The 137,406-nt window shown below is 43.8% G+C and overlaps 1 protein-coding gene across 2 annotated transcripts; it reads right to left on the bottom strand.

The window, feature by feature from the left end:
• Nucleotides 1-22,932: 22,932 nt before the first annotated feature.
• Nucleotides 22,933-107,633, bottom strand: LOC129696529 (serine incorporator 1-like). Of its 2 annotated transcripts, XM_055634532.1 has the most exons (10): nucleotides 107,549-107,633; nucleotides 92,101-92,262; nucleotides 87,493-87,686; nucleotides 85,749-85,828; nucleotides 54,575-54,712; nucleotides 47,839-48,008; nucleotides 39,507-39,594; nucleotides 30,354-30,522; nucleotides 25,301-25,516; nucleotides 22,933-23,640 (listed from the first exon to the last, which is right to left on the bottom strand). In XM_055634532.1, the coding sequence occupies exons 1-10, from the start codon at nucleotides 107,582-107,584 to the stop codon at nucleotides 23,487-23,489; spliced, it is 1,407 nt and encodes a 468-aa protein (XP_055490507.1). In that variant the 5' UTR covers nucleotides 107,585-107,633; the 3' UTR covers nucleotides 22,933-23,486. The 2 variants fall into 2 exon arrangements, with proteins under 2 accessions (XP_055490507.1, XP_055490508.1); XM_055634533.1 differs by lacking the exon at nucleotides 92,101-92,262 and having other exon boundaries at nucleotides 107,549-107,627.
• Nucleotides 107,634-137,406: the final 29,773 nt, after the last annotated feature.

A 137,406-nucleotide genomic window follows, 5' to 3' on the forward strand; every position in this document is an offset into this window, starting at 1 on the left:
ATAACAAACTGCTGGAGGAGTTCAGCAGATCTGGCAGTGTCTGTGCAAGTGAATGGACAGGCGCATTTTGGGTCAGGATCCTTCCTCAAAACCGGAGTTGAGGGATGATAGCTCTTAGAAAGAAGTGAGGGGAAGGAGTAGGGCAAGAGTTATCAACTGATAGGTGGAAACAGATAAAGAGTGGTTGATTAGCAGAGGAGTCAAGTGAGGGAGGGAAGGGTGCAATTAAGCAAAAAGGCTTGAGGAGGAATGGTAAATGGGAATATGATATTCCATACAGAAATGCCCGATTTTCTGAACGTGTGAATTTCAATGTGTGTAGGAAGGAACTGCAGATGGTGGCTTACACCGAAGATAGACACAAAAAGCTGGAGTAACTCAGCGGGTCAGGCTACATCTCTGGAGAAAATGAATAGATTACTTTTCGGGTCAAGACTTTTCTTCAGACTGCGAGTCAGGGGAAAGGGGTATGAGAGATATAGAAGGGATATAGAACATATCTTTCATTCATTTGTTCAATGTATCTTCTATAACTCTCGTTTCCCTTACCCAGGCACTCAATCTGAAGAAGGGTCTCGACGAAATGTCACTTATTCCTTCTCTCCAGAGATGCTGCCTGGCCTGCTGAGCTACTCCAGTGTTCTGTGTCCATCCTCTGTTGAATTCAACATTGAGTCTGGATGCCTACAATGTGCCAGGTTTTAAAATGAGAATCCCTTCATCAAGTTTTGGTGAAACAACTTAGGAAGCAAAGACAGAGAAATCATAGTGGAACTGAGGTAGAAAATTAAAGTGATAGGCTACTGGAAGGTTAGATCACTCTTATGGACTGATTGGAAGGAGTTCTGCAGAGAGATGCCCAATCTGCATTTGCTTTCCCCATTGTAAGGACGCCATATCATGGACATTGTAAAATGTGTAGGAAGGAACTGCAGATGCTTGTTTAAACTGAAGATAGACACAAACAGTTGGAGTAACTCAGCGGGTCAGACAGCATCTCTGGAGAAAAGGAATAGGTAACATTTCGGCTCTAAACATTTGTTCAGAGATTTTCGTCTTCATGAACACAGATGTTCATCTTCATGAACATTTAATGCCGTGCACTAGATTAGAAGAAGTGCAATGAACTGATGCTTCACCTGGAAGGAATGTGATGGGAAGAGGGGAGGTACAACACTAGATGTTCTAGTGTTTACACAGGAAAATGTAATGAGATGGGAATTGATATGGATTTTTGATGGAACAGCAAACCGGGCAATTACTGCACACATACTGGGACGAGAGGAAAGGAGAAGGATCCATAGATGGATCCATCTAGAAATTGCGGAGGAAATTTATTGGAGGTTGAAAGCTTGCAGGGTGGATGCTGAGAACAAGGGGAATCCTTTCATTACTTTTCTGTGCTTTACATACAGCTACAGACATATACTCTCATTAGTATCAAACCTGATAAATTGCACTGGATCAATAGTAATCTGATTTTTGTTTGAAGCATAAGTGCACAATATTATTTTGCCCTCTATTAGTAATGAAATACCACATTGTAAAGAGGAATAAAAGTGCAGGTGTGGTATTTCTTCAAACGTAAAAAAATAATGTTCACAAAACAATTCTGTTTAAATCAATGCAGAGTTCTGTAAGCACATAATTTCTAATTAAAATTTGATTTAGTCGATAAGCATGTATTCTATTGTAGCGTGGTTGTCATCCCAGTCCATGGGTTTTCCCCCATAGTAGATGAGGTCAAGATATTAAAATTAAATATATATAGATGATCAAATGTGATTTTGGTCTCAAGAAGATAAAGCAACTTACAAAGCTGTTTTTGTCATTTGAATTCAAGAACCTGTAAGTACTTCTCCCCTCCCCCTCCCCCCACCTCACCCCTCCAAGATCTATCACAGAATAACTGAAACTCTGCAGAATTATTATAACAATGGGGAAGACATGGAGATATGCACAATCTGCTTTTCATTAAAGCATTTTGAAACAATGTGATTATTCGCCTTCATAAAATAATTGTTGTTTTGTCCCTTTGGGGTAAATATATGCCGAGTAAAAAAATACTCAGTCTCTAAAGAGACATTTTGTCTGTTATTATACAGTCATACCCAACGCGGTGTTTAATGTAATCTTGATGTTACAGTTATCTGCTTCATGTCTAAATAATTAAAATGGAAATTTAATTTCTCAGATTGCTTTTTTGTGCAGATGTAGCTTAGATGCTCAATTTCTATGATTAGCCGGTATTTGCTGCTTGTAGCAATTACTATTTTATGTGCAAGCACAAATACTTCATTAACTATTCACAGCCTCATTTTATATTTTATGCTAGCTTCCATAAACATAGCCTCTTACCAATATCTGGCTCACCAATTCTGTATGCTTAGCAAAATGATTGAATAGATAGTTGTAATGGTTTACATTAATTTATGATACGGTATGTGGCGACACCTTTATATCTATATGTGGATTTACACATATATCTTTGCAGTGTTGAAAACTAAATTTTATGTGGATTTTTAAGTTTGATTCATATTTGGATTTCACTGTTCTCCCTGTGTTGAATGCAATGTCGTAGCATTACTATCATGTATTTTAGTAGATATGTATTAAGTAATGTTTTAAATCAAAATCTTGCATTTGGCATAATGTAATATAAAGCATGTAATAATGATCAAGATTCAGATTCCAAATTGATCTATGCTATTCTAACTCTTTGGATTCAGGATAGGATAAAATGAAAAATAAGCAGATTAGTTATAAAAATTGTGTGTCAGGGACGTTTAGAAAAGTGGTACGATATGATGCCATTATGTAAAACAAAATTGCACCCATAGTAATGGACTGCCATAAAATTGTACTTTTCTGCAAATAGCAGAGACTCTGAAATAATTATATCTTGTTAGTGTCTGCATCTTTCTACTTGTGATTTATGCTTTACTGCACAAATGACAAGCAAGCCTGAAAAATTGACAAACTGAGTGCTAATAAATGTGTCTAATATTTGAATCTGCCTGAAAATACTTTACACTCCAAACTTAAATCAAAGCATTCATCACTTTTGTTGCATATTGCCACATACTTCAGATTTAAAGCTAAGAGCGATTTGTTTTTCCAAAGTAATAACTGGAACAGTGGAAGCATTCATTCTTTTAAACTGTGCTCTAAAAATGATAAAATGTCATTTTTGGATAGAATAGCTGGTTATGTCAACACCAACCCATGACGGAGGGCTGGAACAACAAAACTAATTAGAGCTAAATTTGAAAAAAAATCTCAATTTTATCTTCCATCTACTTTACAGGGCCTGTCCAACTTGGGCAACCTAATCCGCGAGTTCTGGCGAGTTTGCCCTCGACTCATACTTGCAGCATGGTCGACATGAGGTCGTAGGAGGTCTTCGTAGCTCTCCTTCATGCTCGACAGTGGTCTCCTCGTACTCGAGGCCTCAGCTAGGTTGCGGCGTTTTTTTCAAAATGTTGAAAAATGCCCTTGAGTAAAAAAAGGTCGCCAAGGAAAAAATCGATACTTTTGTTATTTGTAGGTTGAGTCGTAGTAGGTCGTAGTAGGTCGTAGTAGGTCGGCATGTTAGTCATAGGTAATCAAGGGTAGAAACATAGAAACATAGAAAATAGGTGGAGGGGTAGGCCATTCGGCCCGTCGAGCCTGCACCGCCATTCAATATGATCATGGCTGATCATCCAACTCAGTATCCTGTACCTGCCTTCTCTCCATAACCCCTGTCTGGTGAACCTTCTCTGTACTCCCTCTTTGGCAAGAATGTCTTTCCTCAGATTAGGAGACCAAAACTGTACACAATACTCCAGATGTGGTCTCACCAAGGCCCTGTAGTATTGTGCACAGTTTTGGTCTCCTAGGTAGTCGAAGGTAGTCATAGATAGTCTTCATCATAGTCGAAGGGAGGTCGAAGGAGATAGAAGGAGGTCGTCTTAACTCTCCATTATTCGGTGTCCAATTTTCCCGAAGTTAGTCGAAGCTGGTCTTCAACATATAGTCAAAGGAGGTCGAAGGAGGTCTTCTACATAGTCGAAGGAGGTCTTCAAAATGTCATTTATTTAAACTCTTCTAAAATCGCCAATTAGGCCGCCCAAGTAGGACAGCCCTTTCTTTCATTTTTACAGACCAATAGACAATAGACAATAGGTGCCCTTCGAGCCAACATCGCCATTCAATGTGATCATGGCTGATCATCCCCAATCAGTACCCCGTTCCTACCTTCTCACCATATCCCCTGACTCCGCTATCTTTAAGAGCCCTATCTAGCTCTCTCTTTAAATTATCCAAAGAACCAGTCTCTACCGCACTCTGAGGCAGAGAATTCCACAGACACACCACTCTCTGTGAGAAAAAGTGTTTCCTCGTCTCTGTTCTAAATGGCTTACCCCTTATTCTTAAACTGTGGCCCCTGGTTCTGGACTCCCCCAACATCAGGAACATGTTTCCTGTCTCTAACGTGTCCAAACCCTTAATAATCTTATATGTTTCAATAAGAATCCCTCTCATCCTTCTAAACTCTAAACTCCAGAGTATACAAGCTCCATTCTCTCAGCATATGACAGTCCCGCCATCCTGGGAATTAACCTTGTAAACCTACGCTGCACTCCCTCAATAGCAAGAATGTCCTTCCTCAAATTAGGGCACCAACACTGCACACAATACTCCAGGTGTGGTCTCACTAGGGCCCTGTACAACTGCAGAGGACCCCTTTGCTCCTATACTCAACTCCTCTTGTTACAAACGCCAACATGCCATTTGCTTTCTTCACTGCCTGCTGTACCTGCATGCTTACTTTCATTGACTGATGAACACGGACCACCACATCATATAACCATATAACCATATAACCATATAACAATTACAGCATGGAAACAGGTCATCTCGACCCTTCTAGTCCGTGCCGAACATGTATTCTCCCCTAATCCCATATACCTGCGCTCAGGCCATAACCCTCCATTGCTTTCTCGTCCATATAACTATCCAATTTATTTTTAAATGATAAAAACGAACCTGCCTCCACCACCTTCACTGGAAGCTCATTCCACACAGCCACCACTCTCTGAGTAAAGAAGTTCCCCCTCATGTTACCCCTAAACTTCTGTCCCTTAATTCTCAAGTCATGTCCCCTTGTTTGCATCTTCCCTCCTCTCAGTGGGAAAAGCTTATCCACGTCAACTCTGTCTATCCCTCTCATCATTTTAAAGACCTCTATCAAGTCCCCCCTTAACCTTCTGCGCTCCAAAGAATAAAGCCCTAACTTGTTCAACCTTTCTCTGTAACTTAGTTGCTGAAACCCAGGCAACATTCTAGTAAATCTCCTCTGTACTCTTTCTATTTTGTTGACATCCTTCCTATAATTAGGCGACCAAAATTGTACCACATACTCCAGAATTGGCCTCGCCAATGCCTTGTACAATTTTAACATTACATCCCAACTTCTATACTCAATGCTCTGATTTATAAAGGCCAGCACACCAAAAGCTTTCTTTACCACCCTATCTACATGAGATTCTACTTTCAGGGAACTGTGCACAGTTATTCCCAGATCCCTCTGTTCACCTGCATTCTTCAATTCCATTTACCATGTACGTCCTATTTTGATCTGTCCTGCCAAGATGTAGCACCTCACACTTATCAGCATTAAACTCCATCTGCCATCTTTCAGTCCACTCTTCCAACTGGCATAAATCTTTCTGTAGACTTTGAAAATCTACTTCATTATCCACAACCCCTCCTATCTTAGTATCATCTGCATACTTACTAATCCAATTTACCACACCATCATCCAGATCATTGATGTACATGACAAACAACAGTGGACCCAACACAGATCCCTATGGCACCCCACTAGTCACTGGCCTCTAACCTGACAAACAACCATCCACCATTACTATCTGGCATCTCCCATTCAGCCACTGTTGAATCCTGTTGTACTTCATGTTGTACTTCATGTTGTACTTTTCCTTTTCCCAATTTGACACCATTTAGATAGTAATCTGTCTTCCTGTTTTTGCTACCAAAGTGGACAACCTCACATTTATCCATATTAAACTGCATCTGTCACGCATCTACCCACTCACCCAACTTGTCCAAGTCACCCTGCAGCCTCACCACATAACATTACTTTTTGAATGGACATAGTGCTAATTTATTTGTAGGAAGGAACTGCAGATGCTGGTTTAAATCAAAGATAGACACAAAAATCTGGAGTATCTCAGCGGGACAGGCAGCATCTCTGGAGAGAAGGAATTGGTGACGTTTTGGGTCTCAACTTTTCTTCAGATGGAATTCTGAAGAAGAGTCTTGATCCGAAACGTCACCCATTCCTTCTCTCCAGAGATGCTGCCTGTCCCGCTGAGGGGGTCGGGGGAAACTTTCATTCTCTTACCTTGCCGGAGATGCAATTGTATTCCGGGTCATATCTCCAGTCGCTCTGCGACCTAACATCGTGGAGCTGGAGGCCTTGCTCAGGACTGACTTTGAGCCCCACAGCGGGGGTGGACTTAACATCAGAGCCGATCCCTTGCCTGGGATCGATGCTCCAACCGCGGCCTGTGGACTTTAACATCAGGAGCTCGCAATCTCGGGTAAGAGACCGACGTCGGGAAGCTCCAAAAGCCGCACGACGTTCAACAAACGGAAGGTTAGAGGCCCCCGACTGCTGAAGGACAAAGAAGAGAAGAGATTGAACTTTTTTTCGCCTTCCATCACAGTGAGGAATGTGGAGGAATCACTGTGGTGGATGTTTATGTTAAAATGTATTTTGTGTGTTTGGCTGCTTTTTATTAGTATGACTGTAAAGCAAATCCAATTCCTAATATGTTGCAAAACATACTTTGCTAATAAAGTAATACAATACAATACAATACAATACAATACAATACAATACCGTTTATTGTTATTTGAACCTCAAATGAAGTTCAAACGAAATTTGGTTTCTGCAGTCATACAACAAGAAAAAAATACCAAGCCACACAATTAACACAATTTACACAAACATCCATCACAGTGAATCTCCTCCTCACTGTGGTGGAAGGCAAAGTCTTGTCTCTCCCCTGCTCTCCATTCTTCTCCCAATGTTAAAGCCCCCGGCGGGCGATGGCAAGTCCCGTGGCCTTTAAGGTCGCGCCGGGCGATGTAAGGCCCTGCTCCGGGTCTAGATGTTGGAGCCCCTGGTGGGCGATGGCAAGTCCCGCAGCCGTTAAAGCCATGCCGGGCAATGTAAGACCCCGCTCCGGTTCATTTTCAACCCCACAATTCAGTCCGGAGAAGTTGCCGTTGGGGGAGCTCCGAAAAGCGGTCTCCCACCAGGGACCCGATGTCACCGTCCACCGGGACTGCGGCTAGAGCCTCCGAAGCTCCGGTCGGGTCGCAGCCGCTCGCCACCACAGCTCTCCACGTTCCGAAGCCGGCCAGCTCCACAATGGTGAGTTCGCAGGCTCCACGACTGGAGCCCCCAGGTTGTTCCAGTTGGAGGCCGCTCCACGGTACTAGGCCCCCAACGACAACGGAGACCTGACAGGGAAAAGGTAGGGTCCCCCGTACGGGGAAGATATTAAAAGTTTTCACATCCACCCCCCCCTCCTCCCGCCCCTCACATATACACAGCTGAAAACAATATATAAATTATAACCAAACTATACACTCAACAGGACAAAAATTTAAAAAAAGACAGACGGACTGCAGAGGCCGCTGCCACAAGGTGCCGCCATCTTTCATGATTATTATTACGCCATGATTATGATTATGGTTTTCTTGATTAAAGGTCCAGTTAGATATCTTGGAATAGATCCATCACATAAAGTATATACTTACAGTGTGAAGTAATTGATGAATGTGTTTTGGAACCACCCTATCATGCAATACTTAATGCACCTCTGGATCACTCCGTTCTTTATATATAATATGCACAGACACATGCTTAGAAATTAAATCACGTTGCATTCATTTCAGGGTGAAATTACACCAATAAAAAAAAGTGGACTGGGCACTTTTATCACAACCCATGTTAACAAACCTGATCTTTGCCAGATAACATGTAAATAATATCTTTCACCATCTGCATCGGCATAAATTGGAACTCAAAGCTCAATAATATAGTCATTATGAAATAGCCTTGTGATATCAGGGAACACGTCACCCAATCTTTGTGCTTTCATTGCTAATTAAAGGGCCACTCTGCTGACATATCTCCTGACTCAGACATCTTCCAAAGTCCAGATAATGCCCAAACTAACATAATACCTTTTGTGTCATTTACCTGCTGGGTTACTTTTTCAATGGGTGCCTCAATGGCAGTATCCCTGACAACACTCCATTCCTAAAGGTGTTGTAGTGGCCAAGGCACTAGTGGTACATAGTGGCACTCAGTGTGGTTCAGAGACCATGGAGGAGGAGGCAAAGATATTTCCATATGTGAGGAGCCCTCTAGTGGAAATCCTTCAGAGAAACCACATCTTACCCAGACCACAAATTGTTGGTGATATATAAATATCACTACCAATTTGGCCTGATGGCCTTCATAACACGAGGAGTTGAGTATAGGAGCAAATAGGTCTTTCTGCAGTTGTACAGGGCCCTAGTGAGACCACACTTGGAGTATTATGTGTAGTTTTGGTCTCCAAATTTGAGGAAGGACATTCTTGCCATTGAGGGAGTGCAGTGTAGGTTCACAAGATTAATTCCCGAGATGGCGGGACTGTCATATGCTGACAGAATTGAGCAGCTGGGCTTGTATACTCTGGATTTAGAAGGATGAGAGGATATCTTATTGAAACATATAAGATGACTAAGGGTTTGGACACGCTAGGTGCAGGAAACATGCAGCTAGTTGTGGATCACAATTGAAATTCCTTAAGATCAGTGCAATTTTCAAGAGGTACACATCAGCCTCGCCATTTTCTCTGGTGTTAGCCAGGGGATAAATCCTTGAGATCAAAGGCTAGCTTTAAACTTTGCAGTTGTTTACATTAGTGTGCTTACCAGCTGCAGCAGCTATAGGTGGATAGGACAAAGCCACACCGGAATAAGGATGGCAATGGAGAGCACTATTGCAGGAAGGAATTTTGTGATGCACCTGTACCTTGAATCTGGCTTTACTTGTGGTCCAGCTTAGATAGGAACAGACACAAAATAAAACATCTCTTAGATCAGTTGTGAGCTTCTCAACTGTAGATCAGTGCATGTTCCTTTAACCATAGTGACCTCCCGTATTACTAACCACTCCCCATTGTCTCCAGTATAATTGTAGTGTCCCCACCTCTAGCTCGCTCTCTAGCTCCAGTGATGACCACGGACAGCTACAGCATAGTGATAAACAGTTACCTAAATAAATAGTTACAGTAAAAGACTTGTGTGTGCAGTAAGTCATTTTACATGGTGTCACAGCGGTAGACTTGCGTCTCCTGTTCATCGGTTTTTATTTTATTATTTCTTTCTCCCAGTCCTTCCCTCCGTTCCTTTTATCATGTCCCACCACTGTCGTCGACCAGACACGTTGGTGTTCGACATGGACATTGTCCATCGCTGGACCGTGTTCCAGCGCGATTACGAGCATTACATTGCTATCGCCCATCCTGATGCCACTCCTGCTGTACAGGCTCACCTATTGCTTAACCTCGCGGGACCTGCAGCTATGGATCAGTATGCATCGTTCCATTTCGCCGCCAGAGAGGACCGCAACGACCCGGTATGTCTCCTTAATAAGTTCACTGCCCTCTGTGATATACCCACCAACAACATCATCGAACGCTTCAAATTCTTCCAGAGGCAGCCCTGCGCTCGGTTCCCCTGCCCAGCGCCTTATGTCTCGCACCACCAGACCTCCCCTGCCGGTCTCCCAGCAGTCCCTCAAGCCCTCAGTACAAAATCCTGCCACTGTCACTGAGCACATTGCCAAAAAACAGGACACCCAGAAGCGCTCCTTCGACGAATCTGCCCGGCTACTCCCACGTCTGCTCCCGGGGCAGGTTGTCCGGATGCAATCCCCCACTGGCCACTACCGCCTGGCCGTCGTAGTCGGCGACGCCGGTTCTCCGCGCTCCTACTTCGTCGACTACGAGGGGGCTATCTACCGTCGCTCCCGCCAGCACTTACTCCTTGTGAATGAGCCCGCTCCGCCTCCCGCGGATCCTTCTCACCCCCCCATTTCTTCTCGACCTCCCGCTGCCCCTCACGCCCCGTCTACACCTCGCATGCCACGCACCCTACCCTCACAACTGTCCGCCCGTTCCCCTGCCTCGCCTGTCAAGCCAGCATCGCCCGCAAAACCTCCCTCCCCTGCCAAGCCTGTTTCTCCACCCGCAGCCCCGCGTTCTCCTCCGCCCGCCTCCCCTGCCCATCCCCCGGCTGCCGTCCCTTCTGTTCCCGACGATGAGGAGGAGGGCGGCTTACGCACCCGCTCTGGCCGGCTGGTCAGGCCGCCTGTCCGCTACGGGGAACTCGCATAGTATTGTACTGTTGCCGGTGCGGTTGGTGTTCGTAGCGTATGAGCCGTGGTCACTCTGTATAGTACCTGCCACGCTTTTGTTTCCAAGAGGAAGGATGTAGATCAGTGCATGTTCCTTTAACCATAGTGACCTCCCGTATTACTAACCACTCCCCATTGTCTCCAGTATAATTGTAGTGTCCCCACCTCTAGCTCGCTCTCTAGCTCCAGTGATGACCACGGACAGCTACAGCATAGTGATAAACAGTTACCTAAATAAATAGTTACAGTAAAAGACTTGTGTGTGCAGTAAGTCATTTTACATCAACCAAGTCGGTTTATTGAAGGCCTCACAGTGCGCTCGGCTAAACACTCTGAGAAACGGGCGGCGCGGTGGCACAGTGGTAGAGATGCTGCCTTACAGCACCAAAGACCCTGATTCAATCCTGACTATGGGTGCTGTCTGTATAGAATTTGAACATTCTCCCCGTGACCTGCGTGGGTTTTCTCCAAGATCTTTGGTTTCCTTCCACACTCCAAAGACGTGCAGGTTTGTAGGTTAATTGGCTTGGTGTAAATGTAAATTGTCCCTTGTGTGTGTAGGATATGCGTAGGCTAAAGGGCCTGTATCTGCGCTGCATATCTAAACTAAACAAAACTAACCCAAACTAAACTAAACTAAACCAAACTAAACTAAACAGTATCAACAATCAGCCTGGAAACCAGAGAAACACATAACATTGCTTCCTACACTATGAGAATAGATAAGTACTTGATGAACAAAGTGGACTTGGTGAGCCAATGGCTCTATTTCTACACCGTATAACTCTATGATTCTCCTGACCGTCTCTCCTTCCCTCCATGGCAGACATAAGATATTATTAATGCATTGACCAGTTCATCTTCTAGACCTGATGCCCTTCTTTAAATGCTTGGAGAAACATGGACCTATTTGCAATTAAATGAGTGAAGTCTCATCAGGAACAAAGGTGTAAAACTTCTTTCTTAAACTTAATTTTAAATGTTGTATCAAAGATATGTATTGTCTATTGTCTATTTCATGATTTTGTTTTGAGAAGAATCCAATTTGAAACAATTGGTGCACCATCAATGGGTGCAATCCATTTGTGGGCATCAGACTGTTCAAGAGTAACATCATCTGCCACCTCCCATATGGAGCAAGGCCATAGAGAGAGGGTCATTTGCCTGAAACTCTACCGCATACAAGAAATGGAGAGCCCAAAGACTGCTGATGGTGGAATCTCACCTCCTCTGACCCACCTATCACTTGCCACTCATTCCCCCATACCTCCTTATACTGGGTCTCCCCTCTACTACTTCAGTCCGAATGAAGGCCCCAAACCCATACGTCAACTGTCCACTTCCCTCTACAGATACTGCCTGACCACTTGAATTCCTCCAGCAGATTATTTATTGGTCAACAGCAAATGGATACTGAAATAATATTTCTGCTCATGAAGGAATCAGGAGCTGATGGAGCATGGTCTCCTAATGTCATATATTCCAGGTTTAGTTTAGTTTTGAGATGCAGTGCGGAAACAGGCCATTCGGCCCACCGAGTCCACACCGACCAGCGATCCCCGCACATTAACACTATCCTACACTAGGGACAATGTTTACATTTATACCAAGCTAATTAACCTACAAACCTGTATGACTTTGCAGTGTGAGAGGAAACCGAAGATCTCAGAGAAACCCACGCAGGTTGCGGGACAACGTACAAACACCGTAGAGACAGCACCTGTAGCCAGGATCGAACCCAGGTCTCCGGCGCTGAAAGTGCTGTAAGGCAGCAACTCTACCGCTGCACCACTGTGCCTTACATTTAAGATGAAGATGAGTAGGAATTCTTTTACTCAGAAGATGTAAAGTCCTTGGAATCTCTATCCTGGCGATCTGTGGAAATGGAACAGTTGAATATATTCAAGGCTGAAGCTAGTCAGGAATTATGGCAGGCAGGCAGGAAAACAGAGTTGGGGCCAGATCAGATCAGCTACGATCCTATGCAATGGCACTGCAGGCCTGAGTTGCCCAATGGCCTCTTCCAGCTGCTATTTTATGTTGTTCTTTCATTCTATGGTATTCATAAGATGTCATGGTGATGCAGCAGGTACCACTGCATCACAGCTCCAGCTCCAGCAATGCAAGTGTGACCCATTAAGACCATAGAACTTAGAAGAGTACTGCATTGAAACAGGCTCTTCAGCCCACATGGTGTCTGCCAGACATGATATCAATTTAAACCAATCCCTCTACTTGAATGGAATCCATTTCGCTCCATTCCCTGCATTTCCATGCATCTGTCTGAAAAAGACTCTTAAACCTATTTTATCGTATCTGCTTCTACCAACACCCCTGGCAGCATGTTTCAGCCACTCACCACTCTCTGTGTGAAAACCCTGCCATGCACAACCTCTTCAAACTTTCCCAGTGTCAACTTAAAATGAAGTCCTCTAATATTTGATATTTCTGCCCTGGGAAAAAGATTCTGACAGTCTACCTTATCTCTTCTTCTCATAATACATAATTTTATAAACTTTGATCGGGTCTCCCCTCAGCCTCCAATGTTCCAGAGAAAACAATCCAAATTTCTCCAATCTCCCTTTGCAGTTAATACCCTCCAATCAAGGCAGTAGCCTAGTAAACACTGTGGGAAGGAACTGTAGATGCTGCTTTAAATCAAAGGTAGACATAAAATGCTGGAGTAACTCGGCAGGACAGGCAACATCTCTGGAGGGAACAGTGATGTGGCCTTTGATGTTTGTAATAATATAAATAAATATCTAGGATGAGAAAGTAAGTGGTGTGATTAGTAAATTTGCAGATGGCATTAAAAATAGTGGAGTCATAGATGGTGAGGAAGGTACTCCAATGCCCGTCCCACTTAGCAAACCTGAACGGAGACCTCTGGAGACTTTGCGCCCCGCCCAAGGTTTCCATGTGATTCCCGGAGGTTGCAGATGGTTGCAGGTGGTTGCCAGAGGTTGCAGGTAGTGGAAACAGGCAGGGAGACTGACAAAAACCTCCGGGAACTGCACGGAAACCTTGGGTGGGGCGCAAAGTCTCCAGAGGTTTCCGTTCAAGTTTCCAAAGTGGGACAGGGGCATTAGGATACAGCAAGACATAGATAAACTGGAAAGTTGGATTAGAATGGTGACAGATGGAATATAATTCCGATAAGTATGAAGTAACACAATTTTGGGGTGGTCAAATTGTAGCAAAGCATATTGAGTAAATGGCTGGGACCTTCAGCATTTATGTGCAGAATAATCTTGGGGTGCGAGGCCCATAGCTCTTTCAAAGTGGTGACCCAGGTGAATAAAGTTGTGAAAAAGGTATTTGGTATATTTGTCTTCATGGGCTGAGCCATTGAGTATAAAAGTTAGGACATCATGTTGCACTTGTACACATCATAGGTTAAACTGCACTTATAGAGTATTGCATGCAGTGCTGGTTGCCATACAACAGAAAGGATATCGTAGCCGTAGAGAGGGTGCGGAATAGATTTAACCAGGATATTACTTTGAATGGAGCACTGTACAAATGTGGAGAGATTGGATAGGGTTGGTTGATTTGCATCAGAACGTAGGAGGCTGAGGTGTGATCTTATTGGGGTTTAAAAAATTATTCGAGACATAGATAGGATATATTCAGAACCAGTTTCCCAGAGCCTGGGAGTCTCAAGCTTGAGGACATGTTTTAAAGGAGACGGGAGAAAATTAAAGGAGATCTGAGGGTTAAGTTTTATTATGCAGTAGTGAATGTCTAGAATGAGCTGCCATAGGAGCATGTAGAGACAGGTACTATTACAACGTTTCAAAGGCATTTGGACAGGTGCTTGGATAGCAAAGATGTTGAAGAATACAGACCTAATGAGGGCAACTGGGATTTATTGTGGACAGGCGTGGATTAAAGAAGCCATTTCTCCACTGTACAGTTCTATGATTCTATGACAACCATTTATTATCAGTCCGTTTTCTCCCCTTCAACTGTTTATTTTAATCCGTCTCCACTGTCTCTTTTATTTCACAGGCCTCAGTTTAGTCAACCAGGCTTTTATGTGGGTCTTTATCCAGTGTTTCTGAAATTTTATATCATCAACATCTACCCCACAATCCTTTCATCAACCTTCTCTCCAAGAAAATATGGGATAATTTTGATTTAATAAAGGATTCAGCATGCTTTTTGAAGAGATTCTCATTATTTTTGAAGGGGTTAGACACAAAATGCTGGAGTAACTCAACGGGATAGGCAACATCTCTGGAGAGAAGGAATGGGTGATGTTTCGGGTCGAGACCCATCTTCTGACTGAGCTCCAGATGAAGAAGGGTCTCAACCCGAAACGTCACCCATTCCTTCCCTCCAGGGATGCTGCCTGTTCTGCTGAGTTACTCCAACTTTTGTGTCTATCTTCATTTAAACCAGCCTATAACATCCTGAAGCCGCGGTCTCCGGTAAGTGGCTGATTCAGGCACTCCAAGCCGCGGAGTTTGTTCGACCATCCCGACATCGGAGTTTCTATCATCCCGACGAGAGGGCCTGTACATCCGGCCATCCGTAGTGGCGACTACAGAGGGTTCATGGCCCCGACCATGGATGAACAAAGGAGGAGGACTGACTGAACTTTGTTGCCTTCCGCCACAGTGAACAATGCTGTCGTGGTTGTTTATGTTAGATTCTACTGTGTATTGTGTGTTCTTTTTTTAAATTGTGTCACTCCATGGCAAATTAATTTCACTGCACCTTAGTTGATGCATGTGACGAATAAATGTGTATTGTATTGCATCTGCAGTTCCTTCCTACACATTTTTGGAGGGGTAATTGGGAAGTTGAAAAGGATAATTGTCCCACTTGGCTGTCTTTCGCATGCCATTTACGCGACCTGCTAGTGTGTGAGTAGCATGTGGGTAGTGCGGGGACGGGTGGATGGAGTGGTGTGGAGGAGTGTGGAGTGGTGTGGAGGAGTGTGGATTTCGTTCGGCACAAAATCTTGGCGCTCCACCGGCCTGACGCTTAACTGACGGCCAAAGTGGGACAGGCCCAAGACCCTGGGGCAACGCAACGTCTCACCTCCAACAGCAGCAGAAGCAGGCAAACGATCGTCGAACTCAGCCTGGGGCTCACAGCCGTTGCGGTCCGGATCTGCCCCCACTCCTACCCCCAGAGCGGGGCCAAGAAGATTGAAGATAGACAATGGGTGACGTTTCGGGTCAAGACCCTTCTTTCAGACTGAAGAAGAATCTCGACCCGAAACATCAACCACCCCTTCTCTCCAGAGATGCTGCCGATACCACTGAGTTACTCCTGCATTTTGTGTCTATCTTCAAATGACGTCACGCGCTCCAGACGGCTGTGCGGGCGCACGATAACGCGTGCGACTCTCGCAGGACCGTCGCACGACCGTCACTCTCAGCCTGTTGCGTAAGTGACAGCCCAAGTGGGACAGGCCCTGTATTAACCGTAGTACAATAAAACTCCTTTGAGATATGGATCGTACCAGAGAACTGCAAAACTGCAAATGTTAATAAAAGCAAAAATAAATTTATCAATAACACATCAGTCAGTTTTATCCTGTTGATGTGGGATATGGTTTGAAACTTTAAACTAGGGCACAGAAGCAGGCCAGCAGTCCATGAACTTTAGGCTGGCTCTTTTGAGAGCAATTCATTCTGTCCCATTCCTCTGCTCTAACTTGGAGCCCAGCTGAATTAGTTTCCCTTAACTATCTATTCAATTCCCTTTTGAAAGCCCAGATTGATGCTACTTGCAGCGAGTTCCAAATTATAACGATAGTCTGTGTAAAAATAAATTTCTTCACGTCACTTAAATGTCTTGATCATGATCATTGAATCTTTGTCTTGGTCCTTGAATCATCCGTTAGAAAGAATAGCTGATGCTTAACCCACTTAAGCTCATAAAGATCTTGTACATGTCTATTAAATCCCACATGAACCTTCTTTACTTCAAGGAAAGCAGTTCCAGCTTTCCCACTCTAACCTTGCATCTTAATATCTCATTCCCTCAACCATGATATTAAATCAATTCTACACTCTCTTTAGAAATTTCAATCCTTTCTAAAAATGTGGTGACCAGAATTGGTTGCAATACTCCATTTGTAGCCTAACTGGAGTTCTGCGTAAGCTCAACAAAACCTTCATTTTCGTTTGTCTCTCCTTCAATTAATGAAGCAAAGTATCCCATATGGTATATTTGCCCAGCCATTTTCAAAGATTTATGCCCCTTGCCCAGACATGCCATTTGGAACCATGCCAAGTAATTTACATTACTGGTCCTCATTCTATCTACTGAAATATATCACTTAATTCCACATGTTATATTTCATCTGCAACTTGTCTGATCTATAGTTGATTACTATCTTCCTGACTTTTTAACAGCATCTCTATCATCAACAAATTTTACTCGACACTCCCATTTCCAAGTCATTTACAGCTATCAAATAAAGCTCTAGATGTAGGAGTGATCTCTGGGGAACTCCACAGTCTACCTTCCTCTGATCTGAGAAGCAAGCTTTTATCATGACTCTATTTTCTGTCCTTCAGTTAATTTTTTAATCCACGTCAGCATTGACTCTCTTGTTCCATGGGCTTCAATATTGTCAGCCAGTCTCTTATGTGTGTCTTTGCCTAATGTTTCTGGAGGTCTATATGGTTAATGCACACTGCAATCCTCTCATCAACCTTCTCCCCAAGAAAACCAAGGACAAAATTAAGAGTCAATGAAACGAGTGTCAACTAATGAAAGATAGACACAAAATGGGGTGTATGAATATTACTCATATCAAATTGAATAACTCAGCGGAACATGTAGCATCTCTGGAGAGAAGGAATGGGTGATGTTTTTGGTTGAGACCCTAAAGGGATCTATATTGATTTTTTTAAGGCATATTACAATTTTTGGAGGGGTGATAGGGAAGGTTAAAGAGGAGAACATTGATGATGTCCACATAGGGACTTTCAAAAAGTACGTGATAAAATGACGCATAAATGATACCACAGAATTGAGCATAAAAGGAAAATAGTAACGGATGAGAAATTGGCCAATGGGCAGGAAGCAGAAGGTCGAGGACCATAATTGTTTTTCAGGTTGTTGAAAGGTTTGCTGTGTTTATTCCCCACAGCAGGACCATGGGTCTCCTTCACGTGATTTAGACCAAGGTGTTCAGAGCCCAATTTCAAAATTTGCAGAAGGCATGCAATTTGGGGATGTGGTAAATGTAAGGACACTTTGAGACTGTAAAAGTCATAGACTGACAGAATGGGCTGTCACTGGGCAGCAAAAATGTAATTTAGAAAAATGATTCACTGGAATGGCTCCAGGAATGAGTGATTTCAGTTACTTGGACAGACTACAGAAGCTGGGTATAGTCTCTCTGGAGCAGAAAAGGTTGAGAAACAATTTGATATACTGTAAATGTTCAAAGATGATTTAGAGTCTGGAGATAGTGAATAAAGAGACACATGGTTCCTTTGATGGGCAGGTCAAGAAACAGATTTAATGCTATTGGCAAAAGAGTTGAAATATGAAGTGGGGTGGAACGGACATTTTCACAGAGTAATGGGCCTGTCTCACCTAGGCGATTTTTTGAGCGACTACAGGCGACTGCCACAAAATTTTCAACATGTTGAAAATTTTTCGGCAACAATTTTTGCTGTCGTAGGTGCTGTCGTAGGTTGTCGCCAGGTGTCGTAGGTGAATTCCATTAAAATTAGTCCCTGGCAGTCTGCTAAATAGTCGCCTAAGAGGGACAGGCCCTTGTCCTGATTGGCCAAAAGAATTGAGAAAAGCAGATTTGGATTATGGTTTCAAAAAGCAGTACTTGAAGAACATAATGATGGGGACTGAGCTAATTGATTTACTGTTACAAAATGTCGTAGATGACTTGATCAGCCAAATAGCTTGCTTGATGGCTGCAGTGATCCTATGATTGTGTGAGCAAGGCTTGTGCACCCTGAGGCAACCCTCAGTGCCTGACATATATCACCCTCTACTGTACAGATGGTTGTCTCTTGTGAGATGTATCCACTATCCTCGACTCCTAGAACCAGCCCACTTTCCTGTCTACAGGCACAGTGCCAGGAAAAGCTTTGTGGAAATACCATGTAGGGTTCTCAAGGTACAGGGTTCTCAAGCTACCCGAGTCATCCTATGCTACCTTCCAGACAGGGACTCTCAACACACAGTGTGCGAGCTCTACATTTCACAATCAGTTCCCGTGCCCACCCAAGAGAGAAAGGAAATGGAGAATCAGGAAGAAACAACTCTATCGGCACAGTGGCACAGCAGTAGAGTTACTGCCTTAGAGTGCCAGAGAGTCGGGTTCAATCCTGACTACAGGTGCTTTCTATAAAGAGTTTGCACGTTGCGCCTGTGACAATGTGGGTTTTCTCCGGGTGCTCCGTTTCCTCCCACACTGCAAAGACATAGAGGTTTGTAGGTTAGTTGGCTTCAGATAAATTGTAAGTTGTCCCTAGTGTGGAGGATGGTGTTAGCATACGGGATGATTGCTTTTGGCACGGACTGTGGGTTGAAGGGCCTGTTTCCACACTGTATCTCTAAAGTCTAAAAGTGGGAGGAGAGAGGAAAAGATTAGGAAGGTGAAAGAGAGAGCGAGGGTAATATTGGGAAGTTATGAAGCTGCACCCTCAGTGGGCATGCTGTCGGGACGGGGCCTATGTGGCTGAGTAGCCTATATGTCTGAGAGTTCAGCCCACCAATTCAAGGGATAAATGGAGGAAGCAGTCCATACCCAAATGTAGCAAGACTTTGCCACAATTTGTATTTGGACTACCAAAATCAATCAAACACACTTGCACTGGGGATTATGTAATCGGCTCGTGCATAAGCAGTTATTCATTTTGAACATGAGGCACAGTTTATCAACAAACTGGAATTTGGATCTGAATCCCTAAGTAAGGAACATTATTTCTGATGTTCATAAGGGATCTTTATTTCTGAGTTCCTTTCTGACTCTTAACGAAATATCAAACCATCTGCAGTGCCATAACCCACCATCCTATCGCTATTTCTTCACTCCCAGATGCCAATATTAACTCTACCCTCACCACTTAATGCCCCAAATTGATCCTCCATTTGTTTAGCAGGAACGCTCCTGCACAAAGTGCATTAGGTCATTTGTGGATTATATGGACAAGCATTGTGTGCATTGCAGCCTTAGAGTATTTCATGATAAATGTAATTGATATGTAGTGGACACAGAATCTAATACAAGTTGTCTTTCTTTTCCGTTTTTAAACTGTTATGGTTTGCAGGAACATCCTGGCAGGATACTTGTTAATGGAGTAAAGCAAATTTATAGGTTAACATGTAGTTTTGAGCTTCTTTAATGTTTGCATTAACAGATTTTATCTTAAAAGAATGAACTTGTATTGATATGGCAGCTTTTATGTCCCCAGGACACCTGGCACTACTTTACAGCAGAACAAAATTTATGTCATTATTTTTCTACTCTGGCAAAACACCACACGCAAATGAGCAGAAGATAGTCACACAACCAACAGTTAAATAGCGACCTGTTTGGATGATGTCAGTGGAGGGATATACATTGGCTAGGATAGCAGGGGAATTCTCTGCTCTTTAAATAAGTTCATAAATTCATGTTGCAGGAACAGAATTAGACCATTTGGCCCCAACAAATCTACCCTCACCACAAATCCATTTGGCTCCATGGCTGATCAATCTTTTCCTCTCAACACCATTCTCCTGCCTTCTCCTCATAACCCCACCCTTACTGATCAAGAATCTATCAATCTCCACCTTAAAAAATATCCATTAACTTGGCCTCCACAGCCTTCGGTGGCAATGAATTCCACAGATACACCACCCTGCGTCCAAATAAATTCCTTTCTAACGGTACGGTGCTTTATTCTGAGGCTAAGGCCTTTGGTCCAGACTCTTCCACTAGTGGAAACATCCTCTCCACATCAACTCTATCCAGGCATTTTGCTATTTGATAAGATTTCGCATGTTTAGCAGAGAGACTAGTTGGGGCCTCAATCCAAAAGCAGTAACCAGGTTTCTAGAGCAGGGTTCAATTTACCACATCTCTGGCTCCAATATAGGATTGTAGCTCCATTTGGAGAATTTAAAGAGATATATGGAAACATTTACTGAAATAATGACTCAAAAGTAACTGTAACTGTGTAACTGTCATACTTGTCCATTTGGGAAGAGCAGGACTGAAACCATCATGCCATCATGGCATCATCACCCTCTCTGCCACAGAGGGTAGTTGAGGCCTGTTCATTGGCTATATTTAAGAGGGAGTTAGATGTGGCCCTTGTGGCTAAGGGGATCAGGGGGTATGGAGAGAAGGCAGGTACGGGATACTGAGTTGGATGATCAGCCATGATCATATTGAATGGCGGTGCAGGCTCGAAGGGCCGAATGGCCTACTCCTGCACCTAATTTCTATGTTTCTATGTTTCTATCATGCGGAGTCAAAGTTCCCTAATATACGCTGTGAAAGGATTTGCTGCAACATAAATTCTGCAGTTTTGTTACAAGACATTCCAATAAATTGTGCTACTGAAAAATGTTGTAAAAGTATCAATTCCAGTGATCTACTTTATCACAACACGGCGGCAGGGTGGCGCAGCGGTAGAGTTGCTGCCTCACAGCACTTGCAGTGCTGGAGACCCAGGTTCGATCCTGACTACGGATGCTGTCACTACAGAGTTTGTACCTTCTTCCCGTGGGTTTTCTCTGAGATCTTCGGTTTCCTCCCACACTCCAACGACGTATTGGTTGGTAGGATAATTGGGTTGGTATAATTGTAAATTGTTCCTAGTGTGTGTATGGTAGTGTTAATGTGTGGGGATCATGTGGGGAAAATGTATTGGTCGGTGGGGACTCGGTGGGCCAAAGGGCCTGTTTCCGCGCTGTATCTGTAAACTAAACTAAACATACAATAACCAGCTGAGTCTAATAAATAATTACTTTTCCTTATTTGATATTCAATAACTTCACAGAAATGTGTAGGATAGACTTGCAGATGCTGGTTTAAATCAAAGGGAGACACAAAATGCTGGAGTAACTCAGCGGGTCAGGCAGCATCTCTGGAGAGAAGGAATGGGCGACTTCACCCATTCTTTCTCTCCAGAAATGCTGTCTGACCTACTGAGTTACTCCAGCATTTTGTGTCTAATGGGCCTGTCCCACTTAGGCGATTTTTCAGGCGACTGCCGTCGACTGTCGAGAAGAAGCCAGAGATACACGGCTGTGAAGTTCGGCGGACATTTAACATTACCGGTCGGTTATCCTTGGTTCTGAAAACAACTTCTTACATTTTTTTTCCCAATGAGCCAATGAAATTCACTGGTCAGCACCGGCTTCAATCTATGAGAACCTTCGACCTCCTGGCAACCCACTAGGACCTCCTGGCGACCCACCTACAGCACGTGAATTCTCGCTACTCTCCATGGCGGCTTCATTCTAGTCGCCGATAATTTTTCAACATGTTGGAAAATTCACGGTGACCATAAGGAGGCCATGACTAGTTCCCAGAATGCGGGAACTCCTCACGACCATGAAGGCAACTCCCCGGCAACCATCCATGACCATGTGGCGACGGCATAGTCTCCTGCAGTCGCCTAAAAAGTTGCCTGAGTTGGACAGGCCCATAACTTCACAGATATATTGCACTACAGACAACATTAAGCACAAAAATTACAACCATTCTAATTTGGATTTCTACTACATTCCTCCGCAAGGTCAAAATGCTCTGCTAGAGCTGTTTGTTATATATATATGTGCACTGAGATGTATTTCTACATTCATTAACTTTTAAATTTATAAGTATTTACAGAAATATGTCATTGCCATAAAGTTATATCATATAGTTAATTCGTATTTTTAAGTGATAGAAAATAGAAGGTACTTCACTAGGCCAACACTCCCAGCTTTGGGATCTAATTACAATCAATGAGCTTCATTCTGTAGCTGTAGGAGAAGCAACATTCGAGTCAAATCAAGTTGAGTTTATTGTCATATGTACAAGTACGGTGGAACAGAGCCACTGCTCTATGCTCATTGGAAAATGCTTAGCAGGAGGTCAGGGGAATTGGTTTGAGGGTGTTTTGAAAGTTTCCTTGAGGGATTGTCACATTCTCACTCATTTGTAGTAACTCTGGACAACGTAGCTCAAAATGGAGGAGCATACAGTGTGGCACTGAGAACTTTGAGTCCTTCCATTCCAAACATACAGAGGCCTTGTGTAAACAGTGGAAGGAACACCACACTATTCAAAGGACCCATTGTGTTCCCATCCCACTTGTAGACAAACCTGTAGATTCCCCATTGGCCTCATAAGCCATTTTAGAACACACTGGAGTGGAAGCAAGTTAGCCTTGATCCCAAGAGATAACTTGAGAACCAGCTAAAATGACACTGCAATTCAATAATCCAGATGTATTGTAATGTATTGTAATGTTATAATTTATTGTTATATACCTGACAACAATAACATTTTTTAGTAGACAAGATGATTATTACAGGCCATAAGAGGTTGACTATAGACACAAGCAAAGGTAGAGTTCATGATAAAAGCTCAGAACTACTAATGACCAATGACTAAATAAAATTATCAATCTTTGTGACCTTTCAAGCACAATTTATATTGTTAGTCGACAATCCCTCTGTACTCTCTTAATCTTTGCAACTGTACGTGCAAGTTATGGAGTGTGAACACACAAACATACATGTAAATATATATATATACCTCATGGAGTTGCACAAACAACTGAATGTCCGTTCTCACCAATAGAAGATATCCAATGAACTGGGTTTGCATGGTTAAATCATTAACAAATTTATCAATAACAGCTGATGCATGTTCTTTGGCCACGAAGATTAATGGCTGTTTGAGTATGGACATTTAACTTAGATAATTGGTATAAAGCTGTTATTTACTAAGAAAGAAGTTATTAAGTATCTCAGGAGTAAATTAACTCCTCTTTCATGCTGCTTTCTCCACTGGTTCTCAGTTAATGCGTTCTTCAAAATCCTCTTGTTTGGAAAGAACCAGAGGAGCCAGAAGCGTCCAGATGTAAAGGGAACTGCAGACCCAGCTAGAAGTAATCTTCATCCACACTGCAATCCAACTGCTTGAAATGCTCTTGAAATCGGGCCTATGACTGGGCATGGAATGCAAGGAAGCAACCGTCAATTATCTTAACTTTCTAGAATTTCATCAGAAAAAATGGCTTCATCATTATAAACTAAATTAATATTAGATGTTTAGATGTTTGGAGTTCACTTCAAACTTCTGCCATGAAATTATCCCACAGATAATTAGATACAAATGAATAATGTGTGTCTGATATTCCAAAACAACCATTGATCAACAGGGTAAATTTATCATCTCTGCTAAAAGATAGCATGACAATAAGCCAAACATATTGACTTGGAAGCACGGCTGTGAGGCACTCACATTCAACTCTAAACAGAGTATTACTGTGCTTCCAACTGAACTTGGGTGGCACGGTGGTGCAGCGGTAGAGCTATTGCCTTACAGTGCTAGAGACCCGAGTTCAATCCTGACTGGGTGCTGTCCCTGTAGTGTTTGTACATTCTCCCCGTGACCTGCGTGGGTTTTCTCCATGATCTGCGGTTTCCTCCCACAGTCCAAAGACATACAGGTTTTTAGGTTTGTTAATATTGACCAAATTAAAGATACTATAAAATGGAGGATCTTTGCATGTGCAAGGCCTGCTTGGCTTCTGTCTGTGGACAGTTACAGGCTGTGAATGGCGGCAGCTAGTCTGAGCCCTAGATTGATATGCAGGAAGGGGAAAGATCCAGATGTCCTCTTTATTGTTAAAATGTATGAGGACTTTGCAGAAGAGCTCAAATGTGTTGCAGATGCATGATCAGGATTGGCCGGCTACAAAGGGATTGTAAATACTGTTAATAATGTTGCAGGATGTTTGTGCTGCTGTTTGATGATTGGCTGAAGTGTGAGCCTTGTTTGAATTGTTGGCATTACCTGGGAGAATGTTGCGTTATTTGATTAATTGACTTCCTTCCAGAAGCTTCTGTAAAAACATTTTAATGGGACATTTTGTAATTGGGTTGGGGAACTGTCAATAACATTTTAATGTAATTGATATGTGTGATTGGCTTGTTGCGGCGCCACCCCCATGTAGTTCTGCCTCACAGAGTTCGGTAACCCCCACGAGGATTGTTGCCGATCTTCTGGAGAGGCGCTTGGGACTGCATGACCTTTTGGAGGTATCTGCTTGCACGAGGCTGAAGGGCTTGGACAAGCAGAGACAAGGATCGAACCCGTGGTGGTTAGGTATTGTATAAGGCATTTGTTATTGTTTCATAAAATAAAGTTTAGTGGTCCAGTGCTTGACAGTGTTTTATTGAACTAGACTAAGGCGGGTAAGCTTCAGGAGCATATTTACAGGTTGACACAAAATGCTGGAGTAACAGCGGGTGAAGCAGCATCAATGGAGAGAAGGAATGTGTGACGTTTCGGGTCGAGACCCTTCTTCGGGTTGAGACCCTTCTGGGTTAATTGGCTTAATATAAATGTAAAGTTGTCCCTAGTGTGTGTAGGGGAGTGTTAAGGTTAAGGGATCGCTGGTCGGTGTGGCCTCGTTGGGCTGAAGGGCCTGTTTCTGTTCTGTATCTCTAAAATAAACTTCCTCAACATAGCCGGCTCCCTCCTGCCTGGTGAAACCTCGCGCAATACACGATCTTGAAACAGTATAGATTTGAAACCTATGTCTTTAAATGCTAAGAAAATGGCACAAGATTTTGCCGTAAAGCTATAATTTTTTCTCTTACCTGTGCCAATTGGTCAGTGTCATCATAACATACATGGATGCCAGAAAAAGAATAAAGTGGAAAAAAGAGTAACTGTAATGAACCCCTTCCTTTTCGTTGTCCTGAAAGCGATGCACTTCTTCGCATCCCTCCTGGATGGATATATTTTCCAAAGATCCAGCATCAGGATTATTGATGGAGTTGACAAGCCTCTGTGTGCAGCTTGACTTCCTAATGCTGACAAAGCAAAATATCAATAGAATTAGTTACAAAATCAATAGTGCTCAGTTTTAATAAGCTGTGGCTATACAACACACCAAAGGGCTTAGTATCGGGGGGAAAGTAGGGACTGGATGAACAAATTAATTAAATCCACTTAAACACTGCAATGCCTCTAAACTTATGCACCTTCTTATCTCTGTAGACTTCCTTTAACTTTTTCCACAGTTGTACTCACTGGACAACCTGTTGCTGATAGTTACTGTCACATATCTGTATGTTATATACAAATCTGTACTTGTATGTTCTAAGTGTATCCAAGTATCAGCCCAAATGCTGCAATTGTACATTTTATGGGATGCTCAAATATTCTCTTTTTCTTTCCCTTAATAAATTTGAATAATTAAATGCAACTGCAGTGAAGATTAAACAAGGATGTTGCCAGGACTTGAGAGCCTATGCTGTAGGAAGAGATTGGGCAGGCTAAGACTTTATTCTGTGGATCGCATGAAGATGAGGAGTGATCTTGTAGAAGTGTATCAAATCATGGGGAAATAGAGAGGGTGAATGCACAGTCTTTTATCCAGAGTAGAGGAATCGAGAACCAGAGGACATAGGTTTAAGGTGAGGGAGGAAAGATTTAATATTACATGGGGCAACTTTATCTCACAGAGGGTGGTGGATAAATGAACAAGCTGCCAGAGGAAATAGTTGAGGCATTTGGACAGGTACATGGATAGGAAAGGTTTAGAGGGATATGGGCAAAATGCAGGATATCCAACAAGCGTAGATGGGAAAGTTGGGCTGAAGGGCCTGTTTTCATGTTGTATCATTCTATGACCCTAACAACTGCTTTTAATCTTCCCTCCTGAAAGGAAAACAATAGTCTGTTCAATCCTGCCTGGATGTCCTAGTAATTATTTTGTGATCAAAAATGTGAGCAGTGGTCAAGGTATCATCATTCTCAGGTCATATCGCCTTCTCTTAATATTACTATAAGGAGTGCAGTTTAATTCCACTATCACTAATTTTATATGGGACTACAGAACACATAGAATTCAACAAAAGCATTTGTGCAAATCTAAAGAAGTTGGGGGTTTATCATTACCTAACTTTATGTATTACTACTGGGCAGTGCATATTAAGAACATAATGTACTGGCTGGATAGTTCCACTCAGCAGTTGGAGTGGATAAGAATGGAGAAAGAGGAGTGCTATCCGCACGATATAGGAACGATCCTGCTCTCACCGATAAAATTGAATAGTATAATATATAAGAAGAACCCAATTATTCACAATATAATAAGAATTTGGAAAAAAATAAAAGTATCCTTGAAATTAAATAATTTATCAGTACTAACCCCACTATTGAACAACCCCGCATTCAAACCTTCTCTCATCGACAACACATATCAACAATGGGATAGATTGGGGATTAGGAAAGTAGGGGATATGTATGAAGTGGGCAAACTGTTATCATTTCAACAATTAAAATTTAAATTGAAGGATTATCAATATTTTAAATATATACAGGTATGTGACTTTATGAAGAAATATACACACAGATAACAAACTATATATTTAGATCCTTTAGAAGAAGCAATGAATATTAAGGCTGATTCACAAAAATTAATATCATACTTTTATAATAATATATTAAATAGAGAATCACCCTCAACAGAAGCATTAAGGGAAGATTGGGAACATGAGCTAATGATAAAGATCTCGAAGGATAGATGGGAAAAGTATTTGATGAATACACATAACTGTTCTATTAATGCAAGACATAATTTAATTCAATTCAAATTATTACATATACTATATTATTCAAAAACGAGGTTGAATAAATTTTATCCAAACGTCTCTCCCAGATGCGATAAATGTTTGTTTCAAAACGCTAATATAACACATTCATTTGTAGGATGTTCAAAGTTGAATAAATTTTGGAGTGATATATTTGATATATTTACAAAGCTTTTCAAGTCAAGAATAGAACCCAAAACGGAATGGATTATATTTGGAATAATAGGAGAAGATACCAATTTAAATAAAGATCAAAATGTTTTTTTTAATTATGGGTTAATAATTGGAAAGAAATTGATACTTGAATTTTGGAAAAATACAACCATACCAACTGTTAAAATGTGGATTAGGAATATGATGGACATAGCACGCCTTGAAGAAATGAGACTCCGACTAATAGATAAATATGACCAATTCTTAAGGAGTTGGTCTCCTTTCATCGACTTTTTGGAATCATGTGATGCGGCGGTACCGTAAAGATTGCTGATTTCAGTTCATGACGCAGATAGATCTACATCTCCGAATACAGATTTGAAAAATTCTCTTTTAAGGGGCCTTCTCTTCTATTTCTACTTTCCACTTTTTCTCTTTCTTTTTTATTTTTTATATACACACTTCACGTTTTTCTACTCTCTACCATCTATTTTTCCACTTTTTCCTCTTTCTATTGTTTTCTTTTTCTTGTCTTGCTTACTTCCTTCTCATAACATAAAACTAGAGGTTGTACATAGAATGGATTACGGTATTGCATAGTTGGCACCTAAAATTAGGTTCCACTGTACTGTTTTGTGCTGTATTAACTTCTAATAAAATAAACAAAACAAAAGGAGTGCAGTTTAATCATAGAAACATAGAAATAGGTGCAGGAGTAGGTCATTCGGTCCTTCGAGCCAGCAGCACCATTCAATATGATCATGGTTGATCATCCAAAATCAGTCCAATCTGTACCTCAGACTTCCATAATAGAGTAGACTTAGTTCCTGCAGGTAACATACAATTTTTAACATTATAGTTTATAGAAGCCACAATGTGCAGAGCATGTTCTTCGCCAATGTTGAAAATTGTTGGCAGTGAATTTTACATTTCCTAAAATGCCAAATTTTGGTTAGATTCAGTTTAAAGAATAAGCATGGAAATAGGCTTTTCGGCCCAAGTGCTTCCCGATCATCAATCAACCTATATACTTGCTCAATTATACCCCACTTTCACACCCTATACATTAGGGGCAATTGACAGAGGTCAATTAACCTACAAACCCGCACGTCTTTGGAATGTGAAAGGAAACTGGATCACCTGGAGGAATTCCATGTAGTCACAGGGAAAACATGCAAACTCCACACAGACAACACCCAAGGTCAGGATCAGCTCTGATCCTTTGAGGCAGCAGCTCTACCGCTGCGCCTCAGTGCCGTCCGTGGACTGAGATAATCCAATGGATATTGATCCATTCCTTTTGGCATCACCTGAGGAAGGTGAAGACATTGTAGAGAAGATTGGAGATTTATTGGTTCATGCAGAGATATCACTAAGGTCCATTGAATCCATGACAAATAAATTCAGAGACTAATGGAATGTAACCTTTTCTTTCAAATTTCGTTGAAGAAGTGACGCTGCATTTATTGAGAATGCATTGGAAATCAGATTCTGTGCAGATTTTGGCACTGTATCCCAGGAAGCAGAACAACACACGGTTGTGAAGTGGTAAATTGTAGGAGTGGTTGTATTAAATGCTGTGGCTCTGAACATGACTGAGTATTGGTCATTTTTAAATATTTCAATAACACCAAGTAGTACACCAAGAACTTAGAAAACAAGAGTGAGTACATTATTCTAGTTCAATAACAGTGATCCTTACTCCATATATAAAATGTAAGGAGACATATGTGAGTCTGGAGACACCAGAATGAGTAGATGGTTGAATGTTGATCAAAAAACAAACTGCGGGAAAAACTTAGCAGGTTAGACAACATCTATGAAAGGAAATATGGTGTTTGGGCCATTTCTTCAGCCTAATCAACACCCGTCTATTTCCCTCCACAGATGCTTCCTGGCTGCTGATTACCTCCAGCAGTTTTTTTTTGCTCAAGATTCCAGCATGTGCAGTTTCTGGTGTCTCCATTTTACGGCTCCGCTGTGAAATCCTCTCAAAATATGCCCATCAATATGTTTAAGAAGGAACTGCAGATGCTGTTTTTAACCGAAGATAGACATAAAAAGCTGGAGTAACTCAGCAACTTTGTGCTGGAGCAACTTCTTCAGACAAAGGGTCTCGATCCGAAACGTCACCCGTTCCTTCTCTCCAGGGATGCTGTCTGGCCCGCTGAGCTACTCCAACACTTTGTGTCTATCTTGTCTTCTCCCAATTTTGCTAGCCCTTGCTGTCTCCTCCCCTTCCTTAACCCTCGAGCTGTCTCCTCCCATCCCCCTGACCTCGGGTTCCTCCTCCTCCCTTTTTCCTTCCTTCTCCCCCCCCCCACCCCCCATCAGTCTGAAGAAGGGATTCGGCCCGAAACGTCGCCTATTTCCTTCGCTCCATAGATGCTGCTGCACCCGCTGAGTTTCTCCAGCAATTTTGTGTACCTTTTGTCTTCTTGACAATACTGGCTGCTATTGTCTAAAGTAATGCAGAAGCCCAGCATAATAGTACACTGGCAAAAATCAGAATCAAATTTATTTGTCATTTGGACCCCTGGAGGTCCAAACGAAATGCCGTTTCTGCAGCCATACATTACACACACAAATAGACCCCAGACACAACATAATTACATTTAACATAAACATCCATCACATAACTGTGATGGAGGCAAATAAACTTCTCTCTCCACTGCACTCTCCCCCCCCCCCCCCCCCCCCCTGTCAGAGTCAAAGTCATGGCCCTCGGCTGGCAATGGCGATTGTCCCGTGGCCATTATAGCCACGCAAACATACCAACGCAAATAATACTCTGAAGAAAGGACACGACCTAAAACGTCACCTATCCATTTTCTCCAGAGATGACCCGCTGATGTACTCCAGCATTTTGTATCTATCTTTCAAATAATACACACGTTACCTTAAATATAAGATGCAAATAAGAAACAAGACCAATCCGGCAGTGCTTTGGAAATCCCATCTCAGTCCTGTGTTTGAGGCATCAGTTGTGATTGCAGTGTTGTTATCAAAGTCGGTGCTGGAAAATGTCTGCTCAAAAAAGCTCATTATCTTGGGATTGCATTTATCATCTGAAAGCAAAATACAACCAAAGGTTACATTTGCCGTGACATAAAGCTCATAAGTTAATCATCAAAAAATTATTTGGCATTCATTAACAATTCTATGATTCATGAATTCTATCCAGAAGTACTCACCCCACCATAGTTCACTGACTAGCTTCACTGTCCTTCTGATTAATTTTACTGATTGTATGCCTCCTTGTCACCTTTCCCTCAGCTAACAATGAACCATTCTATACTTCCTTAGCATTGTTTGCTTTGATCTGTCATTTTCACACCTTACCCTTCCATATCTCTCGTCTACTGTTATATTCAAGGGCTAAAAAACTCACAAACTGCATGGTGTCCAGAACCCGAAGTGTATTTATTACAAGCTAAAATTGGCTGCTGCTAAAACCCTGCAGATTCCTCAGGGACCCTCCCTGAGGAAACATTTATTTCGAGACAGAGCCCTCTAGTGGTGACTCCAGGCCACAACACTTTTCCCTCCTTGTAAATGATGGTGATCTATACAAGTCCAATTATCCACCCAAATATGCCCATATGCAATCAGTCCAAAATAACAGCTCAGTGAACATAATGTTTATGGGTTCACAGCTGATAATTGTGCAGATACTGAGGTCTCCTCTTCTGTCGCTGAGAGCGTGGAGCGGGAATAGACTGCTCTGTTGTATGCTCTGCTGTTTCGTGACCACAATCACTATCTTGACTGACTGGAAAGGAAAAGTGTCTAATTTGTCTTCTTCCTGTCCCTGTCTACTTGCAATTAGACGCCTCGCGTTCCATCTGGTATCATCTTGGAGGAGGTGCGCGTTCTCGCCGAATCTCCATTTAATCTGTATCGGCTTGGAGAGTGCGCTTGCGAGCTTATGCTGTCTGTTTGGGCGGCTGATTCGTATCCAGTCGCCGACCTTGAACCGCGGCCCTCGTACTCTGCATTTGGCATCACAGTATGCTTTCCCTTTTGGTTGTCTGTGTGCTATCATTTCTGCCCTCGCTTTTTTGTGTCTGGATTTAGGTGCGATGATGGTTGAAGAGCATTCAGTTTTGTTCGCAGGTTTCGCCCTATCATCAGCTCTGCTGGCGTTTTCCCAGTCAACGTGTGTGGTGTGGATCTGTAGGATCGGAGGAGGATATGGATTGACTGTTCGAACGTTTTCCCCTCCGACATGCTCACTTTTATGCTTTCCTTGATCATGCGATTGAATCGTTCAACCCCGCCGTTCGATTGGGGGTTGTATCTCGACGTCCGCTGATGTTGAATGTCTTAACTCGCGAGGAAAGTGGAGAACTGTTCAGATATGAACTGAGGGCCGTTGTCAGTTGTTATGACTTCCGGCAGTCCCCACTTAGTCAACATCTTTTTGAGAATCGCGATAATCGAGCTTGTTGTGACTGAGAAAGTAGTTACGATCTCAGGCCCCTTGCTGTGGAGAACATGTACTACAAGTAGAAACCGCTGGCTTCTTGGCGCAGCTTGCACCTCTCCGAAGATGTCGACTTGCAAGTGTGTCCATGGTTTGTCCGGCCATGGGATTGGCTGAAGAGGAGCAGGACATGGTTTTGTTGCTTTCTCACTAATTGTGCATGCTTCACAATTTTTTACGAAATCTTCTATGCGACGGTATATTGCTGGCCACCAAACTGCCTCGCGACACCGTTGTTTCATCCTTACAATGCCCAGGTGTCCTTCATGTGCCAGTTGTAACACGCAGTGTTGCAGTGATTTGGGTATAACCACTTGAGTTCCGCGTGTGACACATGTATCGTCAACCACAGTCAGTTTGTGGCATACCGGGTGGTACGGAACCAAGTCGTCTGCTATCTCCTTGGGCCAGTCTGTCCTGAGATACTGGCAGATGATTTGCAGTGTGCCGTCAGCTGCCGACTCTGCTTGCAGCTCTCCCCGCATCACTAGGTTCGCCATCACGTGCAAAATTACCGCGAGAATGTATTTGTCTATGTCGCTTGAAACGTCGCTATCATGTGTGCTTGCGGGTGCCACCGTTGGGACGCGATTGAGCATGTCTGCGATGCGATTGCGTGAACCTGCGAGGTATTTTACTTTGAAGTTGTACCGGTGAAGGCGATCAAGCATTCTGTAGATCCTGAGCGGATGGTGTCCTGAGCCTGACATGTCCAGCAACATAGTTAGTGCTTTGTAATCTGTACGGAGAGTCAATTGTCTCCCTTTTAGGTATACGTGCCAGTGCTCACACGCGTATATGCACGCTAATGCTTCGCGTTCTCCGGTGGAGTACTTGTGTTCCGTTGCAGTCAAGGGATGGGACGCGAATGCGATCGGTTGTTCGCTTCCATCGATAACCTGTGAGAACACTGCTCCGATCGCTATACCGGAAGCATCTGTTGTGACGTACGTTTCCGCACTTGGGTCGATGTATGCGGGAACAGGCGGAGATGCTATTTTGTCTTTCAGCGTGTTGAACGCGAAGTCCTGCTCATCCGTCCATTCCCAATGTGTGTCTTTCCGTAGCAGTTTCTGTAGCGGTTCTGCGATCTGCGCGTACTGCGGCACAAACTTGCGGTGGTGCCCAGAAATGACGCTAGCTCTTTCACGTTAGTTGGGGCGGGGAGCGCATTGATGGCTTGGACATTGTCCTGAGTAGACTCAACTCCAGTCGCTGTCACTCTGTACCCGAGAAAGTAAACCTCGGATGCTGTAAATGTACACTTTGCTACATTGAGCATCAAGTTGTGTTGCGCGAGCCAAGCTAACTCTGCATGCAGTCGTCGATCGTGTTCCTCCTTGTCCCTTCCATGGACCACGAAACATCATCGAGGAGATTGAGTGCTCAGTCAATGGCTGCCAGAACCTACGCCACAATTTTTTGAAATGCGCTAGGAGCTGAACACAGTCCATACGGCATCCTACAGTACTGAAATACTCCTTCATGTGTAATCAAGTAAGTAGTAAGTTTTATTTATATAGCACGTTTTAAGTCAACTCGCATTGCCACCAAAGTGCTTTACATAAATTAAATAATCTTTCCATACAAACCATAGATAAAGGTTAAAAAAAAATGAATAAAATGGACACATTATAGAGTTCAACACAAACGTCCCCCCACAGCAGAATCAAAAATTTCCACTGTGGAGAAAGGCACCAGAAAGTTAAGTCCTCTTCCTCTGTGAAACACCTGAGGTCGGGGCCCATTTGTGGCCGTGCAGCCAGTCTGATGATTTTCAGGGCCATCTTGCCGTGAAGATTGAACTTCGGCGTCGGGTGAAACATTCCTCAGCGGCTTGGAAAAGTCTGGAGCAGCTGCCTCCTCCCTGGAGACCGGGGCACTCGTAGTCCTCAGGCCGCGCCGGTTGGAGCTCCGAACCCGGCGAACTCAATCCCAGGCTCCGCGGCGCTCCAAATCCAGCACCGCCCGCAGCCGCACGCCCGCAGCCCCAGCTCCGCGATGTTGGGATCGACAGCCACAGCGCTCTGGAGCTTACCGCATGGCAACCCGGCAAGGCATCGCCCGCTCCGTGTTGGTATCCCAGCGCTGCGCCACCGCTGCCAAAGCTGTAGTCCCAGCTGGTCCCGACAGGAAACGCTGCTCCATTTTCGATGGTAGGCCGCGAGGACGGGGCGAAGAAGCAGCTTGGAGGGATGCTGCTTCTCCGACCAAGTAGGTGACTAAGAATCAATGCTGACAACTGCCGACTGCATTCTGCTAGTGGTACCTGAAGATAGCTTTGGCGCATGTTCAGTTTTGTGAACACCATTGAACCGTGGAATGACGCAGCTAGCTCTTGTATTGTTGGCAGAGGGTATTTGTCCGGAATGATGGCTTTGTTGACCGATTTAAGATCGATGCATAGCCTGAGTTCACTGTTCTTGTGTCGCGCGATGACCAGATTCGATATCCAAGGGGATGAATCGATGTGCTCAATGATACCATCCTTTTCGAGTCGTTTCTGTTCCATTGAGACTTCCGCGCGAATGGAAAATGGTAGACGCCGTAGGCGTTGCGAAACAGGCCGGACTGATGTGTCTACACGAGGTGCGTGGCAGTATCCTTTAACTATCCCAAAACCCGAGAAAAGGGAGGGGTACTCATGCCTATAGTCCGCGTTGCTGATCACATGATATGATATGCCATTTATTGTCACTATACATGTACAGTGAAACTGAAAGCTGCTCGTACTCAGTGCATACATACAATTTAGCACAAAAAACAAGAAACAGAAAAAACAAAAAACAGAAGGGAGATGGGGGGGGGGGAAATAGGTGCACAAATTCTGCGGCGCTACATACATATATACATATATACAGATGGAAGTCCGTGTTGGGCGGTGTAGTCAGTGCATGTGTGAATTTGAATTTATAGTAGTTATAATTCTCGGAAAGCAACTATTCCTGAGTCTGTTTGTCCTGGATTTGATGCACCTATAGCGCCTTCCAGAGGGCAGCAGGTCGAACAGTCCAAACGCAGGATGGGAGCTGTCTTTGATGATCTTCTTTGCCCTGCTAAGGCAGCGGGAGGTGTAGATGTCCATCAGGGAGGGGAGAGGGTAGCCAATGATCCTCTGCGCTGTCCTGGTTACCCTCTGAAGCCTCTCCCTGTCTGCCATGGTGCAGCTGCCATACCATGCTGTAATTCAGTATGTCAGCAGGCTCTCGATGGACGAGCGGTAGAAGGTCAGCAGCAGGTTAGAGTCCAGGTTGTGCTTCCTGAGGACCCTCAGGAAGTGCAGCCGCTGCTGAGCCTTCTTGATGACCGCTGTCGTGTTGTCCGTCCAGGAGATGTCAGCAGCGATATGGACGCCGAGAAACCGGAAGGTGTTGACCCTCTCCACACACTCGCCGTTGATGTGTAGGGGGGCTAAGTCGGTGCTGTGCCTCCTGAAGTCGACAATGAGCTCTTTTGTTTTCCTGGTGTTCAGAGCCAGATTGTTTTCTGAGCACCAGGTTGTCAACTTCAGGACTTCCTCTCTGTAGGCTGCCTCGTCTCCCTTCGAAATAAGTCCGACCACAGTAGTGTCATCAGCAAATTTGACGATGCGGTTGTTGTTGTGGGCCGGACTACAGTCGTAGGTGTAGAGACAGTATAAGAGGGGGCTTAGCACACAGCCCTGTGGGGAACCGGTACTCAACCTGTGAGTGGAGGAGAGGTGGGGGCCGAGTCTCACAGTCTGGGGCCGGTTGGTGAGGAAATCCTTTATCCAGGCACATGTGACAGTGGGGAGGCCGAGAGTGACCAGTTTACCAATGAGAATGTCCGGAATGATTGTATTAAAGGCTGAACTAAAATCCACAAAGAGCATCCGGACGTAGCTCTGCCCCTGCTCCAGATGGCTCAGCACAGAGTGGAGAGCTACGGTGATGGCGTCTTCTGTGGATCTGTTTTGGCGATAGGCGAATTGGTGGGGGTCGAGGTCTGATGGTAGATAGTCCTTGATGTGCTGGAGGACCAACCTCTCGAAGCACTTTGTGATTACCGGAGTGAGGGCCACAGGACGGTAGTCATTAAGGCTGGTGATGGTAGACTTCTTCGGCACAGGGACGATTGTGGCTGATTTTAGGCAGGACGGAATAACTGCCTGGGCCAGGGAGAGGTTGAAAATTCTGGTGAAGATGGCAGTGAGCTGGAGGGTGCACGCTTTGAGCACCTTACCAGGGACTCCATCTGGGCCGGTAGCCTTCTTGGGGTTCACTGCCAGGAGCACCCGTCTGACATCGTGTTCCCTGACAGTGAGTGGAGTAGTACAGGAGCTAGGTGAGGGTGGAAACAGGGCTGTAGCAGGTGAGTGCTGCTGTTGTGATGTTTCAAAGTGGGAGAAGAAGCTATTTAGCTTTTCTGCCAGCGGCGCACTCAGGTCTTCTGACTTTGTGGCACAGCCTCTGTAGTTGGTAATGTCTTGTATGCCCCGCCATACCTCCCGTGTATTATTGCTGGACAAGTGGGACTCTATGCTCCTCTTATGGTCCGCCTTGGCTTTTTTAATACCACGTTTCAGATCGGCTCGAGCAGCCCTGTATAGAGCTCTGTCACCTGACCTGAAGGCAGCATCGCGGGCTCTGAGGAGTGTGCGGACCTGGCTGGACATCCAGGGTTTCTGGTTTGGGAAAACCCGTATGTTTTTGTCTACAGTCACATTTCCGATGCAGAACTTGATATAGTCCATGCATCACACTTTCAATTTGCACAGCTAACACTTGTGCCTTTTCGAGTGTGAGAGCATGAGAAGGCGCCCTCTAATCCGCAGGACAGAAGTCTTTTCGATCAGCTGGTCTCTCACCAGCTCATCAGTCAGTGCTCCAAAATTGCACTTTGCAGCCAGTTCTATCAATGCAAATTGCTTCACTGGTTCGCCATGTCCCTGTGACCGTTGGCGAAACCGGTATCTTTCTATCAACACACTTGTCTGTGGGCCAAAATATTTGCCCAGTGCATTAACAGCAGTACTGTACTCACTCGTTGCAGCACTGTCGAGCTGCGCAAAGATTTGCTGTCCCTCTTTTCCGAGGCAATGCAGCAGAATCGCTCGGCGGCGAATGTCCGAAATGGCCGCGCCGTCCAGGCTACTTACGATCAGGTAAGTCTTGAAACTTTCAACCAGCATATTCATGGTAGAGGGGGCTCTCCTGGAGTTTTCAAGAATGGAGATGGGGCAGGAAGGGTTAAACCAGCCATCCTTGTTGCCAGATGTTATATTCGAGGGCTAAATAACTCACAAACTGCACTTGGTGTCCAGAACCCAAAGTGTATTTATTACAAGCCAAACATGGCTGCTGCTAAAACCCTGCAGATCCCCCAGGGACCCTCCCTGAGGAAACATTCATTTTGAGCAGAGTCCTCTAGTGGTGACTCCAGGACATAACATCTCCCTCTCCCCTGACTTAGTCTGAAGGGTCTCGACCCGAAACATCACCCATTCCTTCTCTCTGCCCCACTGAATTACTCCTGCATTTTGCGTCTATCTTTGATGTAAACCAGCATCTACAGTTCCTTCTAACACCTTTAAACCTATCCTACCCATGTACCTGTCTAAATTACTTGATTATCTGCTTGATAATTATCTACCTGACTTTTATACATTAGGATAATAATTCTGGCTAATCAATAGTATCTGTTCAGTGAAAGCAATTTTTTTTGATATGCAAAGCAAAATTTTATTTTTTTATTTAACCAATTGTGAGAAGGGTCAGTATTCTTAAGATAATTCTGAAAAAAGTGAAACGGTTCAATCTTTTTCCAGCCAGATATTGTTTAACTTTCAGAGTACATAAAGGTCGAATGATACCTACTTGTCACCTCCTAAAATAATACAATAAAATAAAAAGCAAAGAACCCAACTCCTGCATTAGGTTAGGGTTAGAGGTTTTAGTTCAGCTTATTTTAGAGAAACAGCATGGAAACAGGCCGCCAAGTCCACAACAACCATCGATCACCCGTTCACACTTGTTCTATGTAAAGTACTTTACATGGCATTACACTAGCTCTTTTGGAATTCATTACATTGTAAAGGGCCTGTCCCACTGTATGAGGTAATTAAAGAGTTCTCCCGAGTTTCCCCTGATTCGAACTCGGAGAATTACGGTAATAACCATTCGTAGGTACTCGGGGCTCTCGTGGACATTTTTCACAGTGCTGAAAAAACGTCACGAGTTACTGCGTTTCCCGAGTAGCTGCCGTTAGCATTACGAGCCGCTACGAGATATCCATGAGCTCCGACGTAGCCGCTACATACATTCTACGTACTTACCACGAGTTTGATTTTTTTTAAACTCAGGAGAGCTCTTGAATTACCTCGTACAGTGGGACAGACCCTTTCGTTTGAAAGTTGTCATGTGCAGCCGCCCGGAAAGAAAGTGTAGGACATTACTTTTCGAGCAAAATATTCTGTAACACGTCATGAAACTACATGTAAGTTAAGCATAAAGATCAGTTTCCACCTAGCACTTACCAGTTCTTGCCCCACTCTTCCCCTTACCTCTCTACCAGCTTTCTCCCTCAACTCCATCAGTCTGAAGAAGGGTCCTGACCCAAAACACGGCCTGTCCATTTCCCTGCCACAGAGCCAGCTGGCCTACTGAGTTCCTCCAGAATTTCTTTGTTTGCTTAAGATTCCTGCATTTGCAATCTCTTGTGTCTTAACAGTTTATTTCTGTTTTACCCTGATGTTGAAATTCATTTCACTCCCCTCTCTGAGGAGCATGAAACAATAAATCAAATCATTCTAAAATGAAGCTATTGAATGTGTGATGATAACAATTAGTGATATTTTTGTTTTTGTCATTTTTATTAATGTATTGATGACTATGAATGGATCGCCAAAAGAAGCTGATATTTTGAACAATTAAAAAAATCTTCATCTTGTTGGAATGTCTTTCAGAAAAGCACCACCTCGGAATATCTATATTGCTGACAGCGAGGTTGAATTCTTTTGCAATGTTCTTTGATTTAAATTACTGAACAGATGCAAATAACAATGTGATTACTTTACCCGCCAGTCAGTGCAATTTTAGATAAGCTGGTAAAGAATTTTGCAATACAATCTAAAAACTATAATTTCATTTCAACCAGGTAATTGTTCCTGGCAGGCACAGCTGCAACATAATTGCTGGATTTGCTGACCCGCATATTTTTAGTGACTGTGGCTGTAAAATGTGAATGATTTTCACAAAAATCATTTTGCCATTCTACATTCACTCTATCCAGTGTACATCACATTTTTTTTTGTGTTTAAAATCATCGTAATAACGCCTCATTCTTTTTGTGGTTGGAAATGCATACATTATTTTCTTGATATGTGTAACAAAGGGGGAGCTGGCGTGCTTTGTAACTGTCAGCGCCGTAAGTGGCTGCTATTTGTATACATTGGGTATGCAAGCAAAGAATTTCACTGTGCCTTGTCACATGTGACAATAAAGTATTCAATTCCATTCCGTAATGCAAGTTTTCAAATGGTTAAACTAGATTTGCAGCTAAAAATCAGGAGAATATATTCACCTTTATAGCAAATAATCTACTTACCAGGCTCATTTGTCATTGATGACCATGTAAGGTACATAATATATAGAGTGATAATAGAAGGTTGAAGGCCAGTACAGATCTGAAATTCCTACAAATATTGAATAAAATTCAGTCAAAAATCATCGCTGTGTATTGGAAGCATTTTATAACAAGAGGAATCGAATTTATAACAAGAGGAATCGGATATAGGAGCAAAGAGGTCCTTCTGCAGTTGTATAGAGCCCTAGTGAGACCACACCTGGAGTATTGAGGTTGAGAAGGAGTTTCTTCCCAGAGGCAATTAGGACTGTAAACGCCTATCTCACCAGGGACTAACTACTGAACGTTTTTCCTTCCATTATTTATTATGTAAAAGAATATGTGTGTTATAATTGTGTTTATAATTTGTTTGGTTGTTTTGTTGTTTGTCTTTTGTACAAAAGTCCGCTAGCATTGCCACTTTCATTTCACTGCACATCTCGTATGTGTATGTGACAAATAAACTTGACTTGACTTGACTTGACTTGTGTGCAGTTTGGGTCCCCTAATTCGAGGAAGAACATTCTTGCTATTGAGGGAGTGCAGCGCAAATTTACAAGGTTAATTCCCGGGATGGCGAGACTGTCATATGCTGAGAGAATGGAGCAGCAGGGCTTGTACACGCTGAAGGTTAGAAGGATGAGAGGGGATCTCATTGAAACTTATAAGGTTGTTAAGAGTTTGGACATGCTAGAAGCAGGAAACATGTTCCCGATGTTGGGTGAGTCCAGTACCAGGGGCCACAGTTTAAGAATAAGGAGTAAGCCATTTAGAACGGAGACAAGGAAACATTTTTTCTCACAGAGAGTGGTGAGTCTGTGGAATTCTCTGCCTCTGAGGGCGATGGAGGCGGGTTCTCTGGATGCTTTCAAGAGAGAACTAGTTAAGGCTCTTAAAAAATAGCAGATTCAGGGGATATGGGGGGAAGGTAGGAATGGGGTAGTGATTGGGGATGATCAACCATGATCACATTGAATGGTGGTGCTGGCTCAAAGGCCCAAATGGCCTACTCCTGCACCTATTGTCTACTGTCCATTAAATCAGGAATTCTTTGCTCTTTAACTTGTTTTAACATTTTAGAATCTGACAGTGAGCCAAAATGACATTCCTTCCAACAGTATGGATCACAATATTGACAGCTCACCACAGTATTATGTAGTCTACGAATTAAAGGCTATCAACTGTAAGTTCTCATATAGTAGCAAAGCATTTTAAGGTATTTTTTTAAATGACCCTTAAACTTTCCCATGTAATTTTAAAGTTCTGAAAATCAATTGGGGTTGCTGATAAATCTAAAATGGATAACTTAGGTTTAAATTAGGGTAAACAAAAGTGGTGGAGAAACTCAGCGGGTGCAGCAATATCTATGGAGCGAAGGAAATAGGCAACGTTTCGGGCCAAAACCCTTCTTCAGACTTAAATTAGGGTAGTTCCACTCAGCGCAGCATGTAAATTACGTAGGTGCAGTTGTTATGGTTGACTTTCCTCTGAAGACAAGGAATGAACCATTCCTCTAGCCAACTTCCCTTCACATTTTCCATTTATATTGTTGTGAATATCTTTGCCTTCCAACTTTTCTGTTCATGTACCCTGAAGAGCTATCACACTGTTTTCCTGTCATGCTATCTTCATACCAGTCTCTAACGTTTTCTCCCACCTATCTTGCTACCTGTATCTACAAGTCTCTTATAAACAATGCCATTTTTTCAGTCTAGTGATTCTACAAATTCCATTAGTATGAGATAGTAATGAGTATGTATATAAAATTATGCAGTGCATAAATAGGGTAGATATCCAAGGGTGGATATATCAAGTATTAGACAGCATAGGTTTAAAGTTAGACAAATAAAGTTGAAAGGAGATCTGCAAGGCGAGTGTTATTTTACACAGAGATAAATATGGAGGTACCTACAGTAGAACATGCAGGCATGGGAAGTGTAGAAGCAGATATGCTAATAATGTTTAAGGATAATTTAGACAGTCACATGAACCGGCAGGAAATTGGGAGAAACGTGTAAGCAAAGGAATTTAGTTAGACTGGCATTATGGTCAACACAGACATGGTGGGCTGAAAGGCCTGTTCCAGTGCCGTACTGTCCTCTGCTGCAATTAATAGCTCCATTAGAGTTAAGATGGCACAAGAGTCAGTAGGAAATGGGCGTTGAGAACTCCAAAGTAGGAGTGAAACTCACTGGGCTGAAGGGCCTTTTTCCACGCTGCATCTCTAAACTAAACTAAAACCCCTGCATGCTGCAAGTTCAAGACCACAGTTAGGCATGCAATTGACATGTGGCAAGTGGCAAATAGGTCACAAAACACAAGGTGATGATCACTCCCATGACTGAGAACCTAGCCATGTTTAGTTTAGAGATACAGCGCGGGACCAGGCCCTTCGGCCCTCCGGTACTGTGATCTCCGCAAAGCTACCAACATCTAGAGGGCTGTCCTGAGCTACTTTCTATCTCTTTGGACACCATCGAACTACCTTTGATCGGACTTTACTGGACTTCATCTTGCACTAAATGTTATTCATGTTATTACCTTTATCATGTATCTGTAGTAATCATGATTGTAATCATGATTGTAATTATGTACTGTCTTTCCGCTGACTGGTTAGCGTGCAATAAAAGCTTTTCACGGTACCTCAGTACACTTGACATTAAACTCAACTGAAAACTGTGGGGTGGGGACACAGAGGTCGGTGCCCTTTGTTTGGAATAAACCTGATTAGTATGTTCTCATGATTTATTCTAACATCAATTTTCTACTGTGTGGCCTGAGAAGGGCTTTTCAAGCCAATCCAAGCCAAAGGCCTGATTCTTTAAGTTCCCTGTGCCTCTTCTGATTGTCATTATAGAACCTATTTATGAGAAGAGTATCATGAATCAGTTTATATTATAAAGATTCTCAGACATTTTTTTTCCTTTTTGGTGGATATTAATTAATGGACCCATAATTTGTTGTCAAACTTTCTACAGAAAGCATACCATTTTTATTCAATTAGTAAAGACTGGGAATAGGTTGTGGGCTGAGCATCAAAAATGTGTCTAGAAAAAGGATTTTGTGACCCAAGTCAACAAACTACATGAACATTTCACATATTGGGTAAAAATAATTATATAAATCACCCCTGAAACTCGATATGAAGAAGACTTGCACATTTTTATTAAATTAGAGAAAAACCGTAATTATTTCGGGTAATTTTTAGTCCAATCAAAGCACGTTTAACATTGAGTTACACAAAAGAGCTGGAGAAAACTCCGCGGGGGCAGCAGCATCTATGGAGCGAAGGAAAGAGGCAACGTTTCGGGCTGAAACCCTTCTTCAGACTGATCGGGGGGGTGGGGTGGGGACAAGAAAGGGAAAAGGAGGAGTAGCTAGAAGGCTGGGGGATGGGAGGAGACAGCAGGGGGGCTGAGGAAGGGGAGGAGACAGCAAGGACTAACAAAATTGGGAGAATTCGATGTTCATGCCCCCGGAGTGCAGACTCCCCAAATGGAATACGAGGTGCTGTTCCTCCAATTTCCGGTGCTGCTCGCTGTGGCCATGGAGGAGACCCAGGACAGAGAGGTCGGAGACGGAGTGGAAGGGGGTGTTGAGTTGTCTGCCAGTTGACCAATCCCGCGCTTTGTTTCAGGCTAGCACACAAAATGGCTGAGGGGGCTTCACAAATGACTGTTTTACTGGAGATTCCGATTTGTTGTTCTGTGGAATAAATGTCGTGGAAACTTGCAGCAGGTAATTGTATTTAGTGGGAAAAGCATTAAAAAGGCTGAGGAAAGTGCTGCTAAGTTGATGGAAGTGTTGAAAGTGATGGAAGTCTTGAAAGCAAAGTCCCTGCTGAGGTCCTGGAACACAATGATTAAGAGCCAGGAACCAACTCTAACTAAAAGGTAAGATCTAAAGTCTGAATTTATGAAAATCTATCTGTATGGAGTTTAATTAATTTAATTGCACCCTTTTATTCGGTTTTATTTAAATTATCCGTTTTTTCTCCAATTTAATAAAAATCAGATTCAGATTCAGATTCAATTTTAATTGTCATTGTCAGTGTACAGTACAGAGACAACAAAATGCATTTAGCATCTTCCTGGAAGAGCGACATAGCAAATGATTTGAATAAATAATAATAAGTGTCCAGGGGGGGTGGTGATTGGCAGTCATGAGGTACGTTGTTGAGTAGAGTGACAGCCGCCGGGAAGAAGCTGTTCCTCAACCTGCTGGTTCGGCAATGGAGAGACCTGTAGCGCCTCCCAGATGGTAGGAGGGTAAACAGTCCATGGTTGGGGTGAGAGCAGTCCTTGGCGATGCTGAGCGCCCTCCGCAGACAACGCTTGCTTTGGACAGACTCAATAGAGGGGAGCGAGGAACCGGTGATGCGTTGGGCAATTTTCACCACCCTCTGCAATGCCTTCCTGTCGGAGACAGAGCAGTTGCCATACCATACTGTGATGCAGTTGGTAAGGATGCTCTCGATGGTGCAGCGGTAGAAGTTCACCAGGATCTGAGGTGACAGATGGACCGTCTTCAGTCTCCTCAGGAAGAAGAGACGCTGGTGAGCCTTCTTGATCAGAGTTGAGGTATTGTGGGTCCAAGAGAGGTCATCAGAGATGTTGACTCCCAGGAACCTGAAGCTAGAAACACGTTCCACCTCCATCCCGTTAATGTGGATGGGGGTGTGCGTGCCGCCTCTGGACTTCCTGAAGTCTACAATGAGCTCCATGGTCTTCTTGGAGTTAAGGGCCAGGTTGTTGTCAGCGCACCATGCTGCTAAGTGCTGGACCTCCTCCCTGTAGGCCAACTCATCGTTGTTGCTGATGAGGCCAATCACCGTTGTATCATCTGCATACTTGATGATGGTGTTAGTACCATGTACAGGTGTGCAGTCATAGGTGAAGAGGGAGTAGAGGAGGGGGCTCAGCACACAGCCCTGTGGAATGCCGGTGTTCAGGGTGAGGGTTGAAGAGGTGTGCTTGTCTAACCTCACAGACTGGGGTCTGTTGGTTAGAAAGTCCAGTATCCAGTTGCAGAGGGAGGGGTCGATGCCCAGGTTACCGAGTTTGGTGATCAGTTTTGATGGTATAATGGTGTTGAATGCTGAGCTGTAATCGATGAATAGCATTCTTACGTAAGTGTCTCTGTTGTCGAGGTGAGAGAGGGCGGAGTGAAGTGCCGTTGAGATGGCATCCTCCGTACTCCTGTTCTTGCAGTAGGCAAACTGATAGGGATCCAGTGTGGGGGGTAGGCAGCTTTTGAGGTGTGCCAAGACCAGCCTCTCGAAGCACTTGGTGATGATGGGGGTAAGTGCAACTGGGTGGAAGTCGTTGAGGCTTGCCGCAGTGGAGTGTTTTGGCACTGGCACGATGGAGGTGGTTTTAAGGCAAGTGGGGACAACTGCTTGGGCAAGTGACAGGTTGAAGATGTCAGTCCAGACATCTGTCAGCTGCGCAGCACAGGCACTGAGCACGCGCCCGGGGATGCCGTCAGGGCCAGCAGCTTTACGTGCATTAGTCCTACTCAGTGCCACGTACACGTCGTAGGGGGTGAGTGTGAGGGGTTGGTGATCGGCAGGTAGCACAGCCTTGATGGCTGTCTCTAGATTGTCCCTGTCGAAGCGGCCATAGAAGTGATTAAGCTCCTCAAGGAAGGAGGCGTCGCTGGGTGTGGGGGTGGTGTTGGAGGGTCTGTAGTCTGTGATGGCCTGGATGCCTTGCCACATGCGTCGGGGATCGGAGTTGTTGTTGAAGTGCTCCTCAATCCTGAGCTTATGGCAGTGCTTGGCCTTCCTGATGCCCCTCTTCAGGTTAGCCCTGGATGAACTGTAGGCTCGAGCATCGCCTGACCTGAAAGCGGTGTCCCATGCTTTCAGCAGTAGCCTGACCTCGCTGTTCATCCATGGCTTCTGATTCGGGAATATGGTCACCTGTTTGAGGGAGGTGACACTATTGATGGTGGAGTTTATAAAGTCCAGAACAGAGGATGTGTAGGAATCAATATCCGGGTGGCCTGGGCTGCAAACGCCTTCCAGTCAGTGTTTCCAAAACACTACTGAAGTGTGAAGTCCACTTCCTCTGACCAGACTTTAACTGTCCTCACAGTTGGTTTAACCCGTCTGATGAGTGGGGAATACTTAGGGAGCAGGAACAATGAGACGTGATCAGACTGACCAAGGTGGGGGAGGGGGATGGCTTTGTAAGCTTCAGCCATGTTGGTGTAGACTTTGTCCAGTGTCCTGTCAACTCTAGTGGGGAAGGAGACATGTTGGTGGAATTTGGGGAGTACAGTCTTCAGGTTGGAGTGATTGAAGTCACCCGCAACAATGAAGGCTGCCTCGGGGTTGTGAGTCTGTTGATTGCTAATGGCAGTATGCAGCTCTTTCATTGCAAGCTTGGCATTAGCATCAGGAGGGATATAGGCTGCAGTCACAACAGTGGAGGTGAACTCTCTGGGCAGATAGAACAGTCTGCATCTAACCAAGAGGAACTCAAGGTTAGCTGAGCAGTGACTCTCGATGATGGTGGAGTCCGTGCACCATGCTTTGTTTACATAAATGCACAGACCCCCACCTCTGGTCTTACCAGAGTCTGATGTCCTGTCCGCTCGGAGTAAATGATGCCCCGATAGCTGGATGGCGCTGTCAGGAACGTCAGTGTTGAGCCAAGTTTCCGTGAAGATCAGGATGTTGCAGTCCTTGATCCAGTTGTGGGAGGTGATCCTTAGCCGGAGTTCATCCATTTTGTTTGCCAGTGAGCGCACGTTGGCGAGGAAAAGGCTAGGAATCGCTGCCCTGTGTGGGGCTAGCTCTAACCTGGCTTTTAACCCACCTCTGCGTCCCCGGCGGTGTTTTCATATGCATCGCCGTCTGTTGGTGCTTCTGGTGGGCCGAGCTGGCTTGGTGCGCGCTGGTGTTCTGCCGCTCCGTTGCTTCGCGTCTGCGTTACTCCGCAGGCGGTCTTCACGGGTCGAGTGAGCTCCACGGGTCGGGTGGCGTTCTCCAGCTCCGCGGGTCGGGTGGCGTTCTCCAGCTCCACGGGTCGGGTGGCGTTCTCCAGCTCCACGGGTCGGGTGGCGTTCTCCAGCTCCACGGGTCGGGTGGCGTTCTCCGGCTCCACGGGTCCACGGGTGGCGGTCCAGATCCACGGGTCGGGTGGTGGTCTCCAGCTCCACGGGTCGGGTGGCGGTCTCCAGCTCCACGGGTCGGGTGGCGTTCTCCAGCTCCACGGGTCGGGTGATGGTCTCCAGCTCCACGGGTCGGGTGGTGGTCTCCAGCTCCACGGGTCGGGTGGCGTTCTCCAGCTCCACGGGTCGTGTGGCGTTCTCCAGCTCCACGGGTCAGGTGAGCTCCGCGGGTCAGGTGGCGTTCTCCAGCTCCGCGGGTCGGTTGGGCTCCACGGGTCGGGTGAGGACCGAGGGTCGGGTGAGGACCGAGGTCGTGAAATTGCGGGTCGGGTGAGGGTCGTGGGTCGGTTGGGTCGTGGGTCGGGTGAGGGTCGTGGGTCGGTTGGGCTCCGCGGGTCGGGTGAGGACCGAGGGTCGGGTGAGGACCGAGGGTCGGGAGACACAGGGCGTCGCGGTGTGCCTGCGCCGCCGCCATTTTGTAAGCCGTATGTGCAATGTGCAAGTCTTCTTCATATCGAGTTTCAGGAGTGATTTATATAATTATTTTTACACAATATGTGAAAATTTCATGTAGTTTGGTGACTTGGGTCATGAAACTGCAGAATAAAGCTCCTCGGCCCACAGCCTAGAAGACATATTGCTTTTTCCTAGTTGTCTTGAAGGTATCGATTGCCAATTGCAGTTTGTTGGATTGGACTGTCATGCAAATAGGGCAGCAGGGGAAATGAAGATTCCTAACACTGAAGGCCAGTGAATTAGTTGTGTTAATGAACAAAAATGTCAGTTCTCAGAAAGAAATCACCAAATATTGTTTAATATCACATTATTTGCTGTAACTGGAATTGAACTCATGAAAATTAGTTAATTGGCTGGGATAGCAAACAAATTCTAATGAAAATATCTTTGTCACCGTCAGTGTAATAATGATTTTACTTATATTCAGATGAGAAAATCAGCCATTAAGCAGCAATAATTTCCTCTAAAGTTATTAATTATTAATTTATTTTATTTTAATATATCTCGTTATATCTCAAAATACCAATTCTTAAAACAACATGCATTAGATATCTTTAATTAAATAGTTCCATGTAAATATGCACCCTTTTTTCAGAATTAAAGGACATTTTATTTACCATATCCCGTCATTAGTTTAAAAAACAGTGATCTAAAAAGACATCATGAAATCATAGCTTACCTGGATCTTTGGATGAACTGATATTAATGAGGCAGCAACACAAATAAGTGCGTTGAAGCTAATAACAAATTTATTTTCAATACACCCGTCTACTGCAGTGTAAAACACATAGCAGAGGATTGCAGTGGTTAATGACAAAACATAATTCAGACATGTAAATGACAGAAGTGCTGAAAAGACACAAAAACAGATTAAAACTATTAAATAGCTATAATGACTATACTAATATTTTTCATATAATTTCATTACAAGGTTATTAAATGGGAATTTAAGATACAGAACAAATGAAAAGCCACTTTGTACCAATTACAAAAAAAGTTTAGTGTATTAAAAATGTACTTGAACGGTATGTGGTGCTGATATATTGCCCAGTCTTAAAGACATAGTCTGATAATTGCACTTTTTACTCGGCTGCATAATGCTGCTGCCGGTTCCTCTCAGATCCATCTGAAATGAATTGGACTTTCCAGACTTATAAGCATCATACTTTGCTTCCTTGTCCCAATTTTCTGACTGAATTCATGAATTTGTGTAGAAACATTTGATTTCTACATCCGTGCCCTGTGATGATGGGCATTGGCTGGTCCATTTCAATATGAGCTATTGCATTTTGTGAAGGCAGGTATTTAAATCCTTTAACACACCAAGCTCAAACCCAGCATCATATACAGCCAACCATGTCGGGAGAGTGGCAATTCTGGCTACGGAACTAGGTGAACACAAAATGCTGGAGTAACTCAGCGGGTGAGGCAGCATCTCTGGAGAGAAGGAATGGGCGATGTTTCGGGTCATGACCCTTCTTCAGACTGATGTCAGGGGAAGGTGACGACAAAGATAGAATGTGGGCGGAGACAGTAAGACTAGGGGGAGAACTGGGAAAGGGAAGGGGATGGAGAAAGCAAGGGCTATCTGAAGTTAGAGAAGTCAATGTTCATACCACTGGGGTGTAAACTACGGAATTGCTTGACTTTGGATTCAAGCAGCAACTGGATTGCTCCAGAGGTCACTGTCTGACACTTACATTCACACAGCTACATTTCCTTGTTTTGCACAATTGTCCAAGAATGGAGGAAGCTTATATTGGCCATTCTTTGAGTTAACATCCTTCTAAACATGCCCAAAAAGGAGGCAAAATTCAGACCAAGTATACATTCAGACCCGGTATTCAATACGATACAATAGAACTTTATTTATCCCAGGAGGGAAATTGATCTCCCAACAGTCATAAAACACAAATTATATTAAACACAAAGTTAAAGTGATGAGTGGAAAGGATTGGGGATGTGCAAAGGGGGAGAGAGTCAGTCTACCCACGACCACAGGGGGAAGAGTTGTACTGTTTGATAGCCACAGGGAAGGCGGATCTCTTCTGGAATTCTGTCCTACAACTTAGTGGAATCAGTCTGTTGCTGAAGGTGCTGCTCAGGTTGACCAGTGTGTCATGGAGGGGGTGAGCTGTATTGTCCAGGATGCTCCAAGACCACCTCACATTAATCTAACTCCGACCCTAGGACAGATCCAGCCTAAATAAAAAACACAAGATATTGCATTGGCTGGCATTAAAGCAGCAAGAAGTCCTAGATTTGAATGTTGAAAATGCTCTAGGGTGGCATCTGGTGGTTACAGGTGATCATGCAGCCTGCGAAACAGCGAAAGCATACTTTTAGAAAGTTGCTATTGCCTGCATTGCATGGGGTATTGCCCTCATAGAGTCCAGGCGCAGAATCTACAGGAGTTCTGCTGGGGAAATTGCCCAAAATATATGCACCCGGTTAGACGGTGCAGGAACAGTGATCCTTGATTTGAGAAGAACATATGCACCTCGTTTCCCTTTGCCCTGACTTTCATTCTGAAGAAGACGTTTTGATCCGAAACGTCACCTATTCCTTTCCTCCAGGAATGGTGTCTGACCCGCTGAGTTACCCCAGCTTTTTGTGTCTGCATCCAACCAAGTTTAATTTAGTTTAGCTAAGAGATACAGCAAGTAATACAAAAAGGGATACAAAAGTACTCATCTTTTATCCCTAAAGACGCAAACAACAATGATCAAACCTTTGAAACCTAGAAAAGTTAGTTTTATCTGTGGTAATATATAGTTGCTTTTTTAAGTGGTCACTGGGCTAAATTGCACTGCCAGCTTACTCTGATGTCTGAAACATGCTGGAGATCAGATGGCACACACGGACTTTCAGCTGCCTGGTCTTGTGAAGTTTCCTGACCAACATGAACCTAAAGGGCAAGTCTGTGGCTTTATGCCGCCAAGGAAGATGCAAGCAGTATGATCCCATTCACTTGAACAGAGTGACTAATAACCTTCTGTATGATGACTTGTCAATGGTGGCAGACGACGGTAGCATGGTTGTGCAGTCTCATGTCTTGTGGGATCGAGAGTGGCTCATGAGTCCGATGTACAAGCTGCACATGCGGGAGCATTAGGGGCACATGAAGGCCGCTGTGGGGGGAGTTAGGCATGCAGCTTTCCTCCTGTCTCTGGCACTAACGAGTCCGCATCGGCGATTGTCCTCAAAACTGCTGACCGCCTTCCTACTGGTTGTACACCAGTCCGTCCTGTCACTGGCACAGGTTTCCAGATCTTTTGGGGCTAGGCTGCGTGCTGGAGGTGGACCTTGATACAGCCTTTGAACAGTTTCTTTGGATGCCTGGATTCCTTTGACACTATGACAGAACTCGGTACAGGAGTTAATGAGGCATGTGAGACTCATCCATGGCTTGCTTTTAGATAAACTACATCCTAATTCTCTAGTAGATCCTGCTAGTTACATCCTCAAAGATAAGTGCTTTATTTTAATTAACATCTTTAAAAAAACAAATGCGGTCTATTAATTTTTATTAATATTTTTATTTTCTTTAATTATTTAAATAGTTTTCAACTCTCTATGTCACGTCTCTGATAGAAACCAATGGAAACATCAGGAGGTCACTAGGGCCACCCTAGTGGGGCCTGGTTAAAGCCACCTCTAGGCGATAGGACCCCGCTCACATGTCCCTCTGCCTAGGGGTAAGGCCGCAGCAGTGAGGATTTGAGAACTTCAGCCTGAAGAAGGATCTCGACCCGAAACGTCACCCATTTTTTCCCTCCAGAGAAGCTGCCTGTCCGGCTGAGTTACTCCTGCAGTTTATGTCTGTCTTCATAGCTGCCACAGACATGGTGGGAGGCGTGAGTGATCACAAAGTGCGTCTCAGGTCCACAGCAATCTTGCCCAACATTTGAACTTTGCAGCCTTGGAAAGTGCAGTCATAGGAGCAGTGTCTCCGTCGGATGATTTCTAAACGAGAACCACAACATCCGCTTCCTTTCAGCAAGTGAAGATATTTGACGAGTAGTGGGAACAAGGAATTAGTTTTGTTCACAGCTTATCTCCATGGTCACCCTGGTGTGTTATCCCATCAGAGGCATCCCCTCTCTGGCACCCACACAGAATTTTGACAGAGTCTTCGACCTGAAACATTGGAACGGTTTCTCTTCCAGGGGGCAGCTGAGTGTCTCCAGCATTTTCTTTTTCTTTAGTTTTCGAGCATTAGCAATTATTTTTGATTCCCATGGATTTAATGTTTTTAGGCGTGATTCCAACATACAAAAATCTCAGCTTGAACTTTGCTGTTCACTATATTACAAAATATTTTCACTGAAAGGATTCTCCCAGGGTGAATTCAGAGAAAAAGTAAAGCATTTCAACACAGGAGGAATATCATAGTCATGCATCATGGAAACAGGCCCATTCCGACCAAGATGCCCCATCTCAGCTCACCCCATTTGCCTGTTTTTGGCCCATATTCCCCTAAACCTTTGCTATTCATGTACCTGTTCAAATGTCTACATTTGGTTCCCTACTATGTTCTCCTCAAATCAAATGAATACCTCAGTGGCCACTCATTCCATATACGCACTACTCTTTGTGTGATAAGGTTGACCCTCAGGTTCCTATTAAATCTTTCCCATCTCACCTTAAACCAATGGCCTCTGGTCTGGTTCTTGATTTCTCTACTCTAGGTAAAATACTGTGCATTCACCCCATCTATTCCCCTCATGATTTCATATACCTCTGTAAGATCACTCCTTAGCTTCCTGCATCCAAGGAATAAGACCAAACACTCCCTACAGCTCAGGCCCTCGAGTCCTGACAACATCCTTTAAACTCTTCTCTGCACTCACTCCAGCCTTCCTGTAGCAGAGTGATTAGAACTGAACACAATACAGAACGCCACAGGAGATCCTTCATCCCTGTGGCAATCAAATTGTACAACTGCTCCCCCTTCTGTCGTGGGATAGACTGACTCCCCACCTAATCCCCAATCTTTGCACATCCCCAATCCTTTCCACTCGACACTTCAATTTCATATTTCATGTATCTTGTGGTTTTATGACTGTTGGCAGATCAATTTCCCTCCTGGGATAAATAAAGTTAGATTGTATCGTATTGTATCGTAATGGAGGCTAGAACTGAACACATTAATCCAAATGTGGGCTCACCCTAACCGATGAAGGCAAACGTTCTTGGCCACCCTATCTACATGTGACAACACTTTCAGGGAACCTAGAGTAGGTGTGATGAGCCTAAGTCTGAAACTTCACCTCAACACAGCCACTCTCCCAAAACTTTCCTTCTTTTTATTGGCTGCTCTGCCACTTAGTCAATCCAACAGTAACCCTTTAAAATCTCCTGCTACTGCTCCAAGATTGAATGTCTACAAATAATGGGAGCTCTATGTGGGAGATTAATCGTGAAGAGTTGCCACTTTGGCTGAGCTGTTCCACCTGAACCTCAGTTAATAGTGAGTGGACGAGTGAGAAGAAAACAACCTGGAAAGGTGTTCTTTAGAGGGTAAGGGGTTATTCCAACCTGCTTCATAGGTACGTCAATCCACATGAAGTACATGTACATCCGACAGCACTTCCTCACTTTCAATAAGTTCATGACTGTACCTCTATCTAGTCCACTTTGGTTGTGTGTGTCCTTATCCTCTAATTTCATTAAGGATCAAAATCCTATCAATCACAAGATATTAATGCACACAATGACTGAGCAACTACAGCCACTGCGGTTGATAATTTCAAAGATATAAAATGTGCTTTGCAGTACCTCATCATGGTCCTACATCACTAACATCGCATCCTGATTAATGCATTCTGCGTTTACATTTTCCAGCCTGAGAAATCAGCTTCTTAGCATTTATTCTGTTGATCTGTCTCCTGATCTCATATGTCCCAATAAACTCTTCTGAGCTGTAACAGGAGTACGTCAATCTTAATCTTAATCTCTAGGTACCAAGAACAAAAATGTACACAATACACTCTCAGTGAGATCTCACTAAAGTTCCATACAATCGCTCAAAGCATTTCTTGTTTTTGTTTCCAAATCCCTTGCAACGAATGCCAACTTGATAAATAGTTCACCAGTCATGGTGTATTTGCAATTTACTTCCTGCACTTCATGAACACCACACTAAAATCACCCTATGCACATATATTTTCCAATTTCTCATTATTTAATAGCTATTCTGTTTTTCTATCCTTTCTACCAAATTCTGGCCATATTATTATCCATCTGTCCACTTTCTGAACCTCTGTACATTGCTTTACAGACAGTTTTGCATCAACATAACTCACCATCTCATTTAACCACATATCGTTCACAGAATTGGATAATTTCTACTCTGCCTTCTCATCTACGTCATTGCAATAAATCAAAAATAGCTTTGGGTCCAGTAAATACCCTGTGGCACAGAATTAAATAATAGTCTGCCAACCTAGAAATTATCTACCTACTCCTACTCTCTGATGGTTGGCTGATAACCAATCTTCTGTCCACGCTAATTATTATCCACAAGCCCATCATTCTGAATTTCACATAATACCCTTCTGTTTGATACCTTGTCAATGCATTTAGATAAACAACATCCTAATTCTCTTGTGCATCCTGCTAGTTACATCCTCATAAAACTACTGGATTTGCAAAATTAGAATTCCCCCTCATAAACCATGTTGATGCTGCCTAATCACATTAAGAGTGTAAAATATGTTACCAAGTGCTTCAGGCCGGATTCCAGCATATTGCTGGCAACAGATGTGAGGCTAATTGGTTCATAATTTCTTCCCTTCTTCTCGCAAATTGCAGTTTCAAGCTTACTCGCTTCCAATCTGCTGGGTTCCAGAATCCAGAAAATTCTGTTAACTTGTTAACAAGTTTTGTTAACTTGTTTTTAAATTGCAGATTGAGGGAAAGACAAATGCTAGAACATTACCCAAATGCATGCCAACTACAAATAAATGGGACTAGCTTTGATGGGCCATCTTGGTTGGCATGGATGAGTTAGGCTGAAGGGCATGTTTCTGTGCGATATGACTTAAAGTCTCTGGACCTGACTTAATTAATGTCAAATTATACTTTATATGACCCGAGTTGGTGAAAAGATCTCAGATTAATGTGTTAATCCATCTACCCTGACAAACTGAATGGACTGGTAACCTTCAACCAAGATCTGTGTTAATTGTCAATCTCTTGAATGAATGGGAATGATTTATATTCTGCAGAATAACGATTGGTCTTGTTGCCTAATCTTCATTTACATTCCATTTACAAAAATGAAATAAATCTCAATTTTTATGTCTAAATTGATTAGCAATTTCCCCCATACATGTCATCAACATTGAGTGTTACAATATTTTGTGTCACAAAACTTCATCAACACATTACACGTAAATAAGGACACATACCAAAGTACCAACATCGTGATCCACCCTCTTCTGATTTTTTCAGCCAGGATTCATTCCAGGAGTTGCCAAAGTCGACCAGCAGTACAAGTTGTGTGAGGATGAAACAAAAAGCACCCGCTGAACCAATTCCAAATGACACTAAAAGGGGAATTACATATTTTTGTCCTCATTAAAATACAACTGTAAATATATAACAATTATTTTGATTCACAAGTTTTCCTTTATTCCTTGAACTTTCAAAATAGTTCATTAATTGTTCATTCATGTTTTAGCTGTCATTTAGACTTTGCTATCCTCAGTTCTGTACCTAGTTTTTGAAATGGTATAACATCATAGAATGTTATAATGAAACTGTAGATAACTGATTGAAGCACCCTGTATCATGACACTAAAATAAGGTATTTTTATTTCCACTGTTGCTTCCATTTGCTTGAGGGTTCTGGGTATAACTGTGCATAGTTCCTTGAAGGTGGAATCTCATATAGATAGGGTGGTAAAGAAAGCTTTTGGTATGCTAGCCTTTATAAATCAGAGCATTGAGTATAGAAGCTGGGGATGTAATGTTAAAATTGTACAAGGCATTGGTGAGACCAAATCTGGAGTATGGTGTACAATTTTGGTCGCCCAATTATAGGAAGGATGTCAACAAAATAGAGAGAGTACAGAGGAGATTTACTAGAATGTTGCCTGGGTTTCAACAACTAAGTTACAGAGATAGGTTGAATAAGTTAGGTCTTTATTCTCTGGAGCGCAGAAGGTTAAGGGGGGACTTGATAGAGGTCTTTAAAATGATGAGAGGGATAGACAGAGTTGATGTGGACAAGCTTTTTCCTTTGAGAATAGGGAAGATTCAAACAAGAGGACATGACTTCAGAATTAAGGGACAGAAGTTTAGGGTAATATGAGGGGGAACTTCTTTACTCAGAGAGTGGTAGCGGTGTGGAATGAGCTTCCAGTGGAAGTGGTGGAGGCAGGTTAATTGGTATCATTTAAAAATAAATTGGATAGGCATATGGATGAGAAGGGAATGGAGGGCTATGGTATGAGTGCAGGCAGGTGGGACTAAGGGGAAAAAAAGTTGTTCGGCATGGACTTGTAGGGCCGAGATGGCCTGTTTCCATGCTGTAATTGTTGTATGGTTATATGGTTATTAGTTGTTTATAAATAAGTGAAATAACATTGTTATGTGCAATGCAATAATGCATTCTCATAAAATTGAAGAACAAGAGTTATCAATTATCTCATTGGATGCAGAAAAGGCATTCGATCAAGTGGAATGGGACTACATGGTTAAAGTACTGCAACATTTTCAAATGGGAGAGAACTTCATTTCATGGATAAAATTATTATATAATAAGCCTGCGGCTAGAATATTAACTAATAACATAATATCTACGAAATTCCAATTATCAAGGGGCAACAGACAAGGATGCTCATTATAACCACTGTGATTTGCTCTGGTAATTGAACCTTTAGCCGAAAGAAATAGAACACATCCGAATATCCACCGTTATAATACAAAATATTCAAATAACAAAATATCCTTATACGCAGATGATGTACTACTGTATATCACAAAACCCCAAACTAGTATACCAAACATATTAAACATAATCGAGGAGTTTGGATTTTTCTCAGGATACAGAATAAATTGGAATAAAAGCGAAATTATGTTGATAAAACCGAAAGACTCAACACACCTCTCAAAATTCCCTTTTAAAATAGCCACAGAAAAATTTAAATATTTGGGAATCGAAATCACTAGAAAATATCAAGCTATGTATAACGCTAATTTTACTTCGGAGTCACGTTAGTAACTACGTTTCAGCAGGCAATTACGTTTCAGCAGGCAACAGCGGCAGGCGGGAGTTAGGCTGGGAAAAACCAGCATCTGCAGTTCCTTCCCAACCCTCCCGCTACAACCATGAAAGGAAGCCAGGTAAGTCTTACCTTCAGGTCAACAGCGACTCGCGTCTCTTTGTTGCTCCAGGAGGAGCAAAACAGCAGAAGAAGCGGCCCCCGTTGGACTCCGGGGAAGGAGAGTTCCGTTCCACGGAAGGGGGAGAGACGCCACCAAGACCGCACACGGCCCGGTCCATGGAGCTGCTCCGGGTACCAGTCCAGACGGAAGGAGAGTTCCGTTCCACGGTAAGGAGTATTTTTTGGGAGTATTTTCCATTTCACGGGAGAGAGATGCCACCAGGACCGCACACGCTGCGGTCCATGACAGAGAGCTCCGCCGGTACCAGTCCAGATGCAAGTGGCCCCCGTTGGACTCCAGGTAAGGAGTATTTTCCGTTTCACGGAAGGGGGAGAGCGCCACCAGGACCGCACATGTTGCGGTCCATGGACAGGGAGCTGTGCCGGGTTCCAGTCCAAAAAACACGGGAGTCAGGCGCTCCCGCTAAAGAATGGACCATCAGGTAAGTCTACTCTGAGGTCGGTTTAACTGGCAAAGGAGAGTTCTTTGCTTGTTCCAACAGCCAAGAAGAAAGAACAGAACAAGACTCTCCAAAAAACCTGTCCCCAGCTCGGTTCCAGCAGACAGGCATCTCATCACAGGGGGACAGAGGGCGGTAGGACCGCCAACCCGGCATTCCGCCATCCCCGACACCGAGCCGAGCCCAGTTCCACTAGCGCCTGAGCAGTGGACTGGATGTCAACAATCCGGCCGGTGGTTCCGATTCATTGGACGGGGACGTCTCACCACCCGCTTAGGGCAGAGACAGCCGCCTGAGCCACATGGAACGGCTCGTGGAGCATAAACTCCAGCGAGACTTGCTTTATGGGGAGCAGTTTCGCAGAGGGAGTTCAGGCACTCCCTCCACAGTGCCTCATGCACTGGCCATTGCTCCTTTCTCATATAAGGACAGCTTTGGCGACCAGAGCTGGGCTGATCAAGAAGAGGGGCACTGGCTGAACAACATCGGGAGTACGCATGAGGTACAGGAACAGGAAGAGCTGCTGGGTGTGGCCACTACGTGGTTTCACCACGAGCGAAATGGCTTCAGTTTCAACTGATGGCCAGCCTACTACCTGTCTTTTCCAAAAAACCTCTCCAAGACAGGTAGCCATGAGGCGTTGGATTTATCACGCCACCCCTAAATTGCATTTACTCAAAGTGCCCGCCATTATTGGGGGATACATTGAGCAGCGCATTTAACCTAAATGTTTTTTTTTTTAAATGCATTTGATACCTGACGTCGGCTATCATGTCCACCTGCTCATTCCAGAAGGGCAGGGTAGTATGACAAAAACACCTGACCCAAATGTTCAACGGTATACCCCATAACCTCTCTAGTGAAGTCACAAACCTGCCCTCAATCTAAAAAATTAACAGGATCATGAGAATGCCGACTCACAAGCACAGAACCTGCTACCTGGCATTTACCAAACCAGTCCTAAAAAACTGGACGAAGTGTTCAAACTATTCGGCACAAGAGGGCAGAGTCTGGAATGAGCACTACACAGAATACCAGACAGCAGTACCTCTCCGCGTCCACCAGCGGCGTCTACCCCAAGGTACTGGTGAAAGCTCGGGGCCTGCATGCCAAACCCGCAGGTTTTAGACCACGGCCCAGAGCAGGCCCCAGGGAAAATGTGCCACCCCCAACAAACATCATCCCTACAAGAATAAGGAACCAGAAACCAAAGAAAACAGCAATAAAGACAGATAAGTATGGTTCCTACCACCACATAAAGGTGAAGGGTTGTACTAACAAGGGGTGGGTGAATCACACCTGGTTAGGAAGCTATCACTTTGCTAGTTATATACAATATCTTGTCACCAATTTAGCAAGCAGCCCAAGGGGTCTACCCTCCCGCGATGGTGAATGTCGCACCATCATTGATAAACCACTTGAGTATTCACCAGGTATACCCATTCATGGGATTTGTGACTACTACCATGGGACCAAAATACTTTATGGTAGACATCAACCTTGAAGATGCATACTATTCAGTACCTTCTCATATAAGTTTTGGATACCGCAATTACTTGGATGGAGTAACCATGATGAGCATTGCGGCATTTAAGTCTAAGCTATCCTGTATCAACCAGCCCTGACACTTAAGAAACATCCGTAATGGCATGTCTATATATTAACGACACACTATCCTCTGATACAGCGTTAGCTGCATTAGATACTGACTTATTTAGCGGGCATTGCCATATATCCAGATATTACGTGACCATCCACAACTTTGTCATCTGGTATTCATTAAGACTATCAGTCATGGTAACATTAACCACCAATCAACTACGTGGCAAAGTATTGGGATAGTAGCAGCATTACCAGCTACTGAACATTGTACCTTTCCTATGAGCTGAGATACTAGTGTTCAAAACTATATCCATACCTGTGATATGGGGGCATATGGATTAATCTGGAGTGTTATCATGGAATTATCGGCAGGAAGGATTATGGTTGGAAGGACTCTTCCACCTGTTGTGAGTAACATCTTATGTGTCCTGATGTGTTACTGAGCTTGTAATACTTAGTGCCTATGCAAATTGACTTAAACGTGTTATATATTAACTTACTTAATTCTAGTGAAGCATTTGCTCAGTAATCCACCAAATTTGCATGTTAATTTATAAGTTAACAACATCACAGTGATGGCATATACCAAACCACTTGGGCAGGGAACATCGATGTTAGGTGACAATTTATTAACAATTGGTAACCGTATGTCGTCAAACATATTTGACCATCAGTAACCTCACCTATCAGGTGAGCTAAATACTGTAAACATACATTTTAAACCAAAAATATTTGCTGAAATTACTAAGCAATATGGACACCAGATATCGATTCCTTATATCCAATCAAATCACCACGTATTAACTTAAGTCACATGAAACCAATTTCAAGGCAGCGGCTATGGAGACATTCCCACGTATTGAAGGGTGGGGGAAATCTAATCTCTAAATTCTCCTTTCCTTCTACTTCTTCATAGGTACTATGGCTTCATCAGTTGGGTACTACGCAAATTACAGTGGACCAAGTCCACAGGCATGGTTCCCAGTGATCCTCAATATGGTCATTAAAAGAATTGCAAAATTGGGAAGACCACTGCTGTGTTTGGATCAGCAGTGCTATCAACCTGATGACAGCATTCCGTCGCATATCCTAAGGAACATACCTGAGGAGCATCAAGAAATGGGACACTGTTTTTCCAAAACAAGAATTACACATTCAACTACAACAAAACTGTACTGGAGCTCCTGGCAGGTCTTCACCACAATGAAGGAAATGTTCTGTCAGCCTACTCAACTTGGGTACCACTCACTGGTGATCAGATACAGGAGAGGTATATTCAGTCCATTCCCCAGAAATAGGTACACCCAAATTGGGATGTCAGTGAAACCCTGACGTACCTTAAGCGATGATCACCAGCCAGGTCACTCACCCTGGAACAGCCTACCCTGAAGATGGACATGCTGGTGGCCTTACATCAACACAAAGAGCCAGTTCTCCCATCTACTGCGATGGGACAACATGGTTATGACACCAGATAGTGTCACATTCCCATTCAAGGGTTGGCCAAACAGAACAGACCAGGAACATCAGGTCCAGTCATGAAATCCGGGCATACCCACCTGAACCACGTTTTATGTGTCATGACCCACTCAGAGATCTACATCGACACAATAAGGAATACCGAGGGAGAGGAAAAAGCCTTATGGGTCAGCCACAATAAACCTCTTGGTCGGGTGATGAGCTAAACTATCTCTAGTGGCTCAAGCAGGTACTGGGAGTTGCTGGAGAAAATACTGACGTGTATAAGTCTTATTCCACCAGGACGGCTCCCACGTCAGTGACTACGAGAATGGAAGATCCTATGGACCTCATCCTGGTTACAGCAGGTTGGTCCAGGGAGTTTACGTTCCAAACGTTTTTTAACAAACCACTGACAGAACCTGTATCGTTTGCAGAAAAATTATCTGCAAAAAATATATAATTTAAGCCCGGGGGAGCAATTGATCTTGTTGTTGTTAATAACACCATTATTGTTTTACAAACAGATTCATGGTTGATTACGATAACATACTTCCTCCCTCGAATGACTTCGGCAGCGAGTGAAGTATGAACTGTTGCACGGTTTGAAATCACAGAGCTTTGAAGTCTTCACGTAGTCACTCACGTGACTCCGAAATAAAATAGTAAGATTAAACGTGAACTTACCAGTTCGAAGTTTGATCTGTATTTTATGAGGAGTTACGATGAGGGATTACGTGCCCTCCGCTCCCACCCTCATTATATAGATCAAACTAGCAAACTGATGTCTCCTTGTCTTTACTATGTTTACTTCAAATAACTGTGTCTATCTGTGATTCCACACCGCTGCTTTGAAGTATGCCGCGCATGCGTGCTGAGGCGGGTTCTTCACGTAATCCCTCATCGTAACTCCTCATAAAATACAGATCAAACTTCGAACTGGTAAGTTCTCGTTTAATCTTACTATTATAGTCCCCTACTTAAGAAATTAAATACTTTAATTAAATTCTGGAAAACGCTTCCGATGTGTCTAATAGGCCGAACAAGTGCTATAAAAATGATCTTTTTACCACAAATTCTATACCTATTTCAATCAATCCCTATATATCTACCAAAAAAAATTGTTTTTTTTAAACTGGACTCAGACATTACAAATTTTACATGGGACTATAAATCCCACAGAATACAAAGAACTCACTTGAGCAAACCTAAAGAATTGTGTGGTTTAGCACTTCCTAACTTTATGTACTGTTACTGGGCAGTAAATACCAAAAAATATGATTCACCTGCTGGACAATTCTGCCCAGCAGGTGGATTGGATTATATTGGAGAGAGAGGACTGCTCCCCTTGTAATATTGGAGCGATCCTCCTCTCACCAATGAACTTGAATAACACAAATGATAATAAAAATCCACATACACAGTACAATTAGAACCTGGAAACAAATAAAACATAACCTAAAATTAAGAAATCTATCTCTGTTATCTCCAATAGCTAATAATTTCGTCGTTTAAACCCTCTATTATAGATAAATCATTAACACAATGGGACAGAATAGGAATTAAAACGCTCGGAGATTTGTACGAAAATGGAAAATTATTATCATTCCAACAATTACAAATAAAATATAATCTGAGAAATAACCATTACTTTAAATATCTTTAAATATCTGACTACCTGAAAAAATATACACAAGATTATTATAATATACCACCAGATTTACTGGACGAAGCAATGAAGACAAAGGCTGAATCAGCAAACTTAATATCATACTTGTATAACATTAATGTAAATATAGAAATACCTTCAACCGACAGTATTAGAAGAGACTGGGAACAAGAACTAGCTATAAAAAATTCAAAAGAGAGGTGGGACAAACATTTACAATATGTGCATAAATGCTCGATTAACGTTAGACGAACTCTAATACAACTCAAAATCTTACACAGATTATACTATTCAAAAACCAAAATAAGTAAACTTTTTCCTAACGTCTCACCTATTTGTGATAAATGCCAATCTCAAGAAGCTACAATAGCGCACTCATTTGTTTTTTGTATAAAAATTCAAAAATTTTGGACCGAATTTTTGAAATCTTTACAAAATTATTCAAAATAAAACTGATACCAAAACCTGAATGGATTATCTTTGGAACAATGGAAGGTAGCCCTGAACTAAATGTGTTTCAAAAGAATCTATTTAATTATGGGCTAATAATGGGAAAAAAGCTTATACTTAAATTCTGGAAGAACGCTCCTATACCAACATTAAATATGTGGATTTCAAATATGTTTGAAACATTACACCTGGAAGATATGAGACTCCTCCTTGCAGGCAAATCAGACCACTTCCAAAAGACGTGGTCTGCATTTATCGACACTACAAGAATAAGGTGCATCAGTATGTCAAAAAAGAAACGGTATCAGGATCTTGTAAGGGGGGAGGAAAAATATGAAGTTGGTATATCCCTTTTGCACGGTTTTTATAATAGAGCTTTGGGTTTTTTTGGGTGGGTTTTTTTCCTTCTTCCTCCTTTCTTTTCTAGGGTCTATTTCTTAATTATTTTCTCTAAACAATGGGTCTCTGGTTTTTTGTTCTCTCATTGATCACTTTTTTACACAAACACAACTTTCTTTCTCTCACTTTCTCTACTTTCTTTATCTATATCTTTCCTTAAAGCTTAAAAAATGAACGGGTATAATAAATGTAATAAGATATATTTGGCTTGTACTATTGTAATTTACTGTATTTCCAATAAATAAAAATATTTTTAAAAATTTAAAAATTCGAGATGGCGGCGTGTTCACACGCAGCGGATTTGCGCTCCCCAGTCTGTCAATCCGGAGCAGCCCAGTACAGAACATGGCTGTGGAAATAAGGTACTTAAAAATCTCAGAACCCTGAGAACCCCTAGAAATCCCAGTACCCCCAGAAAACACAGTAACGGACTCACCACCAGGACGGGGAAATCCAGTACCCGCACTGTAATCGCAACAGGTCGCACATGGAGCCGAACGGAACTGCTCAACATTGGACGTGAACTGGCTTGTGAGTACTAAAGTACCCTCACCAAAATCCCGTTGGAGCTCGGCAGAACAGCCCCCTGGATTACCACTCTGGAGGGTAGGAGACGGAGCAAGCGCCGGGAGAGAAAGCAGAAACGTGGAAGGCGAGCAGGGGTGCAGGACAGGCTACGGAGAGCTCCACAAAGACCATCGCTACCAAGCCTATTTCTCGCAAATGTCCGGTTACTCACCAACAAGCTGGATGAGGTAAGGCTCTGGATCAACACCCAGCGATCTCTAAAATACTGCTGTGTGCTGATCTTCACAGAGACCTGGCTCAGTGCGCTGGTTCCCGATGGGGCTGCGGAGCTAACGAACTGGTCACTGCGCCGTGCTGATAGAACAAAGGACTCCGGTAAGAGCAAGGGTGGCGGGCTCTGTATCTATATCAACAATGACTGGTGCACCAACGACACTGCAGTAGAGAGCTACTGCTCCCCAGATTTTGAATACCTACTGCTTATATGTAGGCCGTTTTACCTGCCTCGGGAGTTCACTGTGGTTATCATCATGACCGTATACATTCTACCACAGGCTAATACTAACCTAGCGCTAGCACAGCTGCACTCGGCCATCAATAAGCAGCAGGATGCTCACCCTGACGGTGCTTTCATTGTTGCAGGGGACTTTAATCAGGTCGACCTACGAGCTGCACTCCGCAAATTCCACCAGCATGTGCAGTGCCCTACCAGGGGCTTGAACATGCTGGATAAAGTGTACACCAACATCAAGAATGCACACAGAGCTCTCCCCTGCCCATCCCTGGGACAATCTGATCACCTCTCACTGTTTCTACTGCCTGCATACAAACCCCTCATCCGAAAGACCAAACCTGCAATAAAGACGGTCAAAATATGGCCCGAGGACACCACCCTCCAACTCCAGGACTGCTTTGATCGCACCGACTGGGACCTGTTTGCAGAGGTAGACTTGGAGGAGTACACATCCACTGTGCTCTCCAACATCAACTGTTGTGTGGAGTCTGTCACAGTGGACAAGAAAATAAAGATGTTCCCAAACCAGAAACCGTGGATGAACAAGGAGGTACCGAATCTGCTAAGGGCACACAACAATGCCTTTAAATCCAGTGACATTTCTGCTTACAGTGCTGCCAGGTCAAACCTGAACAGAGGTAAAAAAAAAGTCAAAAGACATCCACAGGTAAAGGGTGGAAGACGGACTGCGGGGGTGATGCGCCGTTGTGTATGGCTGCTCCTCCTGCGGTCCGTCCTTTCACCCTTTTTTATTTTTATTTTTAGTCCTGTCCGTACAAAATGTTTATTGGAGGTCTTCTTTTATGTGGTGGGTGGGGTGGGGGAGGGGAAGGGGGAAACTGTTTTAATCCCAGTCCTACCTGGTCGGAGATGCGGTTTTCTTCCGAACCGCTTCTTCGTCCTCTCTGTGCGGCCTACCATCAAGCTGGAGCAGCGCTGGGGCGGCGTTTCCTGCCGGGACTGCAGCTTCGCCGGCGGTGCAAATGTTGGGACACCTACGTCGTTGAGCTGCGGCTGCAGAGCGTCCAGCCGCGGGCGGGCGGCACTGGATTTCAACACCGCGGGGCCTGGTATCCGAGTTCGCCAGTGTCAGAGGTCCGGCCAGCGCGGCCTGTGAACTTTGGACATTGCAGTCTTCAGGGAGGAAGCGGCCGCTTCAGTCCAGGCCGCTGAAGAATGTTCACCTGACGCCGATGATCCAGCTTCGCGGCAGAGGGCCTGAAAACATCGAGTTGGCTGAGGAGGCCACATATAGACCCCGACCTCGGGTGGACTATGAGGGGGAGAACTGGGTATTTTTAGTGCCTTCCCTCACAGTGAATTCTGCTGTGGGGGGACGTTTCTTGTTGATTTCTATAGTGTACTGTTCTGTGTCTTTTTTTCTTTTTCTTTTTTATTGTGTATGGATTTATTGACATTTCATCTGTTCAATTAGTTTAATCAATCTCTGTAAAGCACTTTGGTTCAAATTGATTTTGTTGAAAAGTGCTATATAAATAAACATTATTATTATATTATTATTAAGACCACTTCAATACCACGGACACCAGAAGCATGTGGCATGGTGTCGGGGACATCACTGACTACAAGAGCAGCCCCGCCTGCCCCCACAGTGATATCACACTGGCCAACGAGCTTAACACCCTCTTTGCCCACTTCGAAACTGGCAACACCACCATGAGTGGAATAACCCCAGCCATGGCGGAGGGACAGGTCTTAACACTGAGCACTCAGGAGGTACAGTGCGCTCTGCGTAGGATCAATCCACGCAAGGCTGCAGACCCGGATGGAGTCCAATGAAGGGTACTAAAGGACTATGCTGTACAGCTGGCTGAGGTATTCACAAGGATCTTTAACCTGTCTCTATCTCTGGCAACGGTCCCCAAGTCAGCTACCATAGTGCCGGTGCCGAAAAAGTCAAAAGTCACCAACCTGAATGACTACCGCCCGGTTGCCCTAACTCCAATACCCATGAAGTGCTTTGAAAGGCTGGTCCTCTCCCACATCAAATCCAGCATCCCTGCCTCACTGGACTCTCATCAATTTGCATACAGGGCAAATAGATCCACAGAGGATGCCATCTCTCTGGCTCTTCACACTGTCCTGACTCACCTGGAAAGACAGGGCATGTACGTGAGGATGCTTTTCATAGACTACAGCTCTGCCTTCAACACGGTCATCCCCACCAAGCTCACCACCAAACTCCACCAGCTAGGCCTCAGCTCGCCGATATGCGACTGGATCCTGAATTTTCTAACTGAGTGACCGCAGGCAGTGAGACTGGGCCCGCACCTGTCCTCCACTATCACCCTGAGCACCGGCACACCACAGGGCTGTGTACTGAGCCCCACGCTCTACTCCCTCTTCACACATGACTGTGTTCCTGCATTCGACACCAACACCATCGTCAAGTTTTCAGACGACACAATGGTGATCGGGCAGATCACCAACGGTGATGAAACAAACTACAGTGCCGGTGTGCCGAAAAAGTGCTCTGGTGCTCACGTAACAACTTGTCCCTAAACACCTCCACGATCAAGGAGCCGTTTATCGACTTCAGGAGGACACCTCTTTCTCCTTCTCTGAGCATTTCATTCTCGCCTGATGGATTTTTAGACCACGTTGGTTCATTAGGCCTTCATTAGAACATGGAAACATAGAAACATAGAAAATAGGTGCAGGAGTAGGCCATTTGGCCCTTCAAGCCTGCACCGCCATTCAATATGATCATGGCTGATCATCCAACTCAGTATCCTGTACCTGCCTTCTTTCCATACCCTCTGATCTCTTTAGCCACAAGGGCCACATCTAACTCCCTCTTAAATATAGCCAATGAACTGGCCTCAACTACCTTCTGCGGGAGAGAAATCCAGAGATTCACCACTCTCTGTGTGAAAAAAGTTTTCCTCATCTCAGTCCTAAAAGATTTCCCCCTTATCCTTAAACTGTGACCCCTTGTTCTGGACTTCCCCAACATCGGGAACAAAACCCTTAACTCAATAAATTCCTTTTTTATACCTTACATTTACAGCATTCACAAGTTTTTAGTTTAGTTTAGAGATACTGTGCAGAAACAGGCCCTTCAGCCTACCGAGTCCACATGCCGATCAGTGATGCCCGCACATTAATACTACCCTACACATACTAGGGACAATTTTACATTTTAATACCAATCCAATTAACCTACAAACTTTTACATTTTTGGAGTGTGGGAAGAAACCAAAGATCTCGGAGAAAACCCATGCAGGTCACGGGGAGAACGTACAAACTCCCTTCAGACAAGCACCCGTAGTCAGGATCGAACCTGGGTCTCTGGCACTGTAAGGCAGTAGCTCTACCGATATGCCACCGTGTTCCCACCTGTTCTGGTATTCCATTTACACCTCCTCTAGACACACCTCTTGTTATTCACTAAACTCATCACCCTTTTTCGATTGGTGCCGTACTTTAATTGCCAGTTAATCTCTCCTCGACGCCAACCAATCAAGAAACCTTACCTTCTAAGTTTAAGTTTATGTTTATTATTGGCACGTGTGCCAAGGTACAATGAAAAGCTTTGTGTAGCATGCAGATTATTGGTAATATTCACACCAAGGAACTTGAAGCTCTTAACCATTTCTGCTTTGGCATTATTGATGCCGTATGAGTTTAGAGCCAAGGAGATGACATCTGCCATGGACTAGTTTCATCAGTAGGCAAACTGCAGTTGATCAAGACGGTCTGGAATATTGGAGTTAATATGCACCATTGCTAGTCCATCTAAGTAATTAATGATGGTGGGTGTCAGAGCCATTGGACGGTAGTCATTGTGGCATGCTATCTTACTTCTTTGGCACTGGGATGATAATGGTCTTCTTGAAGCTGGTGGGGACCTCAGAATGGATTAGTGAGAGGTTAAAGATACCTGTGAATACCATTACCAGCTGGACCCTACCTGTCCTGATGACATGGCCAGGCGCTCCATCCAGGTCAGTTGTTTTCTGCAGATACACTTTCAGGAAAGCAAATCTTACATCTGACCAAGTAACCGTTGGTACAGGCGCACCCGAGAAGGATGAGTCAAAGGGTGATACAGTGTGGAAACAGGCTCTTCAGCCCAACTTACCCACACTGGCCAATATGTTCCAGCTATACTAGTTCCACTTGCCCACATTTTGTCCATATCCCTCCAAACCTGTCCTATCCATGTACCAGTCCAACTGTTTCTTAAATGTTGAGATAGTCCCAGCTCAACCATCTTCTCTGGCAGCTTGTGTGAAAATGTTACCCCTTAGATTCCTAGTAAATCTTTTTCCCTTCACCTTAAACCTATGTTCTCTGGTCCTTGATTCCCCTACTCTGGGCAAGAGACTCTGAGACCTGATCTATTCCTCTCATTATTTTATACCCCCGATACATGATTTACACATGATTTCATATGATGTGGTTGACGTTCCTCCACCAACCTTCTGTTCAAAGTGGGCATGGAATGCATTGAACTCATTGGGGAGGAATCCATTCTTGTCATCACTACTGCCTGACTGCTTTGTAGCCCATTATAGCATACAAGCCTTGCCACTATCTATGGATCTCTGTGTCATTGCCTCTGGACACCAGCCTGGTCTGGAATTCCCTCTTGGCATCCTTCATGGCTCTGCAAAGGTCATAAATGCATTTATTGTCTGCTTGGGATAGTTTGACTCGAACACTGTAGACTTGAACTTCTGTCTTGTGGTTCATCCATGGTTTCCGGTCTTATCATCTTCTTTGGTGTGCAGTCCTCTGCACACTTCCTGATGAAGCCGGGGATAGCAGAGGCACATTCATCTCAGTTAGCTGCAGAGTACTTGAATATGGACTAGTCCACCCACTCAAACTCACAGAGAATCTCAGTTTCACCTTTTATTCCCCAAACCTCAACTTTTCCCAGTTCTTACAAAAGATCATCGAGCTGCCATATTAACTTGTTCCACTGTGAGCTTCCAGTTTCTTTTGTTTTCATATTTTATGCACGGCACCGCATTCTTGTATGTGTATATCTGCACTGCTGTGGCATTGTACAACTTCGACAAAGTTCACAGTCATGACCAGAATGTTGACCTGATCATGAAGTGTTGTCCGAGGCTCTGTCTGAAGGTCACAGCATAATGTAACTGTTCTAATATTGAAGCTAGTCAGTGAATAATACACAACATGTCTATGTAGTTGTTCATAATTACAAATGATTAAACAAAGATGGGTTGAAACTACCCACCTCAAATAATTAGCCATTTCTTCCATTTCAACTTGTCCTTCTCCAAAAATAACCAAGAAACAAATACATAGTAGGTCAAACAGAAGTTCAAAGGGTGGCATGACGGCTCCATGGTAGAGTTGCTGCCTTACAGCGGCAGCGACAGGGTTCGATCCTGACTACGGGTGCTATCTGTATGGAGTTTGTAGGTTCCCCCTGTGATTACATGGTTTTCTCCGGTTGCTCCAGTTTCCTTCCACACTCCAAAGACATACAAGTTTGTAGGTTAATTGGCTTCTGTAAATCGTCCCTAGTGTGTAGGATAGTGCTAGTGTAAGGGGATCGCTGATTGGCGTAGACCAGGTGGGCCGAAGGGCCTGTTTCCGTGCTGTATCTCTAAACTAAACCTTAAATTTACCTGTCACAACCTAACATACAAATGCTGTTAATCCAAAGGTACAAATATGAGTCCCAATGAGTTACAAAAATGAGTTATAAAAAATCAATGCATTATTCTGAAACAATGCCCCTGGTTCAAGATAACATAACTAGCGAAAACATTCACCCTGTCAATTCCTCTCATAGATAATGTACATTCATTTCAACAGGATCACCTTCTTGTAAATTCCAATACATATCAGCCAAATTTGCTCAAACATTCTTCATATATCAACAACAGGCTCTGGATTATGAACTTGTAAACAATGATGGGTAAGTAAAGACTTTATTCATCCATTCTTTAATATCGCGGTGGCGGACTTAAATATAACAATACATACACTTCACCCAAAATAGCCACAATCTCCCGTGTGAGACTCTTAAGGGCCTGTCCCACTTGGGCGACCTAATCCGCGAGTTCTGGCGAGTTTGCCCTCGACTCAAACACGCAGCTTGGTCGACACAAGGTCGTAGGAGGTCTTCGTAACTCTCCTTCATGCTCGAGAGTGGTCTCCACGTACTCGAGGCCTCAGCTAGGTCGCAGCATTTAAAAAAATGTTAAATAATACCCGCGAGTAAAAAAATGTCGCAATGGAATAAAATCGATATTTTTTTTACTCGTAGGTTTAGTCATAGTAGGTCGGCATGTTAGTCGTAGGTAATCAAGGGTAGTGGAAGGGAGTCGAGGGTAGTCGAGGGGATTCGAGGGTAGGCTTCATCATAGTCGAAGGGAGGTCGAAGGAGATCGAAGGAGGTCGTCTTCACACTCCACTATTCGGTGTCCAATTTTCCCCGAAGTTAGTCATAGCTAGTTGCATGTTGGTCTTCAACATAGTCAAAGAAGGTCGAAGGACGTCTTCTACATAGTCGAAGGAGGTATTCAACATATCATTTTTTCAAACTCTTCTAAACTCGCCAATTAGGTCGCCCAAGTGGGATATCCCTTTAACAATCTAACACAGCCTTCTATAGTCCAGTGACTCTTGATGCAAATAAATCTAGTCCCATTACTTTCACAAATGACTCATTCACAATTAGCAACATTATCTTCAGCTGCTCACTGATTTCAACTCAATGTTTTCCATATTTCTTATCTAAAACTCACAACCATTCTTGTAAGGTTCCCAAACAGATTCTAACTTCCTAAGGTCTGAGCATCCATAACATCATCTCTGAATCTGGGCTCTTTGCTCCACTCCAGCATGGGCAGTCCAGGCTCAGGAACACCGACAGTTTATTCACAACTGGCCCTGCAGGCTGCCTCTGAAAACGTCCACAGTGTTGCAATACATTCAGCTGTAAAATCATCTTACGTTGCCCTGAAGGACGCAGCAGCCTTAAGGCAATAAGTACCTTTTTGCAACCAATGCTACTCAGTACCTATTTCAATTAAAATAATCAATATTATGCCAAACTGTTTTGAAAGAAAAGAACAGTTACACATATTTACAAAATTGGAAGTTCAGCTGCACATGTATCTTCTCACCCTCCTGCATTGGATGGGATCTGGGATAAGTCGTCAGTGTGTATGGAGCCAAAAATTATTGATGAAGTCAAAGGGAAATTGAGGCAGGTTCGTGTAGTTCATTTGCTATTTGTATAAGCTCACTTGAAATGTTCTACGTCTAACCACCTGGTGTCACCATTTTACACATGTTGATCTGCAGGCTCTTCCTACCATGAATGATAAATAGATTGGATGTCCTCACCCAGTCTTTCACCCAGTCAGAGCGTATTCACATAGCCATCAGGCTACAGTAGAAGGGCCCTTCTAGATTTTCCCCTTGTTATTCTTTTACTATATTTCTATAGTGACACTATGAAATAAATCACTGTAAACAGTTTGCGGAATAAGAATTTTAATCTGGTTTTAGAGCCTGTGAGAGCATCTGTGCTAGAATTCAGTAATGAAGTGCAATAGTAAATAGCATTGAGAATATGAGTGCCAGTAAGGAGATGGATAACATTTCTAATACATACAAATATTTATGAGAGTAGAAGATTTTGGCTCACCTGGTTTACACTTAGCAGTGAATACAAATGTGACAAATCTAGTTTGCTAACTACATTATGCTTGTGCCGGTTTGACCTACACCATAGACAGGGGATCTTGCTCATCATCCACCCTTCTGAGTGGAGTGGCCTTATGGGCATGTCCCATTTTTTAGGCGACTACAGGTGACTAGGCTGTCGCCACATGGTCGCCGGGGTGCCGCTTGTATGGTAGTGAGTAGTCTCCTCAGTCGCCCAAAGAGCAGTAGCGTTGTTCTGGTCGCCGCTGGATTTTCAACATGTTGAAAATTTTTCAGAGACAGTTGGCAACAGTTGATGCCAATGAGCGTAGCTTGACTTCTCTGACGTAGGTACTGTCGCCAGGTTAACGTAGTTTGTGCTGACTTTGTTTGTTTTTTTAATTGTTAAAGAAATGATTCTATTTCAAATTTTATGTCGTGGGGGGGAGGGGGGGTCCAGTTGCTGTTTTTTCAGCGATCGGCTACGACTATGGCAGTCGCCTAAAAATAGCCTAAGTGGGACAGACCCATTATACTCACTGCAAAGACAGATAGTCTGGTTGGGCTTTGGAGCTACAAACACTGGCACCACACGGTTACTCTGCCACAACTTCACCAACACTCTGTGGCCTTCTTTCATCATTTTACTTGGAATGCAGGGCACTGGATGCATCACAGCTCCATCCAAAAATTGCAGAGAATTGTGGACGCAGCCCAGACCATCACACAACCCAACTGTTCTTTCATTGACTCAATTTATATATCACACTGCCTCGGCAAGACCAGCAGCATCATCAAGGACGAGTTGTACCCGGGCCACACCCTCTCCTCCCATCTCCCATCGGGCAAAAGTGTGAAAACGCACAGTCCAGATTCAGGGACAGTTTCTTCCCAGCTGTTATCAGACAACCGAACCACCCCACTGCAACCAGGGAGCAGAGCTGAGCTACTATTGAACTATCTTTGATCAGACTTTACTAGCTTTACCTTGCACTAAACGTTATTCCTTTATCATGTATCTGTACACTCTGCAATGGCTCGATTGTAATCATGGATTGTCTTTCCATTGGCTGGTTAGCATGCAACAAAAGCTTTTTACTGCACCTCAGTACACATGACAATAAATAAACTAAACTGGTCTCATAGGTCAAGGGTATTTATTTATTATATGCACTGGGTGAGAACCAGAACAATAACATTCTTACTTGCTGCATCTCTGCAGACGCATTAACTGCAACAACAAAATAAATATAGAATAAATTATCAGTCGTTCCAAGTAAAATACACCTGGTAGTGCAACAACCAAAGGACAGAGAGCAACCTTAGTAATGCAAAGTTTGCTGTAGTTTGGTGCTGAGGTAAGGTTACAGTTAAGAGTTGTATAGGGTGGTTCAAGAGTTGTATAGGGTGGTTGATGGGATGAAATTGTTCTTAAACCTGGAGATAACAGTTCTAGGCTCCTGTATGTTCTGCAGGAAGCTAGGTCTAGTGAAGAAGTGTGTGTGAGTGAGTGAGTGAGTGAGCGAGTGAGTGAGTGAGTGAGTGCAGACGGTCGATCTGGCTCGCGGTTTCATCGCTGAGGGTCAATCGAGCTCCAGGTTTTTCAGGCGAGTGCCCTCGAGCTTGAAGGTCGAAGACAGCCACTGAAAAGTTGCGTTAGTGGGACAGGCTCTTTAAGAATAGCTTCTTCCCCAATGCTATCCAATATCTGAACTAATCACCTGATTTCCACCCCATTCCCCAAGGTGTTGCCACATACCCATATAGTGAACCCAACCTCATTTGGTTATTCAATTTTTGTACTTTAATATTATTTTGTACTACTCTGATTTTACACTACAATCATGCACCCTCTTGCTGTTTTACCCTTAAAGACAAGGGTAGAACAACCAGAGGGTGCAAAATTGTAGTGTAAAATCAGAGTAGTACAATAATGGAATAATCAAATGAGGTTGGGTTGAATTATTGTTATCCTTATCATTTCTGCATGTATACATGAGTGTCATGTGAACAATACATTTCATTGCTCCCTGATTCATATGACAATAACTTAATCTAATCTCATTCTTACCCTGTATAATATGCTGTATTGTATGAACGGCACCTGTGAAAAAAACTCCTAATCTCTCAGGTGTTGCTTTCGTACAGTCCGCACTTCAAATGTCACTGTATTTTAAATCTTCATTCCTCGGCCTTGGTTCCAAGCGAACAAATAGATCAGCAGCAATATCGGCATCCTACAATCCTTATTTTCCCCCCGATCAGCACATCATCCTCTTTCCAACAACGCAAGAAAAATTGAACATTAATGGCACAATCCAAATTCATGAATTCTATTGAGACGTAGCGCACACAAAAACAGGTTATTGTCGCTTTGTGCTATCCTTCCATGTGCCTTTACTGCCGTGCTCCTACAATGTGCTTCTTCAGTACTGTTCCTTTGTTAATGGAAGCCCTGTGACATTCAGCTGAATCCGCAGTAGGTGCTGGACCAATCTAGAAAGGTCCACTGAACTGAATTACTGGGTCTGGCTTGCATCCGTCTTGGCTAATTGATTAACAAGCTATATTCCATATACTTAATCTCCCACACATCTGCCCACTCACCCAACTTATCCAAGTCACCCTGCAGCCTCATAGCATCCTCATCGCAGCTCACACTGCCACCCAGCTTTGTGTCATCCGCAAACTTGGAGATGTCACATCTAATACCCTCATCCCAATCGTTAATATATATTGTGAATGACTGGGGTCCCAGCACCGAGCCTTGTGGCACCCTACTAGTCACTGCCTGCCATTCTGAAAAGGACCTGTTAATTCCTACTCTTTGCTTCCAATCTGCCAACCAGTTCTCTACCAATGTCAATACCCTACCCCCAATACCATGTGTTCCAATTTTGCACACTAATCTCTTGTGTAGGACCTTGTCAAAGGATTTTTTGAAATCCAGATACACCATATCCAATGGCTCTTCCATATCCATTCTACTTGTTACATCCTCAAAAAATTCCATAAGATTAGTCAAGCATGATTTCCCCTTCATTAATCCATGCTGCATTTGACTGCTTTCCAAATGCATTGCTATAACATATTTAACAATGAACTCAAGCATCTTCCCCACTACCAATGTAAAGCTAACAGGTCCATTATTCAATGTTTTCTCTCTCCCTTCTTTCTTAAAAAATGGGGTTTTAGCTACCCTCCAGTCAACAGAAACTGATCCAGAGTCGAAAGAACATTGGAAAATGATCACCAATGCATCCACGATTTCTGGGGCCATCTCCTTGAGTACTCTGGGATGCCTACCATCAGGCCCTGGGAATTGATCTGCCTTCAGTCCCAACAGTTTACCTAACACCATTTCCTGACTAATGTGGATTCCATTCAGTTCCTCCCTCCCACTAGATCCTCAGTCCTCTAGTATTTCTGGGAGGTTGTTTGTGGCTTCTTTAGTGAAGACAGAACCAAAGTACTCATTTAGCAGTTCTACTATTTCTTTGTTTCCCATTATAAATTCACCTGTCTCTGAATGTAAAGGATTTACATTTGTCTTCACTAATCTTTTACCTTTTACATATCTAATAGGAATTTGAGGAGTAACTTTTTCACACATATGGTGGTGGGTGTATGGAACAAGCTGTCAGAGGAGTTAGTTGAGGCTGGGACTATCCCATCGTTTAAGAAACAGTTAGACAGGTACATGGATAGTCAGGTTTGGAGGGATATGGACCAAGCGCAGGCAAGTGGGACTAGTGTAGCTGGGACATTGTTGGCCGGTGTGGGCGAGTTGGGCCGAAGAGCCTTATTTCCACACTGTATCACTCTATGACTATAAAGAAGCTTTTAGAGTCAGTTGTGTATTTCCCGCAAGCTTTCTTTCATGCTCTTTCCCCCCCTCTTAATTAACCCCTTTGTCCTCCTCTGTTCTAAATTTCTCCCAATTCCCCAGATTGCTGCTTCCTCTGGCCAATTTATATGCCTTTTCCATGGATTTAATACTTTAATACCTGATTGTCAATCAAAGTGGTGCAGTGGGTATATTGTCTGAGCATGAATACTATAACTTTGACAAATTATGATAGATTACATCATGGATTCCTCTGTATTTGAGCAGTACATCTAGAATTAGAACCTGCCAGTTCTACAGTTTGTTGAGATTGGTAGGATCTTAGAATTCATCCCATTCCCAACAAGGCAACTATCCTTCTTCTCTTCTACCAAAGTGTCCAATGCATTGTCTGAAAATCCTCATGCATGCTCCCTCTTTGTTCAGTCACTGCTCAAAGTATCACAGTACAGTTTCAACTTTGAAAAACTCCTAACGTTCAAAGTAATCACAAAAATGTCTCAGTGAAAAAGCACCGGACAATCCTAATGTTGAGCTCCTGGTAACAATGCATGCATAACATTGATAGGTTTGGTTGCGTGCAGCTATAATTTAAAAGATCGTACAGCAAAAAAACTGGTAAATACAGACGATGACGCTTACTTTTGTTTTCAGATCTGATGCATGTTCTCTGCAATAAATCGTAACAGTAAAGATATCCACTAGTTCAGACCACATTTTGTGAATTTGTCAAAATGCTAGATTGAATTTTTCATTTTCAGAAAAAGGATTATCATGTATTTTCCATGAAATTTGATATTAAGCAAATTTCTTCAACCTTTCTTTGAGATCACACTACATTAAGAACATCATTAAATTTACGAGGAGAACAGGTTGGATGCATGTGTGCGAGACCGTGTAAAGCCATGAAAATGTTGACTCATGTATTTCAAATATGAAAATAAATAAAACTGAGAAGCCACTGAAATATAAGCCATCAACAAAGTGAACGCAAACTATGATTTTCAGAATCAATTTGATATGATGCACTTATCACAAGGAGACTCTTTCATTTCAACACGGTATCAATTTCCTGTACTCGAGTTAAAATATGGATACTATAAACCATTAATTGAATTTTATTTTCTAGCCATAGGCCCCAGGGTATTCAATTAAGCACTGAGTGCAAAAGTGCATCAGGAAATGTAAGAAGAATAGGTTACATTTCCTTTTTACATTAATTTAACATCAACAGATCTTAACAGGACACCCAATGAATGTGCCAGCTCTCAAAATGTTCCAGTTTGTGTACAAGAAATCAGTTGACAGAAAGAAAGTGTCAAATGTTTCACCATGGACTATCCAATAAGCTATTAGCTATTCCTTACATAATCAAAAACTAAATATAATGTAATACTGACTTTAGTCAAACTTTGTCTTTAATCTGTTTTAAATTTAGTTCAAATTTAGTCTTCCAAACTTGCTTTGTTTATCATTCTCAACCTGTCAGAAATTTGGGTATGAGATTTTTATTTTACTGCTTATTCACCAGGATGATGATTAACACTTTAAATCTCCAGCTACTTTGATATGAAGGGCTGCAGTATATGGTAGGAAGCTGTGGAGTTGGGGGGTCAGTGGGTCAGGCAGCAGCTCTGGAGGACATAGATGGGTGACGTTTCAGGTCAAAACCCTCCTTCAAAACCCAGGATTGTACTGTAGACCCAGCCTCATCTCCCCATGAACTTTAAATGAAAATCTGTGCATGTGTTAGTGCAGCCTCATCTTGCCAAAGAAAAGAGCCTGAAAACTACATTGATTTCAGCCCTTCTCCTTGGTTACAGATCTATACGACTCACTGTTTATTGATGGGAAACGTAGAGATATTTAGTGGAGCAGAGCAGAGCCATCAGCCAAAGGAAAACAGTGGTTGATGCGTATGAAAGAAATTTGCTCCCATTGCAATTAGTCACCCAGCATTAGGAAACTATCAGTCTGAATGTAATGGATATTGATAATGAATTTGCATCACCAACAACCGCTGATTATTGAGCATCATATCTGAGGAAGGATGTACTGACGCTGGAGAGGGTCCAGTGGAGGTTTACGAGAATGATCCCAGTACTGATTGGGTTTACATATGACGAGCATTTGACAGCACTGTACTTGTACTTGCTGGAGTTTAAAAGGGGGGACTTCATTGAAATTTGCCAAATAGTCAAAGGCCTGGATGTAGTAGATGTGGTGAGAATTATTCCAACAGTGGGAGAGTCTAGGACCAGGGACCATAGCCTCAGAATAAAAGAGCGTACCTTTAGAGAGGAGATGAGGAGGAATTTCTTTAGTCAAAGGCTGGTGAATCTGTGGAATTAATTGCCACAGAAAGCTGTGGAGGCCAAGTCAATTAATATTTTTAAGGTGGCGATTGACAGATTCTTGATTAGTATAGGTGTCAGTGATTATGGGGAGAAGGCGGGAGAATGGGGTTGAGAGGGAAAAATAGATTAGCCTTGATTGAATGTGGGAGTAGACCTGATGGGCCGAACTTATCAAATCGGCATGGGCAGCATGGTGGTGCAGCGGTAGAGTTGCTGCCTTACAGCGCTTACAGCGCCAGAGACCTGGGTTCGATCCCGACTATGGATGCTGTCTGTTTGGAGTTTGTACGTTCTCCCTGTGACCACTTGGATTTTCTCCCAGATCTTCGGTTTCCTCCCACACTCCAAAGACGTACAGGTTTGTAAGTTAATTGGCTTGGTATAAATGTAAGTTGTCGCTAGTGTGTAGGATAGTGTTAGTGTGCGGACTCGGTGGGCCTGTGTCCGCACTATATGAGAAAATCATTTTTTTACACAGAGAATGGTGAATCTGTGGAATTCTCTGCCACAGAAGGTAGTTGAGGCAAGTTCATTGGCTAGATTTAAGAGGGAGTTAGATGTGGCCCTTGTGGCTAATGGGATCAGGGGGTATAGAGAGAGAAAGCAGGTATGGGATATTGATTTGGATGATCAGCCATGATCATATTGAATGGCGGTGCAGGCTCGAAGGGCCGAATGACCTACTCCTGCACCTATTTTCTATGTTTCTATATCTCTAAACTAAACTACTCACAATACTCTAAAGGCAGTCTGACCAGTGCCTTATAAAACCTCAGCATTAAATCACTTTCTTAGGGATTAACCACTTTCTTAACCTGCTCTGTTACTTTTGACAATATATGCACACCAAATGACAGATACTGCTGCTTCTGCAAAGAAGCGTATGCATTATTTAATATTGTCTTCCCATTCTTCCTACTGAACTGCATCACATTCAACTCCATGAAGCCAATGAATTTCTAAGATAATGATGAAACAGAAGTTTCATCAGATCTTTCTCAGCTTCCAACAGATGTTTCATCATTACCATAAATTTTCCGCTGGTCTTCGGCGAGTGCAAGGCAATTGGAATCTACATAGAATTTAAGCATCCAGCCGTTTGAAAGGGCCCTTCAACCAGAGAACACAAGAAGGGTCTCGTCCCGAAATGTCACCTATTCTTTTTCTCCAGATATGCTGTTTGACCCGCTGAATTACTCCAGATTTTTGTGTCGATCTTTGGTTGCATCAACAGTTCCTTCCTACACAGATAGGTTCAACTTTGCTTGCAAATTGAAAAGCCTTGAAGAATTCTGCCATGTCTCAAAAAAATCAAGAACTGGAGGAATTCGTGAAAGTCATGGATTGCATAATGGTGCTCTGGGTGCGGGTGGAAAGGATAAGCAAATGAATAATTGGCTGATAACGTGGCATCAGAGCAGGGGATAACAGCGCAGAGTGGGGCACATCAGTATATCTGGCGTGGTAGCTTTTCGACTGATGCAGCCCTCGACTGTCCAAACAAGGGTCATGAGAATGCCACACATAGTTTAGAGGCGGCAGATGCACAAAACAATGTTGCACCAAAATAATATGTGTGGCCTGTTACTTGACAATGTGCAAATGATAGAGCCAGGACACACTGCTGAAGGGGTGCATAACAGATGCACTAAGTTAAATTCACAAATACTGCAAAGGGGAAAGGGATTTTGAACCTGGGGAATGTAAAAGACTAAGTTATTATTTTTCAAAGAAGCATCAATATTCATAAAGCTTAAGCATCTGTCTTTTATCCTGTTCAGTGCACAAGTATCAGACCCAAGTATACTCGGATCATGGCCAATAGTGAAAAAAAAAAACATGGCAGTGAGCAGGTTAACATTGTAGGAAATAGCCAGAAGAAAACAATTGGACAAAGAGGCACCTGGTTGTTTCAAGCAGCACTTCTCCTGCCTCATCCTCACCAATTCCCACAAAGTTTTTGGTGTTCCTTCACCACTTAGCAGGGAGCCTCACATCAGACGGACATGCAATTTGTGATTATGGCAGCCTGTGAATGGACAAGAAGGAGAAACACTTGCCCAAGATGAGGAGACGAGATAGATGCATCTCAGAGGCTCATCGTATGATCAGTGGAACGGAAACCATTTCCATGCATATTATCATGACGAGGGATAAAGAGAATTGATGTGTATCTGCAGTTTAATGTAGGAAGTCTTTCATGTTTTACAGAACATCCTGCAAGTTTTGTGAGCTTCTACATCAACACAATAGAATAAGAAAGATACAACAAAGATGGTGGGACCCTCTAAAGTGGCAGCCACAAGTGTTCAGTGGATGATTCACGAGTCAGCCATTACACAATAATTTCATACATTTTTCAAAGCTTTGGCCCCAAATTCTTTCAAGCAAACATTCTTCTTCAGTGGAAGATTCATGACGCACTCAGAGAAATGTGTTAGATGCCCTTCATTTGTCGAAGGACTATTGATTGCCTCCAAACGAGAAAACTAAACCAACTTTTGATAGGTCAGTGCACCCAATATCAAGGGCAATGGTTACACATGGAGATGTAGAGTCATGAGGATGAATTATTTTTAGTAGATGCCTTGAAGAGCACATTGAAGCAGGGTGATTGGCTGGGTATCTCCCTCTGCAACAAGAGATCCAGCTGTAGGAGAGAATGCTACTACAGTTGCAAATGCAATTTCTTGACTCTGATAATCCAAAGAATAAATGAGGAAGATGTACAATAACAGAAAGAGAAATATCAAGTTAAAGAGGGGCATTTTTCCCCAAGCACTCTGAATTATAGTCCTGAGGCCAGTCTTGTACATAAGAAGAAACAATGGAAGCCAAATTGTGGATGCAGCCCAGACCATCACACAAAGCAACATCCCTTCCATTGATTCAATGTATTCCTTATGCTGCCTCTACAAGGCCAACAGCATAATCATGGATGATTCGCACCCTGGCCACTCCCTCTTCCCCCCTCTCCTATCGGGCAAAAAGTATAGAAGTGAGAAAACGCACAACCAGATTCAGCCAGTCAGTCAGTCAGTCAGTCAGTCAGTCAGTCAGTCAGTAAGTCAGTAAGTTAGTTTATTGGCCAAGTATTCACATACAAGGAATTTGCCTTGGTGCCCCACCCACAAGTAACAATATGACATACAGTGACAGTTACGAATGACTCAGAAAACACTAAACATTAATAATAATAAAACATTAATGATAAAACACCATTGATCAAGCATGTGAACCTACAAAATACTAGATCAAGGGAAGGCTACAGATTTTTGGCTGTTGAGTAGAGCAACTACTCGTGGATAAAAACTGTTTTTATGTCTGGCTGTGGCAGCTTTGACAGTCCGGAGTCGCCATCCAGAGGGAAATGATTCAAAGAGTTTGTGGCCAGGGTGAGAGGGGTCAGAGGTGACCTTGCCCGCTCGCTTCCTGGCCCTTGCAGTGTACAGTCCATCAAAGGAGGGAAGGTTGCAGCCAATAATCTTCTCTGCTGATTGGACGATTCGCTGCAGCCTCCAGGTGTCGTGCTTGGTGGCTGAGCCAAACCAGACCATGATGGAGAAGGTGAGAACAGACTCTACGATGGCCATGTAGAATTGGACCATTATTGCCTGTGGCGGATTGTGCTTCCTCAGCTGCCGCAGGAAGTACATCCTCAGTTGAGCCTTTTTGACTGTGGAGTCGATGGTCGCCCCCCGCTTAATGTCCTTGGAGATGATGGTTCCCAGGAACTTAAAAGACTCCACAGGTGTGACTGTGGTGTTGTTGATGGTGAGTGGGGTGATGGGAGGGGGAGCTCTCCTAAAGTTTACAATCAATTCCACTGTCTTAAGAGCATTGAGCTCCAAGTTGTTGCAATGGCAACAGGTCGCCAGCTGTGACACTTCCTGTCTGTAGGCAGATTCCTCCCCATCCTGGATCAGTCCAATCAGGGTTGTGTCATCCGCAAACTTAAGAAGCTTGACAGAGGTGTCTGTGGAGGTGCAGTCGTTGGTGTGTAGAGAGAGTAGAGGAGAGAGCACGCAACCTTGTGGTGCTCCTATGCTGATGGTTTACGGGTCCGAGATGTACTTTCCCAGCCTCACATGCTGCTTCCGGTCTGTCAGGAAGTTGGTGATCCACTGACAGAGGGGTTCAGGCACAGTCAACTCGGAAAGTTTGGAGTGTAGTAACTCTGGCACAATGGTGTTGAATGCAAAGCTAAAATCAACAAACAGGATCCTCGCATAAGTCCCCTGGCGGTCTAGGTGCTGTAGGATGAAGTGCAGGCCCAGGTTGACTGCATCATCCACAGATCTATTGGCCCTATATGCAAACGGCAGATGGTCCAGCAGGGAGTTTGTGATATTTTTCAGCTTGGCCAGCACAAGCCATTTGAGTGTCTTCATGACCAGAGAGGGCAGTGCGACAGGTCTGTAGTCATACAGGTCTGTATTCAGGGACAGTTTCTTCCCACCTGTTATCGGGCAACTGCACCATCCTACCAAAACTATAGATCAGTCCTCATTGGTCCACATACTATCAACCACATTGGTGACCCTCAGACTATCTTTGATAGGACTCGATTGGCTTTGCCTTGCACTAAATGTTATTCCCTTATCATGTATCCGTACACTGTGAATGGCTCGATTGGAATCTTGTATTGTCTTTCTGCTGACTGGTTAGTATGCAACAAAAGTTTTTCACTGTCCCTTGGTACACATGACAATAAACAAAACTGAACTGAATTAATGCTTCTTGAATTGTTTGGACACATTGTTCAGCAATTCCACTTCATTGTCACAGGGTCACCGATGTGGAATGCGTTATCATCAGAGAAAATGCAATTGCAGTATAATGTGGATAAATGTGAGGTTATCCATTTTGGTGGCAAAAACGGGAAAGCAGACTATTATCTAAATGGTGGCCGATTGGGAAAGGGGGAGATGCTGCGAGACCTGGGTGTCATGGTACACCAGTCATTGAAGGTAGGCATGCAGGTGCAGCAGGCAGTAAAGAAAGTGAATGGTATGTTAGCTTTCATTGCAAAAGGATTTCAGTATAGGAGCAGGGAGGTTCTACTGCAGTTGTACAGGGTCTTGGTGAGACCACACCTGGAGTATTGCGTACAGTTTTGGTCTCCAAATCTGAGGAAGGACATTACTGCCATAGAGGGAGTGCAGAGACGGTTCACCAGACTGATTCCTGGGATGTCAGGACTGTCTTATGAAGAAAGACTGGAAAGACTTGGTTTATACTCTCTAGAATTTAGAAGATTGAGAGGGGATCTTATAAAAACTTACAAAATTCTTAACGGGTTGGACAGGCTAGATGCAGGAAGATTGTTCCCGATGTTAGGGAAGTCCAGGACAAGGGGTCACAGCTTAAGGATAAGGGGAAAATCCTTTAAAACCAAGATGAGAACTTTTTTCACACAGAGAGTGGTGAATCTCTGGAACTCTCTGCCACAGAGGGTAGTTGAGGCCAGTTCATTGGCTATATTTAAGAGGGAGTTAGATGTGGCCCTTGTGGCTAAGGGGATCAGGGGGTATGGAGAGAAGGCAGGTACGGGATACTGAGTTGGATGATCAGCCATGATCATATTGAATGGCGGTGCAGGCTCGAAGGGCCGAATGGCCTACTCCTGCACCTAATTTCTATGTTTCTATGTTTCTAATGGAAATGGAGGAATTGTGAGAAGAAAACGAGCCGTTACAGGAAGCAGGATAGGAGGAAGTATAATCAAGATCACAGTAAATGTAAGTTCTCTTGTAAAGGATATCTGTCTATCCGCTAGATGGAGATAAAAAGTAAGGAATGAGATAGATCATGTGAAGGTGAGAAGGATGGAAAAGTAATGAGTTTTTTTTAGTTCTGTACGAGTACAGGAAGAAGCACCAAATCAGTCGTTGGTTTGCTGGAGCCAACAAGAGGACTGAGCAGATAATTGGTGGGATTGGCTACACGGCAGATTCCTTTAGCACCAGATTTTACTCCAAATATGCAGCCTGGCGATGAAAGAAATGCATTAACTTGGGCTGACATGATATCCTTGGATGTAGTTCTGTCAGTCTGTCATCTTTTTCCTTCTTTGTTGTTTTTAGTTTGTTGTAAAATGTTATTTTAGTGTACCATTAGTTTTGTATCATGTGGGGGGTGATGGTGGTGGGGGGGGGGGATTTTATTTTTTCCTCTTTCCTCGACGCACTGCAACCTAACACCGTGGAGCTGGCGATCCCTTTGCTGGGGATCGACTTTGGGAGCTCCAACCGCGGGACCCTGCGGACTTGACATTGTGGAGCTTGCGATCCCTGGTAAGGGATTGACGTCGGGAGCTCCAAGCCACTGGAGCTTCGACCGCCCCGATTGCGGGAGCTTCGACCGCCCCGACGCGCGATCTTCGATTGCCGGCTGCGGGAGCTTCGATCGCCCCCACTGTGGATGGTTCGACTCCACCGACCGGGGTAGAAAAGAAGGGAAGAAGATAAGACTTTATTGCCTCCCATAACAGTGGGGAATGTGGAGGAGCCACTGTGGTGGATGTTTATGGTAATTTTTTATGTAGTTGTGTGTCTTGTTACTTTTTTGGTATGACTGTATGGCAAATCAAATTCCTCGTATGTTGCAAAACATACTTGGCTAATAAATTACAATTATGATTGTCAACAACTTCGTGATCAATGGCAGAACTGTTGTACCTCCATCGAAGAATCCAAAGGCTGACGTCATATGGGTACAACAAAGGGAATCACGATGGATGTTGTAGAGCAGAGAGATTTAGGAGGCCAAGCATATAGTTTCCCGAAAGTGCCTTAACAGGTAAATATGGTGATAGTGAAGGCTTTTGGCATGCTGGATAGCATTAGACAGTGAATTGATTATGGAATTTGGGAAGATATATTGCAATTATATAAGACCCTGGTAGGGCTGCACATAGCATATTGTGTGCAGTTGTCGGCACTCTACTATGGGAAAGATGACACTAAGGTGGAAGAGGTGCAGAGGACGTTTACAAAGGGGGCTGGGAATAAAAGGGCGATGGATATAAAAGGATGGCAGGGTATAGTCATTGCCAACCTGGCATCATCCCTGAAGTCACATGGCATATAAAACTATGAGGGGAATAGATAAGCTTACTGCACAGAGTCTTGTTTACCAAAGTTGGGGAATTCAGAACTAGAGGGCACGTTTAAGGTGAGAGGGGAAAGATTTAATAGGAAACTGAGGGACACCTTTTTCACACAGAGGGTATATGGAACATGCTGCTGGAGAAAGTAGTAGATGCAGGTGCAATAGCAGCTGTAGTAGCCATTTACAGCAACATTTAAAAGGGATTTCGACAGGTATATGGATAGGGATGATTTAGAAGGATATGGGCCAAAAAGGGGCCTAACCCTAACGCATCTAAGATAGATGGGGCAGCTTGGTTGGCATGGACAAGTTGGGCTGCAGGGACTGTTTCCATGCTATGTGACTCCATCACCAAAATTACCATTACCAAGTGAAAATTCAGAAGCATCACACTGGTAAATAAAATAGCAGATTGCATTTAGTTTTCAAATTTCTAATAACATTTTGGCACATAGCAAATAAAAATGTTATGCTGTATAAATAGCGCTCCTAATTCTATAAACTTATTATTTCCCTAGAGTTGCTGTCTGCTGGTAGCGTAGCTCGATTAGAAATGCCATTAAGGATCTCTGGGATGCAGTAAACTGCTTTCTGAACATACCTGTTATACGTAACACCAAAATGGACAGATGGATTTGAAGCTCCTTATGACTTCATGGTAAACTAAAAGCCTGTATCTTAATAAAAACAATAGACAACAAGTTGTTGTGGGATACAAATGTAATCCAATGATGAACTAAATGTATGTTTGTAACAAATGTGAGTGTTTAGAGACACGGTAGCATTGTTCCCCATAATATATTTGATTTTCTGCTACTCGTAAATGATTAAGTTGATAAAAACTGAAATTAAATATAAAGCACTGTTTAATGCAATGCAACTATAAAAGCTTTTATGAAGGCACATTTTCCATGAAGATTTTGCCTCCAAGGAGCACAAATATTTATTTGATTCTATTACCATATATACCATAAAATCACATTGAGTTATGATTTTATCCGCTGAGGTTTGTTGGCACATTGTATTATTAATTCCTAAAGTATTAGTTTCACACAGCATGATTTCAAAGATGAATGGACGTACACTAAAAAGTTCCTCAAAAAGTTAATTCATGATATGCAACTTTACACTTACCTCGACTGAAGTAACCTTCTGGGATATAAAATGCACCAACCATTAGTATTACAAGTGCTCCAAACTTGAATAGCCAGAAACTGAAAAGAAAATGATTAAAAAACTATTGGTCATAAATGTCTCTAATTGTCTATTATACATCTTCTTATGCTGTCCTGATTTTAACCATGTGTCACAACAGACATTCAAAAACATAAAATAAACCTTTGAGTTATTTTATATGTCAATTCACATGATAATTAATTTTAAACTAATTTGCTTTTAATATTAGGAGTTGCTTGGCACTCATAAGTGCAAAGAATTAATCACCGTTGATGGATTCTTGGTGAATTCGATACCTTTGCAAGCAACTTTGACTTCCATGAGTCATATCTATAAATGTAATTCCTAGAATATGCCACGTGCAAACAAAGTTACTATCAAGAGTAGGATTTTTAATATATACTGGACCAAGTGCAGTGGAGGGGACTGGGGGGGTGGCATGTGGCATCACATGCACTAACCACCCCCACACAATATCCCTCCTTGATATTATATCAATATTATTATTGGGGGGGAGAGAGGGGGGGGGGGGGGGGGGAGAGAGGGGGGGGAGAGAGGAGGAAGGGGGGGGGGAGAGAGAGAGGGGGGGGGGGGAGAGGGGAGGGGGAGAGAGGGGGGGAGAGAGGGGGGGGGAGAGGGAGGGGGGGGGGAGGGCGGGGGGGGGAGAGAGGGGGGGGGAGAGAGGGGGGGGGGGGGGGGGAGGGGGGGGGGGAGGGGGGGGGGGGGGGGGAGAGAGAGGGGGGGGAGAGAGGGGGGGGGAGGGGGGGGGGGGGGGGGGGGGGGGAGAGGGGGGGGGGGGAGAGGGGGGGGGGAGGGGGGGGGGGGGGGAGGGGGGGGGGGGGGAGGGAGGGGGGGGGGGGGGGGGGGGGGGGGGGGGGAGAGGGAGGGGGGGGGGGGGGGGGGGGGGGGGGGGGGGGGGGGGGGGGGGGGGGGGGGGGGGAGGGGGGGGGGGGGGGGGGGGGGGGGGGGGGGGGGGGGGGGGGGGGGGGGGGGGGGGAGGGGGGGGAGGGGGGGGGGGGGGGGGGGGGGGGGGGGGGGGGGGAGAGGGGGGGGGGGGGGGGAGGGGGGGGGGGGGAGGGGGGGGGGAGGGGGGGGGGGGGGGGGGGGGGGGAGAGGGGGGGGGGGGGAGAGAGGGGGGGGGAGAGAGGGGGGGAGGGGGGGGGGAGAGGGGGGGGGAGAGGGGGGGGGGAGAGGGGGAGGGGGAGAGAGGGGGGGGGGGTGGGGGGGGGGGAGTTGAGTAGGAGGAGAGGGGGAGGGGGAGGGGGGGGGAGAGAGGGGAGGGAGAGGGAGGAGGGGAGAGGGGAGGGGGGGAGAGAGGGTGGGGGGGAGAGCGAAGGGAGGGGGGGGGAGAGAGGGGGGGGGGGGAGAGAGAGAGGGGGGAGGGGAGAGGGAGAGAGAGGGAGGGGGGGGGGGGGGAGGGGGGGGGGGGAGGGGGGGGGGGAGAGAGGGGGGGGGGGAGAGGGGGGGGGGGAGGGGAGGGGGGGGGGGGGGGGGGGGGGGGGGGGAGAGGGGGGGGGGGGGAGGAGAGGGGGGGGGGAGAGAGGGTGGGGGGGGGAGAGAGGGAGGTGGGGGGGAGAGGGTGGGGGGATAGTTACAGACTGTTAATAGATATATGATTCTTTTAAAACCATCTAATTAAAAAACTTGATCCAAATATGCAATCTTGCAACTTGCAAAAAGGAACTTGCAAAGGTAAACTTACCCATTGTGCACCAAGGCCCTGGGATCTTTGCTGTTTCTCACATTGATCATAAGCAGAGCTAACAACAAAAAAAAAGTGGCCATTCCGAAGCAGGTCCGATACACGGACTTGTAACCAACCAACACTCTGCAAACTGCAGGATCATCCTCTTCAGGCAATTGTGTATTATCACCAAACTCGCAGAATCCTGGAATCTGAAAGGTGATTTCTCAGTGTCATTATTTGTGGTGAAAGAAAGAAAAAACTTTTAATATATTCTCATAGTATATGCATAACAGATTTATTCCATGTACTTTACAGCTGCATGCATAGAAAGCAATTTCCGTGCATTGCTTGAATGTATTTGAGCCAAAACACTTGTTGGCTATCTATATAAAAGGAAATGCAAAGCCACAACAGCATGTGACCTTCAGTACTAATTCCAAAAATTAATTCATTTGACAGTTAATTAATTAGACTAATGTGACTAGGGATCTGCAAAGAGAACGACAAATGTCTTAAACTGTGAACCTATGCCTCTTCCAGGGAACACATGAGGTCGTTTTTCAGACACATGCCTAGATGGCTACACTTGTGCAAGGAATTACTGGCAGCTGCAGATGAAACAGTGGGTGCAGATGCATGAATGTTGAAATGTAAATGTTAAATTTCCTTTCAATGTATTATTTTCTTAAAGGTCCAGCCAATTCATTTGAAATCCTGCTATGCAATGACCATCACCACACCACCACTGCCCTACCTTCACCACCACACTAATGGCAGGCTCTATCTCAACACAAATTTCAACTAATTGAGGGAGGGATAGTGGGTCAGAATAAACCCTGGTCATAAAACTACCGCTCAGTCACTCCCTCGCCCGAGTTGCTGTCAAAGCTATCAAAATTGCATCTTAATGTAATGAGTATTCAGAAATATTCAAACTTTTAAATGTTAAATGTTTACAACAGTTAAAATCATAAATTAAAAACCTGAAGCTGAAAATATTTAAATTCATTAAATATTTAAAATATCTACAAATTCTGCCACATCTTTATGAGTTAGTGGTTATGTCATCTCTTCTAATGCCCTGTAAATATTCTTTTAATTGTAATTAATGTTAAATATCTCCCTAGACCATTCCAAATTTGCCATTGAAATGGCTGTGCGTGCTGTGAATGATGAAGTACCTCTGTAGCCTCAGACTCTCATTCTGAATTCAATGAAGAGTCTAATGTCAAAGTGCACTTGGTAAAACACCTGCATCGAATGGTCAACAAGTCCTGGACATCCACAAAGATGTAAAGGCTACACAGAAATACCACACAGCTCACACTTAGTTTAGTTTTTAGTTTAGAGATTACAGCGCAGAAACAGGCCTTTCAGTTTACCGAGTCCACGCCGACCAGTGAACCCCTTACAAACCTATACATCTTTGGCGCATGAGAGGAAACTGGAGCTCCCAGAAAAACCCCACGAAGTACACAGAGAAACTCCATATATACAGCCCCTCGTTAGGATCGCACCTGGGTCTTTGGCGCTGTAAGGCAGCAACTACCCCTGTGCCACCGTGCCACACTTGTGCAAGGAAATACTGACAGTTGCAGATGAAACAGTGGGTATAGATACAAGGACATTGCTGGATATAGAACAACGGGTATAGACACAAAAAGCTGCACATTTGCTGGAGTGGATTCCTTAAGATAGTTGGTGGAGTCATTCAATGTGAAAATAATCCACAAACTACCAGTTATTCATTTAATAAACAATTTAGAGAGGATTAGTTTTCTTCACTACATTTCACTATGGTGGAAAGCATCTGGTCCGGGAACATTACCATCTGGTTTGGGAATTGCTCTGCCAAGGACAAGAAGGCTCTGCAGAGAGTAGTGCATTCAGCCGAACGCACTATGGGAACTTCACATGCCCCCCTGCAGGAACTATACAACAGGAGGTGCAACTCCAGAGCCAACAATATCATGAGAGACCCCTTCCACCCCTGCAATGGACTGTTCCAGCTGCTACGGTCAGGAAAACGCCTCCGTTGCCATGCGGTGAGAACGGAGAGGTTGAGAAGGAGTTTCTTCCCAGAGGCCATTCGGACTGTAAACGCCTATCTCACCAGGGACTAACTCAACTGAACGTTTTTCCTTCCATTATTTATTATGTAAAAGAATATGCGTGTTATGATTGTGTTTATAGTTTGTTTGGTTGTTTGTCTTTTGCACAAAAGTCCGCGAGCATTGCCACTTTCATTTCAATGCACATCACGTATGTGTATGTGACAAATAAACTTGACTTGACTTGACATAAGGTACAGCTTCTGCACTGCACTCAGAGGAAAATAAAATTGATCTGATTACATGCACTCATAGTAGAGAAATCATTTCGCTTAGTTTTTATTTATTTATTTATTTATTTTTTTATTTTATTTTATTAGAAGTAAGCACAGTCATATGGCACCAAAGTGCCTAATATATATTTTCATAATACATTTTATGTACAACTCCTTTTTTTTTTTGTTACATTGAAAAAAGATGAGAATAAGAAAAAGAAGTTAGATAGTAAAGGATAGAAAGATGTGAAATATATAGTGTGTGAAGAAAGACAACGAGTAAATGAAGAAAGTTGAGAGAGAAAATAGTGAGAAGAAAATAAAATAAAAAAGAAAAGGAGATCATTATTTATAATCTTGACCAACCCTCGTCCAGTCCTGAAACAGTTATTTTTTACAATTGTGTTGCACCATATGATTCCAAAAAAACGACGAATGGAGACCAACTCGTTATGAATTGGTCTGATTTATCCATTACGAGGAATCACATTTCCTCAAGATGAGCGGTGTCCAACATACTTGCAATCCACATTTTAAGCGTTGGTATTGATGTACCCTTCCAAAATTTAAGTATTAATTTTTTTGCTATTATTAAACCATAGTTAAGGAATAGATTTTGAGATGTGTTCAATTTATTCCAATCTTCCATTACACCAAATATAATCATTTCAGTATTAGGTTCCATTCTTGTCTTGAATAATTTTGTAAGTATTTCAAAAATATCATTCCAAAATCTATAAAGTTTTATGCAGGAAACTAAGGAGTGTGTTATAGTTGCCTTTTGGGCTAGACATTTATCACAAGTGGCGGATATATTTGGATAAAATTTGTTCAATCTTGTTTTTGAATAATATGATCTATGTACAATTTTAAATTGAATTAGATTATGTCTTACATTAATTGAAACATTTGTGAATATATATCAGGTATTTTTCCCAAACCTTCGTAATTTTTATCATTACTTCCCGTTCCCACTCTTCTCTAAGTACCTCTGTCGATGGTAGGTCTATATTTAGAATACTATTATATAAATAGGATATTATTTTTTGTGAGTCAGCTTCAATATTTATTGCTTCTTCCAATGTCAGGAGTTACTTTTTGATATCCTTGTATATATTTTTTCACAAAGTCGCAAATCTGAAGATATTTAAAATATTGGTTGTTTTTCAATTTAAAATTTTAATTGTAGTTGTTGGAATGATAGCAGGTTTCCATTTCGATATCCCTGATCCTTCTAATTCCGAGACTTTCCCATTGGTTATATGTCTTATCAATAAGAGATGGTTTAAATAAAGGGTTGTTCGCTATTGGCATTAACAGTGATAGATTTCTTAATTTTAAAGATAATTTTATTTGTTTCCAAATTCTATTGTACCATATATAATTGGTGTTCTTCTTATATATTGTGCTATTCAGGTTTTGTGGTTGAAATGAGGATCGTTCCTGGATTACAATAATGGCAATGACTAAGTCTCACATGGGAATCTGATTCGTGGGATCTCGTAGCAAATTGGCAAATTGCATTTGGCTTTGGATGCACTGGGTGTGATGTCAAGACTGGAATTTGCAATTAGAAAGTCCATGACCTCTTTTTATTACACTGTGTTTTTTCCGTGCTATGGGACTTTGCCAGTCCCAAATATAATTGTAATGTGGGCAAGAATGGCGGAAATATATCAGCAAGTATGTAAATAATGTGAACGAAATAGGTATGTTGTTGTAGTGGGGAGGGTCATTTTTATTGCATTTAGAATGACCTATTGATGTGTTGGTGTGATGGGCAAAATTTAATGACATGTGAAGTTTAATCCTGAAAAAGGAGGTGAATAATCTTGTGAAGACTAATAAGTACAGGGAGGATAAAGAAGGCTAGAAATGCTCAATGAATGATAGGAGAGTCTAGCATGTATGTCCAAGGACCTTTGAAGTTAGTAGTGCTGACGGTAGATACACTGTTTATGAAGTTTTAATGTACAATTTGCTTTTGCAGTTATTAGCTAGGCATAGAATAAATGGCAAAAATTCCGGTATTAAGTTACGGATCAAATTTTGTATGTAGTTTGTGACGGTTGTCTATATTTGAGACAATACAAGACCTAGAATGAGGCTTATCTTGGGCTCCCTTTAACAAGCCTTAAAATTCATTCTGGAGGAGATCCTATAGTTTGTGAGCAATTTGCTAACCATTTATTGGAAGTCTGTTCACTTTTTACCACATCAGCAGGAGATATTTTCATTCATCATCTAACATTTTCAGATAATTAACATACTTGTACAAGTTTGATTCTGCACCATACCTTTCTTAATTGATCTTCCACTCCAGGTACAAGCATAATGCCGGCCAGAGATGTACCAATTAATAAAATAGTTGTATACACCAATCGTGTTACAATTGAAGCTCTCCCAGTTGGACAACATGAGCACACCAGACAAGGAGCACTACCACACAAACATGGGATCTGTAAACAGGAAAGGGTTAATTTTAACATTGGCTCAGCAAATTAGCTTTGTAGCAAGTTCACATGAATGACTGAAACAAAAGCAAAACTTTCAACCAGAATAATAACTTATTCAACCAGAATATATATTTTTTCAATGCAAGCAAATAATACTGCTGTTGATCAGAATAGCAGTGGACAGCTAAGTACTGAATCTCAGAGATATGCTCCCAAATGGCAAAAAAAAAAACATGGCTACATAATTAACAGAATGTATGGAGAATTCCAGCAACTTCCTAACTATGCCAGGCATTCATATCTTGACACAGATTTGAACCTAGTATTAAAGATGCAAAGACATCATCGTTGACTTTGGAGCCAGAAGTCATAGTAGGTAGCACTGCAGAGTGGTGTGACTTTTTGATGATATGAGATGCCACCTTGAGACAGTGCTTCCAGTAGATCTCTTTGATGATAGGAAGTCAATACCCGTGATGAACTGTGCGATGTCCATCACTTTCTGCAGCCTCCTTCATTCTTCGACTGAACCAAGCCATGATGCAACCAATGATATGCTCTCCACCATACACGTGTAGAGGTTGGATGGCATATTCTGTATTTCCTTTTAAAAAAAGTCCCTCATTGGCCATGAGGGCTTTGGGATATGAGAGACACCAAATGAGACCAAGTCTTTCTGTTAGACATTGACCAAAGTCCTAAAGGATAAACATGGCAAACATAAAAACATGAGGCAGCATGGTGGCGCAGCGGTAGAGTTGCTGCCTTACAGTGCCAGATATCTGAGTTTGATCCTGACTACAGGTACTTGCCTGTATGAGTTTTTATGTTCTCCCAGTGACCTGGGAGGGTTTTGTCCAGGATCTCCGGTTTCCTCCAGCACTCCAAAGACATACATTTTTGTAGGTTAATTGGCTTGATATACATTGCCCCTAATGTGTGTAGGATAGGACTAGTGTACGTGGATTGCTAGTTGGTGTGGGCTCAGTGAGCTGAAGGGTTGGTTTCCACGCTGTTTCTCTAAACTAAACTAAAAGCCAAGATTAAAGTAAATGTCAGATATATTTCTTGAAACAGCACACAAATTGCTGTGGACTGGTAAAACTATTATTAAAACTATTTAGTTAATTTGACCTAAAGTCCTGCAGTTGCAAGAACCGTATTACAGACTGTTGAGCATGTGGTGCAATATGAACAGTCGTGATTTCTAAATGTTTTGCATTTTTGCCTCAGGGAATGACAGAAATTTCTCGGTTTAGCCCGGAATCAGCCAGTTCACGTTCATGTGATAGAAGCACATTTAGGCCATTCGGCTAATCTATCTCTCCCTCCTAATCCCATTGTCCTGCCTTCTCCCCATAGCCTCCGAAACCTGTACTTATCAATAATCTAGCTATCTCTGCCCGAAAAATATTAATTGACTTGGCCTCCACAGCTGTCTGTGACATGAATTCCCCACATTCACCACTCTCTAACTAAAAAAATTCCTCCTCATTTCCTTCCGAAAGGAACGTCCTTTTATTCTGAGACTATGACCTCTGGTCCTAGACTCCCCCACTGGTGGAAACATCCTCCCCATTCGGAGGCTATGGGGAGAAGGCAGGAGAATGGGGTTAGGAGGGAGAGATAGATCAGCCGAATGGCCTAATTTGTGTGGGTGTGTGTGTGTGTGTGTGTGTGTGTGTGTGTGTGTGTGTGTGTGTGTGTGTGTTTGTGTGTGTGTGTGTGTGTGTGTGTGTGTGTGTTTCACATTTCCTCGAAAACATGATGCGCTGACGGTGACATTTTTACATATTCCAATAGAGATTTATGCCATGATTTCAAAAATCACCTCATTTGAAAATTTGATGGATTATTTCCTGAGTTATTTATGAAAATATTTAAAAATTTCAAATAACTTGGTAAATAAATGAGATGGTCTCGCCGATGACGTCACAATGGATCTGCCTACCTCTACTCGCGCTGTCACAATGGATCTGCCTGCCTCTGCTCGCGCTGCGAGTGACGTCACCCCTGTTCTCTCTTCTGTACTTCTTGGCTTCTTAACTTTCACTTCTTTAAATTTGTCACTTAGGGTTTTTTAAACGGCTGATCAGGTCGTGCTGCGCGCTCCGCTGGACTCCTTGAAGTTCTAGAACATTGCAGCGGCGGCCTTTATCACTGCGTGTGTGAGGATGCGGGACAGCGCAATGGGAATTTGATCGTGGTGGCCATTACTCCGTCTGGGAGAGGCCGTCTAAATGGAGACCTGCGATTCCTCCGTCGATCGCAGGGACTCAGGGAATCGTGACGCCTTTTCCTCGCTGGTGATCCCGATCACACCTGGCCATCAAGGGGGCCGACCTCCTCGACGCCTCCCCCGCCCGATCGTCTGTCACGCGGGTCAGTGGGCTTCCCCTCGCGGAAGCCACGATCGGCTGGCCCTCCACTTTTGACCGTTCTCAGATCACTCCCTGCCTCGTTCGGGTCCATGCCGGCTGCAGCCTAGCTCAGGCCCGGTGCCTGTTCGGGTGTCTGCTGCTCTATGTCCTGGGTAGCTGCTGCCTCTACCCCCTCGCACCCCCCTCTCTACCCCCTGCCAGGGACAGAAAGAGAGAGAGGGAGGGGGGGGGAGGGAGAGGGGGGGCAGGGGAGGGGGGGGCAGGGAGAGGGGGGGCAGGGAGAGGGGGGGCAGGGAGAGGGGGGCAGGGAGAGGGGGGCAGGGAGAGGGGGCAGGGAGAGGGGGGCAGGGAGAGGGGGGCAGGGAGAGGGGGGCAGGGAGAGGGGGCAGAGAGAGGGGGCAGGGAGAGGGGGGCAGGGAGAGGGGGGCAGGGAGAGGGGGGCAGGGAGAGGGGGACGTGGAAGGAGGAGGGGATGAGGAGGGGGGTAGAGAGGGGGGGAGCGGGAGGGGAGGTCGTCCCCCCTTGACCGTCTATAGACACCACACCTATAGACACCTCACAAGCAACTGAACCATCCTACCAACAACTGAGCAGTCGCGCTTTGAGTGAATAACTTGTTCCTGACTTACTTAGACTTAGTTCCTCCCACACTGTTGAGTGCATTGGGCAGCAAGCTTTCGCCATTCTGTTCGGTCATGTGCAACGTCTTTCACCCTCGATAGGTTAGCGTGCCGGGCTTCCAAATCCTTCTGGAATGTTCGCCTCCATGTGAGTTTTGGTCGGCCTCTTTTCCTTCTTCCGTCAGGTTTCCATGTCATTGCTATCTTAGGTGCACATTCTGGTGACATTCTGAGTACGTCCTGCAAATTTCATCCTGCGTACCTCTATGTCCTGGCTGAGAGGCTTTGTTGCAGTTACCCGGTAGATCTCCTCATTTGTGATGTGGTCTCTGTATCTAGTCTTCAGGATCTTCCTCAAGCAGCGTTGTTGGAATGTATCCAATTTCTTTTTCATCTTCATATTGATTTTCCATGTCTCACTGGCATAAGGGGCTATAGGGAGGACTACGGACTGGAAGAGCTTGACTTTTAACATCTTGGATATCCCGCCACTAGACCATATTGGCTGCATTCTTCTGAAGACTGATGCAGCTGTACCAATTTGGGAGTTGATGTCGACCTCTACATCATCTACTGTGACTATGCTGCTAAGTTAGGTAAATCTTGTGGAGTTTTCCAAATGTTCCTCATTGATTATCAGTTGTCTGCTGGTCTCCAGTCTGCATAGTCTTAGTTTTCTGGCAGCTGATCTTTAATCCAACCATTGATACATTCTCATCCAGAGAGGTTGCCAACTCTTGAAGGGTGTGTCTCGACTGTGCTAGTAATGCATTGTCATCGGCAAAGAGGTTCCTCTTTAATCTCTCTCCTTTCAACTTAATTCTATGCACACTAATTTTTGAATTCTGTATGCTGGAAAAAAGATTGTGAATGTTCATTTTAAGAGCCTGCCCCACTTTCACCACCTAATTCACAACCTTTTTTGCTCGTGGACATTTTTCATCAGGTTAGAAAAATGCCCCAACCTACGTGATGCCACGAGTACCTACGACAAGCATCACGACCTACCTACGACCTACCTACAACCTCCTATGACCTCGTGACGACCATGCTGCGAGTATGTCAAGGGCAAACTCGGCAGAGGTCGTGAATTATGTCGTGAAAGTGTGACAGGTCTTTCAGTAAAAGGCCCTTTATCCATACCTGTCATCATCTTGTACACCTCCATAAGGTTAGCCCTCAGTGTCCTGCACTACAAAGAAAGTCCTAGCCTATCCAACCTCTCCCTGTAACTCAAGCCCGCAAGTTCAGGTAACATTGTGTTGAATCTCATTTGCATCCTTTCCAACTTAATGGCATCCTTGCATTCTGGACGACCAGAACCACACATAGTAATCCAACTGCGGTCTCATCAATAATTTGTGCAGTTTATTCATGGCATCCCAACTTTGGTATGCAATACCTTTCCCACAATGACTTGTGCCAAACTCCTTCTTCACCACTGTCCATCTGAATTGCCACTGTCAGGAAACCATGCTCCTGAACTCCCAGATCTCTCTGTTCAGCAACATTCTCCAGGGCACTTCTGTTTACTGTGCAAGTCCTTCCTTCGTTTGACATAACACAATCCAATACCTCACACTTATCAGAATGGCCTACCCCTTATTTAAAAAGGGGCAGGCCATTTAGAACAGAGATGAGGAAAACCTTTTTCACCCAGAGTTGTGAATCTGTAGAATTCTCTGCCTCAGAAGGCAGTGGAGGCCAATTCTCTGGATGTTTTCAAGAGAGAGTTAGATAGGGCTCTTAAAGATAGTGGGGTCAAGGGATATGGGGAGAAGGCAGGAAAGGGGTACTGATTGTGGATGATTAGCCATGATCAATGAATGGCGGTGCTTGAAGGGCTTACTCCTGCACCTATTGTCCATTATCAGAGTTAAATTCCACTTGCCATTCCTTGGCCTATCTTCCCGACTGATTTAGATCTTGTTGTAAACTTACATCACCTTTTTCCACTGTCTACTATACCATCTATTTTGGTGTCATCTGCCAATTTACTCACAAGCTAACTACATTGTCATCTAAATCGTTAATGTACTTAATAAACAGCAGCAAACCCAGCACCAACCCCTGCAGCACTCCACCCATACGCTTCCAATCAGAAACTACCTTCAATAACTACCTTCTGACCCCTTCTTCCAAGCCAATGTTAAAACCAACTAATTTCTTCCACTACGAATCCACCTCCCATCTGCAATGTCACTGAGTTTATAATTTTGTTTCACAACCTGTATCAAAACCGTTTCCCATCTAAACCTCTCACCCCTCCTGTTTCCTTTGACTCTAAGTTTCTATGAATAATGTTTAGTGCAAGATAAAGTCCAGTAACATTGTATTAAAGATTGTCCAAGGGTCTCCAATGAGTAGCTCCGGCCCACTATCTAGTTGTTCATAGAATGATTCAGTTGCCCGATAGCAGCTGGGACTTCCCCAAAGTTGAAGCATTCATGGATCACATTTATATCTACAGGGGCCTCCCTGTCAACTTGCTGACAGGAGCATTTGGCTTTAGTTCTGGATGGTCTCCATGGGCTTTTGTGGATCATGTCTCCTGTGGACATTACTCTTCAGCAGACTGTCCAAGTCCTTTTTACCCCCTGGCAGTACTCAGTCTATGGTATCATTGCAATGCCCATTCATTCAATAGCAATACTTTTCTGCATCTGGAAGATAACTGTCGTAATATGGTCCTTTAAGAGCTGGCTGCAAAGATCGTGCCTGCTTTGGCACATGCAGACAACTGCAAGAACTTTCAATGCGTCATTTGGGAATAAAGTACTGATGCCAACATTGCCTGTTTTAGCATGATGTTGCATAGGGAATAAGAGTTATTAAGGGAATTAAGGATAAGAGGGAAGTCATTTAGGACCGAGATGAGAAAATCATTTTTCACACAGCGTGGTGAATCTGTGGAATTCCCTGCCACGGAAGGTAGTTGAGGCCAGTTAATTGGCTGGATTTAAGAGGGAGTTAGATGTGGCCCTTGTGGCTAAAGGGATCAGGGGGTATGGAGAGAACGCAGGTATGGGATATTGATTTGGATGATCAGCCATGATCCTATTGAATGGCGGTGCAGGCTCGAAGGGCCGAATGCCCTACTCCTGCACCTATTTTCTATGTTTCTATGGAATGCTGTATTGTGAACTTTGCAATTTAAGTTTGTACTTATCTTGCATCTTTCACAATGTTAAGGTGAGATAGAATACTGCTTTATACACCAGAACTAGATCATAGAACAATTTCTTCACGAAAGTCTTTGAGCAATCTTCGTTACCTTTCTTATGTTTTTCAATTATTGATGTCATGTTTTCTTTTGAATGTGAAGAGCTTTGGGAAGTTTTTCAATATTAATACGTAATATATAAATGCATAGAGGGAACTGCAGATGTTGGTGTAAACCAAAGATAGACACAAAATGCAGGAGTAACTCAGCGGGGGGGCAGGCAGCATCTCTGGAGAGAAGGAATGGGTGACGGTTCGGGTCTAGGTGGAAGAAGGGTCTCGACCCAAAACGTCATGCATTCCTTCTCTCCAGAGATGCTGCCTGTCCTGCTGAGTTACTCCAGCATTTTGTGTCAATGTTCAATATATAAATGCATATTCTTGCAAATTCTGTCATTTTTAAAACAGCAGCTTTCTTTGTCCTGCAAACTTTTCGGGTGCAATGAAATGATTTTCAAACTTTTATTCATGACATTATTTAACTTCATCAATCTGTAATGTTCCTGTTTCTAGACCTGACGTGTTTACATTTATAATTGTAACTAATTATTCAAGTCAGTTCATGCAGATAATTGAGTTTATCTTATATAGACCTTTAAGGTAAGCCAGGCTATTTTTAACACAGTTAATATGGATTAACCTGTAAATAAATATTATTTCCAATCCAATGCTGGATGCGAACGGAACAAAGAGAACAGGAATGTGAAAGAAAGTGCAATCAATGGCATTCAACTAGACAGATGATACGGTAGATCAATAGACTCCAATCAAGGCCATTGTAGTGGTGCAACAGGGGCATCCTGTGTATGGCTGCCTAGCCAGCAGCTGTCCGTCTTTTCCCCTCTTTTTATTTTTAGTTAGTTTTAGTGTTTTGTTTTTAGGAGGTCTAGACTTTTTTATGTGGGGGAGGGGGAGGGGGAAACTACTTTCTAGGGTCCCTACCTGGTCGGAGAGGCAACTTTTCTCCGGGCTGCACCGTCGACCCGTCCTCGTGGCCTACCAGCGGGCCTGGAGCGGCGTTTTCCTGAGGGACCACCCAACACCTCGGCTTCGGCGGTGGCACAGCGCTGGAGGCTATCGCGGAATGGAGCGGGCAATGCCTTGCCTGGGTCACCGCGCTGGAGCTCCGGTGAGCTGAAGACCGCCGAGAAAAAACAGCGCGGAGCTGCGGGTCTGTGGAGCGGCCAGCCGTGGGCGGCGGCGCTGAACTTAACAACGGGAGCCTGGGATCTCTCAATGAGATCGGCAGTGGTGGAGCTCCAACTGGCGCGGCCTTGTCGGCTTCGGAAGCCGCGGTCTACGGTAAGGAAGCGGCCGTTCCAGGTGTCCCAAGCCGCTGAGAGGACTCTCCCGATGCCGGGAGCAACAGCCTGGAACATCGGGCCTCCATAGAGGCAACTGTGGAGGCCTCAATAGGCCCGACTATGGGTGAACTGGGGATGGGGACTGGACATTGTGCTTTCCCTCATAATGGAAACCATTGTGGGGGGATGTTTTTATGTTTTTATGTTAAAGATCTTTCTTATTGTTATGTTTTGTATTACCCTTTCTGGCTTGATCCCCCCCCCCCCCTCACCACCTCCAGTTTAAATTCCAGTTGGAATATTTGGAGGACCAAGCAACCGAGAGGAACCAAGAACTGATAGAGCTGCTGCCTCACAATGCTAGAGACCCAGGTTCAAACCTAACCTCAGCTGCTGTCTGTGTGGAGTTTGCACGTTCTCCCTGTGACTGGATGGGTTTCCTCTGGGTGCTCCGTTTTCCTCACAGATCATGAAGACATGCAGGATTGTAGATTAAATGGCTTTAATAAATTGCCCCAAGTTTGGAGGGGTGGGGGTTGACCTTATCTTCAAAACCTATTACGTGCCATCTTTTTTGCTCTCCTGATTTACACATGCTCCAACACGCCCTTCAATCCATATAGGAGGTAGGTAGTTGTTCAAGGCTGCTCTCATAGTTCTCACAACTATTTAAAAACTAATATAATTATGGTAATTGGTCCCAAAGTGGTTTCTCACTAACACTTCAGTCACCTGCTCTGCCTTTTCTCCCAAGAGGTAGTTGAATTTTGCCCCTTCTCTAATATGGCTATCTACATATTGATTGGAAAATTTTTACTAAATTCACTACAAATTCCATCCCATCCAAGCACACGGCATAATGGCAGTCCCAGTCAATATTTGGAAATACCCTACTAAAATAACCGTGTAATTCTTCCAGCTATCTGTTATCTCCCTACATATTTCTCCCTCTAACTCCCACTGACTATTGAGAGAGGGGGCTATAGAAGAATCCCATCATTGTGATTACCCACTTCTCATTTCCACCCATATCACTGGATAATCCCCCAGGAAGATCCTCTCTAAGTACCACAGTGATGTTCTCAAATCAAAACTGTAACACCATCTCTTACCAACACCTCTATCTCTCCTGTAGCATTGGTACCAAAAACACTGTGTTGGCAGTCCCGTCTCTCACTCAGCCATGTTTCCATAATATCGATAATATCCTAGTCCCAGGTAGATAAAAATGCTGGAGAAACTCAGTGGGTGAGGCAGCATCTATGGAGTGAAGGAATAGGCGACGTTTCGGGTCGAGACCCTTCTTCAGACTGATGTGGGGGGGAGGGGGGGGGGGGGGAAGAAAGGAAGATGCGGAGACAGTAGGCTATGGGAGAGCTGGGAAGGCAGGAGGAGGGATGGAGAAAGCAAGCACTACCTGAAATTTGAGAATTCAATGTTCATACCGCTGGGCTGTAAACTACCCACGCAAAATATGAGGTGCTGCTCCTCCAATTTGCAGTGGCACTCACTCTGGCCATGGAGGAGGCCCAGGACAGAAAGGTCAGATTCAGAATGGGAGGGGGAGTTGAAGTGCTGAGTGACTGGGAGATCAGGTTGGTTAATGCGAACTGAGCTGGGGTGTTGGGCGAGGCGACATCTACTACGTCTACTGCATCTTCCGACATCTACTATAAGCCCACTGACTCCCATGGCTATCTGGACTACACTTCTTCCCACCCTGCTTCCTGTAAGGATTCTATCCCCTACTCCCAATTCCTCCGTCTATGCCGCATCTGCACCCAGGATGAGGTGTTCCAAACCAGGCATCGGAGATGTCCTCATTCTTTAGGGCCTCTTCGGCAATAGATGAGGCTCTCACCAGGGTCTCCTTTATATCCCATAACTCCACACTCACTCACCATCCACCCCACTCGTAAAAAGGACAGAGTCCCCCTTGTCCTCACCTTTCACCCTACCAGCCGTCACATACAACATGTAATCCAACATTTTCGCCACCTCCAACGGGATCCCACCACTGGCCACATCTTCCCATCTCCTCCCCTTTCGGCTTTCTGCAGAGAACACTCCCTCCGTAACTTTCTGGTTAATTTGTCCCTTCCCACCCAAACCACCTCCTCCCCTGGTACTTTACCTTGCGACCGCAGGAAATGTTACACTTGTCGCTTTACCTCCCCTCTAGACTCCATCCAAGGACCCAAGCAGTCTTTCCAGGTGAGGCAGAGGTTCACCTGCACATCCTCCAATCTCATCTATTGCATCTGCGGTTCCAGGTGTCAACTTCTCTACATCGGCGATACGAAGCGCAGGCTTGGCGATCGCTTCGCCCAACACCTCCGCTCAGTTCGCATTAACTAACCTGATCTCCCGGTGGCTCAGCACTTCAACTCCCCCTCCCATTCCGAATCCGACCTTTCTGTCCTAGACCTCCTCCATGGCCAGAGTGCATCCCACTGCAAATTGGAGGAGGAGCACCTCATATTTCGCTTGGGTAGTTTACACGCCAGCGGTATGAACATTGACTTCTCCAATTCCAGGTAGTCCTTGCTTTCTCCCTCCTTCCCCTCCCATTGCCAGCTCTCCCACAGCTTACTGTCTCCGCCTCTTCCTTTCTTTTTCCAGACACCCCCCACATCAGTCTCGACCCGAAACGTCGCCTATTCCTTCGCTCCATAGATACTGCCTCACCCGCTGTGTTTCTCCAGCATTTTTGTCTACCTTTGATTTTTCCAGCATTTGCAGTTTTTTCTTAAACATATCCCAGTCCCATGTTCTTATCCATGCTCTGGGTTCATCTGCCTTATCTGTCTAGCCTCTTGCATTGAAATAAATGCAAGTTAAACTAACAGACATTCCTCAACCACTGTCCTGTTTACTGAACTTGCGCTCTCTAGCTTATGTGTTTGCCGTTACCATCTCAAAAGGCCTCACCCACGAGGCTTATATTTTGTGACAGAATTTATAAATAAATAATTCAGGTTCTTTGCCAAAGCAAGATCATTTCAGGAAATCTCAAAACTGTTGCAAATGTCACTGTGAGTCCAAGTAAGAAGAAATAATCCTCATAGAACTCACAAATATGAGTTGTCAATGGCTTGTCCCTCTCTGGGGCATCCTGGACACCACCTGCCCAGAACTAAGCATGCTGGAAAAATTCTAAGGCTTTGATTTGACGCCTGCCTACCTCTTGCAACTTAATTGCCAAATATCATGGTGGCAGTGATGGGGAGGGTCCCATTGCTAATGGAAACTGGGTAAAAAGCTGTCACCCACAATGCAAATTTGACCCCCCAGTGTATCCACCTTCTCAATATGTGCACGGGAGCCTGATGGAGGCATGTAATTATTCTTAAACTTCTTTGAAGTCAGCTTCTTCAGAATGGAGACAGAGGAGGCTGCATTGAGTCATAGAGTGACACAATGTGGTGACAGGCCCTTCAGCCCAACTTGCCCACACCAGCCAACAGTGGCGGACTGGTCAGGGTGTCAGCTTGCCCAATGGCAAGTGGGCCCCTGATGAAGTGGGCCCCCTTTGTCTCCTGGCAACCAATAGTTTTAGACCCAGTCCGCTACTGCCAGCCAACATATCCCAGCTACACTACTCCAACCTGCCCGCGTTTGGTCCATATTCCTCTGAACGTGTCCTATCCATGTACCTGACTAACTGTTTCTTAAATGTTGGGATAGTCCCTGCCTCAACAACCTCCTCCGGCAGCTTGTTCCATACATCCACCACCCTTTGTGTGAAAAAGTTACCCCTCAGATTCCTATTAAAACTTTTTCCCTTCACCTTAAACCTATGTTCTCTGGTCCTCGATTCATCATTGCAGTTGTTAGAATCCACAGTAAAACAAACGGAGAGCAGACAGAGAACGCAACAGCTCAGGCAGCATCTAAGGAGGGAAATGGACTCAGTCTGGCAGGATCTAGACCGGAAACATCAAATATTCACTCCTCTACACAGACGCTGCCTGGCCCGCACACTTTCAACAGCAGCTCTCCTTTTGTTTGGTACTTTTATAGAAATCATGTTCTCCCCTGCGACAATGAGTAAAGCTTTGAGGACGGTGAGTTACCATTCACCATCCTATATAAATAGGCAGGGTGGGTGGACTGAGGTGAGAAACATATAGGATGGAAATGTATTGGGAGACGATAGGGGGTGGGGGGGGAGGAGAAGAAGGGCAGGAGAAGGCATGCATAGCTTTAAGGTGAGAGAGGCAAAGTTTAAAGGAAATGTATGGGGCAAGTTTTATTTTACACAGAGGTGGTGGGTGCCTGGAGTGATACAGGAGGTAGACACGATGGTGATGTTTAAAATGCTTTTAAACACGCACAAGGACAAGCAGGTAATGGAGGAATATGGATCACAAGCAGGCAGGGTAAATTGGTCTAACTTGGCATCATGGTCTACATGGACCTTCGGGCCGAATGGTTCTATTGAAAACAAAGTTTGTAAAATAAAATAGAGTGGTGAGCTTTGGGAAAATATTATACTATCATCTTGGGCAGGAATAAGGTTCCCTCTGTTATTATTTATTTTTTTATTTAATTTAATTATTTATTTCGAAAAGAATAAAAGAATAAAAAGCAAGTGTGAAACAGCATGCAAAAAATAAAACAAGAATATTTATAGCGTCATAAACAATATTTATAAATAAATGAATCGTGTGTGTCTGAAAAGGAGCAGGAAGAAGCCAAAGTTTAGTAATTCCCACCCCTTATTCAATGGTTTATAATTATCTTATACAAATTTAGCAGCTATATGTACACCATATGTACACCAGCAGCTATATGTACTCCAAATTATTTACATTTATACACCAATCAAATATTTACAAAGCCATACAAAAAAAAGAAAAAAAAAAAAAAAAAAAAGAAAAAAACCCTCAGATACTACACAGTATCTCTTAGTCATATATACAACCCATCACCCTATAATCACCTTTCCCAATACAATCAGTATAACAAATATCCCACTCAATCACCCATCCTCATCACAATATCCTTTTAAAAAAGTGTTTTTGGACATCTTTTTGAACTGAATTATGGTTATGCTAAGTTTTATTTCCTGTTCCAGACCATTCCACAAATTCACCCCACAGATTGCTATGCATATACTTTTAAGAGTTGTTCTGCCATTGAGTTTTTTAAAATTAAGTCCCCCTCTCAAATTATACCAGCCCTGTCTTTCCATAAACAGTTTTTGTATATTTCCTGGAAGTAAATTATTTTTTGCTTAGTACATGATTTTTTGCACTTAAATTTAACCAGATCGGTGAACTTCAGTGTATATGACTTTAAGAATAATAAATTGGTATGTTCAAGATATTTCTTATTGCTCTTTTTTGTAATGTGCATAACGGCAGTAGGTTGGTTTTGTAGGTGTTACCCAATATCTCCAACACAGTAACTCAGATGTGGCAATATGAGTGTATTATACAGAGTTTGTAATGATTTGTGGTCCAGAATGTGTCTTGATTTTCCCAATATTGCTATAGACTTTGGCAGTTTTGCTTTGACATGGTTTATATGTGGTTTCCAACAGATTTTGTGGTCTAAGATCACAACAAGAAATGTATTTTCATATACTCTTTCTCTACTTATGTTATCTATTTTCAATTGTACTTGAGGATTTGTTTTGTTTTCCAAATAGCATAATCTGTTTTGCTTAAATTTAGAGACAATTTGTTGACATCAAACCACTGTTTTCATTTATTCATTTCTGATGTGATGACCTCCAAAAGCTGCTTCAAATTGTCACCGGAATAAAAAGTATTCGTATCATCGGCAAATATAATCAATTTCAGTCTATTTGATACTCTGCATATGTCGTTAATGTATATTATGAAAAGCTTTGGACCTAACACAGACCCTTGAGGTACTCCACAAGTTATGTTTATGTAAGTTGATTTATGTTCACCTATTTCTACAGATTGTTGCCTGTTTCTTAAATAGCTTCTCACCCAATCCAATCCCCTCTGATGCCATACCTATCCAGTTTCATGTGTAAAATGTCATGATTTACGGTATCAAATGCTTTTTTTAAGTCTATGAATATTCCCACTGCAAGTTTTTTATTATCTATGTACTGCTCTGTATAATCAGGCATAAAAACGGGGACATTAAAATACGAACAATCGCGTTGAAATTTGATTTTAGTTTCAAACTTCCTTCCGCAAAGCAAAGCGCGCTGATACCTCAAGGTGACCGTTAATGCCAGATCAAATGGTGCATTAACTTCAGTAGGTCATCAAAACATTGTTGGGAAAGTCATATTTAAATATTTAAACCCGACCAATAAAATATAAACTGATTTGTCATTGAAAAATTATTTTTTTGTTCGATTCTGGAAGTTGCATTCAGCGCTAACGAACCATAGCTGGTGGGAGCGAGATGTCAGGAGAAATATATAAGTAGGAACTGCAGATGCTGGTTCATACTGAAAACAGACACAAAATGCTGGAGTAACTCAGCGGGACAGGCAGCGTCTCTGGAGAGAGAAATGGAACAAAGGAATATCTCTCCATCGCCGTCAATATCTCTTGTTCCCCTCTCCCCTAACTCTCAACCTCGACCTGAAACGCTACATATTCCTTCTCTCCAGAGATGCTGCCTGCCCCGCCGAGTCACTACAGCACTTTGCATCGGGAGAAATGTTTGATTGGAAAGTTATGCATTAAATAAATGACAATTCCGCCCGTGAAAATAAAAACATTATATCTGAACCGTATCTTCTGACATAGGTTTGATTTTGAATATATGCTTTTCAGCACCACTGCGTTAATTAGCGATCTGCCACAGGATCAGCACCATCCTTCATAACGGTCAACCCCCCTAAACACACGCGACAAGGCGCCCGTCCCCACACACACTAATGCACTCATCCCCACACACCCCTACGCACACACCATACACACACGCTAATGCATGCATCCCCACCCTACACACACCAATGCACACATCCCGCCACACACACCAATGCACACATCCCTACACACACACCAATGCACACATCCCTACACACACACCAATGCATGCATCCCTCCACACACCAATACACATATCCCTACACACCCTACACACATCAATGCACACATCCCCACACACACACACATCTATGCCCACACCCCTACACACATCAATGTACACATCTCTTCAAACACCCCGACACACACACACACACACACACACACACACAAATGCACACCCCTACACACACACCAATGCACACAGCCCTACACACACACACAAACCCCTACACACACACCAATGCATACAGCCCTACACACACAAACCCCTACACACATCCACAAACACACACACCAACGTAACGCTACACACCAAACCCTACACACAAGCGCACAAACGCACCCACCCCTAGCACACTGACACACAAACTCATCCACACCATCTCCTACGGTGACATACAGGCACCGCACTCACCTAGCTCCGAAACACAGAGCAGCACATCTCGCACACACCCACTACACATCCAGACACCGCACTCACATACACCATCCTCACGCCAAATCAGACACCACGCTCGCACATACACAGCAAACCACCACCCAACCATTCAGTGGACACCCGGCTACACACACACACAATGTGTATCAGAAATTAGCATGCTTCAGGCTGGGACACCGCCGCAGAACTAGTCACGGTTGCAAACGTTTCCCTCGCCTCCCTCCCCCTTTCTGCCTGAGCCCCCGGGTGGGAGAGTGAGCGGGGGGCGGCGGCGCTACTATATTGTTCTCACCCAGCTGCTGACAGTGGTGACCAGGCGCCAGACCATGTTGTTGCAGTCTGCCAGCGACTGGGAGGGAGGGAGGGAGGGCGAATCGCCGCCGCCGCTGCCCGCCTAGTTGACGTCAAGCAGGTGTGAGCCCCTGTCTCTTCAGCACCCAGACCTCGCTGGTAAACTGAGAGCAGCTTTCCTCATCAGACAATAAAAACATCTTTCAACCCCCGCCCCCTCCCCGTCTCCAACATTGAAAGGACGGCTGAGACTGCAGAGGTGCAAACTATTGGCGAGGGAGGTCAGTGTGAATGCCATCCTGATTTGGAAATGAGAAACAGAATATAGATGCGAATGAATACACTGCCTTCAGTTTCTCTTTCCATTAATCTTCTAATGATCATGTCTGCCTTTAAAAACATCCCGTTGCCCACCCCCCGACCCGCACCTCCTCGCCCCTCTCATGGTCTGAAAAACGACTATCTGACATTCTTGAACAAAATCATTTGAAAGGGTCACAAAATCCCTCACAACTGTGTAATTACTGTGAAGTATTTGTATTTTAAGTTAATTATCGTGACCTGGAAATGCTGGCCATTTCCATTCATTCCCATTACACATTTTAATCACTAGGAGACAATGGCCCACTGCTCTGAAATCCCCCACCCTCCCTCTATTTCCACAAATCAGCACTTTGTATTTTTGCTTCAAACCCAGCTCCTTATCATTTTGCATTGTTCAGTGTCAAATCGACTTCAGGAAGCAAAGTGGTACACAGACCCATGCATACCCATCCACACACATTGACGGTGCCAAAGTTGAGAGGGTTGAAAGCTTCAAGTTCCTAGCAGTAAATATCACCAGCAACTTGTCCTGGAGTAAACATAGACACATAGAAAATAGGTGCAGCTGTAGGCTATTCGGCCCTTCGAGCCAGCACCACCATAAAATATGATCAGTATGTTCCTGCTTTCTCCCCATATCCCTTGATTCCGTTAGCCCTAAGAGCTATATCTCACTCTCTCTTGAATACATTCATACCAAAGAGTAGCCATACCAAAGAAATGACCAAAAAAAGCACACCAACGCCTTTACTTCCCTAGGAGACTCAAAAAGTTTGGCATATCCCCAACAAATCTCACCAACTTCTACAGATGTGCTGTACAGAGCACCTTATCAGGGTGTATCTGTTTTGGGAACAGCTTCTTCCAAGACCACAAGAAATTGCAGTGAATTGTGGGCACAGCCCAGACCATCACTCAAACCAACCTCCCTTCTATTGACTCCATTTATACCTCACGCTGCCTCAGCATAGCCAGCGGCATAATCAAGGATGAGTCGCACCCTGGTCACTCCCTCTTCTCACCTCTCCCATCAGGTAATAGGTACAGAAGTGTTTCTTTTCAGCTACTATCATCAATTACTGATATAAACATCCACCTGGTTATGTCAACAACCAGAAAGCGGTTCTGACCTAGCATTTACTTCATTGGACACCCTCAGACTATCTTAAATCTGACTTTCCTGGACTTTATCTTGCACTAAACGTTATTACTTTAATCCTGTATCTGTGGACACCTCGAATGTAATCATGCATTGTAATCATGCATAGTCTTTCCCAGGGCCGACCTTAGGAACAATTTTCATAGAAATATAAATAAATAATTATAAATGAGTCACATGTCGTGAGTAATATGACAGTCAGTCGGCTTTGAAAAAAATCTTAAACCGTGCCTGCGCAGATTGTTCTCCTCTCCATAAAAATAAAAATAAAAAAAGTAACAATTCAATTAGTCCAAGGCTTCCAAATCTCCTTCTTTTTCTGAATGGGTGTGGGGTGGAGGGTGACGGCAGGTGGAAAGATGGTGGGGAAAAACAGGAGCACATGAATCAGTTGTCATCTTATTGGATGACTATACTAGTTCAAGGGACCAATTGGGGGGGGGGGGGAGTTCCTTTCACAGCGTGTGGGGAGTCTGTGCCAGGGGTAAAGTTGCGGGGAGGGTGGGAGCGTTGAGAAGGAGGGGGTCGGGGTTCATACACATTGATCAACACAATTGTCGTGGCTATCTCTCGAGGTCGAGGATGATGGTCTACGTTAGTTGTTTTTATGGACTCTCAGATGGCTTATTTGTCCAACCCTGGCTTTGAAAGTTCTTCGGCATTCAGGACAGGTAGTTCCAGATGGCAGATCGGGCTTTGGTTGTTGCTGCCTCTAATTCTGAACATCTGTTGGCTTCGAAGGTCGCTGTTCCTTCTTGGATGATGGTTCGCCAGGGTTTACTTCCCTGGCATTGGTTTAATACTGCTACCAAACAACTTTCCTGCTTCTGTCCAAAGTTGAGCGATTGAATCAAGTATTCACCACTTCCGTGCTGGTTCTTGACTAGGAGCTTCCAGCCATCACGTGGCCTGCTCCCGTCGCCCTTCTCCAATCGCCGAAAGTCTTGAAAAGTTTTGTGCTGCTCACAGAACGAGGACGCCTGTGTGTGTGTTTGTTTAATGCGTACTTGATGTTGCGCTCCAAGAAGCACACAGTCCTTCACAAATCAATAAACTAATTCCAATGGCAAGGAAACCAGGACGATTGGAGCTGATAGATCTGTTGCAGCCTTCATCTGCCTTCACAGCCATTGAGTTCAAGATAACTTAGTTTGCCTGGTCCGCCGTTGAGATCTTGCAGGTTGGATTGTTCTTAGTCTGGACCCTCGTCCTCGAACATACCACCATGGGTGGTCCTACCAGAAGCTGGTGCTTCCGATGGCATTGTGCTCGGAATCATGGGGTCACGCAAGCCTCTTCACCACGACAAGGTGGACATTAATGCAGATGGTGGAAAGATGTTATGAAGTCAGGAGACAAATGCAGATGTTAATATTGGCTAAATTAAAGACACCATAAAATGGAGGATCCCTGCACTTGTCAGAATTGCTTAACCCTTGTCAGCTGAGCTTTACACACTTTGATTGGCGCCAGGCAGTCCAAGCACAGACTGATATGCAGGATGGTAAGGGGGTCCAGGTGTTCTTCATGTTTCTCTTAAATTGATAACATGTATAGTGGTTTTGCAAACCTTAAATGCATAATTTCTATTGGGTCGCTGCAAAAGCATGGTAAACAGTATTAATGATGTTGCAAGAAGGTCATCCTGTTAATTGATGATTGGTCGAACTGTTGCGCCTTGGAGAAATTGTTTGATTCTCAGGGCACATGTTTCAATGTTTGTTCCTGGTTGCTTCCTTTGAGAGCTTTCTTTCTTCTACAATGTATGAGCTGTTGTATTATTGGGTTAGGGAAATGTCTGGTGTGTTGGGGTTAATCGATATCTGTAATTGGGTTAATAAGAGACCACCCCCATGTGGTTCGGCCCCTCGAGGTCCCGGGACATATAAAAGTCCAATACCACGAGGTTCAGCATCGATCTTCTGGAGAGCGCTTGGGACTGCGTGAACTTCTGGAGTGTCTCTGTCTGAGCGAGGCCTAGAACAGGCAGATACGAGGATCAAACCCGCGGTGGGATAGGTAAAGTAGTTGAACTGACGCGCTTTTGTTAAAATAAAATTTAGCTGTTTCAAGTGTTTGATTCAGTGTTTTTACTGAGATTAGACTGGGGGGAAGCTTAAAAACGAGCAATTATCACAGGCTAACCAGTTTTTTAGCTGCTCTTGGTATTCGCGTAGCAAGACTTGCTACGTTTTTATCAGCACTGATTCCTTGGAAGTTGATGGGAGAACTTTCAATGTGTTGAATGGGCAAAAGGTTAGTTCATGCTGGTAATTGTATGGCACTGGGGTGACTCTTACTTGACTGTCCCTTAAGGTTGTCCAGGGCTTTCTGCATTGTCAGGAACAGTTCGGTGAATGGAGACACAAGAGATTACAGATTCTAGGATCTTGAGTGGAAAAACAAAGTGCTGGGGGGACTCAGTGGTTCGGGCAGCATCTGTGGAGGAAAGTGGACAGGTTTTTTTTTGGTTTGGGCACTTCCTCAGACTGATGGACTAGAGGTGAGACAATTGGTACAACTGGGAAAGAGCTAAGAAATAATAGGTGGGTCAGGAAAGCTAAATATTCTAAATTGCAGACAAAAGAAACCCATCAAGTGAAGCACAACACACATTGAAAAAAAAATCCTCAGTAACTCCCTTGGTCAGGCTTGAAACTAAAAAAGAAACGTCACACAATGTGGATTAACAGGATTGGAAAAAAAGCTGTAACATTACAGACTTCACCCAATACAAGCACTATTTTGCTGTTGGAAAGAGGATTTATGGTTTTAAATGTGTATGTATACATGTCTTCCCCCTATAATTGTGGTTTATGTAACTGAAAAAAGCCACAGGCAGTTTTCAAAAGCTTTTCTTTTCAATGAGGCTGTACCTTGCAAGGGAAATAAAAACTGAAATCCATTTCAATTATGTCAAACAACAATCATTATACAATTCTACGTGCTTTGTTTTGTTCAAATCCAAAGCATTACTTTTCCTCAGAGAGAGAAATTGCATTTCTATTTGTAATTTTTTTTCAAATAGATGGAGATTTAACCCAAATAGAGAGTCAAATCAACTTCTTAAATTTGAAATGGCAAGGAAAACAATGAAAATAGAGCTGTACAGCTCTAAATCAAGTTCTATCGTATCGCTTCCATTCATTGCATTGGACATTTCACCATCTTTACATAGAACAGAAAAGTACAGCACAAGAACAGGCCCTTTGGCCAACAACGTCTGTGACGAACATACTAAAATAAACTAAAGGTAGACAAAAATGCTGGAGAAATTCAGCGGGTGAGGCAGCTTCTATGGAACGAAGGAAATGGGTGACGTTTTGGGTCGAGACTCTTCTTCAGACCTAAAATAAACAAATCTTATTTGCCTGCACACGATCCACATCCTTACATTCCCAGCAAATGTATGCGCTACTCTAAAAGCCCCTTGAAAGCCACTATCGCATCAGCCTCCAGCTCCACACTGGCAGCGCATCCAGGCATTCACCGCCTTCTGTGCACAGAAACTTACACCGCGCATCTACTTTAATAGACAATTGACAATAGGTGCAGGAGTAGGCCATTCGGCCCTTTGAGCCAGCACTGCCATTCAACGTGATCATGGCTGATCATCCCCAATCAGTACCCTGTTCCTGCCTTCTCCCCATATTCCCTGACTCCGCTATTTTTAAGAGCCCTATCTAGCTCTCGCTTGAAAGCATCCAGAGAACCTGCCTCCACCGCCCTCTGAGGCTGAGAATTCCACTGACTCACAACTCTGTGAGAAAAAGTGTTTCCTCGTCTCCGTTCTAAATGGCTTACTCCTTATTCTTAAAATGTCCTAATCTTTGCCCCTATCATCTTAAAGCTATGCCCTCTAGTCTTTGACGTTTCCACCCTGAGAAAAAGGTTTTGAACTGTCAACTCTATCTACTCCTTACAGAATATTATATATATTTATATCAGGTCCCCTCAACCTCTGACATTTCAGAAAAAAACATGAATTTTTGTCCAACCTCTCCTTATAACAAATACCCTCGAATCAGCCAAGATCACAGGGAATTTACTATTCGATGCAGAGACCACATGGGAGCATCAACAAGGCCAGATGACTGATCGGTGCGGCACTGTGGCGCAGCGGTATACTTGGTGCCTTACACCGCTTGCAGTGCCGGAGGCCAGGTACAATCCTGACTACGGGTGCTGTCTGTACAGAGTTTTATGTTCTCCCCATGACCGCATGGGTTTTCCCTCAAGACCTTCGGTTACATCCCACACTCCAAAGATGTACTGGTTTGTACGTGGATTGGCTTGGTGTATGTGTAAATTGCCCCTGGTGAGTGTAGGATAGTGTTAATGTGCAGGGCTTGCTGGTGGGTGTGGATACGGTGGGCTGAAGGGCCTGTTTCCGCACTGTATCTCTAACCTAAAGTCGCATGCCCAGTAGCATACTGCTACCGAGACCCAGAATTAAAGCAGTCGGCTTAAAGAATTGCTCTTGTAATTTTGAGTTTACTTAAGTCGTCTATTACGCAAGTCGGAGAGTGTCTATACTTACACTTTATCATATCCAAAATTAGGTAATGTATCTTTCCTGCTTGGATCAGAACTCGCCGGTTCTGCCGTAAGTTACCCAACTGTATGTAACCATTAGCTGTTCTCACTTTACTGACAATGCGTGATCTGCTGAAAGTTTGCTAAAGCTCTGACATGCATTTTTAAAACTTTTACATATCACTTTTTGCACACCCTTTAACTGCCTTCATTAATGTATGAACTAGAACATTTCATCAACATCTGACTGTCATGACTATCCTGGCTCCATATTATTAAATTACTTGATTGATAGATGCAAATTGCAAACAGGCCTTACGGTCCACCAATTCCATGCCAATCGTCAATCACTTGTTCATACAAGTTCTATGTTATCCCACTTTCGCCTCCACTCCCTACAAGCCTGAGGCAATTTACAGAGGCCATTTATCTTTCAAACCCACCCATTTTTGGGATGCGAGGCAGGGGGGAAACTGGAGCACCCGGGGGAAACCCACGTGGTCACAGGGAGAATGTGCAAATTCCACACAGACAGCATCCAAGGTTAGGATGGAACCTAGGTCTCTGGTGTGGTGAAACTGTAGCACTACCAGTCCCATCCATTACACCCTTATCTCTCCATTCTCTGTAGCTTAAAAATAAACTTCTGTAGGAATAAACTGCGCATGCTGGTTTACACCGAAGACAGACACAAAATGCTGAAGTAACTCAGCGGGTCAGACAACAACTCTGGAGGAAAGGAAGAGGTAATAGAATATAATAGAATGCCTTTTATTGTCATTCAAACAGTCAAGGTTTGAACAAAATTTCATTCCAGCAGTATTGACATTACAAAAAAAAAACAAGACACACACTTAACACAATTTACACAAACATCCCTCCGAGTGAATCTCTAACACCTCTTCACTGTGATGGAAGGCAAAAGTCTTATCTCTTCCCTTTGTTCTTCTCCCGCAGTCCAGCTGTCCAACTGCAGCGTCGAGGCAACTGGGGCTCACGATGTTAAAGCCCCCGGTGGGCGATGGTAAGTCCCGCGGCTGTTTTAGCTGCGCCGGGCGATGTTAGGCCCCGCTCCGATTCTGGCGGAAGTAGTTGCCGTTGCGGGAGCTCCGAAAAGTAGTCTCCCACCAGGGACCAGCGAGCTCCCGATATTCCTGTCCATCGGGCCTGCGTCCGGAGCTTCCGAAACTCCACAATCAGGTTGCAGCCACACACTACCACTGCTCTCCCTGTTCCGAAGTCGGCCAGCTCCGCAATGGCGAATCCGCAGGCTCCGCAACTGAAACCCTCAGGTTGGAGGCCGCCGCCGGCTCCACGATGTTAGGCCCTATAACACCGGAGACCCAACAGGGAAAAAGTCGGGTCTCCATACAGGGAAGAGATTAAACGGTTTCCCTCAACTCCCCACATATACACAGCTAAAAAATAATTTAAAATTAAAATCAAAAACATACATCTAACGGGACAAAAAATGTTTAAAAGACAGCCGGGCTGCAGTCGAGCCGCTGCTGTTAGGCGCTGCCACACAGGGAGATAATGTTTCTGTCTGAAGTAGGATTCCGACCTGAAACATCATCCATTCCTTAAAAATGAACTTGTTTTCTAACTTTCCCAGAACTGGGAAAGGGCCTTCGAAATGAAATGATAACCTTGTTTCTCTTTCCACAGATGATGGCTGTGTAACTGACTACTTCCAGGATTTTTGTTTTGCTTTTATCCCACACAGACATATCCAGGGTTGACACATACCTGCTGAAAATCCTAGACACACTGAGAGATGTCTGCATCTCCCATTTTATTCCGTTGCTTATCTCTGCAAGGAATTGAAATGTACAGTCTAGCCTTGCTTTGTTTCAATCTCTCCAATCCTATGTAAATTGCACCTGCAGTAGAACTTCTTCTTCTTCTTCTTCTTTGGAGTTTTACGGCAGCCGGCATCCGCAATGTTGCATTGCTGTCACCTTCTGGCTTCATTCCACAGTACTCATGTCTTTATATTAGATCCTTTTTATAAGCCCAGAGGCCCTCAAGAAATCAAACAACAACTTTATTCATTTTTCTTTCCCTCCACACTCTAGAATGTTCTTTACTGATATTTCTGTCAATCCAATTTCCCTCATTTCAATGATCATAAGTCCTCTTTCTGTCTCATATCTCCTACATGCAACTAGGGCATGCTGAACTGTTTCTGGTTGATGGCATTCCTCACACAGCCCAGTAGGGTGTTTTCCCAATATTTTTAATGTGCTGTTCAGGTGAGTGTGTCCTATCCTCAATCTTGTTAATACTACCTGTTCCCTCCTGTTCCCCCCTCTTCTTGCTGTAATGCCCACTCTGTTTTGTAGCGAATAGAGGTGTCTCCCCTTTGTCTCCTGTTCCCAGTATTGTTGCCATTCCTGATTTATTTTCTTCCACACAGTGTGTTTTCCTTCAGATTTGGATAGTTGTAAGTTTACCTCTATGTTTCTTTTTTTTACAGCCTCCTTTGCCAATTTATCCACCTTTTCATTCCCTAGAACACCAATGTGTGCTGGGACCCACAACAAAGTCACGTCACTGCCCCTCCTTGTCACTTGGCTTAATAGTAGCAGGATTTCATAAACTAAGTCAGGCCGCCTATGGGATGCACCAGACCCAATACTCTGGATTGCAGATAATGAGTCGCTACATATTACTACTTTACCTGTAGTAGAACGAGAGACACTATTCATTTTAATGGGAGTCTCAGCTGTGGATCAATGAAATTAAGTGGTCCAATTATTTGATTTCAATATATTGGTTGATTTGAAATTGTGTTAAACAGCTTTTAACAAGCTTTATTTAAAAAAAAAATCATTTTGAATGTTCAAACTTAAAAAAAAGGTTACATCTCTTTGTAATAGTATGTAAAAAATCCCTGCAAGTGAACCGTTTAAAAAAAAAAGATTTTTTAAAGGAGGCAATGGCCCATTCCCATCTTTGCTGTCTGGCAGTGACTGTGTAGGTAACAGGATGGATAGGGATTAAAGGCATAAATGGGACAGAATACCAAGGCTTACACCGTTTGATTATATCTGAGTGAGTGGCTTCAAGGAAGATGGAATTATTAGCAAAGAATAGAATTATTGAAAGAGCAAAAATAATAATTTTGGTCTTTGTGATGGTAAGTTATTCGAGGTTGTACCTTATTTGTAAGTTTTTGAATCATTTGCAAACATTGGATTTTTATCAGGAACTGTCATGTTGCAATGCTGAGTAACTATATTCGACAGTCTGGTACCTTTCTCCCTGCCCTCCTTGATCTCCCTTCTGTACTTATTTTTGCCTTGATTATATTTGTGTGTAATATTATCTGATTTAATTGAATAGCACACAGACAAGAGCTTTTTTTTTCTGCACCTTGTTGCACATTTGAATAATGAACCTGAACTTAATCCTGGAATTGAGGTAGGTGTCGTTTCTTCTCAAAAAATTATCAGCTCATTTTCAATTCCCAATATATTCAGATCTTGAATCCCTTTCTACATCTACAACTTCTCTTTGAAACTATGGCAGCTTTTCCAATGGCCTTATTAAGGAGAACAAGGGTAAAGGTTGGAGATACATTGCTCCAATTATAAAAGGCTCTGGAACATTGTGCACAGATCTGGTTTCCTTACTCAATGGAAAGATTTTGTTGCAATGTCATCGGTGCACCAGATTTGTGGCTGAGACAATAGAATTAAAGTGACATTTGAAGCAGCCTGGGCTATACTCTCACAAATCTTTAAGATTGAGATGAGATTCCAGAGGAATGTACAAATTTATTTCTGGGCTTTATATTTTTCATCAGCCTTACCATCACCTAATCCAGATACGTCATGACGTTTTACACAGATTGCCTTGAAAAGCTGAAGTAGTGAATATGGAGGCAAGATGGTTTAGTTAATGAGACTCCCTTAATGACACAAGGTAGAAAACTGCAGTGTCATATCAACAGCTCTATTATAGTAGTGGCCTTTAGCGAAATATTCACTTCTTGTGTATGTATCAAAACATCACACCATAATCTAATCACGCAACCATTTGATGATTCATCACAAGAATATCTTCTGTCATTACAAAATCAACAGGAAATGTTTTGACAGAATTGCTTAAAAGAGGAGTGCATGGGAAACCTATGAGGATGTTAAGATGCATTCCTTGTATGAGTGGTATAGTTGTAGGTCTGTGCATATTTAGCTTTACCAATTGTTTACCAATTCTAACAAATGCTTCGGAGTCACGTGAGTGACTACGTGAAGAACCCGTCCAGCACCCATGCGCGAGCATTCACGCAGTGCAACAGCGATGAACGGGAGTACAGGCGCTCCCGCTACAGCTTAAAAAAGACAGACCGTCAGGTAAATTTATTCTGAGGTTTTTTTTTCGAAAAGAGTTGCTTTGTTTTGTCTCACCAGGTCGAGACAACTGGAACATGAGCAAAACAAGGCAAGCCAAGAAGATCGCCCCCTGTTCGACTCCAACGGAGGAGTGTCCCATCAGTGGGTGGCAAGAGGCGGTAGGACCACACACCCTGCGGTCCGCCATCCCCGACACAAATCCTGCTCTTCGGCAAGGACCTCTCCAAAAAAGTGAAGGACCTGGAAGAGGAGTCCAAAAGAGGAGTCATGAGGGCAGGCCCCGGGACGAGCAAAGCCACAATACCCAAGCGGCAGTACCCCACCGCGTCCACCAGTCGACGTCAACCTCATGGGACTGATGAAAGCTCGGGGTCAGCACATTACTCCCGAAAGCCTTTTTTAGGCCAGGGCCCGGAGCGGACCCCATGGAAAATGCGCCACCCCCAACCAGCAGCACATCAGACAACACATCGTCCGACGAAGAAGCAGAAGAAACACCCGTAACCATGGAGGTAGGTGGGTCTGGTTCCTACCAGCATATAAAAAGTGGGGGTTCTATACTAACAGGGGGGAGATTACACCTGTTTGTGGAAGCATGGAGATCTATCACAAATGATAAATATATACTCAATAGCATTCGTGGATACAAAATAGAATTTGCTCAAGAAACATGCCACCAGTTCAGCATACACCCCAAAGGGTATTTTCCCTCTCAGTTAAAGAAAAACTAGAGGGTCAAGCAGAACTGGTGAGACTACTCACAAAGGGTATCATTGAAAAAACCAAACATGAACCCTTGGAATTTGTCTCAAATATATTCACCAAAACTAATAAAGATGGTGGATGTCGCATCATCATTGACTTAACTTCACTAAATATGTTTGTTAAGTATATACATTTCAAAATGGAAACGTTTGTAACTGCCAAACAACTGATTTCCAAAGGATAATTCATGGCAAGCATCGACCTCAAAGATGCTTACTATTTAGTACCCATTCAAAAGGATCATCGCAGATACCTGAAATTTACCTGGATGGGGCAACAATGGCAGTTTAAAGTGTTGCCTAATGGGTTAACATCAGCCCCAAGATTGTTCACCAAGATATTAAAACCAGCCTTGGCAATATTAAGAAAACAGAAACATATTGTCATGGCATATCTTGATGATATCTTAATAGTAGGCAAAACCATGGAATTGGCTATATCAGCTGTGTCAGCTACCAAACAATTGTTTGAAACCTTGGGATTTGTCTTGCATCCAGATAAATCTAAGTTGATGCCATCCACAACCATGGACTATCAGTCCACATGTCTGTAACCTTGCCAAAAGACAAAGCAGCAGAATTGGCACAAACATGTAACAATTTAATGGTCAACAATCGACCAACCATTTGACAAGTGGCAAGAGTAATTGGGAAAATGGTAGCAGCATTTCCAGCTACACAATTTAGACCTCTGCACTATCAAAAACTTACAAAGAGCAAATGTGCAGGCATTAAAACGACATGCAGGTCACTTTTACCGAGTCATGAAATTACCCACTGAAGCAATATCAGAGTTACAGTGGTGGATAGGGAACATTTGGCATAGTTCCAGCCCTATCATCATCATTAACCCTACGTTAATTATTCAAACAGATGCCAGTGCTCAAGGTTGGGGAGCAACTAATACTATATCCAGCACAGGTGGTAGATGGACTAATCTAGTCATCTTTACTACAAACACTGGGCAAAAATTATCTGGAAATGTTGGGTGCATTTTATGGCTTAAAAGCATATTCAACAAATATGCATCACTTGCATGTTCGTTTACAAATAGTTAACACCACGGTGGTGGCCTATATTAACCATATGGGCAGCATAAAATCGATATCATGTGACAAATTGGTCAACAAAATCTGGCAATGGTGTGTCGACAGACATATTTGGCTATCAGCAACTTACCCACCAGGTAAGCTAAATACAGTGGCAGACACCAGGTCACGCAAATTCAATGGTAACACCGAATGGATGTTAAATCCCAAAGCATTTGCTAAAATTACAAAGCAATATGGCACACCAGATATCGATCTCTTTGCATCCAGACTAAATCACCAGGTACCAATGTATGTCACTTGGGAACCAGACCCTGAGGCAGCAGCGATAGATGCCTTCGCGCTGGACTGGGGAAACTATTTATTTTATGCCTTTCCCCCCTTCTGCCTCATCAGTCGGGTATCACGCAAAATACAGATGGACTCTGCTTCAGGTATTTTGATAGTACCCGACTGGCCTACACAGCCATGGTTCCCAGTGGTCCTCGACATGGTCGTCAAGACCCCAATGACTTTTCCCAGTAGCCTAGAATTGCTAACTCGCCCAGTACCAGGCATTAGCCACCCATGCCACGATAAAATTAAACTCCTGGGTTGCAGATTCTGAAAAGGCCTCTGCTGGGCCTGAGATTGTCAGAAAACACCATCAACACAATGACAGCATCCCACTGCATATCCACAAGGAAACAATACTTGTCAAGCATCAAGAAGTGGAAAAAATACTGTTTGGACACAGGAACCACATACTCAACCACAACTGTAACCAATGTACTGGAGTTCCTGGCAGGCCTTCACCACAATGAAGGACTCGGCTACAGTGCCATTAAAATGGCCAGAAGTGCTCTGTCAGCCTATTTAATTCAAGCACCAGGACAACAGGCCATGGGATCCCACCTGCTGGTGATCAAGCTCATGAGAGGCATATTTAACTCCAATCCCCTCAGACCTAGGTACATCCAAATCTGGTATGTCAGTGTGGTCCTGACATACCTTAGGGGATGGTCATCAACCAGGTCCCTCACCCTGGAACAATTAACTCTGAAGACGGTCATGCTGATGGCATTTGTCTCAGCACAAATAGTCCAGTCACTTCATCTATTACGATTGAACAACATAGTTGTAACACCAGACCGTGTCTCATTTACAATCCAAGGGCTGGTCAAACAGAGCAGACCAGGAACATCAAACCCAGTCATGGAATTCCGGGCTTACCTACCTGAACCACGGTTATGTCATGACCCATTTATTGAACTATAATGACACAACAAGAATTCCCCGAGGGAGAGAAAAAGCCTTATGGGTCAGCCAAAAGAAACCTCATGGTCGGGTGACGAGCCAAACTATTTCAAGATGGCTCAAGCAGGTGCTGAAAGCCGCTGGTGTAAATACTAACGTGTATAAATCTCACTCCACCAGGGCAGCATCCACGTTGGTGGCTAAGAGAATGGACGTACCTATGGACCACATCCTGGCTACAGCGGGGTGGTCTGGGGAAAAAACGTTTCAGTTTTTTTATAATAAGCCATTGGCAGAACCTGCATCATTTGCAGAAAAAATATTAGAATCTGAAAATATATAATTTAAGCCTGGGGGAGCAATTTGATTTTTGTTATTGTTTAATAAACACCATTATTGTTTTTACAAACAGATTCATGGTTGATTACGATAACATACTTCCTCCCTCGAATGACTTCGGCAGTGAGTGAAGTATGAACTGTTATACGGTTTGAAATCATAGAGCTTTATAATCTTCACTCACGTGACTCCGAAGTAAAATAGTAAGATTAAATGAGAACTTACCAGTTCGAAGTGTGATCTGTATTTTATGAGGAGTTACGATGAGGGATTACGGGCCCTTCGCTCTCACCCTCAATTATGGAGATCAACTGGAATCTACCGCTGCACCACAGAGAGCATATTAACGTATGGATCTCTGTGTGGTATCTCAGCTGCACGGAGGCGGAGAGGAGACCTCTTTAGCGCGTCGTCCACAGAGCGCAGAGGATTATTGGGACACAGCTACCAGCCTTGGAGGGCATCTACCACACACGGTGCCTCAGGAAGGCCGTCAGCATCCATAAAGACTCCTCACACCCTTGTAACGGACTGTTCGAACTACTTCCCTCCGGCAGACGTTACAAGGCCTTCTCCCGAACCTCCAGAGTCAGAAACAGCTTTATTCCCAGAGCTATAGCGGCTCTGAACCGGCCCTGCTGAGTGCCCCCCCCCCCCCTGGACTGTCTCCCTCGGATGGTCACGTCACGCAGCTTATTTATTTATTTTACTTTTCTTTTACATCGGTTGGAAGCGGCATACTAAATCTCGTTGCACTGATGTGCAATGACAATAAAATATATTATTATTATTATTATTATTTAAGTTCTCCTATTCTTTACTATGTTTATTTCAATTATTGTGTCTTTCTGTGATTCCACACCGCTGCTTTGAAGTATGTCGTGCATGCGTGCTAGACGGGTTCTTCACGTAATCCCTCATCGTAATCCTCATAAAATACAGATCAAACTTCGAACTTAGAAGTTCTCGTTTAATCTTACTATTCTAACAAATGCTTCAATAGTATTTACATTGTCAGGACTGAGTATGTTTATCAAATAATCTGTTGAATACTGTACAAAGATACACCGTGATATTAGAAAGACAAACATAATATTCAAGTATGTGTGGCCCTTTAAAAGATTGTCTTACTAACCAGAAGATGGCATTGGTAGGAATTTAAACCATGTTAACCACTGAATTAAATAGAAAACGTGCCCTGATTAAACCTTTGATTGCAGCTGAATTCTGAATTAAATAAAAATGCAAATATAATTACGTTGTCTTCTCCAAAATGAAAATGTCATGAATGAAATTTTACTCCCTGTTTATATAATCTATTTAAAGACAACTTGAATAGTCCTAATAATTTTACATGAGACGTATTTATCTTAAGATATTCATCTTAAATTGATTGTGTGTTCAGAACCTTAAAAAACACTATAATACCATAATTAAGTGCTAATCTTATTCTGGAAAGACTTTTCAAATTCCGTCAGGTGTATAAGCTATAGAAGCATGCTGTTGATATTGTATTTATATTTGTCATGCGCTCATAATTTTCCAGTGTTCTATAGATTGAGGGTCAGCTCCTGTGAATTGGAGGATAGCTAATGTTATTCCACTTTTTAAGAAAGGCGGGACAGAGAAAACAGGGAATTATAGACCAGTTAGCCTGACATCGGTGGTGGGGAAGATGCTGGAGTCAATCATAAAAGATGAAATAGCGGCACATTTGGAAAGCAGTAACAGGACCGGTCCGAGTAAGCATGGATTAACGAAGGGGTAATCATGCATGACCAATCTTCTGGAATTTTTTGAGGATGTAACTAGGAAAATGGACAAGGGAGAGATGTAGTGTACCTGGACTTTCAGAAAGCATCTGATAAGGTCCCAAATAGTAGATTAGTGGCAAAATTAGGGCACGTGGTATTGGGGGTAGAGTGCTGACATGGATAGAAAATTGGTTGGCAGATAGGAAAGAATGAGTAGGGATTAACAGGTCCCTTTCAGAATGGCAGACAGTGACCAGTGGGGTACTGCAAGGCTCGGTGCCGGGACCGCAGCTATTTACAATATACATCATTGATTTAAATGAAGAAAGCGAATGGTATGTTAGCTTTCATAGCAAAAGGATTTGAGTATAGGAGCAGGGAGGTTCTACTGCAGTTGTACAGGGTCTTGGTGAGACCACACCTGGAGTATTGTGTACAGTTTTGGTCTCCAAATCTGAGGAAGGACATTATTGCCATAGAGGGAGTGCAGAGAAGGTTCACCAGACTGATTCCTGGGATGTCAGGACTGTCTTATGAAGAAAGACTGGATGGACTTGGTTTATACTCTCTAGAATTTAGGAGATTGAGAGGGGATCTTATAGAAACTTACAAAATTCTTAAGGGGTTGGACAGGCTAGATGCAGGAAGATTGCTCCCGATGTTGGGGAAGTCCAGGACACAGCTTAAGGATAAGGGGGAAATCCTTTAAAACCGAGATGAGAAGAACTTTTTTCACACAGAGAGTGGTGAATCTCTGGAACTCTCTGCCACAGCGGGTAGTCGAGGCCAGTTCATTGGCTATATTTAAGAGGGAGTTAGATGTGGCCCTTGTGGCTAAGGGGATCAGAGGGTATGGAGAGAAGGCAGGTACGGGATAGTGAGTTGGATGATCAGCCTTGATCATATTGAATGGCGGTGCAGGCTCGAAGGGCCGAATGGCCTACTCCTGCACCTAATTTCTATGTTTCTATGAAGTGATTCAAAGTAACATTAGCAAATTTGCAGATAACACAAAGCTGGGTGGCAGTGTGAACTGTGAGGAGGATGTTATGAGAATGCAGGGTAACTTGGACAGGTTGGGTGTGTGGGCATATGCATGTCAGATGCAGTTTGATGTGGATAAATATGAGGTTATCCACTTTGGTATAAAAAAACGGGAAGGCAGATTATTATCTAAATGGTGTCAAGTTGGGATAAGGGGAAGTACAACGGGAAGTACAACCATGGATAACAAGGGAAATCAGGGATGATGCGTACAAATTAGCCAGAAAAAGCAGCATACCGGAGGACAGGGAGAAATTCAAAGACCAGCAGAGGAGGACAAAGGGCTTAATTAGGAAAGGGAAAATAGATTATGAAAGAAAACTGGCAGGGAACATAAAAACTGACTGCAAAAGTTTTTATAGATATGTGAAAAGAAAGAGATTAGTTAAAACAAATGTAGGTCCCTTGCAGTCAGAAACAGGTGAGTTGATCATGGGGAACAAGGATATGGCGGACCAATTGAATAACTACTTTGGTTCCGTCTTCACTAAGGAAGACATAAATAATTTGCCGGAAATAGCAGGGGACCGCGGGTCAAAGGAGTTGGAGGAATTGAGTGAAATCCAGGTTAGCCGGGAAATGGTGTTGGGTAAAAAGAATGGATTAAAGGCCGATAAATCCCCAGGGCCAGATAGACTGCATCCCAGAGTACTTAAGGAAGTAGCTCCAGAAATAGTGGATGCATTAGTAATAATCTTTCAAAACTCTTTAGATTCTGGAGTAGTTCCTGAAGATTGGCGGGTAGCAAACGTAACCCCACTTTTTAAGAAGGGAGGGAGAGAGAAAATGGGGAATTACAGACCAGTTAGTCTAACATCGGTAGTGGGGAAACTGCTAGAGTCAGTTATTAAAGATGGGATAGCAGCACATTTGGAGAGTGGTGAAATCATTGGACAAAGTCAGCATGGATTTACGAAACGTAAATCATGTCTGACGAATCTTATAGAATTTTTCGAGGATGTAACTAGTAGCGTGGATAAGGGAGAACCAGTGGATGTGGTGTATCTGGACTTCCAGAAGGCTTTCGACAAGGTCCCACATAAGAGATTAGTATACAAACTTAAAGCACAAGGCATTGGGGGTTCAGTATTGATGTGGATAGAGAACTGGCTGGCAAACAGGAAGCAAAGAGTAGGAGTAAACGGATCCTTTTCACACTGGCAGGCAGTGACTAGTGGGGTACCGCAAGGCTCAGTGCTGGGACCAAACCTATTTACAATATATATTAATGATCTGGATGAGGGAATTGAAGGCAATATCTCCAAGTTTGCGGATGACACTAAGCTGGGGGGCAGTGTTAGCTGTGAGGAGGATGCTAGGAGACTGCAAGATGGCTTGGATAGTCTGGGTGACTGGGCAAATGTTTGGCAGATGCAGTATAATGTGGATAAATGTGAGGTTATCCATTTTGGTGGAAAAAACGGGAAAGCAGACTATTATCTAAATGGTGGCCGATTGGGAAAGGGGGAGATGCAGCGAGACCTGGGTGTCATGGTACACCAGTCATTGAAGGTAGGCATGCAGGTGCAGCAGGCAGTAAAGTAAGCGAATGGTATGTTAGCTTTAATTGCAAAAGGATTTGAGTATAGGAGCAGGGAGGTTCTACTGCAGTTGTACAGGGTCTTGGTGAGACCACACCTGGGGTGTTGCGTACAGTTTTGGTCTCCAAATCTGAGGAAGGACATTATTGCCATAGAGGGAGTGCAGAGAAGGTTCACCAGACTGATTCCTGGGATGTCAGGGCTGTCTTATGAAGAAAGACTGGATAGACTTGGTTTATACTCTCTAGAATTTAGGAGATTGAGAGGGGATCTTATAGAAACTTACAAAATTCTTAAGGGGTTGGACAGGCTAGATGCAGGAAGATTGTTCCCGATGTTAGGGAAGTCCAGGACAAGGGGTCACAGCTTAAGGATAAGGGGAAAATCCTTTAAAACCGAGATGAGAAGAACTTTTTTCACACAGAGAGTGGTGAATCTCTGGAACTCTCTGCCACAGAGGGTAGTTGAGGCCAGTTCATTGGCTATATTTAAGAGGGAGTTAGATGTGGCCCTTGTGGCTAAGGGGATCAGGGGGTATGGAGAGAAGGCAGGTACGGGATACTGAGTTGGATGATCAGCCATGATCATATTGAATGGCGGTGCAGGCTCGAAGGGCCGAATGGCCTACTCCTGCACCTAATTTCTATGTTTCTATGTTTCTATCTGGGGGTCCTTGTCCATCAGTCAATGAAAGTAAGTATGCAGGTACAGCAGGCAGTGAAGAAAGCAATGGCATGTTGGCCTTCATAACAAGAGGAGTTGAGTATAGGAGCAAAGAGGTCCTTCTGCAGTTGTATAGGGTCCTAGTGAGACCCCACCTGGAATATTGTGTGCAGTTTTCATGCCCTAATTTGAGGAAGGACATTCTTGCTATTGAGGGAGTGCAGCGTAGGTTTACAAGGTTCATTCCCAGGATGGCGGGACTGTCATATGCTGAGAGAATGATGCAGCTGGGCTTGTATACTGGTGTTTCGAAGGATGAGAGGGTATCTTATTGAAACATGTATGATTATTAAGGGTTTGGACACGCTAGAGGCAGGGAACATGTTCCCAATGGGGTCCAGAAGTAGGGGCCACAGTTTAAGAATAAGGGGTAAGCCATTTAGAACAGAGATGATGAACCACATTTCACACAGAGAGTTGTGAGTCTGTGGAATTCTCAGCCTCAGAGGGCAGTGAAGGTCAGTTCTGTTGATACTTTCAAGAGAGAGCTTAATAGGGCTCTTAAAGATAGGGCTTAAAGGGCTCTTAAAGAGTCAGGGGATATGGGGAGAAAGCAGAAATGGGGTACTGATTGGGGATGATCAGCCATGATAGTAAGATTAAACGAGAACTTACCAGTTTGAAGTTTGATCTGTATTTTATGAGGAGGAACGTTGAGGGAATACGCGAAGAACCCGCTTCCAACGCATGCGTGTCGTTCTTCAAAGCAGCGGTGTGAGGTCACAGAAACCTATAATGACCTAACATAGTAAGATTATCAAAGAGATACCAGTTTTTGATATGATCATAGGAGGGTGGGAGCGGAGGGCACATATTCCCTCAACGTTCCTCCTCATTAAATACAGATCAAACTTCAAACTGGTAAGTTCTCGTTTAATCTTACTACTTTACTTCGGAGTCACGTGAGTGACTATGTGAAGATTTCAAAGCTCTGTGACCTCATGCCGTGGAACGAGTCCATGCTTCACAACTGCCTTGGGTATTGGGAGAGAGCATCATTAGTAATTTTTATACAAAGAGTTGTGTGGTATAACGAAAAAATAAATTTATTAATTGAAAATCATAGCCCTGTAACCTTTCGGGCAAATTATATTGTTGAACGTAAAATGGTTTCCAAACACGATGATGGCTCCAAAACTGGTTTATTATAAAACCTTTGAAAAGTCCTTTCGGATGACAATCCTGCCACTCTGAGGATTTGGTCTGAGGGTACCTCTAGAATTTTTGCTGCGGATGTTGCTGCAGCCGTGGTGGAATGAGATTTAAAAACATTAGTGTCTATTCCTGCCATCTTTAGGACATATTTGAGCCACCTTGATATAGTTTGGGTCGTGACCCTTTTGTGCGGTTTCTTGTAAGAGATTAACAACGCCATTTCCTGACCTCGAATGCTCTTAGTATATTCTATGTATAATTGGATGTGTCTTGCTATATATACACAGTCGTTCGTCATATGGATATGCCATAAATTCAATCACTTGACCCGATGAACCTGGTCTGTTTTGTTTTATTAAATCCTGTATGACAAACACCAGTTTCTCGGGTGAGATGATCAGGGAGTCCAGGCTCAGTTTGCTTAATGACTGGACTCGTTGTGCGGTAACTAACGCCATGAGCATAACCATCTTCATGGTCCGTTTCTGAAGTGACAATGCTGTTATGGGCGACCAGCTCCTCAGCATGTTTAGAACGACACCCACCTCCCAAATTTTGGAGTACCTGGTTTTAGGGGGATTTGCATTGAATATGCCCCTCATGAGTTTTGTTACCAGGGGGTGTGTTCCCACCGTGTGCCGCTCCGTTCCTTGTGATAGGTAATTGGAGAGTGCACTTCTGGCACTATTGATGGCACTGTAGCCCAATCGATTATCATAATGGAGGCTTGTTAAAATTCCAATACGGCCAGAATGTTCTTGGCCTTTTGGTCGAGGTAGTTGTCCAAGCAGTATATGCCCCATTTCTTGATGTGTCCAAGGTACTGCTTCCGTGTTGACAGTCTTTGTGCAGATGAGATGAGATTCATCGTCCTGTCTGACAGCCCCATGCCGTGTAGTGGGTCTTTCAGACTCTACAAATCAACAAATCCCTAGTCTTATGGCATTGATGACTGCCCCCAGTCACTGGATGAATTAATAAATTTGGCTATGTCCATAAGGGAACATGGTTCTAACACCATCCCCTGTATGACCGAATACCACGGTTGAGTAGGCCAATCGGGTACTATGAGAATCCCAGATGCCGAGTCTTGTTGAATTTTCCTTAGTACCCGATTGATGAGGCAGAACGGGGGAAATGCATTACCCTATGGCTTTGTTTATGTAACAATGCCAAGCTGGTTTTAGAATTTTAGTAAATCTTCTGGGGCTGATGTTTGCCCCTTCGGTAAAGCTCTATATTGCCAAAGGTCCCCCATCCAGTTAAATTTCAAATACCGTCCGTGATCCCCTCTGATGGGTACTGTATAGTATGCATCTTTTGAGTCAATGCCTGTCATATAGAAAACCCAGCTGACACTAATTCTTAGCAGTAATCCATCTTGAAATGAACATATTGAACGAATGTGTTTAGGGTTGAAAGGTCAATGATAATCCTGCAACCCCCATCTTTTTTATTTTTAATAAATATTTTTGATACAAATTCTAATTTTTCATGAATAGTATGCTCAATCACACCTTTTGTGTACAATCTTTGTAGCACCATGTGGGCTTTAGATTGTTCGGTTTTTGTAAGGACAAAATGCCTTTCTGGTGTATGTTGTACTGGGGGGTTATTGGGATAAGTAAATTCTATCAGATAACCCTGAATACTGCTTAGAATATATGAGTCTGTAGTGATTTTACACCATTCATAACTGTAGTATTGCAACCTCCCCCCCACCGTCGTGGGTTCCTTTTTTACAGAAGAACCACACCCACCTACCTCCATGGTTACTGGTGGTTGTGTTATTTCCTTGGTTTTTTGAAAAGGGGGGTTCTGGTTTGATATCTCTTGTTCGGGGTTGTGTGGGAGGTTGAGGCTTCCGCATCTTCCAGGGTGGCCGTCCCTGGCCATACCCTAAAAAAGGCTGCTGCGGGTAATATTGATTTCTGGCACTGCCACTGGTATGAGCCACATTTTTATGGTCTTGCATGTGGCTGGTATCGTGCTCCAAAATAGGCCTTTGCGCTGGCCTTAATGAGCCCCAGTGTCTTGGCTTCGTCATCCAGTTTTTTGACTTGTGCGGTCAAGTCTTGTCCAAACAAAAGGGTTGAGGTATTTGCGGTTCTTTGTTTGCAAATGGTAGCATATTAGGGGTCCAGTGCTGGCTGAATGGCAGCCTTCCGCATGTAGTTCAGCTCATATTGCACATTGCAAAACAGAGCTAGTGCGTCTTGATGGTCTTTGGTTAGCTCTGTTTTGTCCAGGGTGCGGGTGTATGCTGTGATCCCTGCCGTCAGTCCCTTTAAAGTTTTCTGGATCTTGAGGTCCTGGTTCCTGATGTTCCTCCCCATATGCTGCCAAATGCATTGGTTTACACTGGGCACCTGTAATGCCTCACAGTTGCCAGGTGGCAGATGTCTGGCCAGTCTCTGTAAATATTTCTTGTTGGAGTTTGTGGCCAGACATATAGTTAATACTATTGCCATCCTGGGATCCAAGTCTACCCCTGTTTGGCTTGGTTTAAAGTAATCAGCCACCATGTCCAGCAGAGTCCCTGCTGTTTTAGGATCATGGGACGCTGTATTACCAGGCTCTGGCCCATCAGGGTCCTGCCTACTCTTTTTTTATAGAGTTAGAGATCTCTAGGGGTCCCGCACGGGGTACCCATGTGGGGCTTACCTCCTGCCCACTGTGGCTAGTCTCCACATCCATGTGACTGCTACTGTGAAGGAGCTCCTTTTTTCCCCCGCTGTTTCCGTCCCCCGTACACATGGGCACTGGTTTGCGGGTTTCCCTCGCCCCACCGCTGACCGCACCGGTCTTGTATGTAGGTCCACCTCTCCACACGGTCCCGGTACTCACAGGCACCTGTGCTGGCTGCTGTCATGCTGCAGCCACTCGTACCGGCTTCCTCCAGCGTGGGCTAGCGGGTCCACGCCGTCTCCGTACTTCCGGCGCCCTGGACCCATCTAATACTTTAACCAAAGGATTAACAAACAGATTTTTATGAAAAAACATAGAAATTACATAGAAATTAGGTGCAGGAGCAGGCCACTCAGCCCCTCGAGCCTGCACCGCCACTCAATTCAATGGGGTCCGTGGGGTTGTACCCGATTCGTCGGGATTTTGCAGTATAGCCGGTCAAAACCGGCTACAACGCTCTCAGCGCTCCTGGCTGCTCGTTTATCCCAGACCACTGGGACCGACCCCAGTACTCACGGTACTGGTCCCTCGCGGTCGTTGCAGCCGGTCAACCCCACTCCAATACCCTCAGTTCTGGACGCTCCCGCTGTCTGTAAACTTAAACCGCTGGGACCGACCCCGGTACTCACGGTACTGGTCCCTCGCGGTCGTTTGCAGCCGGTCAACCCCACTCCAATGTCCTCAGTTCTGTGAGCCTCGGCGCTGGCCGCTAGCGCTGCTCCAAACCAGACTCGCTTGAGACTGGCATACTTTGTACTTGCGTCTTTGCTTTGCTGCCCGCCCGGCCGAGAAGTGAATTTTTCCCCGGTGCGGGAGCGAAGTCGGGCACAGGTGTTTTCCTCTTCGGAAATCGGTGTGCCGTTGCTGCTCCTGCCGGCTGCCCACACTCCGCGGTTCTCCCCCGCCAGCTTTCTGCAGCCTTCATGGACCCGGTCCATGTCTGCACCTAAAAGGTAAGTGGAAGGAACGCAGAGTCTCTTACCTGCTGTTCCCGACTTTCAAATTCTCCCGCTGGTGAACGTCGTTCCCTGCGTGTCGTGTTCGAACCGCTCGGACCGACCCCGGTGTTTCACGGGACTGGTCCCTAGCGGCAGTTCCGCAGTCGGTAAAACCGGCTGTTCCATCAGCCCTGGCCACTCCCGGCTGCTTGTAGGGACCCCTCGGACCAACCCCGGTACTTACCGTCTGAAGAAGGGTTTCGGCCCGAAAACGTCCCCACTTCCTTTGCTCCATAGATGCCGCTGCACCCGCTGAGCTTCTCCTGTGTACCCCCGGTACTTACAGCACTGGTCCCTCGTTGCTCTCTGTCCTGCACTCACGTGACTCCGAAGTAAAATCACATTGAATGGTGGCGCTGGCTGAGCGGACTCCTGCACCCATTGTCTAATGTCTACCTCAGGAAAAATGGAATAGGTGACATTTCGAGTCGGAATGAACGTCGGGGGAGAATTATGAAAAGGTACAGAACACATAAAACCCGGCACTGATGGCCAAGGAGCCTACAGTGGTGATTAGAGGAGATGATAACAAAAGGATATGAACAATGAAGGAGCAGGACGACTAGGGTGAGGAAGGGATGGTGAAAGAGGTAATTCAAGCATTGTAGTTTAGGTATACATGCACGTTTAGCACTCTAACATAATAGTCATTGTTGTTGCTGAGAGGCTGTTGCCTCATGGGCTCGAGCTCCGCTCCTGCTGAGGTGGCAGGACACTCTCACGAAGAGAGAGGAAGAGCGAGAGAGAGGGGTTTGTCCCGGGGTTTGTTATATATACCACGACACACCCTATACCCCGTGACTACTCCTCCCTGCCATTGCCCAGTCACGTGACCCTACCCCCGACTGCTGAGAGTTCGTGTAGCAAGTGGCACAACCACCGGGTGCTGCCACAAAGTTAGAGAAATCAATATTAATACTACTGGATTGTAGTGCTGTTCCCCCAATTTGCTTGTGGCCTCACTCTGACAATGGAGAACGCTGTCATTCCTAATTGGTAACATTTTCCCTGAAATGATGGTGTTGAGTTGCATTATTAAATGGCCTCAGTCCACGAGATGAAGCTATTATTTGTAGGGGAGTTTTGAAATTTTACATATTTGATAAATAAGAACAGAGGATATACTTCTCAGCCAGTGAGTTGCATCTTTTTATGACAAAGTAAAGATCAACAATGAATTAGTTGAAAGAAATTGGGTTTGAAAAACTGCCCTGACAAACCTAAAGATACACATTGGGTTGACTGCCTTCCATCATTCATAACATTTCCATTGTGCCACTTATGCCTTGAACAGGAGGGAATTATTTTCATTCTTATTGTCGTTGGCTTCAACTTCAAATGTTGACCAAATTAAAGATACGATAAAATGTAAGATCCCGGCATTTGTCAGAATTGCTTAACCTTTGTCAGTGGAAATTTACAGGCTGTGGATGGTGCTGACCAGTTTGAGGCTCAGATTGATATTCAGGATGGTGAAAGATCCAGGTGTTCTCCTCATTTCCCCTTAATTGATAATATGTTTTAAACTCTGTAAATAAACTTAAATACATTGATATGATTGGATTGCTGCAAAGGAATTGTAAATAATGTAAATAATGTTGCAATACAGTTACCCTGCTGTTTGTTGATTGGCCAAAGTGTTAAGCCATGGCAGGATTACATAGAAATTAGGTGCAGGAGTAGGCCATTCGGCCCTTCGAGGCTGCACCGCTATTCAATATGATCATGGCTGATCATCCAACTCAGTATCCCGTACCTGCCTTCTCTCCATACCCCCTGATCCCCTTAGCCACAAGGGCCACATCTAACTCCCTCTTAAATATAGCCAATGAACTGGCCTCAACTACCCTCTGTGGCAGAGAGTTCCAGAGATTCACCACTCTCTGTGTGAATCTGTGTGATTGTTTTGAGTACCAGGATAAATGTTGCAATATTCAGTTACTTAGCTTCCCTCCAGAAACTTCTACCAGAAACATTGTATGGAAGACTCTGTAATTGGTTTGGGGAACTGTCAATAATGTATTGATGTAATTAATATGTTTGATTGGACTGTAAAGAGATCACCCCCATGTAATTCGGCCCCTCAAGGTTTGTGGACCTATAAAAGGTAGCCCCATTTTAGATCGATATCGATCTTCTGGAGGAGCGCTTGGGACTGCGTATCCTTTTGGAATGTGTCTGTTTGCACGAGGCTGAAGGGCTTGGCCAGGCAGAGACAAGGATCGAACCCGCGGTGGTTTAGGTGTTGTATAGGGGAATTTGCTGTTCAATCTAAAAATAAAGTTTAGTTGTTTTTTTACTGAACTAGACTATCTTTAGAAGAGTATTTACACAATAAGACTCCTTGGTGCTATACTAAGTCAAATACTTGTTCAAAGCCAAGGCACTCACTTTCACCTCATCCTGAAATTCAGCTCTTGGCCTACCTTTAGGACAAGAAGTTAGTAATGTCCTGAGCCAAATGTCCCGGACAGATTCCAAACGGAGATCAGTAGACATGTTATTGTTAAGTACATGTCATCTAACAGAACTGTCCGATATACCTTCCAAAGCTTTTATGATAGTGAAGTGTAAACTAATGTGATGATGATTGACTGGTTTGGGTTAATCCTGTGTTTTTTGGATAAGAGTATTAATTATCCTGATAATCATGCAATGATCTGTGTTCAGGTTATATTGGTTATATAATCCTGTGTTCTGTGTTCAGGTTATATTGGTTCAGTTTGTCTAAATGAGTGGCTGGATCTGATACTCCAGCTGTGCTGTTAAGACTCGTTGTCCTTCTTGTATCCAGTGAGCTCAGCCACTTCTTGATATCAAGGGGGGGGGGGGGGGGGGGCACGGTGGCGCAGCAGTAGAGTTGCTGCCTTACAGCTCTTGCAGCATCGGTGATCCGGGTTCGAACCCAACTACGGGTGCTGTCTGACCAGAGTTTGTATGTTCTCCCCGTGACCTGCATGGGTTTTCTCTAAGATCTTCAGTTTCCTCCCACACTCCAAAGACGTACAAGTTTGTGGGTTAATTGGCTTGGCATAGGTGTAAATTGTCCCTAGTGTGTGCAGGATAGTGTTAATGCATAGGGATTGCTGGTCAGCACGGACTCGGTGAGCCAAAGGGCCTGTATCTCTAAACTAAACTAAAATCAAGTGAAGTGAATTGAATCAGCTGGCATCTGTGATGGTGGGTCCTCAGATATATCTCCTCCACGGTACTTCTAACTGAAGGTGGTTATGAATATGTCAGCATAGATGTCTCACTTTCATTCCGGGCCTTGCCGTGCCAGAGGATGGAAAACTGTATCCTTTCGAATGTTCGTCTTGGTTCTTGGTCCTCCAAAATATTCCAAATGGAATTTAAACTGGAGGCCATTCACAACTTTGACCCGGCCTTGAAATCACTTCACTCAGTCTTCAGAACTTGAAGATCATATTCACAACCTTGAGCCCATTGGGTTGCACATCAAATCCCAGCATCTCCTTTCAGCAAAAAAACAATGTAAACCCTCATTATAATGAACCATGGTGTCTGTTACTGTCGATTGGCCCCAGTAACCAGTGATATATGGCATTTCATGTGTAGGGACCCAACGGTATAATTCAGGCTGTGCAAGAACTGCACTTGACAAAGGTGCCTTTTTTCAGCCGAAACATTAAAGCAAAGCCTTAAGGCCCTGTCCTACGATGCAAGTTTACCCAAGAGCTCTCCCGAGTTTTAAAAAAAAATCAAACTCGTGGTTAGTACGTAGAATGTACGTAGCGGGTACGTCGGAGCTCGTGGATGTCTCGTAGCGGCTTGTAATGCTAACAGCAGGTACTCCGGAAAACGAGGAAACTCGTGAAGTTTTTTCAACAGTGTGAAAAATTTCCAAGAGTAAAAAAATACTCGTGATGGTGTACCAAGAGTTTGATTATTTTTTTTTAACTTGGGAGAGCTATTGGGTGAACTCGCATCATGGGACAGGCCCTTTACCAGCCTTAAGCGACAAAGCTCCATGATCTCATTAGAGCAATACAGGCAGTGTCAGCAGGGGTGGCCAAGGAAGCAGTGTGGGCCAGGGGGTGATGTTGGCAGGGGTGGCCAAGGAAGTCGCTGGGGGTGGCATTGGAATTCTGGCCAGGCGGTGAAGTTCGGTCGGGCTGTCCGCTATCACCGAAATCCGTTATAAAGATGTCCGTAAAAATGAGAGTTTACTGTATTTCTGTTCCCACAGCCAGGAGCCAAGAAACTTGGTGAGGAGGAATAGTATATACTAGAATATCTGCCACATCTCATCTCATCACCAGTAGTATTACACAATCATGCCGACCCCTACATTACTTGCCCAGTGCCGCTGCCAGAACAATGGGCCTTTAAGGCCAAGTTACAACTCAATATTTTAGAGAGCTCAATACTTTAAAGCTGCGAGATGATGCTGGAAATGTTGCAACTCTTTCCATACTGCATCAGAAGAAATCTACTCAATTGTTATGTTCTCTTAGTTATGTATGATTGACATCAAGTTCGCCGACAACACCACCGTTGTGGGACGTATCACTGATGGAGACGTGTCAGAGTATAGAATTGAGATCGACCGATTGACCAAATGTTGCCAGCACAATAACCTGGCTCTCAACACCAAGGAACTGATTGTGGACTTTGGAAGGAGTAGGATGGGGACCCACAGTCCCGTTTATATCAACGGGTCAATGGTGGAAAGGGTCAAGAGCTTCAAATTCCTGGGCGTGCATATCTCAGAAGATCTCTCCTGGTCCCAGAACACTGATGCTATTATAAAGAAAGCACATCAGCGCCTCTACTTCCTGAGAAGATTACGGAGAGTCGGTTTGTCATGGAGGACTTTCTTGAACTTCTACAGGTGCACAGTAGAGAGCATGCTGACCGGTTGCATCGTGGCTTGGTTCGGCAACTTGAGCGCCCAGGAGCGGAAAAGACTGCAAAAAGTTGTAAACACTGCCCAGTCCATCACCGGCTCTGACCTCCCTACCATCGAGGGGATCTATTGCAGTCACTGCCTCAAAAAGGCTGGCAGCATCATCAAGTACCCACATCATCCTGGCCACACACTCATCTCTCCGCTGCCTTCAGGTAGAAGGTACAGGAGCCTGAATCTGCAACATCCAGGTTCAGGAACACCTGCTTCCCCACAGCCATCAGACTATTAAACTCAACTCAAACAAAAAGCTGAGCTTTAATAGCCTATTGCACTTTATCTGGTTATTTATGTGTGTGTGTGTGTGTATATATATTCAATGGTATATGGACACACTGATCTGTTCTGTATTTATTTATGCCTACAACATTCTGTTGTGCTGAAGCAAAGCAAGAATTTCATTGTCCTATCTGGGACATGACAATAAACTCTCTTGAATCTTGAACTCATATGTTATACTAAACAACTTGAGCTGAAATTCTCACTCTGCTGTCACTTGGCCACCAGTGAGATGTGCTATGATTTGGCTCAAAATGCTGGAGTAACTCAGCCGGTCAGGCAGCATCTCTGGAGAACATGGATAGGTGACATTTCGGGTTGGGATCCTTCTTCCGACAGGTCCCGACCAGAAATGTCACCTATCCATGTTGTTCAGAGATGCTGCCTAGCCCAGCAGAGTTACTTCAGCACTATATGTCCTTTTGTGTAAACCAACATCTGCAGTCCCTGTTTCTATGGTATGATTTCTTTGGATTGTCTGTAAAACAAAACATTTCATTGTATGTAGGTACATGTGCCAATAAAATAACTTCACCCATGACTGTAACATTTCTTCTGCTATTCAGCATAAACTTGAAACAGGTAGATCAATAATCTTCTGAGGTACATCAACGATTAACCAGACAACTCGACTTTATTAATGGGATTTAGGAAAGCAGAGAGCCAGAATTTTGCCCCACCAATCTCGAAGTTCATCACGCACACTGAAGGACTCATCTCATCCCGCACATCACTTATTTGCCCTTCAGCCCTCAGGAAAGCATTACAGGTCGATTAAATCACACACCACAAGATTAACAACCAGTTTCTACCCCAAGGCCATCACCACTCTGCACTGAATACACAGCCCCCATAGCCAATATTTTGTACTGCCACAACACTATACTGTGAAATATTGCACATTCTGACTTGACTTGGTTTTCATGCCGTTTTTGTTATTCGTTATTATTTATCTGATACGTTGGAGCTCTGTTCGGGC

This window comes from Leucoraja erinacea, chromosome 4 (assembly GCF_028641065.1).
Source record: "Leucoraja erinacea ecotype New England chromosome 4, Leri_hhj_1, whole genome shotgun sequence".
Lineage (NCBI taxonomy): Eukaryota > Metazoa > Chordata > Chondrichthyes > Rajiformes > Rajidae > Leucoraja > Leucoraja erinaceus.

What these genes read in the sequence shown, in the direction of transcription:
- LOC129696529 (XM_055634532.1), bottom strand. Translation starts at nt 107,584, where the DNA reads ATGGTCTGGCGCCTGGTCACCACTGTCAGCAGCTGG. An exon ending in TCACCACTGTCAGCAGCTGG is followed by an intron (nt 92,263 to 107,548) that starts GTGAGAACAATA and finishes TCCTGTTTACAG; the next exon opens with ATCCCATGTTTGTGTGGTAG. An exon ending in TGGAAGATCAATTAAGAAAG is followed by an intron (nt 87,687 to 92,100) that starts GTATGGTGCAGA and finishes ATCACCTTTCAG; the next exon opens with ATTCCAGGATTCTGCGAGTT.